Here is a 104311-nt window from a genome sequence, read left to right as displayed (position 1 = left end):
ACAGAGGGCCTTGTGCAAACACACAGGCAGATAGATACTGGTAACTTTGTGGCATATTTTATGCTATAACTTACTCCCCGGTTATCCCCAGTGAGTTTAATGGAACTGCCAGCAGTATAAGATACTATCCCATGTACTCAGTGGTGTTAGCATCTGTCCATAAAGAACATTATATTACCCATTTTAATTTCTTATCTTAGTGAGTAGTTCTAGAAATATTTGACCTAATTTATAACTGCAGTCCTCCAATTTTATGTTGGTGTAATGAAATCAAATTAGACTAATTACTCTGTTTTTAAACTGAAGTGGTGGCTTAAGTCCATTGTGTCAGAAATAATGAAATATTCAGACACTGAAGGTCAGTTTTCTTCAGGGACTTCCATTATGGAAATCTTACATATGGAGCATTTAATTTGGGATAACTAATTTGTGATTTTGGGAGGTACTGAATGATTATATGTCAGTTTTGGCTACAGTTGTGGAATATCATCTCATAGTAAAAATCAAATGCTTTTTAAAACCACTGTGTTCAACAACTGCTTTGTGTTTGTATTTTTAAAGATCTAGTAAGGTAATAAAGTTTATAAGAAAAATTACTGGTTTTTTTTGGGGGGGGGGGGGGCATTTAAATCAAACACTATAAATCCCAAAGTCTATGAAAGTACAGCATGTATGCTTGGGAGGTCCATCTGAAGTCTGACAAGGGGTCTAGCTTCACAGCCGCCCCATGCTGTGAGCTCCCATTGACTTCAGAAGTTGTTCCTTCTGATGAATAGCACTTTTATCATTTACTCCAGGTCCTCCACTACACATTTATTTCTCTGCTCTCCCAGGGTGACTGTGTAGAGTGTGAAAGCTTAAAAGTGCAAGCTGTAGCTCAGAGTGACTCATTGAGCATTGTGAGGGTGGAAACAAATGCAGCCGGCTGCTCAAAGCACAAGGAGGAGATGAGATTCAGATTGAAAAGGACATTGTCAAGGTTGAATAGCCCAAGAGTTTACTAACTTATTTGTGGATTCTTTTATTGGCTATTTATAAAGCCTCATCATTCTTGACTTTATTTTTTATTTTTATTACTGCTCCAAACATCTTTTCAAAAAATCAATACCATCAGCTCAACATTTGTGAGCCAACAATAATAGCTCAGTACTCACAGTTCAGCTCTCATGCTGGACCCCTGAATAAAAAAGAAAAACAGGAGCAGCTGTCAGCCATTTGATCGCTATGTGCAGACCCTCAGCAGCCACTCCTTTACAAAGCAACATGTGTAGCACAGTAATCCTATCAACACAGATGTGTATGCACAGTACACCCCTTAAAACCTTCACAACTCAACAGCAGAGGAAAGTGAAGGGCAACCATACAAAGTTTCCATTTCCAATGTTTTCATGGGCTGACGGATGTTATAGTTTGGGTAGAGCTTGTAAATGGAAAGTATATCACCCTGACTCCCCCTCACCAGTTTGGTATTGGTATAAATTCATAGATTTCAATGCCAGGTTCCTGTTTCCTTTGTCATGCTACTTTACCTAAGCTCAGAGTATATAGTGCTATATGTTTTTCCAAGGAATAAATTAATATCATGCCCATGTAAAGTCCCTTCAAACTGCTGAATTTCAACAGTCAACATCCCCTTTTGTAGGTCAGTCATAGGTCTTACTCAGCTGAATTGTCATTAAAATATACATTCATCATGCACTCTTCATAGACTTCATTTACATCAATCAAGAAAAATCCACACCAAAATTAAAGCCACATCATCACAACACCAACAAAAGGGGACAATATACTCACACATCAAAACTCCATGCCTTGTCCCTTTATCACTGAAACTGGGAATAAAACTCCTTAATACTTTCTTTCTGTATTAAGAAGCAGGCATTACTTTATTCGGCACCAGGTGCAAGGTGGAATATTTCCACAAATCAAGCACACCTCTTGAAGTTCATTTTGACATTTATAGATGACAGTTAACGCACCACGCCTATCTAATACATAATCTTGGTATAATTTCTTCTAACAAAATCTTTACCACTTCTTTTGCTTTACTGGTGCAACATGGGAAAGCTTCAGGCCATCCTGAAAAAGTATCAACAATTACCAACAAATATCTATATCCATTACAATTAGGTAATTCAGAAAAATCAATTTGCCAGTATTCCCCAGGCGTAAAATCTCTTTTCACCTCTCCGGGAGGGGGTCTTCTTTGGATTTTAGGATTATTTTTGACACAAATTTCACATTCTTGTGTAACACTTTTAGCAATCATCATCGTATTGATTCCTACAGCATATCTCTTTACTGCTTCAATTAAAGCTTTAATTCCCATATGCGTACTCTTATGGGTTCACTCCATTAACTCCTTCATTACTTGTGGAGTTACAACACATTGTCCAACTGGGGTTACCCACCATCCGTCAGTAGTCTTTATGCATTTCAATAATTCAGCCAACTTTTTTTCTTTTTCTGTATAATTAGGGATGTTGATTTTAAAAGTTCTTTCTGGGACTAAGGCTGCTACATTTGTTGACAGCAACAGGCTGATAGTTGTCTCTTTACATTCTTCAACTGTATCTGCCCCCAATAAGATATCATCTGCATATTGTAACAAGGTAGTGGTGGTCGTCTTACCTTGCCATTGCTCCAGTTCTATTGCTAGTACATTACCAAAGATGGTGGGGCTGTTCTTGAATCTTTGGGGAAGCACTGTCCAGCACAACTGCATTTTGCATCCCATTGTATGGCTTTCCCTTTCTGAGACTGGCACGTCACACAAGCAAGCCTTCCCTTACCCAGGTTCACCTTATTTCCCTTTATAACCCCATCTGGCAGGAGATTACTCTCCCGGCTTACAAATGGGGTTACCCTTGGTAATGCCTTAACAAAACCCAGGGGCCTTGCCCTGAACTCACTGGATCAGGGGATCAGAGGATCTCCCTGAAAAGAACTTCGGTGGTGCCAGAGTCCTCTTGATCCCAAGAATCCATCAAGCATCAGATGCAGGGTCCCACCTCGGTCACCAAATTGTCACCGAAATCGGGAATAAAACTCCTTAATGCTTTCTTTCTGTATTAAGAAGCCAGCACTACTTTATTCAGTGCCGGGTGCAAGGTGGAATATTTCCACAAATCAAGCACACATACATTTGTTCATTTTGACATTTACAGATGACAGTTAACACACCATGCCTATCTAATACATAATCCCTGAACTGACTGAGCATCCTCTTCTTCCATTGGTCTGTATTTTCTCCATTTAAATTTAAAGCTACAGTGTGATTTTCATTTACTGTGCATGCTCAAAAGGGGGGGGGGGGGGTAGTCCTTTCATCCCTCAATTGAGTCAGTGGTCACAATCTCCCCCTGCCAGAATTACCTTTCCCCCAGTTACCATGCTTCAGCAATCACCCAATTTCTCAGCATCTTCTGGGGCAAGATGTTCCCTTTTATCACTCCTGACCTCACATTTGTGGCCTTCCCTTATCTTTACAACCTTCTTTGTAGCAGGATGTTTCCATTGTCAGTCCTTGAAGTTCTACCAATTTGTATTCTTTTGAGGAGGTACTCGTTAGTTTGCACTGCTAATACCCTCTTATCTGGCCTACGCATTATTTACTACCTTCCTTATTCTCAAATTCTCATGTGTTAGTTTCCACTCCTAATTGTGATCCTTTCTTAACTACTAATAACTCCTGCACTATTTCCATTTCATCCAAGAAAAATATATATAACACCTTCACCAATTTACAACAAAAGACTTCCCACAATTATTGAACTCCCCAGCAATGTCCAGTCCAAGCTTTTGCCTGTTACCTCTCCCAATTACTGTCATTACCTCAAATTCTTCAAAACCCACATTGTGTGACAAATTTGTCTGCTAGTGCGGACAAATAAAAGGATGGAAATATTTTCCAAAGGGAAAGCTTAACACTGACCTAGCAGAAGTGACATTCAGCCTGAGATAAAGCCTGGTGGCTCAGGTACTGGTGGTGTGGTTGCAGTATGTTGGGAGCATCTCTTCAGTTTCCAGAACTGACTCCTGCAGCTGCAGTGACTCCCTGAGCCCCTAGAAGCTGAAAGCAGGTACGGTCAGTATGTGGCAAGCACAAGTACACATTGCGGCCCTTTCTGATTCTTACCTGAATTGTTGTTCTTTACTTTAGGGCTGTGGCTATGAAAAAAGCAATTCACAGTCAGACTTACAATGTTCCTTATCAAGCCCATAATGTTAGTGTATTTTATGCTTGAGCTGTGCTTTTTTCAAATGTATAGTTTATTTGAGTAGGAGGGAGAAATTGTTTGGTCAAACCATGTCCCAGCCTCACAGTGAAGGGCAGTACAAGCAGCATTAAATCACAGCTCAGAGACTGTAGTCACTGCAGGAAGAAGAAGTAAAAGTAAAATATAATATTCCAGAGGACTCAAACATAAAGAGATATATGAACATCAGCCTGTAAAGAAGACACTTGACATAGCATTCAAGACTGCAGAAAGTACTTAATTCCCTGGTAATTCTGATGAAACTTTTGAGTCATGTACTTGTTAGAGCATTGATTGTCTTCAAAACCAGCTGATCAATACAAGATGTTTCTTCCTCAGGCAGGTTAGAATTAGAAGATAAAATGAAGTAGATTTGAGTGCAAAAGTAAATCTCTGTTGTATCTGCATCCAACTGACCTATGTGTTTTTTAACCACAACAAGCAGCATCATGGTTCCCAGCCACATTTTAGTAACACTATGTTCTTATTATCAGCTTTTACGAGAACAATATATGGATTTTACTGCTCTTGAAAGGTGCTTGGACCCTGAAGTACCTGATTAATCTACAGGAAAGGTACAGCACAAACTTTAGTGGTAGCACTAAAGCATGTGTCATAGTTCAGAGTGACTCATTGCACCAGTAAACCATTGAAAGGAGTGGAAATAATGCAACTGGGAGCCCAAAGCAAAAGGAAAAGATTGAATTCATATTGAAAAGGAATCTGTAAAGTTATTTACTGCTAGACTCAATTTATTAAAGACAGAAGGACTCGCTTACTACTTTTTTTTCATGATTGGCAGCTACAGCTCCCTCCATATTTGATTTCCTACCCTATCCCGTTTCAAACAAGACTAACCTCTGGGAAGGGCTTGAGCAACAGCCTCTGAAAATCAAACTCCCATTTAGTGTCTCTACTTGACCTTTGAAAATTGTGACACCAAAGCCCACTTTTTCTTTAAAAATCCAAGCCAATAACATTATAAACATTCCGATTTCTCAATACATACACATATACAGGAAGAACAGGACACTGGCCACTACCACAGATGTGCAGGACCTCCTTCAGGTGGTAGTTATTGTGTATTCCCTTGTCCACTGGCTCAGAATGCCCATCTTCAGAGGAAGAGCTGGACATTGAAAATACACCTCTTGACCTCCCTCCTGATGCTGCTAGAAAAGGTGCTAATTAAATCCTTTCTAATGTGTCTTTTTGTATTATGGACAATATTAAGCTTGATGCAGAAGCCTCCCAAACTTAGGAGTTGCAGCTGGTCAGCTGTTTGAAAATCATGCCATATTCAGTCACCTAAAACACTGCTCTGAAGAAGAGTGGTGACAGGCCTCATTATTCTTCATCTGATCCTCATTCTAATAGAAATACATGGAAAGTAAAATTCAGTCAGTTTTTACAGATTTAGGAATAAAGGAGTTAAATCATCCTAATTTACCAGGAAACTCTCTGAAGCTTGGTTTTTTGTTTTAAATGGGTTCTGTTTTTTCCATCCAACATTTTTTTATTCAAGGTCAGCTGAAAGAACTAAGTTGGTGATATAAAGTCCAGCAATTAGATGTCTAATTACCTGATTGCACAAGGAAATCAGGTAGCTTAATTTGCTCATCATTAATTCCATGCAAACCAGTTGGTTTACATAAGTCTTTTGACCCTGAGATATCATTGAAGGGAAGAAAGAAAGATTTTCTGCAGTGGAATAAAGGGAAGGTACAAATCATGAACTGAAAGGCAGATTGGGACTAATCTTTGCAGCTCAGTCTATGACGAGGAGCCAAAATTTGATGCAAAGGATGCACAGAAGCCAGTAAAGAGGCTTAACATATTAGCAGGGACATAAGAGTGCAAGGCTGATTTTAAACAAACACTGGGATGGTATTTGTAAATTAAGCAAAAGCCATTTACAGACTAAATAAAACCGGTTTTAAATTAGTTTAGTTTTCTAACCTAACCTAACCTAACCTAAGATAACCTAACCTAACCTAACCTCGTTGCCTGTGAGGAAAGGTGCTGAAAGGATTGCTGACACTCACAGAGTAATCTTCATTTGTGTTAATTTAGTGACTTCCAGCATAGAGCTGGAATCACAGCTGTCTCTGGATATTTGAACAGCCTAAATATGAAAAGCATCCACAATTTCAATGAAAAGTAAGACTGTTACCATGAAATTATGTGCATAGTTGAAAAACTGGTAAGAAACACAAAGCTGGAAACTTAAATATTTATATGACCTTTATTTTAAACATTTTCATGAATTAAGAAACTGTAATGCAGTAAGAAAAAGTAAAATAATGAAACTGTGCAGTGAGACAAAGCACAGAATTCAGTGTAGTCAGAAATTAGGATTCCGTAAATATCTAGAATTTGTTTCTGAACTACCTGACTAAAAGTCACAGCTGATTTGCTTAAAGTCAGTAGAATTATTCCTGTGAGGAAAAAAATATGTGAGATCAGAATCATGGCTTCTAACATAGTTCACAGCATTTCATAACATAGCAATTCACAATACAAAGCCCTTGAATAAAACAAAACAAAACAAGATACATAATGTGATTGTATAAAAACTACAGTCAATACAATTTCAGAACAAGAAAATCATTTATCATTAATTACTGAAGGATTTGTACCAATTATTAACATAAAAAAGAAAATGTGAAGGTTTGAAAGAGTACCATGAATAGAAGTGTCTCCATTTTTCTAAAGCCTCTTCAAAATCAAAAAGCTTAACAATAGACTGCATAACCAAATGATGCACCTGTCTGCAGTCAGAATTTGTTTGCCTTCTGATGCATGACTGTGTGCATGCAGCATTGTTATCCCTGTTTACAAAAGTTTCACTTGCAGGTACCTACCCTTTCAGTGCTGTTTGTTCTAATGAGTTCAAAACTCTCAAAGACAGTCTCTTGATTTACAGAAGATATCAACAATAGGGAAAAAGAATATTCAACTAGATTCAAGTCTAGAGAAAAGAAATGAAAAAAAATAGTAGTAGTCCTCTGTGTCAACTATCCTGCCCAGAGCTGGTAGAATGTGAAATATGTCTTGATGGCTTAATAATATTTCACAAAAGAATACTTTCACATGCTACTGCATTCCTCTGTCCCCATCCAGGCTCTGTTCAGTCAGATGAGTTACCCCAGGATATAAGCCTCATCTTGAGAAATCATACATATATGCATAAAACTTACTCAACCCTTTTGAAGACAAATCACTTGCTGTTACATCAGCAGCTTGTTAAAGTGAATTTGGAATTTGAAAATGTCAGTGGAGTCACTGAAATTACACGTGCAAAATGAACAAAGTCCAGTCTGTCACTCCAGTGGCACATATGTATTGCAATGAACAGGTCTGGATTACTTGGGGGTGAAATTCACTCCTGTGCAAAAGGCAGCAAAAACTGTATATACCACTTGAATGGAGTGAAAATCACCAGAAGGTGAGTCAAGATTGTTAAACCGGGCCCTAGGTTATTGAAGCAGAGTCAAGGATAAAACATAAGGCAATACAGTTGTCCCAAATATACATACAGAGAAAAAAGAAAAGTGTGCAACTATTTGCATAATGAAATATATGCTGACCAAAAATGCAAACTATATCTGCATTTACTACTAAAGGATGCTGTTTATACCTGATATTTATACTCCCTGGAAAACTTGTTGTCTGCATTTATTGGTGAAGAATGATACTTATGTAAGCCTGGTATTTATGCTTTATGGGAAATATTTGTTTTATTCAAAGAATTGAAAAAAACAAATTAACCTAGAAATGAACACTCGGTAAGCGTAGATGTACGTGGTACACCATACAAAAGATGCTGTAGTCCTTATGACTGCTTAGAAAAGTGTTTTAAGTAAAAGGCATTATTTGCAGCTGAAAATGTTAAATAGATAATGTTAAACTATATTTAAAAAAAATATTAAAACAAAATCCTAAATTATGGAATACTTTAAAAAACAGTATTTTGATTAATAAAATCAAAAGACAGACATAATCAGAATAACACTAATATTTGTACTAGTTACTAATGCTTAACTCTGTTTTTTCATTGTCCATAAATGGTAAATACCAGACCCTCAAAGATATAGTAAATAACATGAACAAGATACTACTAAATAAACCTCAGACCATTAATTCTTCAAGTTTGTTGTTCACTTACACTCACAAACCAACTTCTGCCACATCAAAATAAAAACAAAAAGCAGATTCTTTTAGATTCATGCTTTGATTGTTTCTGCATTTAATCTTGTTTCAGAAATATTACTCCAAACATAGTAATGCCGTAGCTACAGGTGCAAATCATAGAATCATAGAATCTATCTGAAAGGCTAGCTGATTTTGGGCTATCTCAGGTACTTTTTACTATATTTCATGAATATGTATGTCACTGAATGAAATTCATATAATTTTAGTATATGAATATTCTAAATACTGCTTCAGAAAGGCAAATACTACCAACAAAATTGTTCATCTAATATAGTACAGAGGAATGCCATCTAGCCATTGCCATAATAATGGCAGTATGTAGTAATTTCAAGACAGTTCATTGCTTTTTAACTAATCTTGTATGCCAACTGTCTTTGAGGTTAATATATATCATTCCTCTTTTACAGATTTGGAAAATGAGACTGTGAGTGTGGTTGTATCCCAGGTGTGAAAAAGCTCGGTATCAGATACAGTTGGAGCACATCAGCAGCGGTCAGTGAAATACCCTAATAGAGAAGATCAGAACACTGGCATGTATCTGATCAAGGTAATATCCATCTCCTGAGAAACAGGTCTGCTGTGACTAAAGTCACTTGGTAAAACTGTGGGCCTGCTGGTATTAATGACAATTTACTGGTGACTTCAGTAAGGCCAAGAATTCACCCAATAAAACTCTACTAATAAAAATTATACTATAAACTGAAGTCACCATAGAAATCTAAAATGCTCATGAAGCAACAAGCTACACAGCAGAGCCTGAATGTACTTTGTATAGTGAGATAACCACAAGGCACCGTAAATCCTGATTTAGGAGCACAAGTACAAGTTTGCATTTTAAAGTAAACAGACTACGATAAAAATATCTTTTAAAAATTCCAGCTACCTTTCCTATATCTTCATATAGTAAATCAGCATGGTGAAACCACCATCTGCTCCTAAGCAGTACTACAATATAAAAGTTAAATAATAATATTTTTTAAAGTTTGTGAGATCAAAGTTTGCATCTTTAGTCAGTAATTTATACAAAACTAACAGAACTTTATCCCAAAACAATTACCCAAGTGTCTCACTGATGCATCTTTACTTATAAAAGCCAAAGGACCATCAATAAAATAGTCAAACACTCTTAAAAAGTAAATAATAAAATAGTTTTAAAAATGCAAACAGAACAAATAGCCATGCTCCCTCTTTTAGCAACTGTCATAACTCTCCAGAATCATATTTATTCCAAAATGCTACTTTATATAAAAACTTGTTTACTTTGGCTTTCTCACTAATAAACACTCTAAGACCAAAATAAACTGAAGACCCTTCTTTGCAATTTGTTTCTGCTTTCATCTCACATAACAACTGGTAAATGCACCACTGCATTGCCTCTTGGAACTCCCAACAGACATGGTGTTTATTAAACTCCACTCAGCACCTTTAACAGGGAGTGTAAAAATTATCGTTTCAGACTTCCCTGTACCTCTACAGGCCTGAAGAAGAAGCTGCCACCTTGCAGGAAGACACCGTCACAAACCCAACACCAAATGCGCTTTACATTTAGAGTTCTGCTGAATCATTGCTTTCCAAGACCTCCATTGGCAAGGAGTCACCTAAACTATCCTCTGGATCAATGGTGAAGCCCTGGCTTTTTAATGTTTTATGAGCATTCATGAATTTCTGGAGGTACTTAGAGGTATATAGCCAGTGATGCTTCAAGACATCCTCCATCTCATAGCATTTGGACTGCCTGGCATTCATTTTTCTGAACCTCCTAAACAGTTTGTTTCCAGACTCATTTCCTTCACTTGCCCAGGCCCCAATGGACCCGTCTCTTTCAATGATTTCAGGAACATGAGCAAGGGTTTTGTGGAAATAATTTGTAATCTTGCCTTCATATCTGTACTTGAACTTAGTAGACAGGAGCTCAGCAAAACGCTGTGAATTGTAGCTATACTGGCACAGCAATTCTGGACACTCCTTGGCAGGGCATGAAGATCGCCACACTGGCTTCATCTTCAGATAAAGGTCCATTAGTTCTTTTAGGGCGTCGTGCCTTTCCTCACACTTTATTAATTCACATACTGCCTCTACTGTCTCTTTGGACATGAGCTTTCTAGCAAAATTTCCACTCATTCTCATCATGGGCTTCAAGTTCATCTTCTTCCTGAGGTGTTTGTCAAGAGTCAGCTGCCACCTCTTCCTCTCCTCTTTAGACACATCAGGATTCTTGTAAACTTCTCCAATCTCCATCTGAAAAATCCTGTAGAATTCTGTTGCATTGCCAATGTCACAGTGCAATGCATCTATGGAGGGAACGGTCTCAATAAAAGGTTTGGCTGAAACACCCTTCACTCTGTCACGGAGCTCATCAACAGATTCGTGATATGGGTTTGACCTCCATATTTCATATCGCTCCAGATTTTCAGCATGGCTCCTGGTTATGGAGTGGAAGACCAAATTCTGGGACGCCTCCAGGCGGGTTGCATCACACAGGGTACAAATGTAAGTGGAACCTGAGGCCTCCAGCCCTTCCACTTCCCGCACGAGTTTCTCATCATAGCCTGTACCCCTAAAGATGAATTTGAATGTTCTCAGGATGCCTCCCATTTCAAGCAGTAGTTCACTGTTTTTCATAGCCTCTCTTTCTGCTATGAGGGGGCTCAGGATTGCCGTCAGAGTTTCATGATCCGATTCGTCAGCCAGCATAAGGCACAAGGGCTTGCAACATAACTCTGAATTGGGCTTTACTTCTTCAAAGATCCTCTTGCTTTCATTCCCATGTGCTATAGCAATGTTCATGACTGTGAAAGAAAAGCGAACAGCCTTCTCTGGGACAGCAGGCCCACTTCCATGCTTCTCGCTGACATCTCCCATTCCATCACAGGACTCTTTTATTACCACAGTGAAGGGACCACTCAAATAGTCATCCAGGTTTTTTGCTTTCATGCCTTCCAAGATCTCGTCCTCCATGTCCTTTAAGGCACAAACCAAGGCTGCATCATATCGAAATCTCTTTGCAATTGTGTCTACTGGGTAGTCATCAATTGAGAGTGGCAATCCTGATAGTCCATCTATAATTCCCACTTCTGTGTCAGTGGATACATTCTTCAAGGGAGGTTTCCACTCGAATGGATGATAACCTGGTAGGAGAGCTTTTTCAGCAGTGCGAAGAGCATGCAAAGGCTGGAAGATCTGCCTCCCAGTGACAGCTTTTACTGTTCTATACATTTTATGATATTGGCTACAGCTGAGAAACGTGTTGATTCGGATTGCCAGGCAGACAGCAGGGTGAAGTCCAGATCCCCTGCCTTGCATTATAGCCTCCAATTCATCTGCTTGTCTGTGTTCATTTTTTGCTCTTAAAGCTAGCAGGAACAAAGTCATGCACACAGCCTTTATATCGCCACCCTCTTCTTTCTCAGCAAAAGCCTTGACTTGACGTTTCAGTTCTCTCAGACGATGTTTCTGAGCTCTCCTGGTCAAAGACAGGAGATGCTGCCTCGGTCGGCCACCTTTATTTATGTGGCTGTAGAGCTCTCTATCTTTCATCTCCTTGTGGCTGGAGAGGTGTTGGCCATATTTTCCATGCAAGATCTCTTCATCACATTCCTTTACAGGACATCTTATACCCAGGCTATCAAGGATGTTCAGGAAGGATTTCACTGGGGTTACCAGATCAGTGGGGAAGCACGGATACCAGCAGGAGGGGCAATAGCTGCCCATAACCTTGATACATTTAAGGATGCAAGTTCTGCAAAACAAGTGTCTACATGTTGTTTCCACTGGATCTGCCAAAATATGCTCACAGATCTGGCAAGAGATGGATTTAATGAAATCTACTGGGTAATCAACTGCAAGCAGCTTGGTGCTGAGATGTATGTTCTTGCAATTGACAATGCCTTTCATTAAGTTTTTGTTGTTTATCTGTGCTTGGTTCTTTACACCTCTGTTTATTCGAGCACGTTCTGCAATAGTCTTCACACGTTTGCCGTGTTGTACACTGGGTGGCTGGCTTTTTCTCTTGACTCCCCCACTGGTAGTGTGGCACACATCACAGTTTGGGGAGTGGGGTTGCCACTCCATTGTGCTGTTCCTAGGAAAATATACTTCACATGGAGTATTACTGAATTTTCTATTGATAATACTCCAGCAGTTGTGACAAAATCGAGTGGGATGGATAGTATCAACATCCCCTCGCACATCAATCTTAAAAACCTTAGCAATAAGATCTGGCCAAGAGGTTGCTTTTTTCTCTTTCTTTCTCAGAAGCCACAGAGTTTCATCATCCACCGGCCCATGCACTGGATGAGTTCTCTTGTAACAATCAGTTTTAAATGAAACTCCACAGATGCGGCAAAGTTGCTTCAGATTGTTCTGATGAGCTGTATTGTCTTGTATTTTCATGTCATTGGCATCTTTCTCAAGTGCCTGTCTATTGCCGATTAAGTCCATCTTTTCTCCTCTTGGCACTGCTTCATCTTTACGCAGTATGATTTCTTTGTTTGAAGAGGCAACCTCTTCTGCCTGATCTTTGTTTATGTGCTGGCTGTCATCAGAAGGCATTTTTTCAAGTGATCTTACTTTAAACAGCTTGAATTTCCATTCAGAAAATTTTGTATACGGATGCTGAATTTCTTCAGGCAGGTCCATTTGTGATGCTACTGACATCTCCAATTTGGCAGAAACCAGATCACCTGAGAAAGAGAAAGAAGCTCTAAGTTAGCTTTTCTTCCAAAATTAATAATAATGCCATGGTTCTTTAATAGAACAGTTCTAATCACTTTAACTGAGAAATGCTTTGGAAGTGAGTTACTTGTCCAAGACACCTACTGAATTGAGAGGTCCAGACATGGCTGTCCACTCAGTATCTCACATAAGTACCCAAATGTGTTTTGACTTCAATCCTGAGGTGTCCACATGTCTATTAGATCACCAATGCACCTTACATAAAGCTGTCAGTCATCCAGTACAAATATCCAAATCTGACCCTTCCTTCTTATACCTGACTGAGCTTACCATAAGTAAAGCAACTACAGACAATGGAATTCTGAAAGTTTGGTGACTTTTTTATACAAAACGGAACTCAATTGGTGTCTGAAAGATAGAATTTTGTCTGCCTCATGCTATATTATCTAAATCAGTAAGACCACTGCTCTCATACCACTTGTTAGTCCTTGATCTGATCTGAAGTGTCTAATACATACCATTCTAGATGAGCAGAGCAGCACATACTACTCGATCCCAGTGTAGACTTCATGCAGGCCCCAGTTTTGTAAGGTACTTTAGCATGTGCTTAATGAATGTGAGTAGCTCTATTAAAGCAGGAGGAGTGTATCCTCTCTTGATGCAAAGCACTATAGTCCCCTGGACTCTAAAGGAGATATGGCAATTTATACTGGCTGCAGACTTGCTCTAGAGAGAATATTCATACATTGTAAGTTAGTCATCTGTTTAAGCACCCTGCTGAGAACTCTCTCTGTAAGGATTACGCGTATTGGAAAGCTGAAAATGTCTGTTCAAATTTGACCCCAATTTTAGCTTTCATAGAGATGCAGCCAAAAGTAATATCAATGTGGTTGCCATGGAAATATGGTATTGTATAAAAATAAATACAAGACTTTCACCTCAAACACTGAAACATTTTGCTACTGCATCAGACTTAGAAAACAAAATTGTGTAGATACAACAACAACAGTGACTAACCTATTTTTCATTACCTGGCTATGAGAAGTGCACAAAGTAAACAAACAGCATAGAGAAGATTCAGTTATATTTTCTGATTTATTTTGGTTTTACTGATCTGGTTGGTGTGAGCAATAAAAATGAGGAAAACTATACATTAGGACTATATACTAGAACTAGAAATGATGTGGTTTCGTTAATTAATTACATCGCCACTTAGCAATTCACGTAACTTGCTAGAAAACTCAGTTCAGTGTCTATTCAGAAGGTGTCCTTCAAAAGAAATACATCCAAGTCATGGTCTAAAACGGTGATGCCCAGGGTGCTTCTGAGATTATTTCCTTTATAACCTTTGAATAAAGCATCATTTCAGTATAGTCTTTCAGAGTCTGTTGGGAAAGGGCTGCATACTTTGATTAAGTTCCAGATCCAGAATGACAGTCTGCTCAGCTCTTTCCTTAAGAGCTGTGTTTAACTTCAAAATCATTCATTAGGCCTTGGCAACTAAAATTTAGGTTTGTTTTCTTCCCAGCTTCTCTTCATTTCATCCCACTGAGAACAAGCTGCCCATACCGCTGTCCCCATCTGCCTGCATTGCTCCATCCAGCTGCCTATACTGCTAAATATCTCTGTCTGCTCTGCAGTCCCCTGCTGTCCATCACCAATCCAGCTTGGCAACATGCTTGCTTGTATTCTGCTTTTCATAGATCTGCGATGTGCAGCTGTGCCCAGATGTATTCAGAGCATTGCTACTGTCTTGCTTTCTTAGCTGCATCCTGTGGCAGACTTGGTAAAATCTATACACTGAGCAATAACTCGTTTGCCCCTGAATAGTCCTGTGTGCCTGTTACCTGCAGAGTAATTGAATAGCTAGTTGCCCTATACTATCTGCACGTCCTTTGCTTCTACATAACACCTTATGCAATTGTGTGTAATTTCACCATCTCCAGCAGCACCTTCAGGATCCCTTAAAGCATGAGCAATGCCTCCTCAGGGCTGTATCTAAACCATTGTAAAGAAACAGCCGGCACCAAGTACATTTAGAGCAAAACATTTAATACTTTCTCTACTCTTCTAACCCTTTGACTAAGTGCCACCGTAGTGCCATACTCATCTCCAAACCCATGACCTAACTCTTGCTATTAATTGCCAACTCCAATGAATCAGACAGGGTTTATCCCTGCTAAAGAAAAGTTCAGGCGTTCTGTTCTTTTTTTTCTCTTTCATTGAACATGCCCTGGAAGAAATGAATGACAAAGAAGCCCTCTCAGGCCACCTGACCTTTGCCTTCTGCAGTAGATAATTGTTGCCAACAGGCTGCTCATCAAACACTTTGAATTGCCTAGCTCCCAGGCAGTGGAGATTTCAGCTGCTCTCTTGAGAGAGCTAGAAATATTCCCAGTGCTAGGAATATTTCCTGCTACTCATGCTAAATTTGCCTGGGTTCTGTTATTCTAGCTGGGGGTCACACTGAACTATCTTTCTTCTCCCTGCCTACCCCACTCAGATTCTTACTGAGTGAACCCCAGGCATGAACCCCCAGCCATGGTTATTTAATCCACTGTGACAGCTCTGTTAAGTATCACCTCTTTTTATCTTGAAAAGGGAAAAGAAATCCCTTTTCTTCCCAGATCACAATATTTCATACATTTCTGAAGATGAGCAAGATTGCAGTACTTCTACTCACATCAAGGAAGACCTTGCTTTATAGATAGTCTCACCAAAATGAACAGAACAACCTCTGAGGTGACAAAGCAGATATAAAATAAAATCATTGATCTGCACATTAAACCAGGAAAAGGAACCAACACTTGGATGTCCTACAAGCATCTGGGATGCTGTCATTAGTACTGCCAGCCTACCTTTAGCTCACTGTCAGTTTGTAGAGCTGCTGCTATGTCTGCCCAGTTTGCTCCAAATATCAAGCTTGCTTGCTCTCTTTCCTGCGTGCTCTCACTCTTTCTGTGTTCCCTCTGCTTTTTAAAGACACTGCAGTGCTGTTTATCTCACTTATCCCTGTCCCTCCGAGCTCCCAGTACCACCCTGGTGCTAACCACAGGTTACTTCAACTAAACACAATACAGAACTCTCAAATCCAGGTGGCACCTGGCAATTTATGAGGCTTAACCACAAAATTCATATAAACAAGGTCTTCTTGTGTGAGACTCCTGGGCTCTGAGATAAGTATGCATACTCTCTCTGAGGAGCACCTGCACTGTTTTTTTTACACAAAGTTTTGCATTTGGCTTTCTTCTTTATAGTTTCAGAGCTGGTTTCTTCACTGTTAACTCTCAGAGAGGAGAACCTGGCGTCTGGTCACACCACTGTCCCACATCAAAGCTATTTCATCAAAGGCCAATGGCCTGCTTCCTCAAGCCAAGCTTCTGGGGTTTGGGTGAATTGACAACAGAGGTCAAGCAATGTCCTTTCTTCTGATACCACTATTTAATTTTCAAGGATATTACCTCTTTGGTGATGTACGTCCAGGGTCTTGAAGGCCCTGGGCAGGGTGGACAAATCAACAATATAAAAGCTAGCTATATACATACTGAGTAACTGGTAGATACTACACCAGGTATAGGCCACAGGTAGCCACAAACAGTGGGCAGTAGAGTCTCTTTTCTGGAGAAACCTGGTTAAACACCCATGCTTAGTTTGCACAGAGCAACTGTCTCAAAAACTGACTCCAAGTGGAAAGAAACCAAATTCTGTCACACAACAGCACCCTGAAAGTTTTCAGTCTCCACACATAACATCGTGCAAAAATTCTAGAGATCCGTCAAGTCCTTCCAAATGTGAACATAAGCTCACACTCCAGAAGTAGGAATTCGCAATAGCAGCATAACTACATAAACACCTACCCAAGCACTTCCCTTTCTCAGGAGACTTTGTGATCCTACAGGACTCAAATCCATTTCTGACTTGCACACTCTTCCCTGACAAGGTGGCTATGAGGGAGGCCGCTGTGCTTTCACTGCAGCTCAGGATCTCCCAGTTAATGTGGCTCCTACCTGACAGCATCTTACATGACACTGATGGTAGCCAGAGGGAAAATCAGCAAAAGTTGTCATATTTGGCATTTGCTATAGCTAAAAGAGGTGAAAGGATTCCCTCTCTATTATCCACTCTGATCTTACAATGCTTCCAATTCTTAGAATCATAGAATCATTTAGGTTGGAAAAGACCCTTAAGATCATCAAGTCCAACTGTAAACCTAACACTGCCAAGTCCACCACTAAACCATATCCCTAAGCACCACATCTACATGTCTTTTAAATATGTCCAGGGATGGTGACTCAACCACTTCCCTGGGCAGCGTGTTCCAATGCTTGACAACCCTTTTGGTGAAGAACTATTTCCTAGTATCCAATTTAAACCTCCCCTGGCACAACTTGAGGCCATTTTCTCTCATCCTATCACTTGCTGCTTGGGAGAACAGACCAACACCCACCCTGCTGCAACCTCCTTTCAGGCAGTTGTAGAGAGCAATAAGGTCTCCCCTCAGCCTCCTCTTCTCCAGACTAAACAACCCCAGTTCCCTCAGCCGCTCTTCACAGGACTTGTTCTCTAGACCCTCCACCAGCTTTGTTGCCCTTCTTTGGACACGCTCCAGTCTTTCTTGTAGTGAGGGGCCCAAAACCGCACACAGTATTTGAGGTGCGACCTCACCAGTGCCGAGTAGAGGGGGATGATCACTTCCCTAGTCCTGCTAGCCACACTATCTCTGATACAAGCCAGGATGCTATTGGCCTTCTTGGCCACCTGGATACAGTGCCAGTTCATATTCAGCTGGCTGTTGAGCAACAACCCCCGGTCCTTTTCTGCCAGGCAGCTTTCCAGCCACTCTTCCCCAAGCCATTCTTGTAAGATGATGTCTTGGAGAAGTGGTTATTCCTGAGTCTGTGTGCCACACAAGAGACCAACAGTTCCTTAATAACCAAGTGTAATGATTCATGCCAAAGCAAGTAATGAATGGAGAAAGTAAACTAAGTATGTATGGTGTATGCAATGCATGGAGAAAGTAAACAAAGTTTGAGGCCAAACCCTGATATCCTTGCTCAGATTCTGACTCATGCAAAACCCTATGTCAAATAAATCCCAGTCAGAAACAACTGAATGGGAGTGTCAGGATAAGGTGGAACAGAAATCGCAGAAGTTATTCCAGGCCAGGGCAGTGTGGGACAAGGATGTCATTGCTGAGGCATTTATAGACCTCTGAGAACACTAAATGGCTAGGTCCTGAGCCCAGTTCTTCTGCTGTCCTTGTTTTGCCTGGACTTCCTAACAACCTGCCTATTTTTACCATTCACTCCCTGGCATTTGGAGACACCTTTTCAAAAACATATCAGATCGGGCTGCAATACCAGATATCAATCAAAGTCACTCTTTGCAGTCACATACTAGTTTCCTCCCTTATCTTGAAATGGCAGATGCAGCTCCCTGACAAAATGCATTGTTAGTATTGAGGGATTTGGGTCTCTGAAAAGTAGTTTAGCAAATCTCTCCCTCTGGGATGCTTATTCAAAACTTCACCCAGGTAGCCAGCTACCTGCCCCATTCCCCCGGGAGCCTGAGTTGTTATGCAAACAGTGCTGTACAGGCAGCAGCTTGGCTATCAAAGGAGCCACATGAGCAGCTGTAAACCTATTCAAGTGCTTTACTTGCAAAGTACCCAGGAAATCACCTTGAAAACATACTGTCTTGTAGAGATACTGCAGGCAACTGAAGGTTTTAATTGATCTCGAATTTCTACAGCTTTGGGTGTTTTTTATGTCTGTATGAGCATAATTGCTCAGCAGTTTGAGTGGCACAGATCGAGTAGTGGAAAATGTTTTCCCTGTGCAACTGGCACCACCGAGTGGAGAAAAGCATTTTTGCATTGATTTCTTCCCATAAACCATACAAGTTTGGAAACTACTCCGAATAAAGGCATTTCATTTACACGTGGAATAAAAACTCCAGATAAGTTCCTTGAATTATAATTTAAATGGGCTGGACATCAGTGCTCTGGGTACTTGCATCTGTAGATTACTAAAAATAGTATTTTTCAGCCATAGAAAACTCTCCATCTAAGGATATGTGTTTTACAAAGCTCTGTAATGATAAATTTCCTCATTTTACAGCTAATGAAAGTAACATACAGTTTGTTCACTTGGCAGGAGAAAAAGGATAGCTCTGAAATTCAGCCAGCTGTCCAGGAAAGGGTCCACAAACTTTTAATTTTTTTATTTATTCTTAATATAACTATTTCTTTATTGTGGTACTTTGGAGCCCTATCTGATGACCCAGCTATCTCTCTCCTCTAACTCTTAGCTTCCTGGCAGGTCCTGACAAAAACTGTAAGTATGTTTTGGACAAAAGCAGTGCTTGGAGTGGTGTGTTAGGGTCTGGATGAGCCTCTGCTGCAGAAGCAGCACCCTGCCTGTGCCTGGGAGCTTAGCACTCGGCGGGAGAGAAGCAGTTTAGCGACGGCACCAGCCCCTGCTTTCTAGCTCCCAGGGAGCACGGCGCACAGCCAGAGACACTGAAAATCACTGGAAAACTGTGGCCTCACAACCCCCCCAGTGGAAGTGTTTGTTAGATTTAAATATGTGTTAGTCGGAGATTCTTGCCAAGAAAACCGTGCAAACAACCCAAATTCCCCTTGTTCGTTAAGGAAATGAAGCTGTCTCTACGTTTGCACTGTCCTGGTTTTTCACTTCCTTAAAATTGCCCGTTGTCACAAGCCACCGGGAAAGGTTAACCTCAGCGCTTGCCCTGAGGGAGGTAGGGCACCTTGCTTTAGCTCCTGCAGGAGTCCCCTTGGGTCAGTTGAGGTTGAGACAGAAGATTGTTTCTATTAAGAATTTGTTTTACATTGAGAAATGGCTTTTTTGCGAATCCCAAGCCATTTGCAACCCTCCCTCCCCCCCCCCCCCCCCGCGCCCCAACCAGCTTTCAATGCCTCATTTTTAATTGCACTCACAACAGAGCTGAGTGAATCCTGAGATGGTTATTCATAAAAGCATCAGCAGCACGGAGTGAAAACTGGTATGGCGGTAAAATTCACTGCTGACGCAAAAAATGGTGACGGTTTCATTGACTTTTGATGAAAGGGACGACAACTTCACTCAGATTTCAGCAGCTTTGGCGAGGCTGCCCACTCCGGCGTATAGAGATGGACGCCGGCTCCTCATAGGGACGAAACCCTCCGGCTCCCGCAGCGCGGGGCAGCTCCCAGGACCTGGAGCGCTGCCCCGCGGGCCGGGCCGAGCGCCTGGGCCGACCGCCCCGCCCCTGCTCTGCCGCCGTTCCCCCTCCGCGGCAGCAGGGGGCGCTGCCGCGGACGTGGCGCCTCAGTGCGCCCCGCTTGGTCTGGGCGACCGCCGCCCCGGTGCCTCCTGAGGAGAAGGCGGAAGCGGCGCCCGGCGGGGAGCGGGCGGCGGGGCCGCGGGTCGGCGGTGAGTACGGGCGGACGGGCCCCGGGGGGTGGTCGAGAGGGGCGCTGCCGGAGGGCGGCCGGCCGGCCGGCCCGCCGGGGCCTGCGGGTGGAGGCTGCGGCAAGGCCGGCGTGCGGCGCTGCTGCGGCGGGGGTCGCGGCGGGCCTGGCTCGCCGGGCTCTGGCAAGCGAGGGGCCTGCCGGGGCTCCGCCGGCGCGGGCCGCCGCAGGTGTGTGGCGTGTCACGGCGTTCGGCGCGGAGCGTTTTCCCACCCGGGCCGGGGCTGGCGGCTCGGGAGCGGAGCGCGGTCCTCGCTGCTGGGCGGAGCCACCCTCCCGCTGAGCCCGAGGCCGGGCGGACCGCGGCGCGTAGCCCTACGGCCTCTTCCCCGAGAGCAGGGCTCGGCGTGTCGCCTCACGCGTGTGTCGGTCCGGGGACTTGCCGGTGAGGAGGGCCTGCGTTAGAGGGCGGTTACTCGCGTTGAGGCACGCCAGCCTGCGCTCCTCCGAAATTGAAACTGTGCCGCGGTCTGCACGGCGAGCTTAGCAGCTGTAAGCCGGCCGTGCCTGTCAGCGGCAGGGGCTAAGCGTTACGCTGGTTTACCGCGGGAGTGAGAACCTGGCTGGAACGACTTTCTCTTGCCTGTTAACTGTCCGGGCTGTGCCATCGGACAGCTGTAGGAGCGTTAGCAATGGGTAGCTTCCGAGTTGTAGTCAAATTGTTAGTTCCCATGCAACCTCGAGTACGTCACCTTAAAAGTGGGCTCTTTTTCTAACTGTGAAATGGAGATAATAAAGTCTTCGGAAACATGTTAAAGGTCTGTAAATATAATTTGCAAGAGAGGTTACTGTTTCTAAAACTATTTTCTAGTAGAGACGGGCAGTACTTAATATTTATGGTAAATTTATTAACACGAGTAATAAGTTATTACTTCAGTAGTGCTTTCCATCAATTTCATCTGTTTTAGATAGGTCACAATGAGTCTTTTCATACTTAAATGGAAATCTCAGCTGTAGGTGGGAGGAAAGTGTTCTAATTATATTTCTTATACCCAGTACTTAAAGTTAGCCGAAAGTATTTCCCTGTGTTTGCCTCTGACAAGTTCTGCATGCTGTAGAGCTACCCATGAGTTGTGTAGATTTTGTTGTGTCTTAGATACCATTGACAGAATGATGAAGAAAGTACTGATTTGAAGCTTTTGGTGAGGGAGAAGTAGGAAAGGAACACAGGGAGGCAAAGTTACTGGCTGCACTAATAGCTTGTTTAGCATTTTACCCTGTGTTCATCAGCTGTGTCAACACTTGTAAGCAAACTGCTTTGTCTTTCCATAGTATGAAAGGTCCATGAAACTAGTCGCACTAGTATCAGAAGGAAAAAAGGTCACAGAACTATGCTGATACAAGCACTTGGATTATTTTCATGGCAGGTATCACTTGGGGCATAATTCTTCTGCATGTTCCACAATACCTTCAGCTTTTCCCAGCAGCTAAGGATCTGTGGAGCTCACTCAGGCTCTGTTGAATGAGAAGTCATCAAGACATAAATGGCTTTTTAAGTTTTGTAGTATCGCATCACTGCAATCTTGCTTGCTATTTAAAAAATGTGCTACTATATTTAAAAAGGCAATGCACGCGATAGATACTTATGCTGATAGAACTTCAGAATGAGAAAATGTCTGAGGTGAACATGATTTTTCTTCACTTGTTGAACTTTCATGAGTTTAATATGTCAAGAAGAGTAACGTTGGTATTTCAGTAGCACAAATTAGCTAAACAACTATTAAAAAGTTTTAGATCCAGACTGTGAAAACTAATGATAAAGGATGCTGGGTATAAAGCATGTCAAAAAGAAAATAAAAGTAAATGTAAGGTAGAGTGAAAAGGAGAAATGTTTTAGTTGTTTCGGAATGAGTGCTTAATTCACTGTTTCTTTTCCCAGGGTCTCAAATCGTTTTACTAATGCCAGATACAAGCTTAATGCTTGTTGAGGTAGATAGTAATTAAACCTAGCCTGGAGACTGTGCCTTGCGGAAATGACAGTTGTTCATAGCCATTCTTCTCCCCGCCTCTTTTTGAAGTACTTTCTGTCCTGATGTTTACTTTGTCCCCATTATGGCAGCATCTTAAATTCTCTGCAGATCTACTGAGGGATATAGAAAGGCACAATGCGTATCTCGAAGTGTTCTCAGTGTGCAAAGGGAGAGCAGAGGCCAAAGAGAGCAGAGTCTCTGCCAAAGAAAAGAATTAAATAGTATTGTTCTTCTCACTAACAGTGCTTTCCTTGTATTTGTTAATCTGAACAATTCACAGTGAAGTGTCTCTAGAAGCTAACAAATTGAAGAAAGGTTTGGGGGATTTTGGTTTGTGTTGGTTTTTTGATTATGGAAAAACCCATGGAATATTTTGGTGTTAAATATAGTGTAGTGCACTTCCACTGCTCACTAAAATTCTGTTTGTTTTGATATACTTAAATAGGATAAAATAGGAACATAACTGGGAATATGCCACCATCTAATCTCCTAAGTAACACTTAAGCATAAAAATACATATGTGATTAAAGCCTGACAGCATTCTCTCCAAGCAAAGAGAAATCACCTGGAAAGCTTCAGAAACCCCCAAAGGCCGCTCTGCTCCAGTGGCAGGAGGTCTTGATAGTGTCTAATGAGCTTTTAATATCATCATTTGATTATATTTGCCTCAAACAAAAATTCTTAAGTCTTTAGGTTCACATGTTAAAATGATAAGTATAGTGGTTATCCAAAAGACTTGGAAGCCTTAACAGTTGCTGCTATTAGGAAAAAAAGTTGGTATCTCAACAAAATGTTTGCAACATGCTTGCAGGCTTTTACAAGAAACCAGAATTTGTTTTTTGCAGTTACAAGTTCTGCCTGAATCTCCTATTGCTTTGGCTTGTGTAGCTACTTGATAGCTTTGAAATTAAAGTTTTATAGGTATTAATTAAAAGGAACTTGCATCATTTTATATGTTCTGCCTGGATGAGGCCACAGTGATGATAGTTACAAACCCTCATAATGCAAACACACAGTGCTTATCAGTTGTCAGTAGACCATTGATTAATATGCCTGGGAATTAGTGTTGCAAGTATTGCTTCATAAACAAATTATCCAAAGTCACTCCACTGGTCTGTCAGTCCCATGACCCAGAAATCTATATGCACAAAACTGTTCTCAGTGAGGCAGAAGAAGAAGAGAGAAAAGTTTGGCCAGTTTTTCTGTCCGTGTGGCATTGAAGGCATTTGCCCTGCTGGCTGTGTGCTGGTGAAACTGCAAGCAGATTAATTATGTTTGTGAACTTCAAGTAAGAAAAGGGATTTGAAATAATCTTCTGTATTGATTTCCTTATTTATATGGCTACTCAGTGTGAATTTTCTAGAAAAGGGCTTATGGAAATTAATTGTATTCAATACTTACTGATTAATATTCAGAATTTTCTATTTCATTGTTAACTGATACACGCTCTGTAAAGTGTTCCTTCACCTTTGCCAAATGCTCGATGGTATCATTTCATATTTCAGTATAAAGAGGATACAATGCCTACTTTTATTTCCTCCTTGTTACTCTAATTATAGTGTAGTTTTCCAGGCAATCTGAAGATATCTTCTGGTACCAGTAATATTTTTTGATTTAGAGAAGTTTCTGAATTAATCCTGTGGCTCTTTGGAGCATGAAAATCTGTGAAGTTCTGCCTAAACTCTATTGTACTATGGGACTTTGCAAATCAGAGTACTGAGTTTTGTTGCGTGCATTAATTTAAGGAATGGGTGGGTTTTAATTCTGTTTTGAAGTTGGCTTTGTCAATCATAAGGTACATTATTCTTGCAGGAGTTTGCTTTTCTGGTCTGACTGTGCTATCTCGTGTCAACCTTATCACTTTGTAATGCAACACTGTAAATAGCAACATAGTACAGGTTACTTACAGAAGAAAGGTTTCATTATGGTTTAATCTTAAAGTTGGAAGAGTAGTATGGGGACTGCCTGTAGTCTTAACTGTGTCTTTTTTGGGGCATGAAGATTTGATCCTTAGGGCATTCCAGATTTCTGCAGAACAAATAATGATTAAACAAATTCTGTCCATTATCATTTGGCCTGGAAAGCACCTTCCTTTCTGTTGTGAACAATACAGCTATTGCCTTGGAGAGACAATTAAAAGGTTGATTAAGAGACAAAAAAAAGGTTGATTAACCTTTGCGGCCCCAAGGACTTTGGGTACCTCGTGTGTGTGTGTGTGTGTGTGTGTGTGTGTGTGTGTAAGCTAAAACCCATTACCTGTCTACCCGGTAAGTCTGATAGGACTTACTAGCTCTAGAAAAGGGCATTTCAGCTGCATTACCAAACATAGTTTTAAGGCTTTCTTTGCCTGAGAAACTTCACACTAGCAAAAACAAGAATTACCATGTAATGATGCAGTTTAATTCAGTTGTTCTCGATTTGAAGGCTGGATGTTGTCCAAACAAAAAAAGGTCATTGAGCAGGCTACTATAAACTGTTTAATGTATTAAACTACCAACATCAAAAAATGGATAAATTCTAAAGGCTGTGGTGTAGACAAGGTATTATAAATTAGTATTTGCATATTGTACTTGTATTTGACACAATTTTGTTCAGTATAGCGGAAGAATAACTATTATCACTAGGAAGAAAAACTGATGTGGTTTTGAGGGGATGTTTGTTAGGTTTTACTTCACTGGTAATCTATTTCATAATCAAAAAGAAAGAGTAGCAATTTGATATGAGTTTTGGGGTATATACTGGTTTGGGTTTTAAAATCCATCCTCTTCTAGCCTGAAAATTTTTTGCATTCCCCAGGGGAGGAACATGCAAAACTTGCTACAGTAGGCTCACAAATTGTCTGCTCCACCTTCATGAGGGGAAAGACCTGTCATCAACATTTGAAGTATACTCTTTTTTAATTGGTTTTGCTCTAGCACTGCTGTGTTCAAGAAGATTGAATCTACGTTCTTACTCTTGGAGAGTAAAATAAGTGCCACAAGAAACAGAACTAATTCTTACTACAGTAGTTACAACTTGTAGAGGAATTGTTTTAAACTGTGGTGGAGTAATCAGGCCTCAGTTAATGGTCTGAGTAACAGCAGTGTGGATTTTGATTTGGAGAATTGTGCCTTGCCCCACAGCTATAAATACATGTGGAGGAAGTGGGCTTTTCCTCACAGATATGACGAAATGGGTAAGAGTAGTAGGAGGAATCATATCTTATATATAACATTAATAAAATTAAAAATCTGGCTCTTAATCACCTTGTTTAAGTTGCCTTTTTGTTCCTGAATTTCCCTATTTAAAAAGAGGAGCCAATGATACTTACACTTCTTTTTTTATGAACCCCTTGGTCATGTGCAGACAGAAAGCTCCATGTGGGAGTGGAGTGTATCACTGAATAAGGGGATTTTTGTGTGAGACTGGGATGTTGACTGGTTGCAGTGACTCATTCATTAAAATTACTCTGGTATAGGATTTTTGTTTCTGTAAACTGAATGTACATACCTGCTATGTGTGTAGAAACAATTTAAACGGGCAAAGAGAACACCACTTGCACAGCTCCTAAATCTACAAAGTGTTCAACTATCGAGATTATACTGAGTCAGATCCTGTTTTCTTCCTTATAAGAACAATATTTCAAAACTTATGTTTTTTTTTCCTAGAAACAGCCCAAGGGAAGAGTCGTGCACTTCTTTACAATTAACGTGACAGCTGAATTTGGGTAAAGCTATTCTATTTTCCTCTTTGCAACTTCCTGAATTCCTTTGTGACATTGCTGAAGGGATATATGTTCCTCTTCCCCTTCTTAGTCTCACTAAATATACCCTTGTGGCTTAGAATAATGTGAATTTTTCAGTCCTAGGCTGGTCTGTGGATTCTGATATCCTGCATACCAACATTCCCACTTCATTGGCCCAACTTAGTTCCTGTGATTTTTCATGAAATATGGCCTGTGGACTAATCATCCTCTGCAGCAGCTGTTAAGTAAAAGTTACGTTAGTTTAACAACGGAAACAAGGGGTTTTTCCTCCAGAGAAAAGCTACCTACTGATTGGCGGTCTAAAAAATCTTTCTGTCACAGAACATCTTTCTCAGCATTGATTTTTCTGCTTCCATTCTAAGTCACTAGGGGAGCTGCTCAGTTCCATGGGATTAAATTGATCATTGTCGGACTATTCCTGAAGCAACTGCTGAGAATTTCCTTGGTGTTTAGTTTGTATTGCTGATGTGTTTAGGAGCCTTGATTATAAAGCCTGTTGTGGTAGATAATGTGTAGGGATAATACATGGGGGCAGAGAACAGGAGTAGAAGTAACATCACTCCTTGGATGCAGTTCCAGACAGCGCTGCTATAGAGTTATTTCTGCATAAACATAAAGTGAGCATTGCTGGCCAGTTCACTACAACTTTAAACTGTCAAACTGTACTTTGACACTCTGTACCTTAACGATATTTTGGAAATGTCAGGAACCCTACTCTTCAGACACTTCTCATACCTCTGCGTACCTGGGCAAAATAGAAAGTCACATATTTAAACAACAGAATAAAAGTTCTGTTTTGATTCTAACTGTAACTGACCTAAATGTGGTAACTTGTGTGTTTGGTTTTGTTTGGTAGATCTGCCTTTTTTCTTTTTTTTTTTTTTTTTTTTTTGGTCTGGATAACTGGAAGAAAGTGTCTTATACACTGTTAGCATGGGCAGTATTGCTAATTGTTGATTATGTAGGAGGCCCAAAGTGCATTTCTGTAATGTTGCATGTGTTCAAAATATATTTCCAGTAAACACTAGTTGAGGCTTTGTGTGATTAGTATTTCTGTTGATGTAATCTTCAGGTGTCATATAATAAGTACCTGAATAAAACTACCTGTATGTCCTCCTCCTATCCATGAACATTTTGTTAAAATTACTTGTGATGTTCAAATTCTGGTAAAGGCAGGAAAATGTTTAGTTTTGTGAGCTTCTGGTTAAGTTAACTCTATTTATTCAGCATCCCTTGCTGCCCCCAGAGTCTGTAGCAGTGATGCAGATCAACAATCCTTACAGTTCAGCTCTTGATTAATCCTAATATGTTTAAATAAATAATAAATATAAAACTATTTCCATCCCTATTATGCTTTAAGTGATGTAATAGTGTTACAGTGAATGCAGTAGGTGAACACTGCAAGAGACCTTTGCCTATACTGCTGTGCAAAAGAAGATCAAATCTGGGCTTAGTGGGCTTGTTTTGTATGCCTGGCTCTGTAACCCTCAGCCTACTCATACTGCTTTGAACCTGGTGATAACCTCTGTGTTTCAAAGAAATGTCATTTATAAAAAACTAACCACAATAGGATTCTAAGAAAATGGTTGTAACCAATAAAAAATTGAGGGAGAGGAAAACTTCTTGGATTTTCTGAATATATATTTGTTGTTTAGAACTTTCTTAAAGTTCCCTCATTCAATGTAGAAACATTGGCAATCTGTTTGGGGATATCAGCATTTTTTTTTTATTTCATACCTATGAGTTCAACCTACTTTGTGAGCAGTATTTTAAAAGGAGGCTTTACTATGCCATTCACTGCTCTTCAGGGAAATGTGACATTTATCTTCTGTTCTTACAGTCATTTCCTTTGTCTTCCCTGCCAGCTAGACTGGAAGAGGGAAAGGAGAGCAAGAACTCTGACTACTGCTAGTTTGTAGATAGCTTTTGAGCTGTGGACGTATTAACCTTATCTCATGTGTAGCTTCTTACTCAATTTAAAGTCCTATTGGCAGTTTTAAAATGTTACCAGCAGTGCTGTATATTTTGAATTTCATTTGTAGCACAGCATCTGCTTGGTTTGGGTACTTGGACTTGCATTTTATTTGTGGACATGCACCTAATCTGATTTGAAACCTATACTGTGAATCACTGTATACAGAAAATGTTAAATAACGTTTATTCACTGCAAGGAAAATATGAAATTGAGCTGTTGTCATCCAATAAAACTCGGTTTTGTACAGCACATTTCATGCAAATTATATTTGAATGCTTCAAAGTAAATAATACTGAAGGGGTAAAGAGGCATTTTCAGTAAACATAGCAAGGAGAAAGTATTTCTCTTTTTACAGAAATTAGGTAGTCAGAAGAAAGATTACAGAAAGGTGTTTGTGTTTGAACTAGGCTGACAGCATGCAGTGCTCTTTCCTATATATCACAAGATAAGTAAAAAAGATAGGTAACAAACTGGGACAAAACAAAACCAGTGATCTGAGTAGAACCAAATCTGCACTGCTGTTCCAATGTTTCTGGTCGGAAATAAAATTTGTTCTTGACTGGAAAGGAAGGTCTTGGAATATTTTGAAGTAACACATCTTTTTGTCATCTTGCAGAGCATTTCTGTGTAGCACTTGACTAGCTACTATGAGCTTGCTGTATAGTGATAACAGTTGTGGAGCCCGAGACTTGGAAAGTGGCTGCTGTGCAGCCATGGCCAGTGCCTGCAGCGTTGGAGCAAAAGAAGACAGTGTAAGTGTCAGCAGTGGGACTGGAAACCCTCCAAGTTCTTTCACAGAGGAAACACAAGGATATGATGTGGAGTTTGATCCGCCCTTGGAAAGTAAATATGAATGTCCAATCTGTTTGATGGCTCTTCGGGAAGCAGTGCAGACACCATGTGGACACCGCTTCTGCAAAGGCTGCATTGTCAAATCAATAAGGTAAAGGAAAATTTATGGAAGTTGTTTTTACAAAGAAATTCACTTACCAAAGCAGAGCAGTTTAAGGGCAATGTAAACTGAACAGAACTGCTTAAGGTGCATCACCACTGAGTGCTAACAGAACTCTAGGAATTTACAATTCTTAAAGATGCTTTCTAATAAACACCATGGATGGCTAAAATGTCATGAGTTTGCACGTTGCATGAGCTTTAGATATTTTGCCATTTATACAAATTTACCCAGGTTACGACTCTAAAAATTTGACTGAGTAAACATTAAATAATAATTTTTTAAAAGTAGCCAAATCCTCCAAATAAATTCCATTTTCAGCCCAGGATGAAAACCTGTCTTTTCCCTATGATTGTTTCTCTTGATAACTACAGGCAACTACAGACAACATGGTTTCTTGGTGCAGATTCATGCTTTCAGTTCTTCACTTGAAATCAGCTGCTGCTTTGTTGAGCTGGAAGAAAGAATGTAATGAGGGAATAGTCTCGAACAAAGCGTTAAGAGAGGAAACTAAGTGGCATATGGGGGAGTGGGAATGAGATATGAAGGCAAGAACAGGCTGGGCTCATAAAAATGAATGATTGAAAGAGCAAGGAAGGGCAGAAAGTACACTGGTAGAGTGTACTTCCCTCAAACCTCCAATACAGTCCTCAGTGTCCCATGCGTGTCAGTGGGTATTGGAACACATTGATAGAAGGCTAGGTATTACATTGTAGAATTTTTTCTTCTCAGCATTTGCCAGATATTTTTGTTACCAATTGCTGATTTAGCTCAAATGTCACAGTACTTTGGTAGGAATCTAAATATTTAATTCTGTGTGACCCACATATAGAATCGGTTAATTTCCAACCTTACTTTGCACACCTTTGTGTAAAGATCATCAAACTGTCTTCAGTGTTACTATACAATGTTGTTTTTCCCAGGCATTTATTTTTAGCATGCAAAATGGACGGTGCTTTCTTGATTGGTTTTCCATACCATTTATCCATAGTTCTGTTCCATTTCTTTTTCTCCATGGTCCATCATTTGTAGCTCACTAAATGAATAGACAACCAGCAATGATGTTCTCTGAATGCAGTATTTTGTGGTTTTTGTGGGCTTCTCTGTAGCTTCTGTTGCTGTTGTATCTGATGCTACTGTGTTTCTTCATGGCATCCGTTTTAGATCAAGGAGGGAAATGTTGGAGCTGAGTATGAGAAGACAAACTTAACTTTGCATTCCCTACTTATAATAGCAAAAGAGCAGGCTATTTTTCTTAATAGCAAGCACAGAAATGTATTGCGTGTATTTGCAGCACAGTTCTTGTTAACATTAATTTCAGCAATATTTCTGAGAAAAGGATGCAAATTCATTATCCAGAAAATGCAGAATACCACCAGTGTTCACCCATGAAAAGTGACTTGCCTGTGGATTCTGCAGAGGAAGCTGGGAGATATGCAGTTCTCTACTAACCATACCATGAGATCACCCTGCTCCCTTAGGTCCCTTGCCTTGTTCACTATGTTCCTACTTCTGCAAGAAAAGTACATCAGGCCTTACCCAGCTGCATTACTCAATGGTATTCATGTCAGCCTGGTGCATAGAAGGTGGCAAAAACCCGAAACCTGAACCTGTCAGATTTCACTGTAATCCAATTCCCTAGGCACAAGCAGTTGGCTTCGCTTTCTGGCCTTTGCTTTGCACATTCCAACCTAAATTCTTTTAAGAGGTTAAGGTACATAATTTCATGCATACTTGTAAGTGTTGAATTAGATGTTTGTACCAATAAAGGCCATTAAATTTTTTAATTCCTTACTTGTTCTCTCTGAGCTTTCTCTATTTGTCGGCAGTAGCAGTTTTGCTACTGTTCTTTAACTTGGGTATTTCTGGAAGAAAGAAAAGAAATCTTTAAACCCTCTCATGGGAGTATGATGTCTATAAATCCTGAAGGTAAATTAGTCAGTACTTCAGTATACTAAGCTTCAGAAATGTTTACTCACCGATCATTTCAAAGACAACAGAATTCCTAGGTTGAAAACTGGGGGGAAAATGTCTAAACTTAAAATTACCAAAAATGGGTGTGTCATTTCCAGTCTTTCAGATCCTTAACAGCTAAGGTGATCTTGTTTTCTAATCCTGCTGCTGATGAGCTGCGCAGTTACAGTCATTGGTTAGAATTTACCACAGGACTGAGTGAGGAACTGCAGTAAACCCATGCTCAGAACGCAACATCTAGTAGCAGGTAGAGAAACTTCCTTCTTAAACCCCAGGCATGGGAAATAGTTTCTCTTCCTTTTTAAATTAACAAAGCATTTGCTCTGCTCAAAGTTTTAGGTCTGTAAACAATTTCAATGACCAGAAGCTTTTGCTTCTTTCCCTATTTTACTTCATTTCTATAGATAGTGTTGACTGTTTCAGTGAATACTAAACACAGGAGGAAAGCATTTTTCATCTTGGAGACTCTAGATCATCACTGTGATATTTCAGATGTCTCATTGACAGTAAATGTTTTCCCTCATTCCCCACTGAAATCTGTCTTTGGAGTGCAGTTTGAGTGAATGCTTGTGAAAGCAGAACAGACAACTTGAACTGTCAAGCCCCTCTGAATCCCTAAGGGCTGAAATGCATGCTTGATTGGGATCCATAGATCAAGCTATTGATTTGGAGTATGTAGTGTCTGCAGTACAATATTGATTTGGAGTATGTAATGTCTGCAGCACCATATTGATTGATGTCATTGAGAAGCTTCTACAGAACTAAAATGAAAATGGAAAGTGATTTTTACATTCTCTAAGTACTGTTTTTTTTAATTAAGTGATTGTCACAGCCTTTATTTGATCAGGAAAAAACTGCTTCTGTTTATATTTCCCCACTGTCTAGCTCAAGTGAACACAGAGATTAAGGATTTTAAATGTTAAAGAATGGACAAGCAATTTTTGAGTAATTGCTTCTTGTGACTTACACAAACAATTGTAGTTGTCCATGTTGAAGAAGTTGTGGCTGCAACTAGAAAGATTTTTTTAAAAAGCTTTTAAAGACCAGAGTCTTAGATCTTACAATGTGAGGGACACCATTAGATTAACTACAAATAATAGTTTACAAATGTTACTGTCTACAAAGTACTTGATCAGAAATTTTTTAAGAACTAAGTTCAGATGCAGTAGCTAATTAAATTTCACTGTAGTCTTTCTTCTCCTGTATCTTAGGTCAAAGCTGACTTAGGGCTTGTAGTAGAGCTCGCCAAATATCAGAACCTCTCTATCGGAAAAGTGGAATTATAAGCTGACAAGGGGCAGCAAAGGAAACTTTGGGTGCTAGCAGTTCATCAAACAGCGGGCATGGCTGTAGTTAAAGTCTATGCCAACTGATTCAGCTTCTAGGCTAAACTGCTCAGTTGCTAAAATAACAGAGCAGGCTTTTTCTTTAAACAAAATTATTCTGGCTTTACTTTTCATACCTATATTTTAATTTCAAGGGAAATTATAGGAGTATTCATCGTACTTTGTAGCAGATGATTATTGTTTCAGAGGTACTGTTGTGGGTGGCACAGCCCAATGTGATAATTCCAGCATAGGAAAGCCTCCACTCTAATGTAAATTAGAACTGAGGTGCGTAAACTCAGTTCTGTGATAGGAAATGCATAGCAACATCTTTGTAGATGGATCTAAGCAGCCTTTTAAACATAATCCCAATACTTGTAAATGGTGTTTGAAGTCTGTTTAATATACTACAGTAAGTTATTGCTCTTTCCTTACTATAATCATTGGAAAATTGCCATTCATTCTTATTTTACCATTTGCCTGCTATTTATTTAAACTGGGGATCTGATAACCATTATTTAAAACTAATCTGTTGTTGGCTGTTACTATGCATGATTAGATTTTCTGTGTAGAAATAAGGCTGCTGTCTTATCAGCAGGCCTACTGAACTGTCATAGTTCACTAAACAGGGTATTTCTAACCAAGTTATACCTGTGAAAACTGATTTCCTGTAGGTTGCCTGTGAAGTGAGGGAACGTTTCTGGGTTGTGACAAAGATCAGCATACTGATTGTAGCTCAGGGACCTATGAAACAAAACGGCACGCTAGGTGTTTTCTTTTTTCCACTTGTTTAAGAGTATGACTGTCAGACTTGTGGCAAGCTAGCTCTTGCAAGCAAAACCTAGGAAAGGAAGTTCATTGTCTCCTTCTGAAGTCTCAACTTTACCCCCGCTTCCTCTAGCAGCATTGCTGATGAAGGAGTTGCTGAGCAATTATTTCCTTTTCCAACAAAGAACACAGATTCCCTCCTGGTCTCCACAGCCCACTAGGTTCTACTTCCCCTCATGCTTGCAAGCAGTGACAATGATCTGGCCTTTGATCTTTGCACCGCAAGTGCTCTCTGACATTTTTCCGCCCCATGTATTTTTCCATTTTATTGCTGTTTCCATTAGCACTTCAGCTCAGAAGCTTTGATCCCTCATACCTCTTTAACTGTATTACTTAATTGTGAATATTTATGTTGATCTATTGCTTTCAGAAATGAGCTGGTACAGGATATTTTTTTTAAAGGAAGATTCGGTGGAGGTGATCTCTTTTTTTACTCCATTTGTAATGATTCTTGTGTTTAAATGCAGGTAGACAGAACCTGACAAAATGGAACAGGCTGTTAGTTCTCTTGTGCAAGTTGCATGCATGTGTGTTCCACCATCAGACTCCAAACTTTCACCAGTTAGCACTGACTTCCAGTCTGTTTGCAGTTAAAATGGGTTCAGATACAACACCCAGTTCCAAATCCAGTGTAATTTTCATAGTTATTAGTAATTTTTGTGTCTTTTTTTTCACCCTTCTTTGTCAGAGTTTTTTCATCCTTCTTTGCTGTATAAATAAACAAATTGAAGGATGACCAATTGATCAAATGGCTGTACAACAAAACCAGCGAAATGGGCCATTTGAAAAGTAATGCCAAAATAGATGAAGTGAATCTGGAAAAAAAAAAAAAAGACGTTTTTGCTTTTTCTCTCAGCTGTGATCACCTTGGCTGTTTATAAAGTGAGAAAGAATGGAGAGAAGGTCCAAGAATCTTTAAAAGATTGTTTTGAAATAGTATGTGAAATATTCTTTGTTGGAGCTATGTGAAGTACTTACAGAAATGGGACCGTAATTCTTTGTTTCTTTACATCCTTCTCAAGTTTATTTCCACAGTATCTGTCATGGCATTTGTCCAAATAAAAACTATTCAGTTAGAAAAGTGCTTCCATCCCAGTTGTACTACCTCTAGTGAAATTTGCGTGTTGTCAATTTCTCTGATGCATATTGCATATTTTCTGGTAATTGCCACATAAATGCCATTGTTTTCAAAGACTTTCTTAATGTGTTACAGTTTGGCCACTAATGTCTTGCTAGTGTAAAAATGTTTTAAATGAAGGGCAAAAGAAACTTGGAATCTCTTTTTCCTTTCTTTTCTGTGTTGTAGAGATGCAGGTCACAAATGTCCAGTAGACAATGAAATTCTGCTCGAAAATCAACTTTTCCCTGACAACTTCGCTAAACGGGAAATCCTTTCATTAATGGTTAAATGTCCCAACAAGGGCTGCAGTATGAAGATGGAGCTGAGGCATTTAGAGGTGAGAATTAGTTTTAAAAATATGGAACCTTATTTTTATGGACAAGTAAAAATTCAAAATAACAACATAGATGGTCATACCTGATACGTGTTTATGCTGATTCAATGCATTGTTCATTCAAGACTATAGCTACATGTATTTGGTTTTTGATGAGTCTTTAATTGTAATTAAGGTCATTCTCAAGTGAACATCATAGTGCATGAAATTAGTACTAACGCAGCGTTCTCTTTGGGATTATTCATGTTTGTCTTTTGATCAGCTGCATCTGTACTTCACACAAATTCCCTAAAGTCAGTTTAATATTCCCTCAAAGTAGCTAGATGTATTAGTTGAAATAATTGTTTTGGAAAATAATATACAAAGTTAAAAGGATAAACATAAAGCTGAATTTTTACCTGAGAGCATTCTTAAAGCTCTGAATACATGAAGTCCTGATCTTAGTAATGGGACAATAACAGGCTGTTGGTAAAGTCAGCATAAGTGTATAAGGATTTGCTTGCAGGAAGAAAAGATTGCAATTTGTTTCTCTTGTACCATGCTTTATCTTGAAAACAGATGAGACTATAGTACTTGTTTGTACTATCAAATCCTGCTTTTGTCCTTGTTCAGGACCACCAGCTGCAGTGTGATTTTTGCACTGTGGAATGCCCACAGTGCCAAGGAGCCTTCCAGAAGAACCATCTGAAAGAGCACATGACACAGGAGTGTCCGAGGCGCCAAGTCCGTTGTCCAAACTGTGCCACATCTATGGCCTATGAAGATAAAGAGGTACTTGGCAGAAGTCTTGGTTTTTCAACCTTCATTCACATGGGTTTACTTGCAAATGGAACATCAGTTTCAAAAAAAAAAAAAAAAAAAGGGGGCGGGGTTGGTGATCTAGGAGAGCTCTTTGTGCTGTGCAGGTGAGAAGCTACAAACTCAGGACATTAGTCTAGAACAGGTGAAAGCTGGGGAGAGGATTGTGCTTAAATACAAACTTCTTGGGAACCCTGTGGTGTGAAAAGACTTATGTAAGAACCATTGATTTTTGGCCTTGCCATCAGAGAGGCCGTTATCTACTGCTGAAGTAACACACAAAGCAATATTTAGATTTACAGTTTTTATGCCTAGCAGAAGGGGTGTGTCAGGAGATGCAACTTTTGGGGATATCTGCTAACACACAAGACCAAGATAATTTCTGAATCTTCTCCTGGCTCTGCTTTTTTTTTACTTGGGTGATACTGAGGATAGTCCTTTCCTTTTTGAGCTTCCATTTCTTTATCTGTATATGGATGTGTTTTATCTTGAGGGCTATTAATTTTATGATATCATATTGTGAATTGTCACACAAAACCACCTGATATAGTCCAACAATACAAAAAAACCTTTAATATAGTTGCACTACAATTGAACATGAATTTCAGAAACTTCTGGATATATTCAGACTCCTTTGGAGCTTAAGAGCTTTAGGAAATAAAATACCTGCAACTTTATGAATCTCTTGTATGATTCCAGGAAAAAACAGTAATTATAGAAAACATACTATTCAGGGTAAAGGGATTGTCTTTGTTTCACAGTTGCATACAGCTAAATGTAAAATTTGAAATGTAAATAAAAATTTAACGTCTTATCAGAGGTGATGAGCACCCTCTGAAATTGTGTAACGTTATTGATTCTTTCTGTCCTCTCTTTTTCTGTCTTTTGATAACTAAGCTTCATGACCAAACCTGCCCACTCGCCAATGTATTTTGTGAATATTGCAACACAGTGCTCATCAGAGAGCAGGTAAGAGACTACCTTTCTCTGTGTTTAATCTGGGTCAGATGTTTTGTATTTACATTGCTTCTTTAATCTGAAATGAAACTTGAAGAAACAGTTTGTCTGCTAGCTAATAAATCTCTACCTGTCTCTGTCTGCAAATGTTGCATCCAGTGCAGGTGTAATACTCTCTTAAATGCTGCTCCAGTTCACAAGTGCAGTCTGGTAAACCTCTGTAGCATTTTTGGCTGCAAATCACATTATTTAGCTATAGTGCTTCTTGACAGGAGCCATGCTGCATGTTTTTGAACTTGAATGGAGGCTAAAGGATACCAAGCAGCTGCCAGTGGTTATGGCTGACATCAGAAGACAAGGCTTTAATTTGGGCAGAGAGGGAAAAAGTATTTGTAATTGGAAAGCTGCTGTTGGAAAGTAGCTATAAATAATTCACTATCAAACTGTAGATGCTGGCTGGAATTCTGCTTGTCCATTGCTGTTGTAATAGCCATTATTATTTCTTCTATTAAATAACTTACTTCATTGACAGGAAAATGATTAATGTCATTTAATTTGTAGCCTGTCTCTGTTTGAATGGGATGCCAACTATGTTATGACCTGGGTTAATATAAAGAATGATCTTGTCAAATTGGAGAAATACTCTGCAAAAAGGACTGAGTTCAGTAATGACAAAGGCAGAAATCTGTTGTTAGGTAGAATAATGAACTGCAAAAATAGGGAACAGAGAATGCTGAACTAGGTGTCCTGGTTTTGGCAGGGATAGGGTTAATTTTCTTCCTAGTAGCTGGTATAGTGCTGTGTTTTGGATTTAGGATGAGAATAATGTTGATAACACACTGATGTTTTAGTTGTTGCTAAGTAGTGCTTACACTAGTCAAGGACTTTTCAACTTCTCATGCCCTGCTAGCTTCTTGCTGACAGGGGGCATAGCCAGGACAGCTGACCCAAACTGGCCAAAGGGATATTCCATGGTGTATGATGTCATGCTCAGTATATAAACTGGGGGGAGTTGGTTGGAGGGCAGCAAGCACTGCTTGGGGACTGGCTGCACATCGATCAGTGGGTGGTGAGCAATTGCATTGTGCATCACTTATTTTGTATATTCTTTTATCATTATTATTATTGTCCCTTCCTTTTCTGTCCTATTAAACTGTCTTTATCGCAACCCACAAATTTTACTTTTTGGGGTTTTTTTTCCCCAGTTCTCTCCCCCATCCTGCGGGGCGGGGAGTGAGCGAATGGCTGTATGGTGTTTAGCTGCCTGCTGGGTTAAGCCGCAATGCTAGGTGATGATTTAGAATTAACGGCTGACCTGTATTAAGCTTGTATTCTACTTCATCATGATATTTAAACAAGGTAAACATACTGGGTAATATAAACAGGTATTTTGCCTGTGAAACCCAGAATTATCCTTTGCTCTATTTAGGGCTTGTAAGGCCTCAGCTGCAGCTGTCCAGCTTTTGAGGTGGGGATGAATAGGGAGGATCCAGAGCAGTGAGATAATTGTGTCTGGAAAACACAGACCATAAGAAAAATTGAAGTAACTTGAGCTTTTTGAGGAAGAGGATAATGAAGAGAGACACAACAGGTATGTACAAGTAATGCTTCAGAAGGGAAGGAAATGGAGTGTGATCTAGGTTGAGGATAGGCTAGAAAGAAAAGGCATTTGTTCTAGCAAGAAAACCTGAATGCGTTCTGATGCCTAATGTAAGAACAAAGGCAATGAATTGTTAAAGTATATACAAGGAGGATGTAGAATTTCTATCATCAGCTAACATTTTTGTTCAAAACTTCCATGTTTGAGAAATTATATAGGTATAAACTGATCTAACTTCAGGTACCTATTCAGAGTCCATTCAGCTGTATTCTTTTAGGATGTTATAAAAGAATACTCTTGATGGCAAAATTAATTTCAAATCTGATTTGTTTTAGATGCCTAACCATTATGACAATGATTGTCCCACTGCCCCGGTGCCATGTTTTTACAGTGCCTTTGGGTGTCCTGAAAAGGTAAGCCTTTTATCAGAATCATGAATTGCAGACCTTCTGCATGTTTTTGTTGGGTGGCTTTTTTAATGTTTTCCTATTCTTGTCTCATTCACCAGCCCAAATCCTCAGTGATCTGTGGGTTTTTTTGTTCTGAGGTATCTTAATCCTAAAACACTACATGTTGGTATATTGCTTTTCAAATTTAAAAAAAACTACGTGAATGATTTGCTTGACAAACTTGCTTTTATTAATCCATGAGTGTTTTCTCAGCTTTCATGTCAATAAAGTAGCTTCTAGCATTTCTTCCAAAGTTGAGACCAAATATAGTTATGGATGGCTGAGTTCAGTGAAGAAAACCTGACAGTGCTTAAATAATTTTAGAATTTAATCAAATTTAAATCTGGATACTCTTATTTCTAGTTGTTTAGTACCTCTTTGGAAAAATGGATCTTTTCCCTTCATCATTTCCACACCAGTTTTCATACACCTTTGTATTTGGTACTATGGAACATTTTAGCAAATCGATGAAGGGAATACAATGCTGATTTAGAACACAGAAAAAATACTATATGTATGTTTATCACTACCACTTTTTCACCATGTCACTATTTTGAGTTGAACAATATTTGCCCACTGGCAATTGAACTTCTTTCATCATTTGTCATAACAGTGATCTTAAATTTGGAGCCCTCCATTGGTAAAGTGCTATTTTGTCACATCAAAATCAAGGACATCACAGGTCCTTGATTCACATTCTAGTTTTTCCTCACATAACAGAAGCAACTAAGTTGTTTGATTTTCCTCAGAGCCACTTTCAAGATGTGATTGTAGATAATGTTTGATATGTTCCTAATGCCAAATATCTTAAATTCTAGATGCAAAGGAATGAACTGGCACGACATATGCAGGAGTTCACTCAGGTTCACATGAGAATGATGGCTCAGAGTTTGCAAAATATCAGTGTTACTGCTACAAATCCTGTACCCTTCATCAATGGCCTACCCTTTGAGCCTGCCCTCTTCTCACACGTGTCACATGCCGCATATGATTGTAATCCAGAAGTTGAAAATTTCAAAGAAACTATTCAGCAGTTGGAAGGTCGTCTGGTAAGACAAGATCACCAAATCAGAGAACTCATTGCTAAAATGGAGACTCAGAACACTCACATGGCAGAACTCAAACGTACTATCCGGAATTTGGAGGGAAAGATTACTGAAATGGAGGCACAGCAATGTAATGGTATTTATATCTGGAAGATTGAGAACTTCAGTGGACTTCAGAAAGCCCAAGAAGAAGAGAGACCTGTTGTGATGCACAGTCCTGGCTTCTATACTGGAAAGCCTGGCTACAAGCTGTGTTTGCGCCTGCATATCCAATTACCAAATGCTCAGCGTTGTGCTAATTTTATATCTCTGTTTGTCCACACTATGCAAGGAGAATATGACAGCCATCTGCCTTGGCCTTTCCAAGGCACTATACGACTTTCTATTTTGGATCAATCAGAAGGCCCTGAAAGGCAGAATCATGAAGAAGTAATGGAAGCCAAGCCAGAGTTACTAGCCTTCCAGAGACCAACAATTCACCGTAATCCAAAAGGTTTTGGTTATGTGACTTTCATGCACCTGCAAACCTTGAAACAAAGAACCTTCGTAAAGGATGATACCCTTCTGGTGCGCTGTGAAGTTCTAACGCGTCTAGATTTAAACAGTCTCCGCAGAGAAGGATTTCAAGCTCGCAGTACTGATGGAGCTATGTAGCCTGTAAGTCTTAACCTGAGGAATGGAGCCACTAATCATGTTCTTCCACCACAGAATACAAGCATGCTTCATCGTCCATATAGGCTGCGTTTGTAAAAGATCATAGCTGCCAACATAGTTGATCTTCACCTGAATAGAACTTTGTTGTTGCTGGTATACTTTTTTTTCTGTATGAGGTCATGTGTTCAAATATTTGGTATTGTTCTCTATTAAAGTAATAAGCTACTTCTGTAGCAAGCTAGCTAAATCGAGTGTTGTTAATCAAAACTTAACTGCCTACACGAAAATCCTGTTAAAGTAGCTGTACATCTCAGGTTAGTAAAACTTAAGTCATATCAGAATAGACCTGTAAATCTTTTTGCCTCAGTGCCTTGGAATAGATACTGTAGCAGGGAAATAGCTAAATTAATAAAGATGAGAGGGTTGGTTCGTTGTTTTTCACAGAGCTTGAGAAAGTTGAGACAGTTTCTATATTGACTTATCTAGAATTTTGAATTGGCTGTGCTTATCTTGACATCTGAAGTCAGGTTAAGACTTTGTTCACATCACCTAGGGTTGAGGTATGCTTTGACCCTTCTCTCCTGCAGAGTTAGCTTCAGGAAGTTGCATGTCGATGTAGGGTTGATACTAGTATTTCTGAAAGATATGTGGTAGTGTTGTAGAGAATGCTAAATAACTCTGAGCTGAGTTCACTGAAGAAATATTTGTAATGTGGTCTGAAAGTTCCCCCCTAATTCTCTTTATTTTGATAAATCTTTTTGTAAGTGTGTGCTCTGAGCCCAGAGTGTCAATCACCACCACCAGAGAGATGAAAGTGTAGTATTTGAATGAGATACTTTTGTCCTGGTGGGATCTCCTCCTAGTGCTGGACATTTTTCAGGTTGTGAGTGCATACATGAGCAAAGGTATGTACTAACTAGATAGGGTGATGCAGAATTTGTTTTACTGTTGTTGAAACCTGAATTTGTACCAAAGCTGAACTTGTGACCTGCATCTGTTCAAGTGATCTCTTGGTGTTCTGGGTGACGTATGACCTATGTCATCTCCTGCGAATTCTCAGTAGACAGCTGGCCATATCAACATGCAGCTGTCGTGGGTATTTCCTGTCCCATTAGACAATAGAAGCTGGGCTACCCTCAACATTTTGGAGGGGAAGAAAAGCCTATTAATTAGACAACGTGAAGAAAAATTGCAATCGTGTTTGCTCTTAGGTAAAAAATCTGGCTTCCATAGTTACTCATTTACCAAACACTAGATTCACTATGTCAAGAATTCATGAGCTTCCTAATGTTGTGTGTATTATTGTTTTCTGTACTGATTGTTTCTATGCCATGTAAATGTTGGTTTTGACCAGTCAAAGCTGAGTAGTTCAAGTTCACTGGTGCTAAGAATTTTAACTTATCATGGTGCTGATAACTTTCTGAATTTTGTCTTTAAAAGGGGGGGGGGGGGGGGGGAAGTTTTGTTCACCCCATAACTTAAGAACACAGTCTGATACTGAAGAAAGAACTAAGCCATACATAAGCATATGTATATTATTTCTCCAAGCTAGTGAAACAACCTAGAGACTTCAGACACTGCAACTTAAAAGGTACAAAAGAGTATTCCAACTGTTTGGCCTCATCAAAGCAATCACATGGGGATTATCAGTGCATATGCTTAATATATACAAGGCTAATGAAAGACTACTATAGTGTATTGATTTGGGAGGATACTCTGCCTGCATGAGATTAAAAGTTCCAGGACTCAGCCTACCACTTTGTTCATCATATCCAGATGAGTAAAATTTATTTTGCAGATAAAGCCTATTGGTTGAAGAGGGAATGTGTTCAATGGAGTATTGTCACTACTGAAACATGAACTTCCTGTCTAATGGTAAATGCAGTCAGTCGTTGACCTATTTAGTGTATTCTGTGTGTTTAGAGGACAGGTGAGCATATATTAACTCGAGACAGGAAAAGATCCATGCTTTAAAACTGTCGTCTTAAACCTCTTAAGTAGTTTTTATATTGAATAGCCACAACCTATTAGATGAATTGTTTCAGAGTGTCTTCAGTTAGAGCATTCCTAGTAGTTAAACCATTCTTATCTAAAAGCTTTTAATGTACGTGACAGTGCCAAGAGCCACTATATGCAGAAGGCACCATATGTTAGTTATCGATGTTTCTCCAAAGACTACCATTCTCCTCTCTTCTTTTTTTTTTTTTTTTTTTGGGGGTGGGTGGCAAGGGCAGAAGAAACACTTCTAATCTGAGAGCTTCTTCCTGCTACAGTTCCTTTCTCAACCCTAGTGATATTAACAAAAATGTCCTTATTCTGTGTTCTAATAGTTTATACCCAAGACCCACTAAGTGCATTAATATTTTCTTTCCTTTTGAAGCTTTGCATTATGAACTGAATTTTTGCTTTGAGCCTTATCTGCTAGATCTGATATACTTCTGCCTTGGGAGGAAACTCAGTTTGGTGGCAGGTTCAGGAGTTTAAATGATTCAGGTTAATATTGTACAACAGCACAAACCAATAAGGAATAGAAAGCTACTGCATGTATAATACAATAATATGAATGCTTTATTCACTGCTGCTGTTCTACTGGTTTTGTGTTTTAATATTACCAAGCAGAACTCTGAGTGATGCCAAATTACTGTAATGCCAGAGTTTTACACAAGAGGCTTTCAGAGCTAATTTGCAAAGTATCAGTTAAATCTTTGTCATGAAAAATTATAAACATTAATTAAATGTTTATTCATCTACTTGTTCCATTTTCCTCTTTCTTCCCCCACCCTCCAAGCTGCTTTTCATTTTAACTGCAGTTCCAGAGCTTTCTCTTACAAATAAGAACATCATCTTCAGCTCATGGAAGAACTTACGAGTCTACATTGTTACCATCTCAACGTATAGTCTTCATGAATATTATCTTTTATTCAAACTTTTCTAAGGTTAGCATGAAGAGATTCAGTTTCTATGTGAAAATGTATTTTCACTGAAACAGCCTCTTCTTTTCCTGTTCCTCCAAATCTGATCTTCTGAGAAATTGCTTTACTTAAACAGAAGCAGGAAGTTATGTAGTGTCAAGAGTTGTCTCTGAAACAAATATGAAGAAATACAGGGATTTAACCAGTTTCCTGTGTAATTTCTTCAGGAATGGGGTTCTTTAGTTGTGTAACTCTTGATGCTTTGTGGCATTACTGGATCTCAAGGTGGTTTAGAAAGTGGCTTAGCTTCTTTTATCTTCCAATTTCTGTGGTCTTGAACATGTTTTAAGTTAGCTACTCTTAGTATGTGTATTTGCAAAGCTGCTATGGCACAAGTTTTCCAATTATAATATATTACAACTGTCTTTTCTTCTTGCTTCTATCTTCCCCTGCAGGGCAGGGAAAAATGTTGGTATGTAATACATATGTGGGAGCTCTGATAATGTGAGATGTACAGACCACTTGTTTTTTAAGTGGTATCATGATATGCCTGGTCATGTTTGCTATTGAGGGATTAAACTTGCTAATGAAATAAAATCAGGGTGGCCTTTCTGTTATTATTTAGAGATACTTTCACATCAAATGTATTGATGATGGATGCAAAAGGTTATTCTGGGGTCAGTGTTAAAGGTTTGTATTGAAATGAAAGAAAGTGCTCCTGTTCCCTTAGAAGTATTGATAGATTGTTTAATATATTTTGTAACTAATGCACAGCTATATTTCTGGCAGGATTTTGAAAAATAAACTAACTGAACTGTGCACTGTATGTTGCATCTTTATTCATATGGGGGCTATTCAAAAAGATTAACTGATACAGGACCTTTGTGGTAGCTCCTCTATCTTGCAGGTTTCAGAGTTGAATGGTTTTTAATGAAGGAGACCATGTATCATATAGAATCAAGAAGGCAAAGAATATATTTCAAGATAAATCTTCTGTCATTTATAAAGGGTAGCAATAGTTTTATTCATTACTAGAAGCCAGAGCTAGTGTAATTGATAACAAACTGTTCTCATGATCATCCTGTAAAAGATGCAGCTCTGAAAAATACTGCACACCATCACCTCTCTGGCCACATTCTGCTTGCTTGTTATATTTGTCACAAAAACAGCTATGGGTTGAATCTTTGTTGCAAGATACTCAGATCAGAATCCAAAGGGAGTAGATCTGGTTTTTAACAGCATCTACAGAAAGGGAAATCTTGATCTTGGACTCCATGCCCTATAGAGTATATAATGTTCAAGACCTTCAAATTCTTCTGAAGAAACTTAGTGGTATTTACTAGGCATAATATCTAATGCAGTGCAGTTCATGTCAAGTTAATTATGGCTTTATCTTTCACCCAAATTGGTCCTAATAGCTTCCATGAGTAACGGATAGGAAAGCATGCTCAGATACCAGTATCTGTTGTGTTAATCCATTTTTAATGCTCCATATTTTTAAGTGCACTAAAATCTTCTTTTGATGAGATGAAGTAATAATGGCCTCTTTTTAAACAGGAAAAATAGGCACATGCGGCTGCACCTATGAATAGAAAGTCAACATGCAGAAATAGAAGATGCCAGCAATATAAAAGTATGTTCATACCCATGTAAATACAAGTGTCTCATACCTGTATATTTCTGAAAAACCTTGGCTAGATGTGGACCAGGATATTCTGACTAAATATTATGTTGGACAAATACCAGTTCATTGCAGTGACTTCACAGGAAGAAAGTGTTTGTTTTGGCTAAAATCCTTACTAGTGCAAAACCAGTTGCTCTGCTGCCTTACTCATCTCCAAAAAGCACTAGCCCAGCACTAAGGCTGTTCCATCTGGAAAGAGAAAAATCCTTGTGCAATTCCTTACTACTCTATCCTGGGTGAGTACACACAGTGCTAGACTTCCGCTCTTCTGTGCTGCATCTCTTGTTTAGATGCTGTGTCTGTTTAGCCTCTTTCAAGATAGACAGAAGTCAACAAAAATTACTAAATTAGCTGTGATGGGGGTTGAGTATGCTATTAACGTGTAATAAATACAAGGCAGTAGAATGGGACCTTAATGGAACAAAAATGGTGAGTAGGGAAACTAGGCCTGTCTGGATGAAATTAGTAAGATGGCTGATGAATTCTGCCTGTTGCATATTTTGGCTCAAAAACAACCAAAAAAGCACATAACACGCCAACCCCAAACCCCCCCACACACATTCAAAGAGGAAATTGTTATGCTAGCAGGAAAAATGACCAAAGGAAACATACTTCACTGTCACCACTGTCTCACCCTCATCATTTTCCCACCACTGAGCCTTTGTCTGCTCCATCTGGAAGGGGTGGCTTGACCAGGCTGGAATGAGTAGACCCGAGGTGCCATCACCACCACCACCATTATAGGATCTGAGAGGCTTAGTGACCTGAAATACAGAATTTCAGGATCTGTGGCCTTCATGTCTCCTTCCTTTACTAGTTTTAATTTTTTTTTTTCCAATTAAACCTAACCTCCTTGATAAAAGGAGGTGCTCAGAATGTGTGAAGATTTCATGCTATTTCTGCAATCTTTTCCAGTTTGCAAACAATTCATTAAAGAAAATACCCCAACCTACAGACAGAACTGTCCTTGTTTCTCTGTTCTCTTTGTTTCCTCTTGCCTACGAGGAAGCAGAAAGATTCTGTAGCAGCAGTCATAGCTTGAGTCCACCCTCACTCATATTTTATTCCAAGTAGAACTGCTTCTCATTCCCTCTAAAAGAATGCTGTTTTCTCCATTTCAAAAAAAACCCTGATATTGTAAAAATTAATTTACCTTGCTATTTTATGATGGAGGAAGAGCAGATAAAGACTGAGATGCAGCATCATGAAGATAATCTTTATGCTCAAAACCTGGTGCCCTGCTTCACTATCTAGTCTTCTGGCAATCATGTTCTTTGAACCCATTAATTCCACAAGTAGTCAGGTTTCACAGTACTGAAAGGCTGGGTTTGGTTGGGGTTTTTTTTTTTCCTCTCACATGAAATAGGAAAATTTCTGAAACTGTGAGAGGAGGAGACTGTGAAACAGGAAAATAATTTCCTCATTAACGGCAGTCCCAGCTTCGACCCATGAGCCTCCTTTTCCTTTCAGTTTGCGCTCTGACTGAGCCCTGAGGCAATACAGCCCATGAAGGTTCCCAGGTTTAGCGATTTAATCCTGCTCCTTTGTCCCAATCACCTCTTCATTGCCTCCTGGAGCTACCTGCTCTCCCATGTCACTGTGGATGGTTATTTTGGCTGGCGCACAGCCCCTGTGGAGCCAGTCACCCAGTGCTGGAGCTGGGGGAAAGCCCTGGTCTACTCACAGGCCTGAAGATCCTAGCTGATAGTTTCTCACTGAGGCACCAGTCAGCTTAACTTGGCTCAGCCAGACCTGACAGGTGCCAGCCTGTAGCAAAATTAATTGATAGGCCATACATATGTTTTCTGGTGGCTTTTGTCCAGGAGACTTACCCCACTCAACAATGAAGGGGCCAAGGCATAAACAGGGGAGTGTTTTGGCACCTGGGTACTGACAATTTTGGAAAAGAAAAAAAAAGACAAAAACAAATAAAACCAAACCCACCCACACTCCTGCATTCTCTCAGCTTATTAAAAGCAATAGCTTGCTAAAAACCCTGTGATGAACTGTCCAAAAATGTGAGTTTTCAGTTTCTTACCCCTCCCAGACAGAATCTATTTCCATGAAACTCAGCTGATAATTGACACACTGGAATAAAAAATTTTAAAAAAAGAAAGGCAACAAGACAAACCTTACTTTATCTCACCTGATCTGTGGAGAAGATTGCTTTCTGCAGAGTCCTGACTCTTCTGCTACAGACCAGTGTTTGTTACTTGTTGGTTTTCCCTTCTATCTTCAGCAGCAGATACTCCTCTTGCCAACTGCTTGTACAGCTGCAGGGTGTCAGGCAAAGGTGCCACGTGAGGTCCATGGGTTTGGCTTGTCAAGTCCTACAACAGTATGCTTCAGCTTAGCATTTGTATTTCCATTTTGATATTCATTCATGCATGCATGGACTTGTTTCTCTCCAAGATTTAACTTTGCTTCTGTTGCTGCCTTCATTAAAGTGGTAGTTTCAGCCAGGTATGAACTTGGGCTTTGCTAACAGGGTGTTAAGGAACCAAGGTACTGCCAAGGAAAAGTGACAAGTACAAGTTCTCCTAGTTTCAGCATCACACCCAGGTGTGGTAAACTTCACACAGTGTGGAGTTTAGACTTACCTAATCAAGTGCCTCCAGTGTGATTCACCTCCTAGAAACAGCTCCTTGGGCTAACACTTGGGTTTCTTTATGCTAAAGTCCTTTATATAGGCATGTGCCTGTCCTCACCCTTCTAGTTAAAATTCAGAAAGTGAATCAATATTTAAAATTCAACTCAGTGATCTGCTTTTTTGTTTTGTTTTGCTTCAGCTATGGCACCTGGCATTTAAAAAAAAAAAGTAGTTTTGGATCCCCCAGAAATGGAAGGGGTTTAGACTTTATACGGGTAGAAAACACAATGATCTTGAAAGGCAAGTCAGTACTGTTGGGAAAGGGAAGGTCAGGCCACCAAATACCATGACCAAACATTTAAATAGCAGGACAGAGATGAATGCCCATGGCAGATTCCTTGGTGCCTTGCACACTGCTTTCAGACAGCAGTGGAAGCTAAGGTGTGAATGCAAAGGAGCCATATTTTAATCTCTGCCTATGTCTGACTCTTGTATCTTCTCAGTCCAACTGTAATAGTCTCAGATAAAGCTAATAAAGTAATAATAAACTCAATACAAAAATAAAAAGTATATTATATAAAATTACATATTTAAAAATATTAAAAGTATGTAATATAATTTTAATACAGTGTATTAAGTATATACAAATATAAACAGATCGTATATAAATATACAAAATATAAATATATATAAAGATAAGAAACAATATAAATCAAATTCCAATAAAGACAGTCTCAGTCCAGTCCAACTGTCCCCAGGTTTTTGAGCCAGAACCGTGCATCCAACACCTTCACATGTCCTCATCAAAATCAGAAAGGGTAAAAGCAAGATTAAACCCTTTGGATTAATTTCTAACCGCTGCAGTAACATAACATCGTTGCAGTAACAGAGCTGGACTGCTGGTGAGCATCAAAATGCATTTAAAGGTCGCGCACCTAAACTCTCTCTCTTAATTTAATCGTAATCACTGGACAAGGTTTATTGCTCCTGGAAAATATAGATGAATAGGGCACCACCAGACCACACGAAGTGGGATGATACCCTTTGAAAAGGCCACCACAAGGAATGGAGGAATAAAGAGATATCCACATGTACAGGGTGCCAGACCCCAACCCTCTCTCTCAGTCCCTTCTTCAATGAAAAGCTTTTGTCAGGGTACTACCTTTACATTTATTTTGGTCTAGGATTCCTATCACAAAATTAAATTAAACTCCTGAAAGTCAATGAATAATAACAAAAAGTCAGAGCAATGAGGTCTTTTCAGCAAGAAGGCGTACTGACCTGCACATTGGTGCAGCAAGCTCCTAGGGTTCACTTGCAACATACAAGTTGTTTGTAATAGGGCAAGGACTCCCACCCAGCTCATGAACAATTTTCTCCAGGATCAGACAGGACACAGCCCACAAGACTATAAGCACAAACTAGCATACATTTACCCTGTTATTCACACAGAAAGCACAGCAGACCACTCCAGCTGCTTCTGACTGAATCATCAGTGCTTTTTTATATTTTTTTTGCTGGGGGATGGGGCAGAGAGGCATTATTTTCAAACAAATTTATGGCTGGGGTCTTCCAAAGCACATTACCAGTCAAGTGTCCTGCCCTCAGTGCTTCTTGATCACTGTAATTCATACTGAACATCTATCTCTTCAGAGAACTATTTACACAAGCCTAATTTAAGGACACTTAAAACTTCCTGTCTTAAGATATCATTTTCTTGCAAGTCATTTCCAGAATTGAGAGGGTTTGATCCTCACATAGTTTGCTGAAAGTTCTCTTAATAGCCCACAAAGATGATTTTCCTTTTCATTTAGGCCTCAAACTCCACTTAAGGTCTGATATGTGGAGTTTTTTATTTCAGTCTCAGCATTTTGCTGTTTGGGGCCCATCATAACAAACCTCTGTTGTCAGCTGAGACCTTCCATCCCCCTCTGCCTCAGGTCACTGCGTTGCCTCATATCTGCTGTGGCTCCAGTGCCATGTGCCAGGCTTTCATCACATGCTGCTTTTCCTGCCTCTCCTGCAAGCTGGCACCCAACAGGGAGGGTTTTTTTTTTTTTGTCTTGGCAGAATTTCTTTACTGAGTCAAGGCTTTCCACAGACAGAACCACACATTGTCTTCCCACCTCTTTCAATAAGTAGTGTTGTTTTGGTCTGGAAAAGAAAAGCCACAAACTCAGGCTTCATTCCTGTCACTTTTGATCCATCAGAAGGGCGACGTGGATGCACCTTCACACCTACCTTGTTAATCTCAGAGCATGCAGCAACATAAAACACATACAAAATCTATCCTTCCCCCTAGCCTTTGATCTCCCTGTAACCATAAAATCTGTGTCTCAGGGTGGGGGGGAACGTTTATTTACCCAGACCTTCAGTTGATGACTTTACCAATTAATTTGCTTGTCCAGTCGCCCAGGCCCTGTTTCTCAGACCAGAACCCCAATGCTGCAGCTCATCACTGAGTGATGGTAAGCAGCACAGAAAGGGATGTCTCTGAACAAGGAATTCTGACACAAAGCAAGATAGAAACAGATTTTTTTTCCCCTTTGCTGTGTGACCTTCAACCCTCAGAGATATCTAAGCCTGTTGTTGCATTCTATTGATTGTCCTTCAGATATGCAAGTGGATCTGTTACGGTTCATTTAACCATCCTATTTACTTGCTTCCCTTCAAGGTCATGAGATAAACTTGCATCCAGCCACATGCTGAATCCCTGAAAGGCCAATGGATAGTTTTCCCACATAACAGAGTCCCTGCTGTCCAGTGACTTAAATAATTGACCTCCCCTATTCAAGGCTTTAACAGTATGTTTCTCATGGGTGGCTTGCTAACAGAGCTGCAGGTTTTGGTGTCTATTATCTGTGTATGAAGCAAAAGAAGATTCCAGCATTAATGGCAGGATCACATTAGCCCCACTTCCACAGGTGGCTACCACCTTCACTACAGGCTACCCTGCCAGTTAGATACAAGCCTTCTTTGCTACAGAAGCCACATCTCAGGCAGCATTTTGACACAACTATCTGTTTTATGAAGGGGTGATTGCAGAGCCCACTGATAGCATTTGATACCCATGATTTCTTGTGATTTAAATACTCATGCAAAAAAAACTAGTTTAGGTCTCCCAGTTTGGACTTCACACACCCCTGCAGTTGGAGGAATTTTGCACACTGGCAGTGAGCTCCACTGGTCACATTTACAGACACTTTGCTGGGTAGAGCAGATCTGCAATATTGAGGTAAAAATGGCTTTATCAACTTCAGCAAGAAAAAGACACCTATTAGGAGTCTCAGGAAGGTGGAGGACAGGAGACATGTTGAAGGGATATACCACATACAGGCATGGCTGTTGCTAACTTAAAAGCTTCATCTCCTGTGCACACACCTTGCTTTCACCACAAGTAGTGCCAGAGGCTGTTTGTGGTACTAAGCACCTGGAGCCCTTTCAGGCTTGGCCCATGAGTTCTGCCCTCCTCCTCCTCCCAAAAACACTTTTTCTGCAGTAGTACCCTGTACACCCTCTCCAGCAAAATTAACAAAATTAACTCACCTGCTTTCAGAGTCAGTTTGTATCTCTAGGCACAGCTCCTGAGCTAGATGCACCACAGCACACTGATGCACACACAGGGGGTACAGAAGGTGAGGGGTGCTGGCTGTCCTGGGCTGGGGGTGGCACAGCTAGTTTGTAAATGGAGTAAGAGACAGGGCAAGTGACAAAGAACAAATTTGCTTTCCTCTAAGACTCTCAGAAGAAGCCCATTTGAGAATTCTCCACTAAGAGCAACCCCAAATAAGCAGTATAGGAACAATAGATCCACAAAGTAAACACCCACTCCCTACAGATAAGAGTACCTGCTGCTGAATGCACCCTCACTTGTTATTTTATAGAGAGCTGAGTCTTCGTAACCACTGCCAAGCTAGAGAAAGTGTGGACAGAGGCCTGCTGCTGCCCTCTGAAGGCATCACTGGCTCTGCAGGTGAATCAGCTATGACAATTAGGAGAAAAAAAAAAAAAAAGGAGGGGTACTGATCTTAACCAATTTTCACTCCACATTGTAAACCCTGAGCAAAGGAGGATGGTAATAATGATGCAAACAGCCAGTGGATTAGATTAAGCACTGGGGAAAGTAAAAAAATAGGCTTTTAAAGATGGGCTTTTTTGTTTATTTGGTTGACAAGTGTGGGTGTCTTGTTCACACCAGCTTATACATTTTAATAAGCTAGGAGGGGGCTCATGGCAAATGCTGTCAGGCCTCATTTACTTCAGTGTTTATTTTCATTTCAAAGAGCTGGACTTTTAAAGACTAGGGGACACTCTTTGATGGGGGAATGGGATGGGTGGCAGCTGCTTTTTGCCGCAGTGCTGTTAAGGATGAGCCACCGCTTTTAACCAGGACTATGGCTGCAGTATGCAGAACGCCTCCAGTCTGCCTTTGGGTTTTCAGGGAAGAAAGGTGTCTAACATTTAAGAGCCAGAAAAGAGGCTGATGATCTCCAGTGCCAGGCTGAATGGAGGAGCTCAGAGGAGCTCCATCTGCACTACCAAATGCAGTGATGCTCAGCATTGTAATAGCTGCCCACCACTGACTTCTGAGAAAAAACTGAGGATGAGGGAAAATCACTGGAAATCCCCTCCCCAGCACTCACTCAAACTTGTAAAGGTGAATCATTCTGAATCCCTGAGATTCAAAGTCCCAGATGCACTTCGGAGCTCCCCTCCTGTCTCCACCAAAGGAAAAAAAAAAAGGATTTGAGCAGGGTGTTTCTTGTAAATATAGTGTGTATACCACCTAAGGGGGACTTTTCACATATACCATCAGTCCCCTCCTTCAGAACAGCCTCTCCCACCCTCTCATCTCTTATATCCAACCACACAGCAAATAAATAATAATTCATTGGCCTGAGATGAGCCTGAAGAAAGACAGCAGGTTTAGCACTTGTAATAGTGAAGCTGACCCTTAGAGATAGATATGCAGGAGACAAGGGAGGACTTCTTGTTTCTGCTCCAAGAGCCACTGATACATGTTAGTTGATAAGTGTTTACTGTGAAGTGGATTAAAATCCCACAGTGGAAAAGAGGGCTTGCTTACCAATAATGGGTGTAAATCAGTCTAAGAGGCCTACAGGGTAGGTGATGTATGGCACAGATTCTGTGGTTTGTCACTGACATTTAATATATATAAATTCTGTTACTTTCCAGGTAGTCCTGGTGCAGTACTGACTTGAACCCTGAGCTTTTCATAGCTGGCCCATCTGCTCTTTGAGGAGAACAAGCAATTTTCACAGGACTCATGCTTTCAGATTAAAAAAAAAAAAAAAAGGAAAAAATAATTTTCAATGATGACAGCAACCACAGAATACTTCTGTGTGTGAGCCAATGCAGCTGTCTTCATAAATTTTGAGATCGGAAAGAATGTTTCTGTGACTCCAATCTATTTTCCAATGTAACAGAGGTTGTTACTGCACAGTCTGTAATAATTATGCCACAAGAATTACAAACTAGCTCTTGGCATAAGTGGGAATTAGCTCTGAAGCCTAATGACAGACACTTCAAACAGTGACTCCCCGAATATTGCTGCAGTTTATAGCTACTGCAAAGCTGCTCTGTACTATGGTAGGAGTTTAGGGTAGGTGAGACCCTTCAAGCCATTGTATTTTTGGGTTTTTTTTTAAGGAGTTTGCTTTCCTTTTGCTCATTGAAAAGTCTGATGACCAAACTATAATTAAGCCTCTACCCCACCTTCTGTTATAACAATTATCTGGGAAAGATTAATCTAGTCAGCTATTTCCTTTACCTGTATATATTTCTTCTTCATTGTCCTCTCCCCTACAGATGTGTACCCTACACGCACACCTATATTTGTGGCCCAGAGACCATGTTGGCCATACACAACTACCAACTACTGATTAATGACAATTTTCGGTTCACTTATTTCCTCACTGAAAGTGCTATTTGTTTTTATCATTTGGACTGGAGAAACCCAAGCTGCCATTCCTTGGGTACTTAGGACAGCTTGCACTAGACCCAGAGAAGCACTTGGAGGGCATGAACTTACTGGCACAATTATACAGCACTTGCTCTCCCAGGTGGGAATAATGATTGGATATAACTAACATGGGTACCCAAGGTATCTTCAGGTGCGAGTAATGAATGAAGGGCAGCCAATTCACAGGTGGAAAGTGGCAGCTATTTTACTACATGCAGTTTTGAGCACCATATTAATGAGAACGTGCTGTTCCTTTGCTGCTAAGCTGCTTAAAATGCTGGCATTTCTGTTTTGAAGCTTTTGTTTATTTAGTTAAGTGCTTGGTGCCCTCACTGGGAGCTGTTGGGGTAGCAAGGGGGATAGTAAGCACTCTCCAAATGGGTGGGTAAGTAACAACAATCCTATTTAAGCTGTTGTTGTGCTGCTAGATCAACCTTCCGCATTTGAAAAATTAATAGGATGACTAAATATCTCCTCTTGCTCAGAGAGATACCAAATACTAGCCATGCTTTTCCTACTTTGAATTAAGTGGAAAATTTGTGGCAACTTTCCTATGGAGCTGGAGTGTTTGTGATTGAGACGCAAGCTGACTGAGGGCTGAATTTCCAGCTCACGTTCCCCTTGGAAACTCCCTGGGCACCGTGGGGCCTCCATGCCAGGATGTCTTGCTTTCCCACCTGCCTTTCTGAGCTTTGCTGCCAGGCTGCTGCGTGCAGGAAGTGGTGCTGACTCTGCAGAGACCCATCCTGCAGAGGGGTGGGGAAGGGGGCAGCTGGGGAGTGCAGACAACCTGGCCCCCCACCTCTCTTGGGAGTTTAGATGCCCGATTCGTGGCTTGATATAACATGCACTTTTTTTTCAGGAGTGGGTGGTTTACTGCACAGGGTAGGTTAACAGGAGGATGCGCTCTCCCAGTCTCCGCCACAGCCCGTTGAAGATATGCCACTGACCAAACCACAGAGGATATAGCGGGGCTAGGGAAAGGACCTGATGCTGGCTCGGTGAGGAGGAGCCCTGGCCTCCTGGCACGGATAGCTGCCTGCTGCACTAAAATTACTGGATAAAACACAATCACTTGCTTCTGCTGGCTGCAATTTCCACAGCTGATGATCTTTATCTGCCTCTAAATTTCAGTTGTGAATGAGGAGAGGAGCTCACTTTCACTTGTATAGCACCAATAGTTAAAAATCACCTTTCTTCAGCCTTTCCTAAGTATGAGAAAGACTCATAGAAAGTGTGAGTGTCACCACAGGGCCCTGCCTGCAGCTTTTAGCACAGAATTTGCAATTCTGGCTCTGGCAACTTGGTACAAATCAGTGTCATCAACTTTGGCTGAGTTTCTACACTGTTCACCTCCCCTTTCTCTTGCTGGAAATGCCCACACACAATACAAGGTGTGTGCCTGGTCCAGGAACGCTGCTGCTGGCATGGGGAAGGAGCCAGGCTGGGAAGGAACAGGGAATCCAGTTAGGGACACTGGCTACTTTGGTCTACAGCAGAATTAAGAAGTTCACATAAATAAGTACACCATAAACACCACAATTTGTCTCTCACTAGACACTCAGTTTCTGTTCTCTGGGACACACAGGCCGCCTGTGAGAGCCAAGCATTTTCAGTCTGTCAGCTCAGGGTTGTAAGCATCAAAAGACCATTCCTTCCAGGGGAACCCATTGCCATTCAGACCTAAAAAGAAAGGGCAATACCCTATGTCAGCATCAATCCAAACCCTGCAGCGCTCCCCCTGCTGCCACCAGTGCCAGCACCAAGATCTACTGCATTTCTTCAGAGAGAAAAAACAAAAAATAAACTGGCTTTCTGCCCACCTAGCTGGGGACTGAAGAAGCTCTGCTTGCTGGCAATAAAAACATGCTGCTTGCTTATGGGGAATGTCAGGAAAAAGGCCAGTTGTACTAAGAATAGCTTTCTGCTGAGATCCCCTCAGTAAGTTTATGACATAATTGTACAGACACAGAGAATAAATCACTTACCTTAATAAGAGGGTACAGAGTAAAAAGAGAAGACAGATTCGGTGACTCAATCTAGGTAATTATCCAGTTAGAAGATGACAGACTTTGGGAGGTGGTGAGAGAAATCCCTTCTTCCCATTTTAACAGCTCTTTGAGGAGGTTTTCTCAAGTGGATGACCATAAGAGTAGAAAAGACCTGCCCCGTGCCCCTGTCACGGCTGTGTGACATGGTGAGCAGTGAAGAAGTGTAACCCCAGACCCTGGACCCAAAATGCAAGTGTTTCTCACACTGCAGCTCTGGCCCAGGGACAGATTCTTTTCTCTTCGCTTCCAGGGGACTGAGCCTCTGCAGGCTGAGAGAATCCTCAGCAGACAGTGGCCACTCAGTGCTGCCCCACAGGTCTGCCCCCACGGTCCTTTGGTGCCAGCCTCTCACTGCCATCATGGCAGCCGCAGGGTGCAGTTTTCTGACCACTTCCAGGTTCACCCAGTCTGTCTGTAAAAGGTATGGGCTTGCAGAGGCTTGTGCATCTCACATGGCTGTAAAAGTGGTGCTTATGACCAGACCCTCAGTGTGGTTTACAGGACAAGTTTTGTTTACTTCAGTTTACAAAGTAAAGCCACCAGCTTTAATTCTCCCTAAACACCAAAACAAGTGGGGAAGTGCATGATTCAGAGTGGCTTGGTGCAAATTTTTGCAACGTAACAGACAAAAAATCAAAATAATTCAAATTATACATACATGTAAAACAAAAGAAATTCAAGTTAAAACCAGGACTGGATTCCTACTAGCCCTAGAGATGATCAAAGAATATGTCAGGAAATAAATAAATCATTCTAATTTTCACCATAAAAGAGGGCACTGCTCACTAATCCAAATGGTTTGGGTATTTACAGAAGGCAAATGGGTTAGAGGAGAAATAGAAAGAAGAAAAGTATTCACAAGAGTGAACTGAAATGCTGCAGGCTGATCACTTCCCCACATACCCCACTGTGACTAAGACAAGGCTTTAAATCACTGCAAGGGGCCAAAGGAATTCCTTTTGAGCAGGACACCATCATCTGCCCCATGCTGGAGGGACTGTGCCAAGGTAAGACCAGCATGGTCTACTAGGTTTGGCTGTCACCACAGAGATTCTGAAGCTCCAGCACAATCCATGGCCACCTTTGGGCAAATAAGTTGGCCTGGTCAGTCCAATTTATGAATAGGAGGGCAATTTATCCCAGAAGCCATCTGAAGGGAAGACTGCTTAAAGTCACATCTTCCTGGCTTCCACTGGAGCGTACATGCTCCGAAGAGGAGGCAACCAGCACAACTAAATCTCTGTTTTTCAACATGTAAGCACAGTTGGTGATCAAAACACTTGGCATTTCCACAAAGGCCAATAGCTAGGGTGCCTTAGGTGACTGCAAGAAAAAGCAGGCCCTTTCAAGTATCTCTTTCAACATTTGCAAACCACAGGAGACAAAGCAACACCTTTGTTTACAAAGGCAGTGTGGCTTGTGCTCATCACTGGTATTTCTGATGCTTTGTTACCAAATCTGCTTTCTTTTTGCTGCACATTCAAATCCTGACAGGTCAGAGGTGTACTTTCAGTGCAGCCAGTGGAGCAGAAGATGCTTAATGCCCAACAGAAGCAGGGCAAATTCTGCAGTTAATGTCATAGCATGCAAAAAGAACATCCTGAAGGCTCATCCTAACCTTCTGCTTCCTTGTCAAGACATATTCATTTACAGTCAATACCACAGGGACTAGATTCGAGTGACAGTGGTGTTATATTCATATTTTTAATGGGATTTGAAATTTAAGGCAGCATTTCAGTTCACCTCTAAGCCTGTAATTACACTTGCAAATCTGCTTAGCAAGACATCAGCAGAGTATCCTAGGGGACTGCTCAAACAGATTGGTTCTGTTCCCATAGAAGCAGCATTTGAGTACCAAGTGATGCTACAAAGCAGACACTGTGGACTGCAGTGCCTGACACAGGCACTTGCAAACTGGACCCACTCCTAATCTTCAAAATAAAAACCAGAACAAAGACTGCAAAGAGCCCTCGCTTTATCTTAAAAGCAACACTGCGCTGAGTCAGATACCACTGGAGGTCAGGAGCACTTCATGAATACACTACCAAGACAGGACTCCTTCCTACAGCCCACTGGTTATCTTTGGTCTCATGAAATCTGCAAGTGCTAAAAGTACCAGAGCAGCCCAAGGATGAAACCCTGTTTGTCACCTCCTGATCTGGCACCACGATAGCCCAGTGCTGAGAAGCAGCTTTATGTCTCCTGCACAAGTGTGGACTCTGCCCAGTGTCTCCTTCCCGAAGGAATCCATTTAGATTTCTCCTTTCATTGTAGCCCTACCACCACAGGAATTTTGAGAGCAAATTGATGCCACATGCCAGGATGCTCAGGACTATATTTTGCCCCCAATTTACACACCCACCCCTCCTTTGCACCCAGTTTACACCACCACCCCCAAAGATATGCCTGGAACCAAATGAAGTACATATGAAGTACTCAGCTGGGACTCCATGTATACTCGGTTCTCTTCAGGTCTAGGAAAAAAGAGTCTGATTTGTTCAGATTTGGACTTTTCATCCAAAGTGAAGGATCTCCTTCTCTCAAGAGCCACCTGAGCAGATCTTTCTGCAGGATGCAAATGGTTTCATCCCTGAGTTCAACTTTAAAAGAGAAAAATGTAGTCCTCAGCCATCACCACCCTAGCACCAGAAGCAAAGAGAACATTTAGCACAGAACTCTCTGCTGCAGGAACAAAGAGCAAACAATCAGCACAAAGCTGGGAAAGATGGAGGAAAACAGAAAGAGGCTAATTTGTATCATACCAAGGAAACAGAAGGAAGCCTGAGGCCAAAGGGTTTGGACTGGTAGAGGAAGAAAGCTTACAGAAGGCAGACTGCGCTGTTCAACAGTGAAACCTTTGCAGCCCTCAGTGCTCATTTGGGAGCAGCTTGGTACCTCCATCAACAATGATCCCAGACAGACAAGAAAAACAAATCTAGAGAGCATTCCCAAAGAGACATAAGATCCCTCTTATGGGGGGCCATAAGGACATTTCAATCACATGAGCAAAACTCAAATTTTTCTCTTTTTTCCCAGCAGGGATGACATGGCACTTTGTCCAGCTTAGTGCATACAGTTCTCCTCGCCTCAGCAAGACTTCTTCTAGCTGACCGATGTGCAGTTCAGCTCTGCAGGGTCCTGCCTACCTTCTGCCATGACTCCCTCTGGCCCATCAGCAATACTGGGCTCACTGGAGCACTGCCTGTGGCTAAAATTGGGCTGCAGGAGGAGGCATTTGTCGGTACTGTCTGACTCCTCAATCACCATTCCTGTGTGCATCATGGAGGCCATTGCCAGGAGTTGAATATCTGAGTGAGCATTGGCAACAGTGTGGCGACGGATGCTACCACATTTCTCCAGGTAAGCCTCACCCTCCTGCTCTGTCAGTGGGGTAAGGGCCATCTCGCTGGGCTGCCGGCTCGTCACCACGTGAGATGAATAATTCAGTACACCAGTCTTAGGACGGGATCTGGAGTACCGTCTCTCTGGAAGAGAAAAAGGAAACAGGAACCGTCAATAGGGCACAGACAAAGCATCACCCAAACTGCTAGGCTGGCCTCAGGAAACAGAGAGGACTCGGTGTGCAGCCACAGAGCGTCCCACCTCGTTACCACCATGGAACAGTCAGGTGCTCATTAGTTCACACTGCCGGGGGTTCGGAAAGGAGGTCTGCCTCTCCCCTGCTAAGGAGACACCTCCCATCCTGCTGTAAGGCAATAGTGCTGCTGCCTGGGAGACAAGTGAGCCAAAAAGTAATGAGTGCAGCAAAGGCACTTTCTTCAGCATCTCCTCTCTTACCCAGGGGGGGTGAGGACCAAGTAGGAGCTCTCACGTGCAGGCTCACTAAAGTCAGTGACACTAAAGTGGCACAAGTCCACAAAGAAACATTCAGTGATGGCCTGAGTTGCCATCCCTTTCTCTGGAAAATTTCTCTCAGGAGATGCCAGTAGCTGGTGTCAACATGAAATTCCTGATGCTTATATTGCACTGCCTCTCCAGCTGCCTAGGGAAAGGTGGTTCTGCTAGTATTACCCCACTATATTTTTTAAAGATTATGCAAGAAAAAGAGCATTTCATCCACTTTAAAACATGTCTGGGTTTGGGGCTGGACACTGAACACACCTAACAGCGCACAGCAACAGCCCACAACAGCCTGAGGAAAGGCACAGAAGAGGAAGGCAGTACTTGCAGAGCACAGGTGAAGGCGGTGACACAGAATTGATGGATGCAGGGTCTATGATCTGCTTGGAAAAAACATTAAGAGGGAAAAATGCCTGGTTTAAAACTCAAACCCAAGGCACAGTCCCCAGCCTCATATCATGAAGCACTGTTTAAATTCTGACACTGAAAGCTTTAAGAAAAACAGGGCTCTGAGTTTGTGCCTTGTCTTGCTGAAATTCACTCCCTAGCAGGCAGTATTACTTTTCACCTGCTGTCTTGCACTGTCATGCAACACTGTCATGTGGTGTTGAACACCTCATGTGGTCTACCCTAAAGCAGTTGATAAAGCTATTCCCTACCTGTCTCTCTGTTTCTCACCAACTTCCTTGAAGTGCAGGGTCTCATTTCATAAAGTCAGAAGCCTTTAAACCATATAAAATACTTCCACCAAGACTGCAGAGCATAAGAGAGTAACAAAACATAAAGCAAAGCACTCATCACTGAAGGTTATAAAAGATTTTTGGAAGCTTGTATCAGGAAGAAAAGCAGAAAACAAGCTCTATATTGTTGCAGGGAGGAACGGGTGAGCAGCCAAAGCTCCACCACTGGCAGCAGCCAAGCTATGACAACATTTCACCGTGCTGCTGCCAGTAATACATTCATTCAAAACGGTTCATTTCGTGCTTAAGAGCATGTGCAAATAATTTTTGAGGCTGGTTACATTAAATATACTCTTTAGGTGTCGTCTGCAGCTCAAGCCAGAGCAAGCTGTAGGGTTGGAGGGCATTGGGAAAAACTAATTTAAAGGGGAAGCCACACAAGCATCCTTCTGCTCTGCACCCCTCCCTGCAGCTCGATCGGCAGCGGCAGGCAGGGCAGCAGCAGGCGAGCAGCCTAGCACAGCACTGGCATCACCAAATCCCGCTCACTGCACTAGCATTCTGCTGCTGCCCATGCCTGGGTCTTGGAAAGTTACCCTGGCATAGACAAGACCAAAATAACACTGGTTTCATTAGCAGTAGCTGATTCTCCACCTTCACCAGTACTTATCAGGGCTTCTTCATTTCTCAATTTTGTGAACAAAGTGAAGTATTGATACCAAAGGAGAGAAGCCAGTGGTGGGGGCAGTTACACACGCACAACATTACATACCCAGGCTGAGATCTTTAAACGCATTTAGGTGCCCATCTCCTGTCTACATTAGGAAGTCAGACACCTTTAAGAGCTGTTCAGCTCTTCGGGTGAGAGGAGAGAGAGCTCAGTAGCCTCTTGAGGTAATGGTTCACTGCACTCCCCCATCCCACGATTTAATATTTACATTATGTCTACCCTGCAGTGGCTTCAGCTATGCAGAGGTGTCTTAGCTAACTAGAGAGGTCTGAGGAGGTTAAACTGAACTGAGCCATGTAAAACACTGCCAATTTTCCAGACTCCACAGCTGCAGATTCTGTAGGCAAGGGCTGAATCTTTGTTCTTCTCTGTTCCTATACAACACATTCAAAATTAAAACATGCTTCATTTAAACTGAGACAGCTTGCAGCCCTTCCCAAAAAGCCAGGATACACAGGAAAAAGAAAAATCATGGCCATGGCCTGATGTTCACTTAATAGATAAATAAAAATATTTTTGGTGAGAAAAAAGTGCCAGTTTTGTGCATAAACTTCTAGTGCTGCTGAAAGAGCCAAGCCTGATGACCTGAAAGATTAAACTCCACTAAGAGCAAGCATAACATAGGAAGCAATAATATAAAATCATTCCTGCCCAGCCTGGTGACTCTGCCTTCACATGAAATGGCAGAGATCCTGAGATCTTTTTCTGTCATGTCCTTGGCCGCTGTGGTAAAATGGTCAACTAGTATCATTAGTTACATCAACTACCATGGTAGTTTGTGATCCAGCCAGTCTGTATTCATCATTTCACAGGCTTATACATGATGTATATACTTGTGTACACTCTTGCATGGTTGTGTACGTGCACACACTCACTGACTAGCAGACTGCACAGAGCTGATGCATGTCCCAGTGTTTCAAAGTCTGGCATCATTCAGGTTTTTAAATATAATCAGAACCTGGATGGGGAGATTGTAAAAACCTGCTGGTATCGAAGGGAACACTGACAGTAATTCAGAAGACCACACTCTTCCCCTCAGACCTATATCAGCATGGAAACAGGAGCATTGCACCACCTACTGCGTGCAAAATTAAAGCAAAGGACTTGAGTTTGACTATACTGAAGTAACTACTGTAACCCAGAAACCCAGCAATGAGCAGAGGTTGAAAACCCACACAGGAATCTGGATGGACATGCAGGCAGCATGTGCTGGGGCTTGTGCTGCTACCTGTTTGCCTAAACCATGCAGCTGGTTACCAACGTGACCATATTTATACTAAAAGTAGACTCACATTTAGTCAGCATTTGCATGGCATGTTTTTTAAGTAAGCAATCAATCAATCAATAATAGTTTATCCTCAGCGCATACTTCAGTTTGGAGAAACTAAACTTTAACTCTTCTCCTCCCTTCTATTCTGTTAGTCAAGCTGCTACTTTCTGTCCCAGAAATACCAGCATTTTACCATACTCTTCTTGCCACCATGGTCTTTTGAGATGATTTGTTTGATGCTCAGACACTGTGCTTCAGACACAGCTGAATGTGAAACACTGTAGTAGACAGCAGAAGAGTTAACCAACCGACAGAAAAGGCCAGTTTTGAAAATTACTGCCCCGCCCACCCCAACTCCTCTTATGGTAGTCTTACCCACCAACCAGGACAACACTAGCACTTCACTGGTGGACTTGGAAACCCAACTGTTTAGGTATCTGAGTGCCTTTGATAACCTAGACCTTCATCTGTGTCAATCCCTGACCATAAAGTTTCACAGAAGTTGGGACAGAGGAGGGAGGAGGAAGGTGGTGGTGATATGAAATAAACTAAAGAGGTTAAAGGACAAAGTGCTCAAATTTTATCTGATCTAACCACAGGAATTATCCAGCTTCACAGCAGTACAGGAATGGTCCAGTATCCTGCTGTCACAGCAAAATGGGTAGGACTCCAGTGAAACATGTGTTGGAAGGACATGTGACAGAGCTGGTGGTGCTCAATGGAATTGGTTAGAAGAATTCTTCGTTCTCCCCCCACCAGCAAACATTTTACCTGAAGTTGTAGCTGTAAGAGGTAGGACTGGAAAGGCTTGCCTGGGCAGTTACAGGAGGCCAGGCATTGTGTAACTAACACAAGAAGAGGAAAGGCAATTTGGTTGCCATCTACTAAGGTTACTCAGTCTTCAGCTCGACTGAGGAAACAGGCTTGGCTTTTGACTTCTGAATTTGCTGATTCAGTTAAGACCTGATAGAATCATAGAATCATAGAATCATAGAATCATCTAGGTTGGAAAAGACCTTTAAGATCATCCAGTCCAACCATTAACCTACACTACCAAGCCCACTCTAGACTAATCAAGGGTAGACCAGACTAAACCATATCCCGAAGTGCCACATCTACCCGTTTTTTAAACGCCTCCACGGATGGGGACTCCACCACCTCTCTGGGCAGCCTGTTCCAATGCCTGACCACCCTTTCCGTAAAGAAATTTTTCCTAATTTCCAGTCGAAACCTCCCCTGGCGCAGCTTAAGCCCATTTCCTCTTGTCCTATCGCTAGCTACTTGGGAGAAGAGACCAACACCCACCTCACTACAACCTCCTTTCAGGTAGTTGTAGAGAGCGATAAGGTCTCCCCTCAGCCTCCTCTTTTCCAGGCTAAACAACCCCAGTTCCCTCAGCCGCTCCTCATAAGGCCTGTGCTCCAGACCCTTCACCAGCTTCGTTGCCCGCCTCTGAACACGCTCCAGCACCTCAATGTCTTTCTTGTAGTGAGGGGCCCAAAACTGGACACAGTATTCCAGGTGCGGCCTCACCAGCGCCGAGTACAGGGGGACAATCACCTCCCTGCTCCTGCTGGCCACAGCATTCCTGATACAAGCCAGGATGCTGTTGGCCTTCTTGGCCACCTGGGCACACTGCTGGCTCATGTTCAGCCGGCTATCTACTAACACCCCCAGGTCCTTTTCGGCCAGGCAGCTTTCCAGCCACTCCTCCCCAAGCCTGTAGCGTTGCATGGGGTTGTTGTGACCGAAGTGCAGGACCCGGCACTTGGCCTTGTTGAACCTCATACAGTTGGCCACGGCCCATCGATCCAGTCTGTCCAGGTCCCTCTGCAGGGCCATCCTACCCTCGAGCAGATCGACACTCCCACCCAATTTGGTGTCGTCTGCAAACTTACTGAGGGTGCACTCGATCCCCTCATCCAGATCATTGATAAAGATATTGAACAAGACTGGCCCTAAAACAGAGCCCTGGGGAACACCGCTCGTGACCGGCCGCCAACTGGACTTAACACCATTTATCACTACTCTCTGGGCTCGGCCACCCAACCAGTTCTTTACCCAGCGATAGGTGTCTGCTCTCATTTTCTCCCCACAACAGTAGCAAAGACATTCTTAAGACATTAAGAAATACTTTCTAATGCCAAGGGTAAGGGCTGCAAGAAACTGCACAGAGGAGTTGAGGAGCTTCCCTCAATGGCAGTTTTTAAGAGCAGGTTAGCTGTAGAGATGGCTTACATATGACTGACCAGGTAGTGAGAGAGATGGACAGTGAGGAATTTCTCCACATTTATTCTCTTCAAGGGAGGGATGATGTGACTCTTTTGAGGAAAAAATATCCACAGATTATTTTTGTGCAACAAAATTAAAGTCCTTTATGATGAGAATCAGGTAAAAATTAGGCTAAACTCTGAATATTCATTTATTGCTTCACTTTTCCCCCTTTACTTTCTTGGCCACAAAAGGCAGTCTCTTAAGGGAGTTATCATGCATAGTTTAACTAGAGATTTTATTTCTATTTTGGTGCATTATGGCCAGGAACATAAACGGGGAGGAGTTTTTAAGAGATTTTTTGCAAGCAAACTCAAATCAGCAGTGATGTTAGGTTTAATACATGGGGGGAATAGGGGGAAGGTTTTATCTTCCCTGTTGCAAATTTAAACATTGTTTCCTAGACAACTGGATCCCTTCAGCATACTCCATCTTTACAATGCAGGTTATGGATAACTTACATGGGCAAAGCAAGAAGGGTGGTAACAGAAGAGCAAGTGGGGACACCGCCCTCTATGAATCCCCTCTGTGAGCTGTCCTGTCCCCTTTCACACCTATCCCTTCTGCACTCCTCTCTCACTTTAAATCAAGTTTAAGATACAGCAGCCTTGCAGGCTGAAGCCTTATGTGTATTCACAGCTGTGATCAGACACCTCCAGTCACATTTCTCAATACTCATTTGTTAAGAGCAGTGCAGAGGGCAGTTTGGCCTGCATAGCATCTGTTGAGAATGCAAGCATACCCAAAGCCCAACACTGCATTTCCAAAAAGCTACTACAGGGAACCTACTGGGCTCCATCATCATTACAGGCTGTCCAGTGAGAGAAGAAACTGGTTCTGAGAAAGAAAAAAGGTAACAGAAAGAGGGAGAAAGGAAGAGAAAGAAGTTTTATTAGAAGTGGAAGTTAAGGAAAAGAAACCCCTACCACAGCAGGACTTTGAGAATACCAAGATTATTTGCAGAAAAGTGCTTGTCTGCTGTCACTGTTGTGTAATGCAAACACAAGTTTGTTCTTTCTTCCCGCTCAGCACAGGGTGGAACAGGGGCAAAAGGCCGCCATGGAAATACACACAAATAAATGACAGCTAAAATCAAAGTAAATACAATGATTTTAAGGCACATAAACTTTACAAGGCCAGTTCATATGAATTTTTTTTTTTTTTTAATGACACTAATGCCTTGTTCAGCTGGTGGAAATCCAGGATGGATAGAAACTTGAGTACAGGTCAGGCAGCTACCTTTCAAACTATCCCAGCAGCATGCAGATGTCCATAAACAGCAAAACAATCAAATTTGTCAAAGCTCAATTTTATGGGGGGATGTGGTTTAGATTTAGCCTCAGGATCAGGTCTGCAAATCAATGCTGGACTGTATAATCATGTTCACTTGCATAAAAGATATTTAATTGCCCAACAACCACAAGAACAAAAACCATGAGCCATAGTTTGCCTAAAGTGATGCCACGAGTTTGTTACAGGCACAGATCATCTGAGTCCTGTAAGTCCTTCTACCGCAAGACCATCTTCTCTCCTGTGACACTAAGGTGTAGTACAAGACAGGTTGTTTGTCTCCAGCTTGCTACAACTTGCATCGAAGCAAAAGCTAAAAGTCTCCTCCTATAAAAACAGGAGGAGACTGGAGCTTTCTTCACTTGTTCTGTTTACATCTTCTTGGCTATCAAATCAATATCACTACGACCATTTTTAGCTAGCCAATCTCTTCTCACTGGCCACGTGTGTAAGCAGAGCTCCTGGATCATGTGTGGAGAAGTTTTCCACTATAAGCATTCCCTTTCTGAAGTGAAGTGCCAGTTCTCTCACCTAGACCCATTTATCCACAGTTTAAACAGATTATTTTTTTAAACAGAGTCCTCAGATGGAAGGAAGACTCCATGCAAAAAAACCCTGTAATCCCTCAGAATGAGTATCCAACAGTTTTGCTGTTTGTGAAGGCTGGCTGATGCAGCAGTGAATGTGGGAATCCAGGCAGCTGAAGTGGGCTAGCAAGCAGGGACAGAGAGCAGGCAGCAAAGAATTGGGTGCAGTCTCTCACTGGGGTGAGAGCAGTACGTCAGGCATGGACCATGGAGTTTTAAAACCCAGCCCATCTCCAGAGGGGAGACTTTGCACGTGTGTGTGTGCAGTAGTGGGGCAGTAATAGTTCACTCTGTCATGGCAAATAAAACGTCTGTCACAAAAATCTACATTCAGAAACATATTAATCAGGACCTTGTGGAGGGTTTTTCAGCCTTTGTTTTCTGCCTCTCATGGATGCATGCACTGTCTCTTTTTCTATCACAGATGTGCATTGCCTCACATTAACGAACCTGTGTAGCCCAAAAAGAGCTTCTGTACAATGTGCATGTCTTACCAAGCAAGCAGGTGCTACCAGCGAAGCTGTGATCCTCACACAAACCCAAGTACGGCGATACCACTTGCTTGACCAGTTCTTCGAGCTGTAGGTAGCCCTCACTGGGGCCAGTAGGCTCATGGACACTCTGAAATTCAAACATAAAAGGTCAACATTACCCTTACATAGTTTTGAGTAAGGTTTTTGAATAAAGCCTGGGGTATGTCAAATATCTCTGCACTGGAATATCCCAACCATATCGGTAGACCATTTGGAGGAGCACAGCTGATAAGCCCAAATGGAGGTTTGGGTACCATTCAGGTCAACCTCCTTGTTAAGTCACAGCCATAACCCCGTGGACATCGAGCACCTAGCTGTCTTTTTTCCGACCAAGGGATAGGAAGGTACAAGATACACTCACACTGAGGATTTGCACAGTGTAACTACAATGATATAATTATACCAGGGCAGTTCTACCAGGAAATGTCTCTTTTTAGAAAAGCCTTAACACACCTTGGGTAAAGCATTGCTCTTTTCCTAGGCAGGACTGCAGAAAAAGAACTCTCTGTAGTTCAGCTTACAGATGTGAAGATGGTAGATAACACTAACCAATTTAACAGTAATTTCAGAAACCGTTCACAGACTTAACTTCCTGCAAAGCCTCAATAAGCTTTTCTTTCTCAAATGAGTCACTTCGAGACCCTCTTTGCGCTCAAGATTCTTTTATTAAAATATTTCAAGGAAATTGAGCTAGCACTTTAGTATCTCCTGCTATAACAGTCTGGGCCACTGAGAACATCAGAACAGTGAGAACTCATACAGAAATACCAGTTTAGCCACTTCACAATTTTGATTGTACTTCAAAAAGTTTCATTCCCCGTCACTTATTATAAGGTATATTGGAGAATAAATAAAAATGAGAGGAACCCAAACAGCCACCTGTAATATGGTATTTTGCAGGACTGTCAGGCTGGGAGTTATAAAAAGATAAAACAGCTGGTATACTTGGCTGTATTTGGCATGCTTGGAAAATATTTTCTTGAGTCTGGATAAAGAGGATAGTCCTCACAGAAGGTCTGGGTCTCTTGGGAGAGGCCTTTGGAATATGTATAGCATTTTGTCTGCTGCCAAAAGGTATTCCTCCTCTCATGGGCACTGCTTAGCATCCCAACCAGCCCAGGGGCCAGTGTTGGGCAGCCAGCAGCCACAGCTCATTCAAATTCCACAGTCCGCTGTGATGGAGACTCGCCCTGTCATTGCAAAGCTGAGAAACCAGGAGAACTAGAGCACAAAGAGGCATTCAGAGAAGCTGGGAGTTGAAAACTGATGTGAAAAAAGAGTCCTGAGACTGTTCCTAGCTGGGGAGGAAAGGTACCAAGAAAAATACAAACACCGAAGAGCAGAACCCGGCCCTTTCACAGCAACATCCTTACCTGTTCCCGGGAAAGGTCAAGACATTCAAATTCAGCTCTCATTTCTACATTTACCGCTCCCAAATAAGCACACATGACTTCCCCTTCATCACACCCTCTACCCTCCCCACTCTCCTTTCCAGGGTTTGTATTAGTTCAGTGAGGTCAAGATACCCAAGTGGAGTCAGATGAAGAAGAGCAGAGGCTCCCCACCTGCAGAATTAACAGCATCTGGACAATGGAAGCTGGGAGCTTTGTCTGGACCAGAGGAAGAATTTCTTCCAACTTTACTTTTAGCAAGACCAAGTCTCTGAAGCCAAGAAGAGCAATCTGACGAATAGTCAACTCCTGACCCTAAAAACCACAGAAGGCAAAATCCAAGAGTTGGTAAAGGGACATGTGAGCATCGCACCAACACATGTATGCACACAGTATTCTGCCCATTGCTGCTGTGGCAAAGCACCTCCCAGCTGCTCAGGTTGAGGATTCATGGTACTCTTCGGTCGCTTTCCTCTCAGTATCTGTCCCACACAAATTCTGAAATGAGTAACATCTCATCTGAGGTGCCACTAGGTTTGGAGTGAAGCCAAAAATGGGCCTGTATTTCACCAAAAGACTACACATTCATGAAACCCAACTGCCGTCCAATTTGGTCACAAATATCCAAGGCCCAGGATGGATGCAGCTCGTGTTTTTGCCACTCAGAGCTGAGAAACCAGAGAAGGTTTGGTAGGCAAAGAGGTTGGTACAGAGTATTCCTTAACTAAGCCTACCTCTGGTCTGTGTTGGATCTTCTTTTTGCCCAATGTCTGTACTTTAGACCTTGCTGATATGACAAAAGTCCACAATTCAGTCCATTACAGATATTAGGATTTAGGCTAGAGCAAAGCTAGCGAGACTGTACCAAACATCATTTTAAAAAGCAACAGCTTTGATTTCCACCACAAGGCGCTGTGTGTCTCCTCTCTGTTACTTTTTTACATCAACATCACAAGTGAGCAGGCGTAACAGATGAAGATGTTGTAATATTTCTCAGCATATTTAAACACAGTTGGACTCCATTTGGCATTCTGGTGCTACTGCCTTTCCTTCTGCTATGCTTAATGTCCGCATGAGTTTCTCTTGCCCCACTGCAGCTTAACAGCAGAAATTTTCCTCCCAGCCCTGCCCAGCACTTTCCAGCCTGAAGAGTTTCCCTTGTGCTTCCCAGCACGTTAATCTCTGCCCCACGGTCAGTCTGGGAACCATTTTATGGTCTCCATAACACGCTCAACATGGCAAATATTTAGCTGGAAGGAATTAACAACAGTTAATCATTAATTCATAATGGGTTTAATGTCATAATTAACAGCATCATCAATATGTAAATAAGAATTAAAGCAAATAGTCTGGAGGGCAGCTTGGCCATAATAAAAACACTTTGCTGTTTTAAACCATCACTGCGTGTTTAGAAACATGGAACTGTAGAAAAGACCAGTCCGTATCTCTGAATTATATTTTCAGCACACTTTTTGTTTATGTCATGCAGTTTAGTCCCATTAACTTCATACCCCATTTCAAAATGCAAACATTTTGCTGTGCCAAACAAAACAAGCTTTGCTATTCTTTTTCCACACTGAGTAGTTACATCAACAGCTGCAACTATACTAAAGCCAGTGACCTGTTTACATAGTTTCCCTCTGTACAGCAATTTAACCAACTTGGCTGCTTAAAGGTCATAATTCTGCAGCAGCTATGAGCCTCAGGTTTAAACTTAGCTGCGATAGGAAGTTACTTCTAGTTATTACCTTTGGTTACATATGCTCACACATTTGGCTGACTTACTTTCATTCTGACTGAATGGGCAGTTGCTGGGATCACAGAAGAGCACAACTAAATAACCATGTTGACATTTACAGCAAAGTATGGGGAACCAACAACAAACTGACTTTCCCATCTACCAGAGTAGCGCATGAAGAACTGTGACTTGGTAAAAGAACTCTGCTAGATGAGCTCTCTTCACCATATAAATAGGTACATACAGTTCCCTACTAGTAGGAAGAGCCCAGTCTTGTTACTGGGGCACTGGCCTGGGATAAGAGCAATTTCTTATTTCTCACTGCACCAGTAGCCTAGGGCAGCTTACTCGGAGTCAAATTCTTGGATGTATTTAGGCAGTTTAAATCCATATATTTGTGTAGGACTTAGATGCCTACAAAGATTTAAATATGCTGTCTGTTATCTTTCAGTTCCTCATCCATAAAATGGCAATACTTCCCTAACTTCACAGCTTCTATGAAATATTTTTGAGTGACTCAGATATTGTGACAAGACAAATCCAGTAAGAAAGTTAGGCTTTCAAAGAATCTCAACATCCTATAGTGATGCTTTCACCACTACCACCAAGTTACTTCCAAAAGCTGCACCCACTGTGCAGTAACTTTTGTTCAGTTTCTCATTAGAGACATTTAATAGCAGGGGAGTAGATTTTTCTGATAAGTGGCAGAATTATTAGCATCAGTGGGTATGACACACAGTTAGCTCAGCTGTTTCCACAGTGCACAGATAGCTGCAGTGAGACAAAGCCCTGCTTTAATAGATTAGGTCACTCCCTGACTGAGAATTAGCTGCAAAAGAAGAGGAAGGGAGGATATTATAATTGCGCAGTTTTACCTGTCAAACACCTACCTTTAAGCATCTGCAGCAAGGAAAGAGTAAAAATAAACACAGTAGAAAGGTTAGTGTCTGTCTTTACAGAAGTCCTTTCTCTTTTAGGAAATGCCAACTTTAATAGGATTAGAGGAAAAGGGCAACCTTTGAGCTTTACCTGCTGCCTTTCAAACAATACAAGGGAAAAATAATTGTAAAAGGCTCTGGAAAGCATGTCTTGTGGAAGAGGCAAAAGTCAAGAGGAGGCGGCTAGCATTTCCATGAGCATCAGTCTCATGAGGTACATTTTTCTTTTCCTCTGATGGAAAAGAAGATCAAAATAGGCTGGGGAGGTAATTAGACTACTTGCATGGAAACCCTGACTAAAACTACATTAAAAAATGATACAGCTCAACACTTTTGATGGGATACTCAGCTTTCAAAATACCCAGTGTAAACAGGTCTTACATAAAGTTGTTCATTCATCCTTTACCCATAGATTTACTTGTCCCGTTATTAAAGCTTAACAAAACCCAACAGAGGATTTTCCAAAGGCACAACTGGGACATAAGCCCTCCAAAAGTAGTTAGGGTGACTTAAACACATTTGCTCCTGATCTAGTCTTCAGATTTTCCCCTCTGAAGACAAGTTGTCACTGTTGTCATCTGCACCAACAGAGTACCAGGTATTTAAAAATGGAAGAACTATAAATACAAATGGCCCAGAGCTTCAGTCTAGACAAGATATAGTCCAATAGTTTCAGGTTCAGGCTTAGCTAAGCACAGACAGAGGGCAGACAAATGGGAATAAATTCAGCCCAAAACATTGTGCTTGCCCAGTAATTTTAGCAGTCCTTCTTACACAGTTAATGCTGATTTGGGCAAACTCTACTTCCTCACAGACTTAGTTTAAAGGTTTTGAGACCTGTTTAGCCACTGGCCAAACAGTGCTGCTGGAACAGAAGAGAAGTTTCCATGTGCCATTAGCAGACCTTGCAGTTACATTGCCTCACCTGACTAAAGACTGAATTATAATTAAGATTACCTGGACTGGGTAGAATATTGCCTGGAGTGTAGGAAGAGTCTCTGTAAAATAGTGATCCCAGATTTCAGACAGGACATCAATGCGATCCTCACCTGTGGAAACAAATATTGGGAGCAAGAGCTTTAGCAACAGGGACACTAAAATCAAGTGGAATTTTCCCACTACTCTAATTCCCCAAATAAGAGATACAAACCCACCCTTCACACTCACAGTTTCTGCCCAAAACTGGACATCACTCAGCTAAGCTTTGCCTTAACTGACAGAGTCATAAGGCTCTGACCATAAATTGCACTGTTGCTTACTGCAAAAACGACAGCTCTGTGCAAAACATGAGACCAATTCCAACAAAAGCGTGAAGCCCCTCTTCAACTGGAGGCTTTAACTCCACTGCAAAGAATTGTGTAATCTCACAGCTCACAGTTAGCATGCTCAACTAGCATGGGAGCACAGCCGCACATTAGCAGCTGAATCTGAAAACCAGCAAGTCACAGCCAACATCAACTGTTCTGCAGCAACTGAGTCAGGGAGACCATTTACAAGAGCTGAGCCCCCTCCAGCATCCCCCCACTCCCAAGCACAGACACAGCAGTCAGGACCCTGATGAGCCACAAAGCCATGGTGCTCCTTTCAAACATGGCATTTGGGAAGGTTCCTGAATGAAATCCACTTGTGGCCACCCCTCATATGACTCTGACTTGAACCAACATCCACAAATGTAAGTGAGCATTTAAAATCAAGGCAGACTAAGTTATGCAACTCGTGATTACCGTAACAGGAATACAACTGTGGTCAAAAGCCTATTATTAACAAAAAATGCTTTACTGAACATAATTGTTTGAATAGACATTTTAAATTATGCTCATAGGCTTGACTTACAGAGCTGTGTGTTCCTCAGCATTTGGGCCCCAAGCTTCTAAGTTTTTTAGGAGACTTTTCCCATCCCAAAGGCCAAAGGTTTGCAATGTTTTTTCAAGTTGTAGATACATTCCGCAGAAATTTCACGTGCAAATACAGACCCAGGTTTAATAGCACAAGTTTCTGACAAAAGGATTTTCCAGGATACTTTCCACGAAGCCTCAGCTAGCACTCACAAGCAGTCAGGACTCAAGGATCAGTAATGGAAGACAGCTGCTCAAGACAGCTTTGAAGGCTCAGCCTCAAGATGACTAAAGGCCCTACATGAGGAACTGGAACACACATAAAATTACAACTCAAAGGAGCCTTATCACTGCGTACTGAAGTGCTTTCCCTATCTGGAGACTTCCATATGGGCTTTCACTGTGCTTGCCCATGGGTTGTGCTGCTTAGGACATGGCCAGAGAGCAGACAGCCAGCAGGACCAGATCCTGCAAATGTTTCCTTTCGAGCAGAGAGCCCACTGACAACCACAGGAGGGTTCAGAGGAAGGCTTCACTGTGTCAGGTACCATGCCGGCTTCAAAACTGGAACTGCAGGCAGACGAGCACCTACCCAACACCCCCATAACAGCTACGCATTACCAGAAATTCTCAACTGTAAGCGAAAAAGACAACAGGAAACAGACTAATTGAATGTTTAAATTTTTCCCTCCTCTGCCTCCTCCCCAGGACTGCAATGCTTTGGTGTGTGGAGCCAGAATTAAATGTCATAGATCACTTCTCCTTCTGAAGGGGAAGGTGGAATGGTTTGTTTCTTCAAGAAATCATAAATCCTACAGGCATTGAAAGAGATTCTGACAGACTGTATAAAGAAAAATCATGTTAAAATAAGAGGCTGTGATTTGAAAAACAGACGCAGTAAAACATTGCCATGCCCTGCAGCAGGAACGTTATTCCATCTCTGAGTACTGGGACAGTAGAAATTTTCCAGGAAGACAGAGCTAACTGAGAAGCGTGTACAAGAAGTTCTTATTGTTGTGACCACAAGAGCTGCAACAAGCCTACACATTATGAAAGAACGGTGCCCATGAGTCATCTCCTTCAGAGATGCCAGCCTACACGGGCAAAGTAGCTCCAGTGTCACTTCAAACTAGAGACAAAAAAATGAGGCATAGAAAGAGGGTTTTGCTGTCTGCTTGGGAAGCAGACAAACTTACCCAAACTACTTGAGCAGCTGCAAACTACTCCTGGGCAGCTCTCAGCTTATTACAGACTGGAACTCAATTTTCATAACGCTAAACCAGATATTGGAATAGTTTTATATGAATACAGAAAACAAAACCTATGATAAGCTGCACAGCACTCATTCTGAAGTAGTAGGGCAGCAGTAGGGCAGGTACCCATGTTCAGGAAATTGCATGAGTCTGCCTTTTTTCCTCCCTTACAGGGACAGTGCTGAAGAAGCACGCACCAAGCAGGAGGCTGGCAACTGCACAGCTCCTTCAGGGTCCAAGTCCTACAGCCTGCTGGCTGGGTGGAGAAGTCACCTGGTGAAGAACGGGGCGTAGAAATACAGCACCAACAATGATGCAAGATTATAAGTGTTTATTGGCATTTAATGACCCAGATACAGGCAGGTTGGTGATTAGCAAGGGATCTTCCCTGCAGGCTACAAAACTGGGTCAAATCAAACAGTGGCCTAGTTTTGAATAAAGGTATGCTCTAGACAGCTCACTCTGCTTGAGCAAACTGTTAATAAACGTGACTAACTGCCCACACATCCAACACTGAGAGTCACTCTGCCACACTGGCCTTCGTCTACAGGCTCTGCGGTAGCAAGAGTCTGTACCCCAGTGGTTTGAACAGAACTTCATGTGTGATCAACTTCTTTCCTGAAGGATTTCATTCCCACCCAAGTGACTGTTTTTTCTTTAAACTTACACAAAGCCTGTTAGTTCAGCTCTCAAAAGCATGACATAGTAACCAAAGTTCTGCTTACATTGAGCTGCAAATTACATTGAGAAATAAAAGGCAGAAGGCAGCTCTCAGCAGTTTTGCAACAGGATCCATGTCCAGCCCAGAACTGTTTCGAGCCCAGGTTCAACTGCCACACAAGACCCACATTCCTGCTCTTGTGACAAAGATGCAGCTGGTGGAAGTGTTGCAGCTATGTGTCTATTCAAACAGCTCACCATCCCTTAAGCCTCACAAGAGCTGCACTGCAGCCTGGCTCCCGAAAGGTTGTGTGACACCCTAAGACAGTACCAGAGAGGGCTGTATGCTTTCCAGATATGCAAATCATCTTGTCTGACCAAACATCAAAGCACAACTCCCTTCCAAAATGGGTTTCTTACTGTACTTGCCTTCACACAGCTTAACCTTCTCCTCTATAAACAGCAAGCCTTTCGCAAGGAGCTGGTTCTGCCAAGAGAGAAGAGAGACATGCATTTGCCTTTTCTGAGATTTAAAATAAACATGGAAGAATAAATTTTTTCAGATGTTATCCTCTTTGCATGCAGTTATCTAAAGATTAGTCATATCGTAGTACTTTCTCCCAGCACTGCCATCAGACCTGGTCTCACTGTGAGTGCTGTACATTCATTAACCCCCTCTTGTTCAGCCAGACATGAGAACACAACAGACACAGCAGACAGTTGAAACACTTGCCAGAAGGGGGAAGGAAGGACCTGTCCTGGGTCACAGGGAGGGAGTCAAGAAAATAAAATGGTTCTTAACATAAGAATGCAGCCACATAAGCTATACCTCAGCCATATGATTGGAGGTGATCAAAGGGCCAAATGCTACCAAAATGTCCCACCCTTCCTTTGCACTAGCTCAGCGCTTGCCTGACTGCACAGTAAGTTAGTTCAGCTCCCTAACCCTTACTTCTCTATTCCTACCTATTCTCTTTCTATGAGGCTATCTTTTTTGCTGTATTGAGCAGCTGGATCATCTCAATATGCAGTCTCAAGCCGCAGAAGAAGCAGCAGGAGCTAGTCTTTCTAGATAAACTTAGCTATCATGGACTAGACAGATCAAGATATCGATGTGCCTGTTTGCAGTTCAGGACATCTAAATAGCTGATAAGCTTTCTGTTCCCATTTCCCCAAACATAAGAATGGTGCAAAAACAACATGTACCTTTTTGTTCTCCCAACAGCATTAGGAGAACCAGTTATTCTGAAAAGCTTTGAGAATCCCAGAGAAAGGAGCTGCTATCACCACAAAACACTTTATTACTGCATCCTAGAAGGTTCAGTCCTACCACAAAGATCATACTGATAGAGAATAAAGCCTTCTGTCCCTCTGAAAGGATTAAATATCAGAGTAGCGCACAATATTCAGAGACCTCTCTCTCTTCCATGTTCATCCTCCAGCTTTTGTTTTTAACAGGTCACCAGTTCAAAGTTGCACCTTTCAACCTTCCATCAGCTGAGGAGCAAGGCACATCTTTTTTCACTGCCAGTGGACACTGCCATTACACCACTGCCTGGACACCACCATGGCCTCCTAATGAGCTGCCGTACCACACGCCTGCCCTTGCGCTGCTGGTCTGGATGATAGACCTGCCTTCTGTAATCATATACCAGGCTGGCTCATTCACGACACACACAAGCAGGTAACCATATAAGCCACCCCCAGCAAAGACAGCAGCACACCTCTGCATCCTCCCTGTAACAAGAAGCAATACTAAACTGGGGTATTGTTGAAGGGAATAAAAAGGAGGAAATGTTGCTCTGTGACTTTCTCCGCTTGTACTTGTATTTTGCTTTCCAGAACAAAAGAAAAACCTGCCACTCGAGAGTCCTACTTGTTAGCATCAGACGCCATTGAAATATGTAGAGAAGAAAGGGTTCTTCCTTAAATAGTATCTAATCAAACAGACTCCAGAAGTCTTTTCCAAGTAGGTTGAGGCTGAGGGACTGAAGAGACCACCATACATCCTATCAGTAAGGAAATATCTCTAGATGCATCGTCCTGGTGGAGAATTTATATTCAAAAATCTGTCAGGTAGGACAATACTGAAATTAATAAAATCAGGGGCTGAATTCAAGCACCTCCTTTTGCTTTGGAATCTCACCTCATGCAAGGCGAGCTCTGAGACCCTTTAGGGCTGGGTGCCACTGCAATACCAGAGAGAAATTTTTCCATTGGCATCTTTGTCAAGATTTCAGCAAAAAGGGCCTGGAAGGAAGAACAAGCTATACAAGCTCACCAGTTGCCTCACGTGCTATAGCTAGTAGGGGGAACTTCCATGAAGAGTTTCATCTCAAGTCAAGACAAGACTATATGGACATTGTCTTCTTCATGGTGTGAAAGAAGTGTGGTGTTATGCAACAGAGAGGAAATGGGTACCTTTCCTTGGCTGTTGTCCCATCTCATGGCTACTTCATGCACATTAAAACATTAACTCATGTTTTACTACAATGGCTTTCTTGTCTTAAATGAGCCAGATGCAAGTACTTTTGAGTTACTGGGTTTTTTTAAAAAAAAAACAACCTGCATCCCCTTGAAGTGTATCCAGAGTTCAGTCATGACATAAGGAGGAATGGCCATCCAGTTCACTAGTAGTAAGCCCTGTCAGTAGCAATAACGGTTAAATATTGTATAGTGCATACAAGGGAAAAATAATTAATCGTCATGCTTGTAATTAAGGTAATTTGACCTTGCTAGCTGGTGGCTTTTTTTCGGAATTCAAACCCAAAAATATTTAGTATGCTCTTATTCCCAAAATAATGTAGAATTTAGGTTCATTTTAAATTAGTTACACAACAAAACCAGAGTATTTTAGGAACAACACATGGGATGAAACTGTATTATTTGAACTGCCCATCCAAGCCACAAGACTTTGACCTTTACTAGCTCTAGTAGAGTGAAAAAGCAATCCTATCCATGCAGCACAGTCAAGCTATAAACAAATTTCAATACTCTATTATTAACCAATCCTAGGAATTTCAGCAATCAGAGCTGACTTGAACAGTCCTGTTTGTCAGAGGAACATAGTAAAATTGCTATTCTGCACACAGGTGACCATGTGGAGACAGGAACCCAAAGCACTTTTGCATGTGACCTTCTGAACCTGCTCACAAACAGCGTACAAATTACTCTCATTAACTGCAGTTTAAAAGCTGTGGATGCCAACAGGTAAAAAGCAGAGCTCTGGCAATACTGCAGACAGCAAAGCAGCTGTTTCTAGGCCTCACAGTGCACAGCATCAGTTTAGGAGGGTACGCTTTGGTCTTTGCTGACTCCTTCCACAACACTGGTGCCCACCCAGGTTAGCAGGAGTGGAGGGACCTCCAGGAGGACATGCACCACCGAGGACCTGGCGGCTCACACCACCTCCATGACCTGTGGTATCTCACCCTGCTTACAACAACTTACACAGTTTCAGCCAAAAAGCCATACATTTATTCTGAAAAAAATTTGACTTTCTGCAGTTTTTTGGACTCTGGAATTCCCCCCAATAAAACAATTTAATTTTTTTTCCTGCAGAACCCTATTTTCTGATTTATTCATCGTCACCAACATGACAAAGGGCTGCCAAAGAAAGTTTCAGGGAGCAAAGGGAACTTATCAGTGAGAAATTTGTAATGGCTGAGGGGGGCTTTGTCACTCCTCAGTTAGGGTGAGCTTACAGTGAGTTACTGTGTCACTCGGTTAGGATGAGTGTTAGGGTTGAGAGAAAGAGAAAGCCAGAGGTCCCAGCAGAGTGCAGGAGGAACAAGGCTGCCAAAGGATGGATAAGCTGCAAAGAGAATGGGCTTGGGAGACATTTTCACCTGGGCAATGACAGCAGCAATTAGCAAGTTGGATAAATATGTTCACATGATAAAAAAAAAAATTGCAACCTTTCCAAATGTTGTTATCAACTAATGGGAAGTGACTATTTTGCAAAGATTCTCTAGCAGAAATATAGGCTTTAGAGGGAAATATCAAGTTGTTGGGATCTCCATTCAAGTTTTAGATTTGTTCAGCAGAAATAAATGAGTACACATGTCAGGCTCTGGACAACAACAACAAAAAAAAGACTTTCCAGGAAAAAACCAAACAGACACTTTAATCCTTCCAAATGCTTTCAGTTTATTAATAAAGTACCTCAATTCTTTATTTTTCAACCTATAGCTCAAGTAATTACCTCTCATATATTGCAGAGAAAATTTACAGCTTGTCTTTAATACTGTGTCATTTTAAACACTATATAATAAAAAAGTATATATATATATATGAGGGTGTCATGCTTATTTTCTTCTGTTTCTCTCAAGAAATATTAATTCCTTCTCTATCTGCACTAGAACATTAGGTTTCAATTCACATATGCTTCCTGAGCACTGTGGATACAATTTCCCAGCTACTTTGCTTGTAAGTTAGTATTACTGGTGCTTTCTACTTTGAGAGGGATTTTTCTTGTATTTTACAGCTATGTCAGCAAACAAAATACACATTTGTACACCTTTACAGGCAACACAGTTCCATCTACTAAAAATAGATACATTAATCATTACCCTGTAGTAAAGAATTTATAGTGCTCTTATGAACCTATTATCAGTAATTCCATGTGCTAAATAGATTGCATCATACCATTCTTTAGGTTTCTGAAAAGAAAAGCTTAGCTCCATATAGTTACTGCAGATGTTTGAATTATTCTCTTAAATTTTCCCTTTTCCTGTGGAAGAGAGAGACTTTAAAACAAACAAACAAACAAAACCAACAACCACACTTCATTTCTCTTCTCCCCATCTTAAAAATATCTGGAAGTTTTACTTATCTGTCTTTTCTGCTAAAGTCACAGGCTTAGAAATGGATTCAATCCAAACATTACCCCCTCAGATCAATCCACACAGGTAAATTTTTGTTAAAAAACCCTATAGGGTTTGCTGACAAATCAATATAATCTAATAAATGCAGCTGCAGTGGAGGTCTGTATCATACCTTGTCTAGATTACAAGTCCCATTTTACTGCTTTATCCCTGGTTGCCAGAGGCAACACAGAGGCACAGAGCTAAGAGGAGAAATAAATCTTTTATTTGCAAGTAAGACCAGATAAAGACTCACACCAAGTGAGCTTGAAGGGCACATTTATTTGAAAAAGTTTAGCTGCCACGTTCTGTTTCTCTGTAATTACAGCTGACCTGGCCAGCTGGGGATGCAGTTATTCTCTCCCCTCCCCAAATCAGCTTTTCCTGGATGCCCAGGATGAAGTCCTCACCTTGCTGCTGGGACACCATGGGGTGTTACACACTCATTGCAGGTGCTGCAAACCTGCCCTTACTGTCACTATGGTGAAGCATGCACTGCAGAGAAACAAAGCCCCAAGTTAACCCCCCACATGTACATGCAGTTGAGAATTTTGGAGAGAGATGTTTTGCAGTAGATAGAAGTGAGCTTGTGAAATCTCGCAGGTTGAAACTCCCTACTTTTCTCAGTGCAGAAAACCACAACAGCTGTTTCAGGTATACCACCAAGAACTGCAGCTAAGAGAAAGCCTTTAAGTAAGTTTTCAAATGCCCTGAGTTTTGGAAGACAGGATCCAAAGCTCCAGAAAAATCGCTTTTCATTTTTTCCTCAGTAAAGACCCTCCCACAACATGTGAGTGCTTACTACTCTTGCAAAGTAAGCTGCGCTGAAATCATTGGGAATAAAAAAAAATCTGAAGGCAGTCACAAGCCATGCTGTAAAATGTAGACACTTTCCAGGTAATTCCTTCTTTTTCCCAGCACAGACATTTTCCCCTTCCCTGTTAGAGAAATTGAGGTAAGTTTCTCCATCCAAGCCCAGAGAAGCAGTTCCAGTTCCCCCAGCACAATGACTGAAGGTGGAAGCTGTCCCAGGCACAACAGCTAGGGCTCCTCTCCCAAAGCAGTGGTGCCAGCAGTGATGGGCACCTTCTCCCTCCCTCCCTCCACCTTGTCAGGAGCTGGTCATCCCTATGGACGCCCTTCCTGTGTGGGCTCCCACTATGCTCCAGGCAAACTGGTACACATCTACCTTTGCCAGAGGCAAATTAGATATTGCTTGTTGGGAGTACTCTGCCAGCAACCTGGTCATGGTGACAGCCTCCAGGCAGAATCAAACGGAAAGATTTCGGGGCAATGGCCCTGCCACTAGCACAGCTTGCTCTGCTGTGGGTGGTACATTCAAGCAGAAGGGTGGCGAAAAGCAGCTAAGTAGTTTTGGCAGCAGCTCCACAGAAAACATCAAGGAGGTTCAAGACATCACAGGCAACTTCACATGTCATCTGAAAGCCATGTCTCTGCAGTGTAGCAAGGCACAAAGGGATTCTCCTGCTAATCAAAAAATATTACTATTTCCCAAGAAGCCATTGCTCCTGGGGGGGGAAAAAGGTTCACACAAACACCCATTTAATTACAGACAAATTTTGGTTTTGTTTCATGTCTCCAAGCTGAACATGGCCAGTATGCCTTTAAAAAGCCACATTAAAATTAAGGAATTAATACTAGGTGATCAAACAGAAACATAAGCCTGGAACAGGAGTAAACTGATCCAGAGCAAACTCAAAATAATTGACCCTATTTTGCTGGGTGAAAAAAAAAAATGTCAGTTTTTCTACTACACATTACAGCATTTCCTAAATGCAGCCCCCGCTTCTAGCCAACTGAGGCTTTGTGTTCTAGTGTTAAATCACACTTTTAGAGGCTCTACATGCCCATAGCCACTGTTTCTTGGATAATTTGATGTTAATTTGAGAAAAAAAAAGCATCAACCAAACTTATTTGGCAAGTATTTTCTACAAAGTTATTGCCAGTTGCACACAAACACCTACCTACTTCTTGGCAGTGTTTTACAAGATGCAAATCTGTGTGAGCTGCAGCATCTCATACATGGAGCATACCCCCCATCCTTTTTTTTTCTCTAGAGAGGGGAAATAGTGACAGAAGCAGAGAGATCATTTCAATCCTACATAGAGAACAAATTGCAAGATAAATATGAAATAACATCCTAAAATTACTCTTCTAGAGACAGCTTTGTTCAAAACAGATAAAAAAGGAAGCCCACTTAAAGAGAGAAAGTGAGGCAGGGAGAGTAAGAAGGAGAGCAGACCCAGCAGACCGAGTAGGCAGCACTGCTACGATCTAGACCACAACGCGCCAGTGAGGCAGCAGCTATGGAAAAATCCTGTAGCTGGGGCTCCCAGCTCTGCACTGGCGAGTCACTGCTCCAGATGGGAGCCCTGCTTAGCCAGGGCATGGCACACTGTCCCACGCTATGCTTTGAGTGATAGCAACCAGGCACAATTTCCAGTGAATCACGCATGTCTACAGAGCCAATGCACGCAGGACCTGAAAGCAGGTGTTCCTGCTGCCACTGCCACCCAGGACTAGGTCCTCTGCTCGGCTCTCAGTAACAGGGCTGAGCTGCCGGGTGACCCCATCCATGATAATGAAGCTGGGAAGTTGCTATGGAGTCTCTGGAGCTACTCCATGAAAGTTCAGTCCTAGAAAGTGCCAGATGAAGCAGAAATAATTAGCAGTCCTGCATGAACAGGGGTTCCTAGCCCACGAGGAGAGAAATCCAATAATAAAGACCAGCTTGACCCAAAAGAGTATCGCAGACATATGGCTGAGCTCTGCAAATCACACAAGTGTGAATTATCTCCCCTTGTGCAGTGGCAGAGCTGCTGCAGCCCCTGGCAGCAGACATGAGACAGCACTTGGCCAGAGAAGAGCTAGTGCTGTCTTTATCCAGCAATAACCGTCACTCCAATATCCCACACAACTATTTGCTTGCCTTGCTGCGAAACAGGTAAAAATAGAAACCTGGCGTCAAGGAAAGAAATGTCACACGCACCAGGTTTTTCTCTTTGACTAAGCAGGAGAAAGGGACATGCGGCATTTTCAGCTGTTAGCATGGCTTTACAAAGCAGTCTTTCAAAGGAGAGCAAAGCATCACGAGAGGTGTTTGTTGGATAGGCTGGAGTCCCAGAAAGACATGCAGCAGGGACTTAAGCAAAAGCTTTACAGTGCTACAGTAGAGGGAGGAGTGCATGTTTCCCCCTACCACTGCAGCCACCTTGCACAGCCAGCCAACCTACAGTGAGAGGAACTCTGACCACAGGAAGGTTCACCAGTCCCACTTCTGACCGCTCTAAAGGGAGAGGACAAAATCAGTTTTGGCTTGGGTCTGGGCCTGCCTTGTCGCTGCTGCTGCTTACTTTCGCAGCTATCCATGATGATAATCTTGCTATTTTGACTTTGCTCAACACCCCAGTGACATGGGTGCTTGCATGTTGCAGTTTCTATGGTTTTGCATACAAACAGAAAGCTGGGCCTAATTCTGAGTCAGGCCTTGTCGCCTCCCACAGTTCTCCACTGCAACAGGCTGGAAATTATGTAACAGCTTCGCTTCTGGTTTTAAGACATCAAAGCTCTCATTGGATTAAATGAGAAAATACAGTCCACTCGCCACCCCCCACCTACCAGCTCTGCCAGCACAGGCAGTGGACGTCAGGCTGGAGAGGCAACAACTCCAGACATCTGACTTTCTGCATTTGCAGCCCATGGGTGCTGGGAGAGGTTACAGTGCCTGGGAAGGGAGCAGGTCTCTCTGCCTCAGGAGGAGACAGTTTGGAGTTAATGTGCATAAACTGGGCAGTTCTGCTAAAGTGGCTAGCTGTGAAATAGCTAGCATTTCCATTTTACCCTGTGAGTTTCAAGCCCTCAGAGAGTGAAAAGAAACAGTTCATCCTTTCCAAAGGTTTTGTTTCAGGCTGTTTGCAGAATCAGGAAGATAATGCATCAATTTATCAACACTTACTAGTTTTACATTTCAAAAATTTTCTCCACAACCATGAGGGTCAGACCGCAAGAAAATGAAGAGAGCTTATCTGAAAAATCTCACAGCTGCCCCAGAGAAGTCCCAATCACCAATACAACCTGTTCCTCCAAATCCCAGCCTTTTACCTTCCATGGTCATAGGATTCCTCCCTGTTGCTGTTCAGCTGTCCGCCAGACAACTATTCCAGCAGTGATAGCAGATGGTGCCCTGCTGGATTACTGAGCAGAGGTGTGGGTACAAAGTGCCCCTTTTCAGCAGCAGGAAACTATTGGATCGGTTCATGGGCAAAGTCAGTACTGGAAAACATGGAGCATGGAGCCTTGCTTTAAGGCAGATCTGCAGCAAATATTACAAGTCCCAGCTATCTGGCATTTACACTCAGACTCTGATCCAAGGAGATGGCTTGTATATTTAATAGGGTTGCTAGAAGAGCAGATTTATAAACACAAATCTCCTTCAGAATGAAACACGAGTTCCCACCGAAACCCTTACAGAAATTACATTTATCTTTCAAATACAAAACAGACTCATTAACTCTGGTATGATGACAGTTTGGTAGCAGAGAAAATCTGCCTAAACCCCATCCATTTCCTAAACATTCCTTTAGCAACTTCAGGAGCTAAAAACTGATAATTTGCATGAGCGTTGGTGAAAAGGACTTGTAAGTAATCAAGTCAAGTTGATTGCAAAGGTAGATGTGTCTCACTATAAAAGCTGTGCTCCATTTTAGTCTTAAATATTCAGTGGTTAGAAAAATTGTGTGTGTGTCTGTATAAAATATACATAATGTAAGAGCCAGAACTCTTAAAACAATGGAAAATGTGATTTTAAAAATTATTTCAGTGGCTCCTGTTACAAGTGCTGCGGAAAACATTTAAGTAAATTTATCACATCTAAATATTACATGATCCAGTTAGTTGCTCTGATTGCTGCTAGGATATTTAAAACTGCCTGGTTACACATGAGAGCAGATCCTTCAGTGTCCATTTTAATTGAAGACAATAGTAAACTTGGTTCTTGGGATAGCTTTTCAGTGGGCTTTAACAGATGGAGGAGGAAGTCGCTGCCAAAAGATGCACTTCCACTCCCCTCTCCATCCTGGTGACCCACTCCCATCACCTCCCCCATGTCAGAGGTTGTGAGCACAACAAGTCTAAGGAAGTAGCTGAAACTTTATTTTCTCTTTCAAGGTTATTTTTCAGCCAAATCAGCAGCCTGATTCAACTTTGCTCATTTTGGTGGCAGCAATATTGCTGTAAATCAGCTGGCATCAGCAGTGAAACTGAACCCCCAGACAAATGAAATAATGTTGTCAGCCCTTCTTTGGCACATGAATAGTCTTTCCCCACTCCACAGCCTGAGGATTTTTGAGTAAAGACATTCAGGAGGGAGTGGTAACTTACCACTGCCACGCATTGTCAGTCTAGAATCAGAAATAAGTCTGCATCTTAGCTCACAGAGGGGAAAAAAGCACATTTCCTACAATAGCCTTTATCTCACAGTTTGTGTCATGGCTTGCCAGCACCAAGAGTTTTACTTCAGGCTAAGCCTGATGGATGCCAAGTGACTCCTTTTAACACTGAGCAAAAAAAATCCCAGAAATTAAGTTTGAGTCCCAGTGGCTTCAGTGGGAGAACAGCAGCTGCAGGTAAACTAGTACATATACGCTGAGGTATTTGCACAAGTGTGAACAGACAGACTGACAGAAAAACAAACTCAGAGGTGAACACAGCCAAGCCCTTGCACTGCACACTCTCTGAGCAAAGGCCACCACTCTCTCGGCAGTGCTAAGTACCTACATTGTGATTGTGGCCTGTGGCTGAAGTAGCACAGCCCTGCCATTAGGGTGAAAGAGCACAGTTTTTGCTCCTGCTTTTGCAGAAAATAGTGCTGGTGATCATATCCTTCTCACAGGACAAGATCAGATGCCCTTGGCTTGCTAAGAAGGATGCAACACAGATATCCAGTATCCAGCAGTGAGCAGCCTGTAGTCTAAGCAGTCTCTTCAGTCATCAGCTCTACTACTAAGAGATCTAAGGAGTCTCACCTAATGCCACTAGCCCCAGTGTGACCATGACAGGCTTATAGTTTGGCTTATAGACAGGTTTATAGTCTGGAGGAAGAGAAAAACACATCTAAACCCCAGTGCCAGGAGCCATCCGGTCCCCAGCAGTCGTTGGCTCCTCTTGCACAGCAACACGATGCAGCTGTTGGAACCCACCCAGGCCTCTTTCAGTACACTCTGAATTTTCAAAAACAGATAACAGTCATACGTCAGCACCTCACATCCCTTGGGACCATGCTCAAATGCATGCTCTGTTCAGGCTTACGGGTGCATGACGTTGTCCCTGGATATTTTCTGCTTACTCCAGGCTTGCACACCATGCCTAACATGGTAGTACCTGGGTACCTGATCAAGACCTTTCAAGTTTCAATTCGCCACATATATTTGGTTGCAAACTTTCATTTCCCTGTTTTTAAATCAGCAGTAGCAGTAGCAGATTTCCACTTAAACCAAGCGCTTCACGCTACGGGCTCACAGCCTTTCTGCCAGGCTGCCACCAGACCCCACTCACAGTCTAGGAAATGTCCCACTATTCAGCACCAGCAGCCACCTCTTTCCAGTAAATGACTTGTGCAGATAGGGTCTAAAGAAGTGAAACATAACTACCCCTGGGGCAGGAGTTTGCTTCTCACTTGATAGCACAGCGCGGGGGATTTTTTAAAGTCGTGTAATGTAATACTGATAGGAAACAACACTAGTCTTCTTTTTCCCCTTTCTAAGCTACTAGCACGGTATGCAGCAGCATCAGCTGCTTCAGAAAGTACTGAAATTTTGTCCCTCTCTCTTACTCAAAGGGTAGAAAACACTTGTTTTCAGCAGCCTCCTTTTTTTTAACCAACACTGCACTGAACAACTGATGACACAAAAAGCCATCAGTTCTCTCTCAAAATCATCCAACACACTTTCACGTGGTTACATTTGAACCTCTGTCTATCTGGACAGTATCAGTAAAAGGCAATAACACTTATTCACATTTGTGATTGATCAGGTATTTCCTCATCCTTCATCTTTCGCTTTTTCACAGGTTGCATTTTATTTGTGGGACTAAAAGGCAAACAGCACCTAGGTTGATTTCCTGCTGATAGGGACTTCCTTCTCTGTGTCATGTGTGTTTCGCCCCCCGCCCCTCAAACAGACAGCTGTTATCTTTTCTCTTCCCCTTTGCTGGCCCCTGTTGCAGAAAACCTACTCCTGAATTTTCTATACTAGAGAAATTGGGTGAAAAAAACTATGAAAAGGTATCCCATCTTCTTTAAAAAGTTCAAGGGAATTCCTTCTTGACCTTGGCAGGCTACTAGCAGCCTTATTAAGTGCAAAGGAAGATTAGCCTTAATTTAGCACATACACTCGTAAATACGATTACTCCCAAGGCTAGATGGCCCACATGAAAAAAGTCCAGTACCTTTATCATCTTCTGTAGCAAAACAAAAATGAAACTTGCAGGCTACGTGCATGTAAAAAGGGGTCTTAATTTTTTTATAGGCTAAAAAGCTGAAAAGAGAAAACCTCAAAAGAAAGCAAGCAAATCATGTAATACCTGAAAGTAATCTGTGATGAAGGATCCAAGTTCACTCTTCAGCAGCCGTCTGTAGACAGAAGGAATGTAGCCATGAAGTAATAGCCATTGCTCGCCATTTCTTACAAGTATATACACACTTTACTACTAGTCATACCAAAGATATGTGAGTATATGTGAATGTCATTTTGGCCACAGTTGGATTTGTTTTACATTTAGGTATATATTCTACAATGGCCACAAAGGCTATTCTCAAATTATGAAGCAATGAAACAGTTTCCCTGAAGTCTTCTATTTATAAGCCATATACCTAGAACAAGCAAAAAACCACATTTACCCGCTTGAATGCAGAGAAAGTTGGGGACACAATTTAAAGTTATTTAATTTGAAAGTCATCATTTTTTCTGCTTTTTGTTTAAACAAAACCACCTTTGATTTCACTGAAAATAGCATATCTCCCTAATGCTGTACTTACTTTTCTCTTGGAAGTAGAGGTGGGAGGATAAGGAGAGGAGCAATGAAGTAAACACACAAGCAGAAGCTGCGGCTTCGCCATGACTACCGCATTTAACATAAATAAAAAAAAAAAAAGCAGCATATTTTTCAAGAAAGACATTCTAGAAATTTAACAAGAGGCATTTTAAATACATGCAGGCAGAAGCCACTCTGATAAAATCTGATAAAATCTGTTGGATTTTAAATCAGGCTGTGATAAAAGTTTTAAATTCTAATACATATTTATATTTCAGAACTCCAATATAAAAATCAGAATTGTTTTACATCAGAAGCATTAGAATACCAACTCACAAAGTTCAGAGCATTTGCACTTTCAGCTTTCAGTGACTGTGAGCATAAATTCTCTGTACTGTAGCAGTACATTCTGCCTAAAATTTAAAAGGCACCCAACACTTTCCATTGCAAAACATTGCATTTTTTTGCTGTTTTAAGAGTTTTGCTTTTCACCAATATGAAGTATAATCAAGAGTGCTCAAAAATGGCATTTGAATCAGGGACCATCCAGTTCTTAGGCTGGGTTCTTACTAACAAACTACACCACTTTTTCCTAATCTTTGCTGAAAGTCAATTTTGACAGCAATTTTCCTCCCTAACCATTTTGTAACACTTCTACATTTATTTGCATGCCACCATGCCTTTACTTTTTCTCTCTCAGAGTGGTTATAGTCACCCTGCCCATCTCAAAGCGCATTTCTATTTCTATGAGATGGATAAACCAGGTAAGTCTTTGGGGGCCCATTTGCCAGAAGCTCTTCCACCAGCTTCGGCAGAATCCAGGGAGCTCTCCACCAGCTGATTGACAGCCCACAGCAGAACTTCACCTCACGCAGGTAGACCAGCAACCAGAGGTTTACACCCTAGACAGAACCCAAGGGAGGGGTCTCCTCCTAATCACAGCCAGGTCACCTCCTGCTTCCTGAAATCCCATCTCCTGACAGCATTTCTTATATTTCCTCTTGCTGTGACAACAGACTTTCAGAACAGTTGGGGAAAAAAAAATCCAGTGAGATGATATCAAATCACAGCAAGATAAAAATCTGGTGGCAGCAATCCAGAGCAAAATGTTACCACCTGCTCATCTCCTGGTCCTGTCATTACTGTCCTACTTTAAAACTCTCCTGCATTTCCCACTGTCAAATAACTAAGTGCTGTGCAGAATCTGTGAGTCTCTTAAAGCACTGCATTTGATAATTTCCACCATCAGCAAAAGCATACACAGTTCACAAAGAATTTCCTGTTCTTTGCCTGGCTCTCAACAGTCTAGATCCACTTCAGTAACCAACATGCAGAGAGCACAGTCCAGCCACTGGGGCCAAGCCCAGGCAACACAGCTATTCTGCCCAGTGTGCTGCCTCCCTGCAAGGGTAGGAAGGAGCACCTGCTTGCACTGGGGAGGGGAAACAGGTTGCATCCACCATGGCAAGCAACAGCCTGGCAGATGAGTCACAAAACCCAAAGCCAGTCCCCAACTCGGCCAACAGGCTGTGGGTTAGGGTATTTCCAAAGTCTTACGACATTTGTTTTTCTTTTCATGTACAGAAATACTTATCCCATGGAGAATTATGACTGCTCCAAGTACTTAAACCTAACTTGAGGACTTCTGACCTGAGCACACTAAAATATGATTAAAGCAGGAGACACTGCCCTCATTCAGCTCTCAGAACGAATTATATTAAACTTTCACCTTTGCGACCAGACCAAGTAGGACAGAGTCTTGTGCCCTGCAAGCTGCATTTATTTTGGAAGTAGGGAAAGGGGTAGTTTAGACTGCTACTTAGTACATGCTTAGCCCAAATTGCCATTTGAATCTTGGCGCTCAGGAAAAATGCAATAGGAATAGGGAGGGCGTAAAAAAAGAGAAGCAGAGACCTATATGACAGCATTCATGATGAATTACTATGGTTGTAGTGGGAAAGAGACAGGGAAGAGGAACTACATCTATGAGCTCTGACAATACTCCTCTTAGCGGCACTTGGAAGCAAGACATGAATAAATTGTTCTTTATCTACTCTACAGTCCTATCTATTGCTAACCAAACTTTCCAAATAATCAGAATGAAACCACAGATAATCATGAAACCTGCTTAAAAAAAATGATACTTTTAATCATCACTAGTATCAGTGTTAGAAAACGCTTGTTAGACTTTTAGGTTTTTTATCTTTAGGGTTCGTATTTTCAGGTCTTGCTCTGCAATTATCATGTGAACATTAAGCTTTTAAATGAAATGCTGTGTTTTGCTTTCATTTTAAACACTCCACGGTTCTGAGAAGCTTGGGTTTAGAAAAGAGATGTTACTACCATCACAAATGCCTGAAAAAAATGTGTAAAAAACAGCCAGAAGAGGTAAACTCCCTAGGACGGGACAAAATCCTTATAAACCAAGTCAATATACATCCTGTCCTTGTCAAAGCTACACATCCACACAAGTCAGAGAAACATTATCCAAGTGCCCCATGCCATTCACTCCACCCAATAGCAAAATAGAAGTAAGTTAGCCTGAAATTCCAAAGCTGTGCTTAAATTTGCTTTGATCCCTGCTCCTCCTACCAATATCCTCTAACCGTGGTTCTGCAGGGGAACAAAGCCAAGCAAACACCAAACAAGCAGCAACAAAAATCCCTTTTCATGCTTTTCAGCAACCTACCTGATATTTTCATTGAGGGTGTAAAGTTCATTGTTCTGCAAGCCTCCCCCTTTGAACACATTTATCACTGCTGTTTGAACACTGCCAAAAAAGAAATGAGACAGTACAACATCCATAAATAATAGCCACCAGTACGATTTAACACAGAGTGCAATGTCAGCTAGCTGCCAAAAGCTGAGCAGTTATAATGGGGTGGAGAGGTTAATTGCACTTAAATACTTCCACTCCTTCTCCCCTGGAGATCATCACTCTTATTTACCTACATCTCTCATGGGAGATAGAGCAGAACCAACCTCAAGTTGTGCCTAGAGTAAGTGAGGGAAAGGTGTTACAGGGACACTGTTCACAAAGAACATGTTCACACCAGATATATCTTTAACACGACTGTTTAGGGGATCTCTGCTGTGTGTTGCAGGCTACTTGCTATGAGGAGACATAGATTTTTTGCAATATCTGCCAAACACATCACATTGCATTATCCAGTGATGTTAGCAGGAACCACCCAATCTGCAGCATCTAGCAGAACCCTGGCTGTGCTGGAAGACATTATGCAGCCAGCATCACCTCAGCCAGACTCAACTTTAAGCCCTGTTAATGCTTGAAAGATGCTGTTGGAGGATCTTCTAAATCTCACCAGCACAGTGGAAGTCATAAAGTCACAGCACACAAGATGGTTTAGCAGGTCTAAAGGCTTGCCATGGCTAACAAGTGGAGGTGTCATTCCCTTAATGGGCATTCCCTCCAGTTACAGCATTTGCATGCTTCACAGACCTCAGCTCACTCTCCTGGCACAAATCTGTGATGTTTTCGCTGGGCTACTTTTGTGCAACATTAGTAAGCTGAGCTAGGTCAGCAAGAGAGTGGAGTGCAGAGCTGGTGCAAGGTGGCAGAAGGGAAGGTGGGAACACCCACTTTTGGTGGCAGCAGACCATTAGATCAGATCAGGACATCTCACTCTTCACCCTAGACATTGTTTTTCCAGTTGCCATTGCTGCATGACACACACTGCAGACAGGATTTGGCTGTCAATAGGAAATGCTGGTAGAAGCCACAAGCTTAGCAGTTGTCAGAGGAACTTGACTGTGGTAAAAGCTTCATAATATGCAAATAAATGCCTGTTGTGCATTAAGAAACTGACCTTTACTACAGTACCAGGAATGTGTTTTCCTAAACGGTACTTAAAAGATGAAACTCTTAACAAAGAGCAGTTCTGTTTTACTTCAAGACAGTACCTCTGAACAACATTGGCCAAAAACAAGGCTGAAATCTACTAGATCTAATTTTTTCACCTCCATGGAGGCTTTCAATGCCAGCAAAGCTTGGGCACACCAAAAATTCATGCATGCTTATAAGTAGATGAGCTTAGCCATAAATGGGCTGAAGCACAAAGATCAGACACACACAGCCATTATTGCAGGGCTGCTGCAGGGCAAGAGCTCAGCCCAGGTGGGTCCTGCTCACCTGTTCCAGGCAGAGTTGGAGCTGAGCTGCAGAGCCTGCCGGGCTGCCTGGAACCGCGGCAGATCACTGAGGACAGGGGAGCTCATGAAGCGAGGTCGGGGCCTTCTGAATGAACCCATCTTGTGGAACTGGAGAGCAAAGGATGGAGCTATGGTGAACCCTCCAGTCATAGGGTCAGGTGGAGTAGAGCAAGGCCGTCAGAAAGTCTCTTCTCTTGAAGGTCCAAGCGTCAATCTCAGTGATGTCAACAAGTCTTCAAACCAAAGGACTCAGCCTGCAGCAAAAGCAAAGGGTCAGCCTTGGACTAGCAGTTATCCAGCATCAGGTTGTGACATTGACACACACTGCAAGACAATGAAGGAATTGAAGCAGTCCTGCAAAGTGAAGAGAAAGGAAAAGAGCAAGACAGAGAAAGGAGGGCTGAAAATATCCTATCCCATTAACAGCAAATTCGGGCAAATCTTCTGGAGTTCTTCAACAGCAGCCGTCCTTCCCATCTTGCCCCTTACACAATGACCGAACACAGCCAGCCAGAAATACAAGCATGGTCTCTCTTGCCATTTCAATTAGCAGAGATGCAAGAACAGAGGCGTCTAAACTCTTCTGCCAGAGGCACTTTACAAATACCTTTAAATACAGTTAGCCATTCAGCCTGTATATAATAGTAGAAACTGGAGAAAGATGAAAGAAAACTATTTCACCAGAAAGGAACAAAAGATGAACAATGGAAGAAAAGATGAACCGACAAACACAATGCTTTTTTTTTGCGAAGTGTTGTGCAAGGGAATAAACCCACTTGTTATCAGTCCATTACAAAAAGGATACAATAGGGAGCTTCTGCAAAAGAGGTCTGACAACCAGATATTTTGAGAGTAAGCAGGACTTCTATGTTTGTTTTTTTTTCTACGGAATGAGAAGTAATTGCTAGGCCAAATACGAAATGCCTGTATTTTCCACTCTGATCATCATCTCCATGTAGATAATATGTAGCCCAAAGTAAACCACAGAAATAGAAGAAGTTAGCTAGGATAAAAACCACAAAAAAAACTTTGGCAAAGCTTCTGTACTTCGAAATCTTCCCACTTCAGATGAATACAAGCAGTAGATGTAGTCAGCAGTTTGGAGAACAGAGATGTGGGAGAAAGGAGAGAGGAGGGAAAAAAAAAATACAGACAAAGAAGTTGTGTAACTGAACTGCACATGAACAATGCAAAGCAAAATCTTCTCTTTTCCACTACATCTTGAGGTGAAAAGAGAGACGATCTGCCAAAGAAATGTTGTGTATCTGCAAGTGCTTCTAATTTGACTAGTGTTCAGCTTCAGGAAACTCTTTCCACTCCCCAAACCATAATCAACTCTTTTACATGTAAGAGAATAGCTTTCTTCCCACCCAGCGAGCCCCATTTCATGCTGAGATCACTTTGCCAGCCCACCTCTGCATGGCCTTGTCAGATTCTGATCAAACACCATGAAGCCTTGCAAGCCCTTGCTGTGCCATGGACACCATGTGCCCGGCCACCAAGAAAGTTAAAGGAGAAAATGCAGAAAAAACACCTCAGTTTTTAGGCACTGAAACACACAGTATTATTATTCTTGGTGCTATTCAAGAAATAAATACTGGTTTTATTCCTCCACAAGCTAAATAGAGTTTGCACAGATATTTGTGGAGCTGGAACATGGCTACAAGTGCAACTTTTTTCTGTCTTTAGACAACTCCTGGCTGTCTTTAGAGATGACAAAGCCCAGACAGTCTTTTATGCCGTGAGCTTAGCCTTGACTGTTGTTGCTTGAAAGGGCAGCAATGTGTTGATTCTATGGCTGCTCTGTTCCAATTTAAAAAAAAAAAATCAAGTCATAACTTTTAGAAATTAAGAATAAATATAAACTAGTACAGCAAAATCAGCAGGGTCTTCTGTGCGCATTTTGAAATAACAGTTCAATTGACATTGCCCACACATTTTCAATCTGCCAGCAATTTCTCTATTGGCAATTGTAACCACATCAGAAATCATCAGAAGAAAAAAGCTACAGCACCTTGGAGAGCCAAGGGTAGGCTTTTCTCACAACATACCAAAAGGTAACTGGGAGGCAAAGCATAACAGATGTTTCTGTTTCAAAAAAAGTGCTTGTGCCAATGTTTGTCATCTCCAAGTTCCAAAGCTGACAGCATGAGGAGCTGAATGAGTGACAGCTCACCTCTCCCAGCAGTGCAGTAAAATTTCTAGCTTAACAAATTTAACACAGGGAAAACAGCATGTATTTTTCAGAGCTATAAAATGCAATGTGTTACTTTAGATCAGTTGTAGGTGTTTAACAGGGCTAGAAAGCAGTGATTAAGATGCCTGTGCTAGCCCACAAGCCTCCTCCTATCACTATTCCAGGTGCTGTAAGTGCATACAAGTATCTTTCTCCCCAGCAATGAAATAATTTTATAAAGCTGCATTTATATAATTTGAGTTAGATTAAATTGCAAGAGGAAAGCTTATATTCGGGAATGTAAATTGGGAGAACAACCTCTGTGCCTTAATATACACATATTTAAAGTTTGTGTAGGAAATTCTTTGGCCCATTCTGTGCAAGCAATAAAACACCACAATCAGGAAGGTCTCTCCTGAGCTTGGGCTATGGATTTATGAGACTGATTCCACAACCGCAGAACTGTGGCATTACACGGGGCCCCACGACAAATTTCCTGAATACTTCTTACCAAGGGAATGTGCTTGTTTCTGCTCATGGAAACATACATGTTGTTTTCCTTAATCTCTGTTGAAGTCACCCGGATAGATAGTAACAAGCTCTTGTCTGCAAAGAGCAGATAAGACACCCCTGTTCCCCCAACCCCACTCTGCAATCCCGTGTTACTGTCAAGTCAACCTTACTTCAGGTTATCATCAGGAATTTAAGACAAGATCTTCAGCTTTAGGACCAGATTCAGAGTCTTATTTTCATTTCTTCAAGATTCAAAGATACAAATCCCTCCTATCTTATCTAAACTGGTAACTGTTAAATGGCAGGCACACCAAACTGTTACTCTGAAGGCAGGCTGGCCACCAAATGGTATCCAAACATAACTGACCCTCATGTTATCAGAACTGGAAATGTCAAAGTCTGTGAGAACAACCATCCTCTCCCCATGCCCACAGCCTTTTTAAACTATTTTCAGAGTTTCATAAAGCTTGAAGTAACAGAGTGTTTACTAAGAAAACAAACTTTTGGTACAATTAATTTGCAGATCCTGTGCACCTGAAGGTACAATGAAACACCCAGACCCAACCAAACCCTTCCATCCGACCAGATTTTCCTTCCACAGCAATTAGTTTCCACTGAAAGTTTTCCCCAAAGCAAGGCAGCCCTGTAAATGCTGCTTCATTTTCATAGGGAAGCTGCATTAGCAGTTTGTTGGCAATGTCCATGGTATGCATTCTGCAGTGTGCAATTTTTTGGCTTTTTACTGAAAGAAACTACCCTTGTGGCAAGAAAGGCATTAACATAGTTATAGGTTAGTAAGAAGCCCTCATGGTATTCAGGCTATTTTAGCTATTGGGAATGAACAGTATTTAGCAGAATGCTGAGTACAGCAAGAAACAAATTTCCTCTTCGGCTTGCTGTGAAAAGTCTCATAGAATTACACAGAAATATTCAGAAACAGATATTGACTTCTTAGAGGCCTTCAGTCCAAACTCCCTCACATCTACAGTCTCCTCTTCCTAAGATGAAAGTGTTTTAGAAGACTACAAAATAAAACCTACTTCTAATAATCACAGTCCTATTATTTATCAATCACAGAACTAGAAAAATCTTTACAGAGAAGCAATTATTATTTCCCCCCTTTTTTACAGAGTGGAGACACCAGGGTGCTGCACGTTCTAGCTACCAGGCAACACTCTCACCATTGATTATAAAAGGCATGAAGACCTGGAGACTAAAGTGGAGCAACTGCATAAAAGATACAGTCACACCAAGATAATCTCTCACTGCCACTGCTCCAGCTTCTGGGGCAATGCTTTACAAGGCATCAGGGCATTTCAAACTGCTTGCTAGCTTATATATCTCTCCTCATCTTGCTTAATGATCCTGCACATCTTTTTTGGCAAGAAGCTTGTCACTTACGTCAAAGAGATAGGTATTGCTCTTCCTTCCATTCCAGCTGTCCTACCCCCTGGTCTTTTTTGTTACGTTTCTATCCTTGATTACCACCTCAAAACCCAGCTATCAAACCATCCAGATCTCTAACAACAGAGATATGTCATCTGTGTAAAACCCAGGTCTTCGAGTGAGGAAACTCTTCAGAGCCGGAAGTCAATGTTCTCAACTGGGGGAGCGAAGCAGGACGATGAGTCAACCTGACAACAATGTAATTTCATCCACTTGTAATTCATCACATCTGAGTAAACACTTTTAGGATTAATCTGGATCTTTAAAGAGAAGAATCAAGCATGGAGACAAATCCTTTTCCAACACACATAGATACAGACATTTATAAAAACTTCACAGTCATCAGGCCAGGAATTTGTTATCATTTGTTTTCTGTTAGCCACGAAAACCAACAGAGAAATCATTGTAAAATTATTTCATGAAAATACCTTTCTGTCCCAACAGACCATAATACTTCTGATTGGAAGAAAAGCAAAATCAGGCAATATACCTAGATCTCTCCCTCTCTACTGAAGAAAGAATAACCCAAAGAAAAAGTTGGCAGCAATTCCTCCAAATTATGAATCTTCATGATAATCTTGGGCCAAACAAACAAAAAGCCGATGGTAACTGGGATTTAACAAAAGAACAGACCATTTTAAATTCCTCTGATGCCTTCTCTGCAAGACTCAGAGCAACAGCCACTAACGGAAGTGACGGGGCAGCAAACACTACAACTGTTTTTGTTTCTTAGAGGAAAACTTGCACAAACACTACTTCACACCAAATTCACAAGTCAAAAAGTAACTTTAAACCAGATGGCAAGGGAAGGAAAAGGAGAGTGAAGAAATCACAGGATCCTCAATTCATCCAAACAAGCACTTCCCAGGTCTCCTGAAACAGAGCAACAGAGAATGAGGGGCTATCCAGATAAAAGTGATGTTTTGCCATTTAAACTTTTTTTAGTGGTAAAAAACCAGCCCCTTCATGAAGAAAGATATCAACTTGCCCGTTTGCCTCTCCTTTATATATTTTGTGCAGTTGTGACATTGATGACCTATGACCATAAAATACAAAAACTGGATACTGCAACATGCACCAGAATTTTCTGTAATGATTTTGGGTGTGGAAAAAGCGTAATCTTAAGAAAAATCCCCCACTGTACTAGGCCTACAGACCCATATGAGTAGTTTCATCCTACCTCAGATACAAAAAATACACAGAGAACCATCTAGATTCTTGTTAGCTGATTCTTCTTCCAGTCTATTAAACCCTTAACGAAGTATGTGATTGGCAAAATCCTTGATTCAAGTTCAACTGACAAGATCTGAAGACACTATTTATGACAAAAATCCCTCATTTATTTGCTACACAGCCATACTGAGAAGTGGAAAAGCAGCCCACAACCTGTAACTTCAAGTCTTTTAGGCCATCACAACTACACATGCACATGCATGAACTTAGTTTATGTTCTAAGAAAACACAGACAGCATTTGGCATGGTTAAATTTACAACATATTCAGTTCCTCTTATAGCCCCCAAAGGCTCAGTTTCTTAAAAATAGACAAGGTCTGCTTTGCAGAAAGACAGAAGATGATCAAATCAAGATTTATTCAATAACTAAAAAAGGCCCTTTCTGGTTGGCATTGATCAGAAGCTGTGTCTTAGATGTATGTCAGAAGTTATTGAAAGCAAGAGTGTCAAAATTTTGGAGGCAGTCTGGGGCCCAATCTCAAGGCATGGTCCTTCCTAGACCCTCATCCTTTCATGCCTTCACACCTTTGGAAGTCTGACTCATGAAAATTTTAGTGCTTAATTCACAGCCCATCAAAAATAATAGGTATCTAAATATTGGTCTTAATATGGTTTCAGTCAAGCCCTGAAACAGCAAGGAGAAGTGCAGATACTTTCTCTTGTCAGCAGCCCCTCACATAAAGGAACAGTATATCTTCAGGTGTGCTCACGCTAGCACCAGGAGCACAGCCCATGCTAAGAGACATTCCCAATTCAGGAAAGTAAATGGAAAAGTGCAAGACCAGCCTTCAGATCTGACCATCTTGTCAGTAGGATTGATTCAAGTTGCAGACTTTAAAAGACAGCTTCTTCCACCCATATATTAATGCCACTTGTTTCTGAAATCCCACGGACAAAAACAGCTCAGAAATTTTGCAAGGGGAAACTCTAGTGAAGCCATGATCAGGGATTGCAGGCCACAGACATACTCAGGGGCCATCCTCCTACTCCTCAGCACAAGGGCAGGATCCATGTGGGAAGAAGGACAGTGCTCCACCAGCACCTCATTCAGCTGTACCCCAGATGCTGTCCCATGGGAGAACACAAGGTCATTCCTCAAGCTCTCTGTGCAGGTTACATGCCAGCTGACAAATGCAGGACTTTAGCCAGCCAAAGCACATTACCTGCAGCCCCATTGCACACCTCCTGCCAGCCCCTGGCTGGCCCCAGCGTGTGCAGTGTCAAGCACTGCCGGGGTTGCCTGCCTGGTTGCATGCCCGCCCCACACCTCCGGCCTGCCCTCCCCACCCTGCACCATGGAAAGCTCCAAGGTATCCCAGGCAGGCTCATTCCTGGGTGGATGGGCCACTCCGTCCTGCAAAATGCTCCTTTCATCAAGAGCTCTTGGAGGATTACTAATAAGATTAAAATATTTATCTCCATTTTCTGGCTAAGGAAATAAATTTGCAAAGCCAGTGAGGTGACTTACTGAGGTCTTCCACCTCTCAAGCCAGGGTCCTATTCACCAAACAAAAATATCCCTCTAAGCTCCTTTAATGAAGCTTTTCAAATTATTCCATGGAGTTGGAGAGAACAAAGATTCATCTGACCTACCTCTCCTTTCCAAAACTGACTCAATACCAAAAGGTGTCATTTTTTTTTTTTATTATTATTATTCTTTTGCTGGCCTACCCCACCATGAAGGCAGCAACTTGGTGCCCCACAAATAGTTTGGAGGTGTTCTACTGGCCTCACCTATCTTTAATTAAACTTGATTTTAACTATTGAGATGAAGTATGTAAAAGAAGTTATATCAACAGAATATGGGAAAACAGCTCTCTCAATACAAAGTGTTGACACTCTGGTATGCACCCATATATCCAATTATTTTACTGTTACTTGTTGACTACCTAAAACAAGATCTCACCTTCCCTATCTTCCTAGTACACACCCATCTCCACAAATGAGAGTCCAGCATCCCTGCCTTCCTCCCCCATCTTTTGCATATTCCCACTTCAAACTGGACCCACATCATGCCTTTATTCATAATACATCTCAAAAAAATTCACAAACAGATTTAACTTGGCTTTGATAGCAGAGCCATGTAACATTTGAAAAGACACTCAGTGGTTTCTACTTAGTTATGCTTTGAGTTCCTGAGGTTAAAGCAAACCTGAAACTCAGAATGAAACTCTGCTTAAAGAGAGAGGAAATATATGAGAAGAGGAGGGGGAAAAACCTTTGCTTATATCCCACCATGGTCTGAGAAGCTTCTCTGTAATTCAGAGACCACTGCAACCCCTTTGGAGTTGATGGCCAGTTAGAAGTAAGACTGCTACTTCACATCTATATACATAATAGTACAATTCCTCATAAAAAATGTAAGAAATCAGTAATAGCACAGAGTGAGCCAGTTCAATGTTAACTAAAGAGATCGGGTCATAGCAAGAACACATAGAAAAATAAATATTTTGTAATACAGAAGTAGCATCTAAGACAACAAAGTTATTTTGTTCTCTACCACAGGTTTTCTGTGTTATTTCAAAAACATTACTTAATTCTTTGGACTCACATCATTCAGAAATGCAGAAAATCATTACGGCTATTAAAAGGCGCCACATGTTTGCAAAATAGTCTGAAATGCTTGGGTGGAGAATAGAGGGGAACACCTCATTAGAATCACTTAACTGATCAGCATGAAGCTAGAGACAAATTTGAACTAGATGCACTAACTACTGATTTAATCTGGTTGAAACAAATTGTATTCCCTGTATAAGCAACTACCACACCAAAAACCTAGCTGTGAAAGGCAAGAGGGGAAAACATAGCGGAGTTTCAGAATCATAAAACTGATGGACTGGATTGGGAATGAAAAGATACACTTACCTCTTTGGTTAAATAAGAACCCCATCCAATAGAGAGAAGGAAGGGAGAAGAGGGGGAAATGTGGAGATATATCACCATTTTCTTATTAACTGAAAGCATTAGTGGTTTTTAGGCATTCCATAAAGCTGTATCCATGACAGCTACAGTAACCATCCCTTCATAATGAACTCAGTGCAGGGCTGTCCTAATCCACAGCAGCTAGCACAGATTTTTTCAGCAGCAAGCTTATCTGCATCCCTTTTTTGAGTTTTGCTCACCAAGGTGTAGCTCGCTTCAGGCAGCAGAGTTAAAATCACCATTGCTTTGTCTCCAATTCTATAGCAAGGCTTTACTCAAGCTGTTACACTCTAAAAACCACAACTGATTTAATAGCAAAGTAGTACTCCAAGGAGCCCAGGCCCCCAGTTCAGTGGCCTATGTTATTCCCAGGCCTACCAGTCTTAAATTCTGTTGATTACGGGAATGACTTTTAATCAGTACAGCTATATGGGAACAAGCCATAGCATGAAAACAAGAAAAAAAGATGACACGCACATAATAGTTATTTCCTTCCACTGTCAGGAATAGCATTTAATAGATGCACTAGTAAGTGCATCCCTACTGTAGTAAAACAGGCCAGGAATGTATAACTTGAATGACACAAGTATGAGTAAGCTATCAAACTTTTTGCTGTAGAAAACGCCTTTGGATTGAATTGACAAATGTGTTTTCAAACCCAGAAACTAACTTAGCAGCTTCAACCTGTTTCCAATAACTCCCAAGTAGCACCTGCTGCAAAATTCAGGAAATGTGTGTATTAACTCATTCAAAACAAACTACAAAGTACATTGAACAGTCTGTAGAAATCACAGCAGTTTTGCTTGGCATATGGAGAAGCTTCTGGCTTGTATTTAAAAGGAATAAAAGCCATAGCTGCTCAACAAGTAAACTGTTCATATTCAGTAGTTACATGAGCAGCAGAACTAAAACGGCCATGCTCCCTTCCGAATTTCACACATGCAGGAGGGGATAACCCCAACCAAGAGCCTTTCCTTCAGCATGGGCTCTAAAAACATTTTCACAAAGCTCAGAGAAACTTTATCCTTTTAGACCTTTCCTTCCTTGATCAAATATGGTGAAATTCACAAACTAACTCATAAAGTTACAAGAGGGGAACAGGCAAGGGAGAGCCACAGGGATGCTTTCTTAAAGATGCCAGGCAGAAGCATGGAGGGGGGGAGAGAACACAGTTTCAGAAGCAAAAATGTCATATCAGTCTAAATGTAATGACATGTTTAATTTTCTAGGGATGTTAATCAGAAAGCATGCAGGATACACTTCATCAAAATTAAACAAAACATCAGCAACTGCAATTGTTTTAGGAACTATCTCTGCTGCAACTAGAATGACTATCATCTTTGTGCTTTCTTGCACTTCATACTTATTCCTTTTTGTTTGTTTTTGGTTTCACATTCCTGTTGTTGTTATTAAAAACATAAGTATACCCCACATTTTTAACCCTGGGGCTACAAAACATGACAGTTAAGTAGCCTGCTTATACATCACAGCCCACCCTCAGCCAGATCTAGTATTACCGGGTTTATGCTAAAATCCTCAGCATAATCTTCCATCCTCTGAGTTGCACTTAGCCCCATCTCGTGCAGTAAAAACTGGTTGTTATGACCTACTGAATAAGCCCTGGAACCCAGCACATACTTAGTGTATATTTATGCTTGAATTCACATCACCAGAAACAGAGAGTACAAAAGGCCATACATTATGGAGAAAAAAACCCTCACAAATACTACAGGAACCTAAAAAAGTAACATGAAAACCAAATTCATGGAAAATAAGTCACAAAAAGGATACAATTCTGGTACTTACTTGCCTGCTACTTCTAAGCCCTTGATGATGCATTCAAGTCCCATTCCTCCACTCTTTCCATAAGAATGGAAATTACATCTACTTATTTCTCAAATAAAAGGTTAAATATCTCACCTATTTTGTGTCTTTTGTTGCTGGAAATGTAAGGAATTTAAATTCTTCCAAAAGGGTTTGGGGAGTCAGTAAACACTACTTGTGTTCCAGCTGAACTTTGAAAGCAAACGTTGGAAGTCTTATCAGAGTCTCAGCTGACATCAGACAGCCCATAAACATGCTGCATAAAAATAATTACAATGAATTTTATGTTGAAGGCTGGAGACAAATGCTAAACTGTCACCTTAATTCTGCTGTAAAACTGCCAAAAGGAAATATCGCTATTAAATTGACATAGCAAAAAAGACTCCCATATGGGCTTGAGTGCACTTGAATTTCCCTGCCCACCCTTGGCACTGCCAACTTGCAGGCACCATACATGTAGAACCCAGCGCAATGCACCGTACCTGACTTGACAGGTATTTCAATCAGAGATTCAGGACACGCCCATCATAGACAACCATAGAATAATCTGCCTCTGGAAAAGTTTCTTCCTAGCTTCACCAAAAAGCAGCTGGTTTTCAACCCAAGTCCAAAAATTTTCCTCCCTCTGATATGTTATATAAGTCTATGGCACTAAAATCTAAACAAGAACACCATACATTGTCTATGAACTGTGTATCAAGAGTATACATTGTCTTAGGTTACTGTGAAATTTTCATTTACTTGGGATGTGAAGTCAGCTTTTTCTTGTGTTTTGGAACACAAGAGAATCATATTTTCTTTTTTTAGTTCAGTACTTTGGTAGCACTTTTAAGTTCATGAATCTCTTACATGTTACAGCTAAAAGAAAAGTCACAAAGCTTCTGCAGGAATGTCTCAGCACTCTGAACCCTATGTGACAAGTCAATCAATCAAGTGCTTTTACATCACGATTCTCCACTTACCTACATAGAAATGCCATTAGATTTGGGCTGCTACCACAGATCATGTTCTCAAACCTAACATCCTTCACATGGCTGCAAAATAGCTGGCATGACTTACTAAACATATTTTCAGCTATAGGTCATTTTTGGTTGCCAAAATACTAACAAAATTCTTCACAGGGGTCAGAGAACAGGATCTTATCCCTAGCTAGGTGGTTTCCTAGTTTCAGGAAAGTCAGTTTATCAGGAAAGCACAATGTCTTGTCTCTGCTGATCTATCTATACCATTAGGGACAACTGCACAGTTGGACTGTGGCGTCTGTTTTAGAAAAAAACCTATGTAGCCTACATCAGCTTCTGTGCTTTGCACATGCTGCCTCACTGTGAAATAAGATCTATGGGAATATACATTAAATGTACATGCACATACAGCACTACATGCAAGATGTAAATGGCTCTTGCACGCTGACCCAGGTACCAATGACTTCTGCATAACTGAAACCTTTCATACTACAAAATTGCAGCATTGCCTGTAAATACGCTCAGCACTTGTGGCTGACAAACAAGAAATCCCTCTAGTCAAGACAGCCCACTTACATGAACTAATCATCATATGACTGGAAAAGGCAGAAGAAAAATAACTGTGCTTTGGCCCATTCTTTTCAGCAATAGACAGGCAGGAGTGTTGACCAGGGTCACTGCTGGCATGACGCATGGCTGTGGCTGTGGCTGATGTCCCGCAGAGAAGAAAGTGGCAGGGGACGGGTTTGGCAGTTGAAGGAACCAAAAAGTAGATTGCGTTCACGAAAATGGAAAGCACTGTAAATATTCCCAGGGCAGAGAGGCTCTGAGTGCTTGTCAGGGAAACACAGGTGGCATCACCACGGGGGAGAGGCCCCAAGGAAGAGAGAAAGGGATGGAGCTACACTTCACTTTTTTTAAACAGGCAGCCTGCTACTCACAGCTTTTGTCTCCTCTTGCAGCGGCTACATGCTAATACAATTTATTTAGCGAAAGAGGGGAGAAAAATCTCTTTCCCTTCGCCCCCGGTTTCAGAATTATTGTCTCTCCTGAGGGGAAGGGTTCGACCGGGACATTTGGTTTGGAAATGACTCACTCGGCAGCGCTACGGAGCCGGAGGGTCTATTTTTAATATTTTTAAATGGAGAACTTACCCAGGTTTTATGCCTGCGCTTTGCTTCAGAGGCACCGCCGGGAGCCGGGAGCCGGCTCAGCCCGCTCCCTTCCGCAAGCCGCCCCCCGGTAAACATGCCCTTCTCGCCGCCAACGGCGCCCTTTGGATGCCAGCATCGCTGCCAGCTCCCTGCCTCCGCGGGCAGGGCAGGGCAGGCGCGCCCGGCCGCCGCCGAAAGCCCCGCGGCCGCGCAGCCCGCTCCGAGCGGAGGCCGGCGCCCGACGGCGCCCCTGCACTCACCCCCGCCGGGCTGCAGAGCGGGCGGCTGCGAGGGGCGCGCCGCTCCGCGCCCCTCCGCCGCCGGCCGACGGACGTGCTGCCTCTTCGCCGCGATCTGGCGAAATTTGCCACCAACCGGCCAGGATTTCACA

General features: G+C 41.6%; 3 protein-coding genes across 6 annotated transcripts; 1 reads left to right on the top strand and 2 right to left on the bottom strand.

Annotated features, from left to right (window-relative positions):
• Positions 1-10019: 10019 nt before the first annotated feature.
• On the bottom strand, positions 10020-13215 carry RAG1 (recombination activating 1). Its single transcript, XM_009489791.2, has one exon. The coding sequence runs from the start codon at positions 13128-13130 to the stop codon at positions 10020-10022; it is 3111 nt and encodes a 1036-aa protein (XP_009488066.1). The 5' UTR covers positions 13131-13215.
• A 15722-nt stretch (positions 13216-28937) lies between these two features.
• Positions 28938-42517, top strand: TRAF6 (TNF receptor associated factor 6). 3 transcript variants are annotated; one of them, XM_075712123.1, is made up of 7 exons: positions 28938-29255; positions 34698-34848; positions 35458-35616; positions 36541-36612; positions 38536-38613; positions 39468-39588; positions 39652-42517. In XM_075712123.1, the coding sequence occupies exons 1-7, from the start codon at positions 28960-28962 to the stop codon at positions 40347-40349; spliced, it is 1575 nt and encodes a 524-aa protein (XP_075568238.1). In that variant the 5' UTR covers positions 28938-28959; the 3' UTR covers positions 40350-42517. The 3 variants fall into 3 exon arrangements, with proteins under 3 accessions (XP_075568238.1, XP_075568237.1, XP_009490003.2); XM_075712122.1 differs by having other exon boundaries at positions 39468-40352; positions 42148-42167; XM_009491728.2 differs by having other exon boundaries at positions 39468-42517.
• Positions 42518-58671: 16154 nt separating this feature from the next.
• On the bottom strand, positions 58672-91840 carry PRR5L (proline rich 5 like). Of its 2 annotated transcripts, XM_009480983.1 has the most exons (9): positions 91671-91840; positions 90210-90290; positions 87071-87119; positions 75036-75093; positions 71816-71907; positions 68357-68497; positions 66753-66879; positions 59020-59054; positions 58672-58971 (listed from the first exon to the last, which is right to left on the bottom strand). In XM_009480983.1, the coding sequence occupies exons 1-9, from the start codon at positions 91838-91840 to the stop codon at positions 58672-58674; spliced, it is 1053 nt and encodes a 350-aa protein (XP_009479258.1). The 2 variants fall into 2 exon arrangements, with proteins under 2 accessions (XP_009479258.1, XP_009479257.1); XM_009480982.1 differs by having other exon boundaries at positions 58672-59054.
• Positions 91841-104311: the final 12471 nt, after the last annotated feature.

Source organism: Pelecanus crispus, chromosome 6 (assembly GCF_030463565.1).
Source record: "Pelecanus crispus isolate bPelCri1 chromosome 6, bPelCri1.pri, whole genome shotgun sequence".
Lineage (NCBI taxonomy): Eukaryota > Metazoa > Chordata > Aves > Pelecaniformes > Pelecanidae > Pelecanus > Pelecanus crispus.
This window is presented reverse-complemented; position numbering and strand designations above follow the sequence as displayed.

Coding starts and splice junctions, on each gene's coding strand:
- RAG1 (XM_009489791.2), bottom strand. CDS start 13,130: ATGTCAGTAGCATCACAAATGGACCTGCCTGAAGAAATTCAGCATCCG.
- TRAF6 (XM_009491728.2), top strand. CDS start 28,960: ATGAGCTTGCTGTATAGTGATAACAGTTGTGGAGCCCGAGACTTGGAA. Junction 34,849..35,457: donor TGGAGCTGAGGCATTTAGAG/GTGAGAATTAGT, acceptor GTCCTTGTTCAG/GACCACCAGCTGCAGTGTGA. Junction 36,613..38,535: donor CAGTGCTCATCAGAGAGCAG/GTAAGAGACTAC, acceptor GATTTGTTTTAG/ATGCCTAACCATTATGACAA.
- PRR5L (XM_009480982.1), bottom strand. CDS start 91,840: ATGACTGGAGGGTTCACCATAGCTCCATCCTTTGCTCTCCAGTTCCAC. Junction 75,094..87,070: donor TCATCACAGATTACTTTCAG/GTATTACATGAT, acceptor CTCTCTTGGCAG/AACCAGCTCCTTGCGAAAGG. Junction 68,498..71,815: donor CAATATTCTACCCAGTCCAG/GTAATCTTAATT, acceptor TGTGGTTTTTAG/GGTCAGGAGTTGACTATTCG.